The 126,098-nt window shown below is 50.2% G+C and overlaps 2 protein-coding genes across 2 annotated transcripts; one reads left to right on the top strand and one right to left on the bottom strand.

Annotated features, from left to right (window-relative positions):
* The first annotated feature begins 3,765 nt into the window (after window positions 1-3,765).
* Window positions 3,766-84,589, top strand: LOC140395766 (uncharacterized). Its single transcript, XM_072483922.1, has 13 exons — window positions 3,766-3,846; window positions 8,990-10,411; window positions 12,514-12,710; window positions 19,081-19,252; window positions 29,820-29,870; window positions 33,189-33,299; window positions 50,317-51,105; window positions 58,673-58,834; window positions 66,841-66,980; window positions 77,683-77,850; window positions 78,471-78,642; window positions 79,105-79,146; window positions 80,946-84,589. The coding sequence occupies exons 2-13, from the start codon at window positions 9,251-9,253 to the stop codon at window positions 81,051-81,053; spliced, it is 3,273 nt and encodes a 1,090-aa protein (XP_072340023.1). The 5' UTR covers window positions 3,766-3,846; window positions 8,990-9,250; the 3' UTR covers window positions 81,054-84,589.
* On the bottom strand, window positions 84,086-115,413 carry tm6sf2b (transmembrane 6 superfamily member 2b). Its single transcript, XM_072482358.1, has 10 exons — window positions 115,153-115,413; window positions 112,608-112,711; window positions 100,075-100,172; window positions 98,662-98,765; window positions 97,899-97,981; window positions 97,245-97,369; window positions 95,134-95,235; window positions 91,213-91,305; window positions 88,392-88,511; window positions 84,086-86,763 (listed from the first exon to the last, which is right to left on the bottom strand). Exons 1-10 carry the CDS (start codon window positions 115,242-115,244, stop codon window positions 86,554-86,556), a joined length of 1,131 nt encoding a protein of 376 aa, XP_072338459.1. The 5' UTR covers window positions 115,245-115,413; the 3' UTR covers window positions 84,086-86,553.
* Window positions 115,414-126,098: the final 10,685 nt, after the last annotated feature.

The raw sequence follows: 126,098 nt of genomic DNA on the forward strand, positions 1-126,098 counted from the left end.
TTCTTGATCCTCATGGTGTACTGCCATGTCTAGGTGAGTCCCCAGGATGCACACCAGAGGTGGAGGCCGCCTGCTGCTTGCCATGCCCTCTGACCTTTGATGTTCCTGGTGGACGTCCTCTGGAAGGCCTGGAGCTGGAGGGCCCCGGACCACTGACCAGTGTCACTGGCGTCGCTCTGCCACCCTGTTGTGCCCGCTGCCCTTGAGGTACGACGTTGTCAGGAGGGGGGAGTTAAGAAGACCTCCTCTCTGACAGTATCCGTAGGCCCCTGAGCGGTCCCTGGGGTGGAGAAATGAAGTATTTCTCTGAAGTGTCGTCACTGTTGTGGGAAACACAACAACCAATTTGGACACAGCAAGACCCCACAAAGCGATCAATGAATGGAGAATCTAATTATTGATGTTAGTTTAGGGATACATGTTGGGACTGTGGTAGTACCAGGTATTGCCGTACCAAAGAGGCTGATGACCATTGGTTCAACCCAGGAGGTTACCATTGGCTGTTGATACGTGGCTCCGCCCTGACAGGCGGAGTATAGGAAACGGTGCCGTCCCAGCAGCCTTCACTTTCTGTACCGAAGCTGCTGCCTTCAGTTATGAAATCACTTCGTCTTGAGTGTAATTGATCGTGCATCAGGGACCAGGTGGACTTTTTAAATCTTCTTTGAGAGAGTGTCATGGGATCTTTATATTCACAGGAGTTGATGGCATTAGATGATTAATGAAGTTAACCCCACCGAGACTGAAGCAGTCCCTCAGTGAAAGACGCCATAGTTCCAGATGACAATAGACTGCTTATTCCTTTGAGAGAGAGCTGTCCTGGTGAGGATTTAACCTGAGGATCACCACACCTCAGGCAAGGGGCAAGGTTGAGGAGGCGAGGCCTGCATGAATAACCCCAGCCGGTACGGGAATTGAACCCGGACTGTTTCGTCCCTCCGCATCACAGATCAGCTGTCCAGCTAACTGAGCTAAACCAACCTCCCATCCCCTCAGTACTGACTCTCTGACAGTGCAGCACTCCTTCGGTACTGACCCTCTGACAGTGCAGCGCTCCCTCAGTACTGACCCTCTGACAGTGTAGCTCTCCCTCAGTACTGACCCTCTGACAGTGTAGCTCTCCCTCAGTACTGACTCTCTGACAGTGCGGCACTCCCTCAGTACTGACTCTGACAGTGCAGCAATCCCTCAATACTGACCCTCTGACAGTGCAGCACTCCCTCAGTATTGACCCTCTGACAGTGCAGCACTCCTTCGGTACTGACCCTCTGACAGTGCAGCACTCCCTCAGTACTGACCCTCTGACAGTGCAGCACTCACTCAGAACTGACCCTCTGACAGTGCAGCACTCACTCAGAACTGACCATCTGACAGTGCAGCACTCCCTCAGTACTGACCCTCTGACAGTGCAGCGCTCCCTTAGTACTGACCCTCTTACGGTGCAGCGTTCCCTCAGTACTGACCCTCCTACAGTGCAGCACACCCTCAGTACTGACCCTCTGACAGTGCAACACTCCCTCAGTACTGACTCTGTGACAGTGCAGCACTCCCTCAGCACTGACCCTCTGACAGTGCAGCACTCCCTCAGTACTGACCCTCTGACAGTGCAACACCCCCTCAGTACTGACTCTGTGACAGTGCAGCACTCCCTCAGTACTGACCCTCTGACAGTGCAACACTCCCTCAGTACTGACTCTGTGACAGTGCAGCACTCCCTCAGTACTGACCCTCTGACAGTGCAACAATAACTCAGTACTGACCCTCTGACAGTGCAGCACTCCCTCAGTACTGACCCTCTGACAGTGCAGGGCTCCCTCAGTACTGACCCTCTGACAGTGCAGCACTCCCACTGTACTGGCCCTCTGACAGTGCAGCATTCCCTCAGTATTGACCCTCTGACAGTGCAGCACCCCTTCAGTACTGACCCTCTGACAGTGCAGCACTCCTTCAGTACTGACCCTCTGACAGTGCAGCACTCCCTCAGTACTGACCCTCTGACAGTGCAGCACTCACTCAGTACTGACTCTGTGACAGTGCAGCTCCCCCTCAGTACTGACCCTCTGACAGTGCAGCACTCCCTCAGCACTGACTCTCTTACGGTGCAGCGCTCCCTCAGTACTGACCCTCTGACAGTGCAGCACTCCCTCAGTACTGACCCTCTGACAGTGCAGCACTCCCTCAGTACTGACCCTCTCTCACTGCAGCACCCCCTCAGTACTGACCCTCTGACAGTGCAGCACTCCCTCAGCACTGACCCTCTTACGGTGCAGCGCTCCCTCAGTACTGACCCTCCTACAGTGCAGCACTCCCTCAGTACTGACCCTCTGACAGTGCAGCACTCCCTCAGTACTGACCCTCTGACAGTGCAGCACTCCCTCAGTACTGACCCTCTCACACTGCAGCACCCCCTCAGTACTGACCCTCTGACAGTGCAGCACTCCCTCAGCACTGACCCTCTTACGGTGCAGCGCTCCCTCAGTACTGACCCTCCTACAGTGCAGCACTCCCTCAGTACTGACTCTGTGACAGTGCAGCACTCCCTCAGTACTGACTCTGTGACAGTGCAACACTCCCTCAGCACTGAACCTCTGACAGTGCAGCACTCCCTCAGTACTGACCCTCTGACAGTGCAGCACTCCCTCAGTACTGACTCTGTGACAGTGCAGCAATCCCTCAGTACTGACCCTCTGACAGTGCAGCACTCCCTCAGTACTGACCCTCTGACAGTGCAGCACTCCCTCAGTACTGACCCTCTGACAGTGCAGCACTACCTCAGTACTGACCCTCTGACAGTGCAGCACTCCCTCAGTACTGACCCTCTGACAGTGCAGGGCTCCCTCAGTACGGACCCTCTGACAGTGCAGCACTCCTTCAGCACTGACCCTCTGACAGTGCAGCACTCCCTCAGCACTGACTCTGGGAGTATCTGCCTTGAATGCTGTGCTCACAGCTCTGGAGTGGGATTTGACCCCACAACAATGGGACTCAGAGACGGGGCTGACCACTACACCAGGGCTGGTGCCTGAACAGCACAGTACCCTCGCTCCTTGTAACACCAAAAACATTTGAAGTAATAGGATTGGACAGCTGGTGAAAAAAGTCATAAAATTGGAAGTGTCAGGGTCTCCAAATCTGTTTAGAAGTGATTCACACGGCACTCCCAATGTATTAACCTCCAGTCTGCACCCACATGAGAAATGGGTGATGGAGCTATTAGGGAGAATGTCCTCCTCGCTGAGATTGATGAGGGTGGCGATGTGCTGTCTGTGGATTCAGAACTCCAGGGCAGGGAATCTATTGTCTGCCTGAGAGGGTTTGAGGTATCATTTGAAAGCTCCACTTCTGGCAGTGCAGCCCCCTATCTGTACCTCACTGGGAGAGAGCCAGCTTGGATTACTGGCTCAATCATCCCTGAAATAAGTCTCAAATCTACAACCTTGAGACTTACAAGTGTTGAAAATAATCGTTGTCTCTCGATTTGAATAATAATCGATTATTTACACAGACCTAAACTGTGTTTCTGACATTTCTGACAAACATGTTGGTTGAAGGCGCTACAGAAATGCAGCTCTTCTGTTGTAGTTAATGTATCATTTTCCCCTGTCTAACATCCTTTTCTCTCCCACTATTTGAAGCTGTCTGATTTCAGTCTGTGACAGTTTCTCTCTCGCCCTGGTTAATGACCAATTCTCTCTCGCCCTGGTTAATATCTAACTGGGGTTTATTGATCTTCCTGCGCCATTCCTAGTGTCAGAGTTTTTCCCAGATTCCAGGCCACCGCACTCACTCTCACCCGGGACAAGGGCTGATTTCCCTGGGCAGGGAGCTCCCGGACTGAGCCCCAAGGTGGGTAACTTGCTGCGGGTCGGGGCCCCTCTGGAGCGGGTGGGCTCGGTCTCATTCTCCCTGGGCTTTCCATATATCATCAGGTGGCCAGGCTGGATCTGGGTGCTTGCAATCTCTGACTTCCTCTGTCCTCTCTGTCTCACTCTCTTCTCTCAGTTTCTGTCTATCTCTCTCTCTCATTCCAGCTCTCTGTTTCTGTCTGTCTCTCTCTCACTCCAGCTCTCTGTTTCTGTCTCTCTCTGGCCCTCTCTCACTCTCACTCTGTCACTCACTCTGTCTCTCTCTGTCACGCTTTCTCTATTTTATCTTTCTCTCTCTTTCTGTCTCTCTCTCTCTCTCTCTGTCCCTCTCTGCCTCTCACTGTTTCTGTCTGTCTCTCACTTTCTGTCTCTTGCTCACTCTCACTCTGTCACTCTCTCTGTCTGTCTCTTTGTCTGTCACGCTCTTTCTTTCTTTCTCTCCTTCCCCTCTCTGTTTCTCCCTCTCTCTCTGTCTTCTCTTTGTCTCTCTCTGTGTTTCTCTCTCTGACTCTCTGTTTCTCTCTTTCTGTCTCTGTTCTCTCTCTCTCCATTTCTCTCTCTGTGTGTCTCTGTTTCTCTGTCTCTGTTCCTCTGTTTCTGTTCCTCTCGCTCTCTTTGTCTCTCTTTCTCCCTGTCTCTCTCTGTTTCTGTCTCTCTCTCTCTCTTGTTCTGTCTCCCTCTCTCTGTCTTTCTCTGTCTCTCTCTCTCTGGGCTGGATTCTCCCAGAATGGGGCTATGTTCCCACGCCAGCGTAAAAATGTTGGAGTTATCCTCCAGAGATTCCTGGAAAAAAGATCAGCTAATTCAATGCCCTTCAAGGGGCTAGCACGGACCCGGAGTAATTCACGCAGCTTTATCTGCGGATACGGACCCCTGCACCTCCGGTTTGGAGTCCGCGCATGCGCACGGCAGCGGTCTCCAGCGGCCGCTCTGAACGCCATAGCGGACTCGGACCGCGGAGGCAGACAGAAAAATTAAACCCCCCTCGATCGGCCGCGCGCCCGATCATCTAACCACACGGATCTAACCCTCGGCCGCCTATAAGGACCCCCCCACCTGGTGTCTGATCCCCCCCACCAGGGCTGCCTCGGACTGAGACCCCAGCCACCACGCCAGCATGTCGACCGGCAATAGGTGGTTAGTTCCACGCCGTCGGGAACTCGGCCGGTTGGGAGCGGAGGATCGTTGGGCTGGCCTCTTGTCAATGGGCCCCCAGCCGCGCGGCGCACTCCGCGAATTCGCTCATTCCTGGGTCCTGGAGAATCGCCGGGCCCGATTTCGGCTTTGTCAAAGTCACTGAGTGTGGATGCGCCCAGCAGTGAATTCCTACTTGCCCAGTTGTGGGGTTGGGGGTAGGAACCCACCCTGGAATGGGTGGGGAGGAACTGAAGCTGGGACACAGCATCATGGAGATGTACAGCACAGAAGGAGGCCATTCAGGCCACTGTGGCTGTGCCAGCCATGAAACTGGGACAGTTTTCTATTGGAGGAAGGGTTGGGTCTTGAGTGGTCTGGTTGGCCCTTCCTGAAACCAACAAAAGCAGTGGATTTGTTCTGGCTGTGATTCCAGATCCCTGGCCAGTGATTCTAATTGGTCTCTGCCAGGGTGTCAGTCCGTGTCCAGACTGGCCGTTTGGTCCAGAATTGGAGCTAACTGTTGCCAACCCTCCAGCATTGCCCTGGAGAGACCAAGATTTGCAAAGTAAACTCTGCAGCGACACAGGACGAAAAGGGCTTTTTTACGCTTTGCTTGCCCATTGTTTGACTGGGCAGCTGAACCAAAGGATCAGGTGCTGGAGTCTCTAGGAATGCGCCCAAGCAGAATTGGAAACAATAACTGGGGTGGTGATGCATGGTTGAAAGTGCCAGGTGCCACCTGGCCCTGGGTTGTTAAGGCTAAAATGAAACATTCCCTCAAAGCCATTCAAAGAGGAATATCAGGAACGGATTCTCTGTTTGCTTGTGCTTTTTAAAAGATTAATTCACAGGTATCCTGGGCATCATTGACGAGGCAGCATTTATTGCCAATCCCTAATTGATCCTAACTGAACTACACCCGTGTGTCCCATCATCGAGACACACGTGTGCCTGCCCCCTCACCATCGAGACACACGTGTGCCTGCCCCCTCACCATCGGGGCACACGTGTGCCTGCCCCCTCACCATCGGGGCACACGTGTGCCTGCCCCCTCACCATCGAAGCACCCGTGTGCCTGCCCCCTCACCATCGAGACACACGTGTGCCTGCCCCCTCACCATCGAGACACACGTGTGCCTGCCCCCTCACCATCGGGGCTCACGTGTGCCTGCCCCCTCACCACCGAGGCACACGTGTGTCTGTTCCCTCACCATCGAGACACACGTGTGCCTGCCCCCTCACCATCAAGACACACGTGTGCCTGCCCCCTCACCATCGAGACACACGTGTGCCTGCCCCCTCACCATCGGGGCTCACGTGTGCCTGCCCCCTCACCATCGAGACACACGTGTGCCTGCCCCCTCACCATCGGGGCTCACGTGTGCCTGCCCCCTCACCATCGAAGCACCCATGTGTCTGTTCCCTCACCATCGAGACACATGTGTGCCTGCCCCCTCACCATCAAGACACACGTGTGTCTGCTTCTCCGTGCCATTATTTGAAACTCAAAAATGTTGCTATGTCGCTGTCTTGGTAATATTATTTGAGAGTCAGTGGGTTGCTCTATATGGTCCCAGACAGTGACCCATCAAACTAATCTACTGTTCTCAGGCCCTGGGTAGTAACATGGAGAAAGTGTCTGTGTGTGTATGTATGCCTTGTGTGTTTGTGTCTGTGCATGTGTATGTCTGTATATGTATGTTTGTGTGCATGTCTGTGCATGTGTATGTATGTCTGTATGTTTGTGCGTGTGTATCCATGGAATCCCTCCAGTGCAGAAGAAGGCCATTGGCCCATCGAGTGTGCACCAACTCTCCGAAAGAGCACCCCACCAAGGCCAACTCCTTTGTCCCATCATCATAACCGCACGCATTTATCAAGGCCAATCTACCTAACCTGCACATCTTTCCGGACTTGTGGGAGGAAACCTGAGCACCCGGAGGAAACCCAAACCTGAGCACCCGGAGGAAACCCACGCAGACACGGGGAGACCGTGCAGACTCCGCACAGTCACCCAAGGGTGAAATCGAACCCGGGTCCCTGGCGCTGAGAGGCAGCAGTGCTAACCACTGCGCCACAGGTGTCTGTGTGTGTCCATGGGTGTGGGTGTATGTTTGTGTTCGTCTGTGTTTGTGAGTGTGTGTCTGTGTGTGTGACTGTCTGTGTGTTTGGGCGTGTGTCTGTGTGTATCTTTGTGCACACGCATGTGTCGGTGCGTGTGTCTGTGTGTGCCTGTGTGCGTCTGTGCCTGTGTGTGAGTGTGTTTGTATCTGTGTGCATGTGTGTGTCTGTGTGTGTGCCTGTGTGTATGTGTGTGGCTGTGTGTATGTGTGTGGGTGTGTATGCCTGTGTGTATGTCTGTTGCGTGCGGGAGTGCAACTGTCTGTGTGTGCTTGTGCCTGTGTGCATGTGTGTGTCTGTGTCTGTGTGTGTGTCTGTGTGCATGTCTGTGTGTGTTTGTGTGTGTCTGTGCATGTGAGTGTGTGTCTGGTGTTTCTGGGTGTGTGTCGAGATGTGTGTCAGTGTCTGTGTGTGTCTGTACATGTTTCTGTATGTCTGTGTGTGTGTGTCTTCGTGTGTGCCTGTATGTGTGTCTGTGTGTGTCAGTGTGTGTGTGTGCCTATGCGTGTGCATGTTTGTGTGTCTGTGTGTGTGTCTGTGCATGTTCGTGTGTCTACGTGTCTGTGTGTGTGCACATGTGTGTCTGTGCATGGGGTGCCAGTGAATGTGTGTGTGTCTATGTGTGCGGGTGTAAGTCTGTGTCTGTTATGTGTGGGTATGTGTCTGCCTGTGCTGATGTGTGTCTGTGTGCACCTGTGTGGTTTTTTTGATTCATTCATGCAATGTGGGCGACACAGGCTGTGCCAGCATTTATTGCCCATCAAATTGCCCCTGAGTGGGTCAGTTCAGAGTCAACCACAGGGTTTGGAGTCACATGGAGGCCAGACCAGGTAAGGATGGCAGATTTCCTTCCCTAACGACATTAGTGAACCAGATGGGTTTTTACGACAATCGGCAATGGTTTCATGGTCATCGTTAGACTTTCAATTCCAGATTTTTATTGAATACAAATTTCACCACCTGCAGTGGTGGGTTTTGAACCTGGGTCCCCGGAGCATTACAGTGACAATACCGCCACCCCCTGTCTGTCTGTCTGTGAGTATGTGTGTTGGTGCGTGTGTCAGTGTATGCGGCTGTGCGTCTAGGTGTCTGTGTGTGTGTTTGTGTGTGTGTGGGTTGATGTCTGCCTGTATGTATGTCTGTGTTTGGGGGGGGGGGGGGTGGCTTGTGTGTCTGCGTGGCTGTGTGCGTGTGGTATCTGTGTGGGTGTGTGTATGTGTGTGTGGTGTTTTTGTGGAGTGTGTGGGTATGTGGGTGTATGTGTGTGTGTGTGTGATGTTTGTGTGGGTATCTGTGTGTGTGTATCTGTGTGTGTGTGCATGTGTAGGTGTGTGTATCTGTGTCTGGGTGTGTATATGGGTGGGTGTCTGTGTGGGTGTGGGTGTATGTGTGTGTCGTTTGTGTGGGTGTGTGTGTGGATGTCTGTGTGGTGTGGGTGTATGTGTGTATCTGTGTGGGTGATGTTTGTGTGGGTATCTGTGTGTGTTTCTGTGTGTATCTGTGTGTGTGGGAGTGTGTGTTCATGTGCAGGTGTGTGTATCTGTGTGTCTGGGTATGTATCTGTGTGTGTATGTGGGTGTGTATATGGGTGGGTGTCTGTGTGGGTGTATTTGAGGGTGTGTGTATGTGGGAGTGTGTGTCTGTGTGTGTGTATTTGAGGGTGTGTGTGTGTGTGTATGTGGGAGTGTGTGTCTGTGTGTGTGTATTTGAGGGTGTGTGTATGTGGGGGGGGGGTGTCTGTGTGTGTGTATTTGAGGGTGTGTGTGTTGGTCCACATCTATCCGGTGAGGGCACCAAACAGAGAGAAACAAAAATGTTAAAAATTCAAAAATCAAAGGAATTTTGTTTTGCTTTGTTTGGTTTAGGATTAGTGTTGGATTCTGACACAGCGCACAGGAATTGAAGTTATTGAGGTCATCGCACCAGTCTCACTCTCGGCCCTCACATCTAAGGAGCTGAAGTTCACCAGGGTAACGTACCAAAGTGGTTAAAGCAACCAGCAGATTTGTTAAACTGAACAAAGGGGACGCAGGTAAATTTCTGCTGATCAAAGACGGTCGTTCCCTTTTGGCCATCCCCTTTTTCTGCTTTGTTAACACTGGAGTGGCCCAACTGGCGAAAGATTAATGATGCCTTCAGATTGGAGCCCTGTAACCGATGGCTACGGCCGGAACTGGACACCAGCCAATGAGAAAGAGGCTGAGTACTCTGACCCACGGAGACAGATGCTGCCCACACACTTGATGTCAGACACAGCCACAGAAACCAGCGAGGAAGGTGACACCTTTAGAGCCATGGGCAGGCCACCCCCCTTGCCCCGACAGCCACCAGTGGGTGACCTGGAAGCAGAGATGCCCGTGCCCAATATCAAACCCAAGAGGAAATTCATCCCCGACTCTTGGAAGAATTTCTTAAGGGGCCGTGGTGGGCGCGCGAAGCAGATATTCAACTTCAACATGGCATGGGGAGAGGAGGAGTGTTCGCCCCCAGTGTCACCCCTTCTGAGCCGGCGCAGAACCACATCGACAGACGGCGATGCCTCTGAGTTGGATACCCAGCAAGTAGTCGAAGACAAGGACTCGAGTATGTTTGACTGTGGGACTCGGACAATAAAGGAAATGGAAGCAGCCACGACATTTCGAAGCGACTTCCCAGAGAAACAACCCGAGTCGGCCCAGAGCTACATGGAGAGGATTCATGTTTATCAACTGAAATACGCTTACATGAAGTCGTGGCCAGGGTTGCTACGGGTACTGGGAATAATGCAACTGCTCTTTGGGGCGATGGTGTTTGCCTGTATATGTGCGTACATTCAGAAAGACAACCAATGGTATAACTTCCTTGGTGGATCTATCCCAAGCTATGGGTTTGGGGACAATTATTACTACAGCGGACCCAAAACCCCTTTTGTCCTTGTCATGGCTGGTCTGGCCTGGGTTGTGACAGTGGGCCTCCTGGTCTTGGGATTGACGCTGTATTATAGAACCATTCTCCTTGACTCAGACTGGTGGCCTCTGACGGAATTCACGATGAACATTTGCCTCTTCTTTTTGTACATGGCGGCGGGCATCGTTTACGTCAATGGTTTCAGTCTTGGGGGCCTGTGCTATACCATGATGGCCAACAGCCCCTTGTACTACCAGCTGTGCCGGGTGGAGAGTGGGCAGATTGCAGCTGCAGCTTTCCTATTCTTTAACATGCTCCTGTACCTGATCAGCGCGGGAATGTGCCTCAAAGTGTGGCGCCATGAACAGACCAGAAGGGAAAGGGAAGACTTGAGGAACAAGGTACACTCTGCTACAGTAGTAGATGAGGCAACACAGTGTCCAGTCTTAAGTCAGCTGAAGATATTAGCTCGTACAGGGATGTGTATAGGTCACTTCCGGCAGATGATTTTTGCACCATTAACCAAAAGTTTGCAACACCGTTTTTGGCCAAAGAAAAAAATACACACCGATATTCACTGAAACAGACTGAAACGGTTCTCATCAAGGGCCACAAATTACATCATTTGTGATTGTTATTATTGTGATGGTGGTAAACATTCCCTCCTCATCCTTCTCCACTTGACTTTCGGAGCACTGCTCCTTCCTCAGGTGAAACAAACCTGTTGGACTTTAACCTGGTGTTATCAGACTTCTTACTGTGCCCACCCCAGTCCGGCATCTCCACATCATTCTCCACTTGAAGCAGCTTTAGACATGATTTGAACACACCATCCTCCTCTCGCACCTCTCCACTGGGGGCTCTCACCTTTTCCCATTCTTGTCCATACAGGCATGGTTTGAGAATTGTCTGCAAGGGTTCTCTTCCCACTCTGGCATTGTTATTTCTGGTGTTCACCAAAGATCTATCCTTGGCTCCCTCCTTGTTCTCGTCCATATTCTGCCCCAAAGCACAGCGTAAGTTTTCACTTGTACACCCAAGACGCCCCAGCTCTCCCTCACCACCAGCTCGCTCGACTCCTCCGCTGTTGCTAAATTATCCGACTGCTTATCCGACGTCCAGTATTGGATAAGCGGAAATTTCCACCAATTAAATATTGTGAAATTTGAAGCTATTGGCCTCAGTCCCCACTCAAAACTCTATTCCCTCGTAACTGACTCCATTCCTCTTTTGGGATCTGTCCAATAATCTGAAACAGATTATTAACTGCCTTATTATCCTATTTGACCCAACACCATATTCTCTCCATTACTAAGACCATCAATCTCCACTCCTGTCTCAGCAACTCTGCTACTGAGACCTCGTCCGTACTTTTCTTGTTTCTAGACAATGTCAATGTTTTCCTAGCTGCCGTTCTGACTTCTATCTCCCTAAGTTTGAGGTCATTCAAAACTCTGCTTCCCGTATCCTAACTCGCACCAAGACCCGTTCACCCATCACCCTTGTGGCCATCGACCTACATTGACTCCCAGTCCAGCAATGCCTCCTTGTTTTTAAATCCTTCCATGACTTCACCCCCTCCCTATGTCTGCAACCTTCTCCAGATCCACAGCTTCTCCGAGCTTCCTGCACTCCTCCAATTCTGACCCCTTTATCATCTGCAATTTCCGTCGTTCTGCCAATGACACCTTCAGCTGCCAAGACAAACGTACGGGGATAGGCCATTCAGCCCCTCAAGGCTTGCTCCACCATTCATTTAGTTCATGGCTGATTGCCTACCTCAACGCCACTTGCTTGCACGCTCTCCAAATCCCTTGACGTCACGAGTCTCCAGAAATCTATCGATCTCAGCCTTGAACATACTCAATGACTGAACCTCCACAGTCCTCTGGGGTAGAGAATTCCAAGGATTCACCACCCTCTGAGAGAAGAAATTCCTCCTCATCTCAGTTAGAAATAACCTGCCCCTTTATCCTGAGACTGTTTTCCCTGGTTCTGGACTCACCCGCCAGGGGTGACATCATCTCTATGTCCACCCGGACACAACCTGTAAGAATTTTGTAGGGCCCTCTTGAATTCCCTCTCCAAACCTCCTCTCCTTCCACTCCTTAAACCCTACATCATCACCTGTCTTAATATTCTTTATATTAGTGTCTAAATCTATCTCATGTGAAACACCTTGGAGTGTTTTGTTATGGTAAAGATGCTATACAAATGCAAGTTGTTCCTGTGTTTGTGCATTTATGGGCAACAAGAGAAAACTGGATTGAGATGGAGGAGGAGGAGGGGTGAAGACCAGGTCTCCTGTTCCTGATCGTCGTCCAGTGACCCTTAGCTGCAAGATACATATGGAGATGGTGTGAAGACAGGAATTGCCAACACTGTGATCCAATGAAGTTTGAGTACGAGGGTTATTCAACCCAATCCAGCCCCACATCTCCAGTGGCCATGTCACACAATTGCTTTAGTCCATTCGGGTTTGACTTTGTGTTTTCTCTTGTAGCGCAAAATGGCTGCAGTGACTGAACAGAAACGACCGTTCTCATTCAAGCGCATGTCATTCCGGAGAAACACGTCACCGCCCCTGAAGGAAGGGGTCACCAAAGACATTCAGCTCCGCTCCAATGGCCCCAGGACCCTCAACAAATCCATTCCAGCTGGATATATTCCAAAGCCCCTCATCATTCCCGATTATGTAACGTAAGAATATTTGTTTTGTTCATAAACGCAAACAGTTGGGGATCGGTTAGTTCAATTCCCGTACCCAAGGTTATCCATGAAGGCCCCGCCTTCTCAACCTTGCCCCTGGTCTGAAGTATGGTGACCCTCAGGTTAAACCACCACCAGTCAGCTCTCTCCCAAAGGGTCTACGGACCTCTGTGTCTCTGGCGACTCTCATTATTAACAGTTAACAAGAACTTCCCCTGAGACCTGACCTTGTAAACCTCACCGATTTTCACTGTTCCGCCTTTGGCAGCCAGGCTATCAACTGACTCACGCCAAACGCTGGAATTTCCTCCCTAGACCACCCTACCCCACCCTCTTTAGAGCCTACCAAGCTTTTGGTTGTCTGATCTAATATTGTCTCGAGTGTCTCAGTGTCAAATAGTGTTTGATAATGTTCCCCTGAAACATCTTTGATTTTATTACGTTTTGTTTGCTACATAAACTTCCGGTGGCGGCCATGAAGGAGTAGGTCTCACATTTGGTGGCTCCGGCTCGGGTCGGACCTTTGGAACTTTTCCCCAATTTTCTCTTCGGTTTTACTTGGAAAATTGATAGTGGGTGCGACTGTAAGGAGGAGTCCCACACCAGTGCATGGAGAGGTGGACCAGGGGTGCTCACAAAGGACAAAATAGGCGAACAGGCCTGGATTGAAGCTGCAGTGGGAAAAAGCACGGCGGACGACCGGAGTCCTGGCTCGATGACCCAGCGGTCGACGGAGCAGTTGATGACGTTTATCCAAGAGGGCTCCGCCAAGCAGAAACAGGAATGCTTGGACCCGATTAGGGAATCGATTGCTCGGCTAGAACAGAGATTGGGTGCTCAAGATCGGGCGATCCAGAAAGTGGAGAAGGCACTGACCGAGCATGAGGAGCACCAAACAGCAATAGAGGTGGAGGTGGGGATGCTGAGGGGCCAGCAGAAAAGGCTCCAGGAGAAGGTGGCGGATCTAGAGAATAGGTCCCGCCGGCAGAACTTGAGGATTGTTGGTCTCCTGGAGGGATCTGAAGGAACGGATGCGGGGGCATATATGCTCGAGAAGCTAATGGGGGATGGGACGTTCACCCGACTCTTGGAGGTGGACAGGGCGTACAGAGCACTAGCGAAGAAGCCGCGTGTAGGTGATCCCCCCCGAGGGCGATGGTGGTGAGATTGCACAGATACCTGGATAAGGATCATTCCTTACGGTGGGCCAGGCAGACACGGAGCTGTAAGTGGGAGAACAGCATCCTGCGCATCTACCAAGACCTGAGCCCGGCGTAGCCAGGAGAAGAGCGGGATTCAACCAAGTAAAGTCAACCCTTTTCAAGAAGAAGGTGAGGTTTGGACTGCTGTTTCCGGCCCTTCTTTGGGTCACCTATGAGGAGCAACACTTCTATTTTGAGTCGCCCGAGGAAGCGATGGACTTTGCCAGAAAGAAAGGGCTGGCAGGGGACTGAGGTGTTTGAACTTGCTGAAATGTTCACGTTAAAAATGTTTTTGTTTTTGCACTATATCCTGGAGCTGGCGTGTATTTTTGTAAGTTGAAGTTTGCATTGGTACTGGTGGGGGATGGAGGTGTGAATTTTCGATGTGGGGTTTTTCTCTGCTTTTTGTTTCTTTCGGTTAACTGGGCCGGGAATGTTTTCTCTTGAATATGTGTGTCTGAGCAGGGCGAGGGGGAACAATAGGTGGGAAAATGTTTGGAGCCATGGGCGGGGACTACCAAGCTAGCTGGGCGGGCTGGTTCACAGAAGCGCAGTGGGGGGTGAGCAGATGTTATGCTTGTTGAAGGGGACTGGTTTTACACTGCTGTTATGAGGGGGGGGAATTGCTCTGCTGACGGGGGAGGGACTGTTGCGAGGGGACAAGAGGGAGGTCGGGGACGGAGGCTGCCTGGGGGCGGGCCTGCGGGTACGCGCGGCGCGGGCTGGAGACTAGCCTAAGACTGGCTGATCGGCGAGGGGGGGGGTCCGAGAAGCCCCCTGACCAGGCTGATCATGTGGAATGTTAGAGGGCTAAATGGGCCGGTTAAGAGGGCACGCGTGTTCACGCATTTGAGGGGATTGAAGGTTGAAGGCGGACGTGGCAATGTTACAGGAGACGCATCTTAGGGTAATTGATCAGACCAGACTAAGGATGGGATGGGTTAGGCAGGTATTTCATTCGGGCTGGACTCCAAGACTAGAGGGGTCGCAATCCTGATTAATAAGCGAGTGTCATTCGAGGCGGGAAGAATAGTTGCGGAAGTGGGAGGTCGGTACTTCATGGTTAGTGAGAAGCTGGAAGGGCTGCCGGTGGTACTCGTGAATGTGCACGCGCCAAACTGGGATGATGTGTAGTTTATAAGGAGGATGTTGGGGAAGATCCGGACCTGCATAAGCTGGTCATTGGGGGTGGTGGTGGTGGTGGGGGGGGGGGGGGGGGGGGGGGGGGGGGGGTCGACCCTGGGCTAGACCGGTCTAGCTCAAGGACAGGCAGGGTGCCACCAATGGTAAAGGAGCTAAAGGGGTTTATGGAGCAGGTGGGGGGAGTGGACCCTTGGAGATTTGGGCGGCCGAGAGTGAAGGAGTTCTCCTTTTACTCGCACGTGCATAAAGTGAACTCCAGGATTGACTTTTTCATCTTGAACAGGGTTTTACTGACAGAGGTAGTAGACACTAAATACTCAGTGATCATGGTCTCGGATCATGCCCCGCACTGAGTGGACCAACATCAAGGAGTGTGGCCAGTGCCCGCATTGGAGATTGGATGTCGGACTGTTAGCCGATGAGGAGATGTGCGGGCGGGTGAGGAAATGCATCCAGAACTATCTGGAAGTTAATGACACGGGGGAAGTCTCAGCAGCAATGGTCTGGGAAGAGCTGAAGGCGGTGGTCAGAGGGGAGCTGATTTTGGTACGGGCCCACAGGGAGAAGGTAGATAGAGCAGGGATGGCTCGACTGATAGGAGAAATAATTCAGGTTGACTGGAGATATGCGGAGACCCCAGAGGCAGGGCTTTTAAGGGAACGACAGAGGCTACAGGCGGAGTTTGGCTTGTTAACTACAGGGAAGGCGGTGGAGCAGCTGAGGAAGGCGAGGGGGGCGATATATGAGTATGGAGAGAAGGCCAGCAGAATGCTTGTGCAGCAGCTCAGAAAGAGGGAGGCAGCCAGGGAGATTGTGAAAGTGAAGGACAGAGACGGGAACTTGGTCGGAGATTCAGCAGGGGTTAACAGGGCGTTCAAGGAGTTTTATAGCAGGCTATATGAGTCGGAACCCCCAGCTGGGCCGGAAGGGATGAGGCAATTCTTAGGGGGGCTGAGGGTCCCGACGGTGGAGGAAGGACTGGTAGAAGGGCTGGGGGCCCCAATTGGGATTGAACAAATAGCAGAAGGGCTGAAGGCCATGCAGTCGGGTAAGGCCCCGGGACGGGCGGGTACCCAGTGGAGTTTTATAAAAGGTTCTCTGGGATGCTGGGGTAGGTGCTGATGAGGACATTTAATGAGGCAAGGGAGAGAGGGGGGCTTCCCCCGACGATATCACAGGCCACGATCACACTGATCTTGAAGCGGGAGAAGGACTCGGAGCTATGCGGGTCCTACAGACCAATCTCCTCATTAAATGTTGACGCCAAACTGTTGGCCAAAATCTTGTCCTCTAGAATCGAAGACTGCATTCCGGATGTGATTGAGGAGGACCAGACGGGATTTGTTAAGGGTAGGCAGTTGGCGGCCAACGTTAGAAGACTGTTGAATGTGATCATGATGCCCCCAGAGGTCAAGGACGTAGAGGTAGTGGTTGCAATGGACGCAGGTGGAATGGACCTATCTGTGGGAGGTGCTGGGGCGGTTTGGGTTTGGATGGGGCTTCATCGACTTGGTTAGGCTGCTGTATCAGGCACCTGTGGCGAGTGTACGGACGAATAGGTTGACATTGGGCTATTTTAGACTGCACCGGGGGATGAGGCAGGGATGCACCCTCTCTCCACTATTGTTTGCGCTGGCCATAGAGCCGCTGGCAATTGCGCTGAGAGCCTCAAAGGACTGGAAGGGGCTGGTTCAGGGAGGGGTGGAACACAGAGTCTTGCAATACGCAGACGACCTGCTCTTATATGTTTCTGACCCACTAAAGGGGATGGGAGAAATAATGAGAATTCTGGGGGAATTTGATCGGTTTCGGGTTATAAATTGAACATGGGGAAAAGTGAGATGTTTGCGATCCAGGCAAGGGGCAGGAGAAGCGACTGGGGGAGTTGCCATTTAGGGTGGTAGGGGGAGGTTTTCGGTATGTAGGCATCCAAGTGGCGCGGAAAAGGAACGGCTACAAAAGCTATAATTGACCCGACTGGTGGACCAGATGAAGGAAGACTTCCGAAGGTGGGATGTGCTCCCGTTATCACTGGCTGGGAGGGTACAGACAGTGAAAATGACGGTCCTCCAGAGATTCCTGTTTGTTTTTCAGTGTGTCCCCATCTTTATCCCACGGTCCTTTTTTAAATGGGTAAACTAAGTGATCACTGGCTTTGTATGGGCGGGCAAGACCCCGCGAGTAAAAATGGGGATGCTTGAGCGGAGCCAGGGAGAGGGCGGGCTGGCGCTGCCAAACTTTAGCAATTACTATTGGGCGGCAAATATAGCAGGATTAGGAAGTGGGTGGTGGGGGGCGGGTCAGTGTGGGAGCGAGTAGAGGCGGCATCATGTAAGGGCACGGTTTTGGGTGCATTGGTAACTGCGCCTCTGCCGTTCCTGCCGGCACGGTACTGCACCAACCCCATGGTGGTGGTGGCTCTGAGAGTCTAGGGGCAATGGAGGAGACATGTGGGAGCAGAGGGAGTATCGGTTTGGTCTCCAATCTGTAATAATCATCGGTTTGCCCCGGGGAGGCTGGATGGAGGGTTTCGGAGATGGCTAAGAGCAGGGATCGAGAAGATGGGAGATCTGTTTATAGAGGGGAGATTTCCCAGCCTGAGGGAGCTGGAGGAGAAATTTGAATTGACGGAAGTGAATGAATTTAGGTACCTGCAGGCGTAGGACTTCCTACGCAGGCAGCTCTCAACTTTCCCGCTCCTACCACCAAGGGGGATACAGGACAGGGTAGTTCCCAGAGTATGGGTGGGAGAGGGGAGGGTTTCGGACATCTACAAAGAACTCATGGAGTCAGAGGAGACGCAGATCGAGGAGCTGAAACACAAATGGGAAGAGGAGTTAGGAGGAGAGATAGAGGATGGTCTCTGGGCGGATGCGTTGAGTAGAGTCAACGCATCCACAACATGTGCCAGGCTCAGCCTGATACAATTTAAGGTCGTTCACCGGGCTCACGTGACAGTGGCCCGGATGAGCAGATTCTTTGGGGTGGAAGACAGGTGCGCAAGGTGTGCGGCAGGACCAATGAACCATGTTCATATGTTCTGGGCATGCCCGAAGCTCAGGATATTCTGGCAGGGGTTTGTGGGCGTCATGTCCAAGGTGTTGAAAACAATGGTGACACCGAGTCCGGAGGTGGCGATTTTCGGGGTGTCGGAAGATCCGGGAGCCCAGGAGGAGAAAGAGGCAGACGTTCTGGCCTTTGCCTCTCTGGTAGCCCGGAGATGGATATTATTAGCTTGGAGGGACTCAAAGCCCCTGAAGTCGGAGACCTGGCTATCGGACATGGCTAGCTTTCTCTGTCTGGAGAAAATCAAGTTCACCTTGAGAGGGTCACTGTTAGGGTTCGCCCGGAGGTGGCAACCATTCGTCAACTTCTTCGCGGGAAATTTATCATCAGCAGAAGGGGGGGGGGGGCACTGTGGGGGTCGTTTAGTGTAGTCATCAGCCGAGAGGGTGGGAATTAGTTTGAGATTAGTGTGTGATGCACGATCAATTAAACTCGAAGACGAGGTTGTATCATAACTGAAGGCTTTAATAGACTAGATCTGTTCCCCAGCAGCTTTGGTACAGAATGAGGGCTGCTGGGACGGCACCTGTTCTTATACCCCGCCCGTCAGGGCGGAGCCACATACCAAACAGCCAACGGTAAGCTGCTAGGCTTACCCAATGGAATAGAGCCTCTCGGGTACTGGAATATCTGATACTACCACAGTGTGTAAGAAAGGTGGGACCTGTGAGGGAGGAAGACGGCCTTTGCACTATGTTTATACTTGTATGAACACTGTTTCTTCTGTTATTGTTACAAAATCACAAATACTTGAGGTATTTTTAAAAAAACGTTTGCTACATAAATACCAGTTGCAATGAAGTATAAGTCCGTAGTAGCCTCACCTTGTCAATGAGTGTAACCCAGTTGAACCATTGCCTCAGGTGTGACCATGCGATGAAGAATACGTTCACAGACCGCTCCCTTCACTCACCACCTCCCAATATAAACTGCACCTTGTTCTCTTGCAGAAAGTACCCAAAGATCGAGTCCGCAGAGGAACGGGAGCGTTACAAGGGAGTGTTCAACGACCAATATGCAGAATACAAACAACTACATTCTGAGATCCACACTGCCAACAAAAAGTTCAGCGAGCTGAAGGTTCTGATCGAAAAACTGCCTCGCTACGCAGAGAGTTCAGAGGTCAGTGAGTGACTGGGTCGGTTCAGACGCAAGGCTGCTTCTGTTTCTGGGCTAGGGGTTGCCAACCCTCCAGGATTACCCTGCAGTCTCCGGGGATTTGGGATCCATCTCCAGGACACTGCCTCGAGAAACCAGGGAGGAAAATCATGGAGGCTTTAAAATTGTGGCTTTCTCATTTCCTTTGAACACTTTTGCTCAATGGGCTGTGAAACGGAAAGCCGTGATGAACCCACAAGGGAGGCGTTCAACTGGAGATAGAATCACAGAATGGCTACAGCACAGGAGGAGGCCATTCAGTGACTGTTTACAACTGAACTTCCTCATCCCTGGAACCAATCTCGTGCATCTTTTGAGCAGCCTCCCCATTGGTTTTCACATCCTTCCTAAAGTGTGATGCTCATAACTGAACATAATATTCCAATAGAGACAGTGATGTGTTTTATACAGCTTTAACATTTAGAATTGTTCAGTCACCCACAATATCTTGTCTGTCGTGTTGGCCGTTTATGTTGGGCGGGTTTCTCCGTAGCCCCACGCCGAAAACAGGATTGGCGATCAGGCGGAGAATGGCTCCCAATGCCGGAATCGGGGCAGGCGCCAGCTTGACGCAGTGCGCCCCCTCGAAATCAGCGTCAGAGGGCCGCGTGCAGTCGCATCGCCGTCGGCGCGTAATCAGTCGCCCCCCCCCCACGCGATGCTCCACCTCCGATGGACCAGGTTCCCGATGGCGCGGGCCACGTGTGGTCCCAGCGGTCGTGAGCCTGGCGTGCTGGCTGCTGACGGCGCCGAGCGCCGCCACACTCCGCCGAGATCCATGCTGCTGCCCGGGGGCTTCTGCTAGGGCTGGGATGGGGGGGGGGGGGGGGTGGCCAGGGGGTGGACTGTTGGGGTCGGGGTGGGCGGGTACGCGGTCCAGCACTGCCGGCCGCATGTTTCCCGGCACAACCGGTGCGGGTGTGGGCGAGCGCGGCTGCAGCCTGTCAGCCCTGCGCCTGCCCGGCCTGGGACCCAGCAATTCTCTGGCCATTCTCCGCGCGATCCACGGGTGTTCCACACGGCGCCGGTGCTAGCCCCTCACTGGTACTGGAATCGGGGAGGGATTCGCGCCGATTTTCCAGCCGTGGAGCACCACAGATTCTCCGCTTCGTATTTTTTTTCTCTCTCTTTGTCCCCTCTGCCTGCTGGGTGGCACAATAACTCCTCTGCTCTGATTCAAAAAGTGTTTCGGGACCTTTTGTTCACAAAATACAGGCTGACAGGCAAATGCAGGACTGAGGGAGAGCTACACTGTCAGAGGGTCAGTGCTGAGGGAGTGCTACACTGTCAGAGGGTCAGTACTGAGGGAGTGCTGCACTGTCAAAGGGTCAGTACAGAGGGAGTGCTGTACTGTCAGAGGGTCAGTACTGAGGGAGTGCTGCACTGTCAGAGGGTCAGTACAGAGGGAGTGCTGCACTGTCAGACGGTCAGTACTGAGGGAGTGCTGCACTGTCAGAGGGTTAGTACTGAGGGAGTGTCATACTGTCAGAGGGTCAGTACTGAGGGAGTGCTGCACTGTCAGACGGTCAGTACTGAGGGAGTGCTGCACTGTCAGAGGGTCAGTACTGAGGGAGTGTCATACTGTCAGAGGGTCAGTACTGAGGGAGAGCTGCACTGTCAGAGGGTCAGTACTGAGGGAGAGCTGCACTGTCAGAGGGTCAGTACTGAGGGAGTGTCGCACTGTCAGAGGGTCAGTACTGAGGGAGAGCTACACTGTCAGAGGGTCAGTGCTGAGGGAGTGCTACACTGTCAGAGGGTCAGTACTGAGGGAGCGCTGCACTGTCAGAGGGTCAGTACTGAGCGAGTGTCATACTGTCAGAGGGTCAGTACTGAGGGAGAGCTGCACTGTCAGAGGGTCAGTACTGAGGGAGTGTCGCACTGTCAGAGGGTCAGTACTGAGGGAGTGTCACACTGTCAGAGGGTCAGTACTGAGGGAGAGCTGCACTGTCAGAGGGTCAGTACTGAGGGAGTGTCGCACTGTCAGAGGGTCAGTACTGAGGGAGAGCTACACTGTCAGAGGGTCAGTGCTGAGGGAGTGCTACACTGTCAGAGGGTCAGTACTGAGGGAGCGCTGCACTGTCTGAGGGTCAGTACTGAGCGAGTGCTGCACTGTCAGAGGTTCAGTTCTGAGGGAGTGCTGCACTGTCAGAGGGTCAGTACTGAGGGAGTGTTGCACTGTCAGACGGTCAGTACTGAGGGAGTGCTGCACTGTCAGAAGGTCAGTACTGAGGGAGTGTCACACTGTCAGAGGGTCAGTACTGAGGGAGAGCTACACTGTCAGAGGGTCAGTACTGAGGGAGTGCTGCACTGTCTGAGGGTCAGTACTGAGGGAGTGCTACACTGTCAGAGGGTCAGTACTGAGGGAGTGCTGCACTGTCAGAGGGTCAGTACTGAGGGAGTGTCGCACTGTCAGAGGGTCAGTACTGAGGGAGAGCTACACTGTCAGAGGGTCAGTACTGAGGGAGTGCTGCACTGTCAGAGGGTCAGTACTGAGGGAGTGCTGCACTGTCAGAGGGTCAGTACTGAGGGAGTGCTGCACTGTCAGAGGGTCAGTACTGAGGGAGTGCTGCACTGTTAGAGGGTCAGTGCTGAGGGAGTGCTGCACTGTCAGAGGGTCAGTGCTGAGGGAGTGCTGCACTGTCAGAGGGTCAGTGCTGAGGGAGTGCTGCACTGTCAGAGGGTCAGTGCTGAGGGAGTGCTGCACTGTCAGAGGGTCAGTACTGAGGGAGTGCTGCACTGTCAGAGGGTCAGTGCTGAGGGAGTGCTGCACTGTCAGAGGGTCAGTGCTGAGGGAGTGCTGCACTGTCAGAGGGTCAGTACTGAGGGAGTGCTGCACTGTCAGAGGGTCAGTACTGAGGGAGTGCTGCACTGTCAGAGGGTCAGTACTGAGGGAGTGCTGCACTGTCAGAGGGTCAGTACTGAGCGAGTGCTGCACTGTCAGAGGGTCAGTGCTGAGGGAATGTTGCACTGTCAGAGGGTCAGTACTGAGGGAGTGCTGCACTGTAGGAGGATCAGTACTGAGGGAGTGCTGCACTGTCAGAGGGTCAGTACTGAGGTAGTGCTGCACTGTCAGAGGGTCAGTACTGAGGGAGTGCTGCACTGTCAGCGGGTCAGTACTGAGGGAGTGCTGCACTGTCAGAGAGTCAGTACTGAGGGAGCACTGCACTGTCAGGGGGTCACTACTGAGGGAGTGCTGCACTGTCGGAGTGTCAGTACTGATGGTGTGCTGCACTGTCAGGGGGTCAGTACTGAGGGAGTGCTGCACTGTCAGAGGGTCAGGACTGAGGGAGTGCTGCACTTTCAGAGGGTCAGTACTGAGGGAATGCTGCACTGTCAGAGGGTCAGTACTGAGGTAGTGCTGCACTGTCAGAGGGTCAGTACTGAGGGAGTGCTGCAGTGTCAGAGGGTCAGTACTGAGGGAGTGCTGCATTGTTGGAGGGTCAGTACTGAGGGAATGCTGCACTGCCAGAGGGTCAGTACTGAGGGAGTGGAGCACGGTCAGAGGGTCAGTGCTGAGGGAGTGCTGCACTGTAGGAGGGTCAATACGGAAGGAATGCAGCACTGTCAGGGGGTCAGTACTGCGGGTGTGCAGCACTGTTGGAGGGTCAGTACTGAGGGAGTGCAGCACTGTCAGGTGGTCAGTACTGAGGGAGTGCTGCACTGTCAGAGGGTCAGTACTGAGGGAGTGTCATACTGTCAGAGGGTCAGTACTGAGGGAGAGCTGCACTGTCAGAGGGTCAGTACTGAGGGAGTGTCGCACTGTCAGAGGGTCAGTACTGAGGGAGTGTCACACTGTCAGAGGGTCAGTACTGAGGGAGAGCTGCACTGTCAGAGGGTCAGTACTGAGGGAGTGTCGCACTGTCAGAGGGTCAGTACTGAGGGAGAGCTACACTGTCAGAGGGTCAGTGCTGAGGGAGTGCTACACTGTCAGAGGGTCAGTACTGAGGGAGCGCTGCACTGTCAAAGGGTCAGGACTGAGGGAGTGCTGCACAGTCAGAGGTTCAGTTCTGAGGGAGTGCTGCACTGTCAGAGGGTCAGTACTGAGGGAGTGTCGCACTGTCAGACGGTCAGTACTGAGGGAGTGCTGCACTGTCAGAAGGTCAGTACTGAGGGAGTGTCACACTGTCAGAGGGTCAGTACTGAGGGAGAGCAGCACTGTCAGAGGGTCAGTACTGAGGGAGTGTCGCACTGTCAGAGGGTCAGTACTGAGGGAGTGTCACACTGTCAGAGGGTCAGTACTGAGGGAGAGCTGCACTGTCAGAGGGTCAGTACTGAGGGAGTGTCGCACTGTCAGAGGGTCAGTACTGAGGGAGAGCTACACTGTCAGAGGGTCAGTACTGAGGGAGTGCTGCACTGTTAGAGGGTCAGTACTGAGGGAGAGCAGCACTGTCAGAGGGTCAGTACTGAGGGAGTGTCGCACTGTCAGAGGGTCAGTACTGAGGGAGTGTCACACTGTCAGAGGGTCAGTACTGAGGGAGAGCTGCACTGTCAGAGGGTCAGTACTGAGGGAGTGCTGCACTGTCAGAGGGTCAGTACTGAGGGAGTGCTGCACTGTCAGAGGGTCAGTACTGAGGGAGTGCTGCACTGTCACAGGGTCAGTACTGAGGGAGTGCTGCACTGTCAGAGGGTCAGTACTGAGGGAGTGCTGCACTGTCAGAGGGTCAATGCTGAGGGAGTGCTGCACTATCAGAGGGTCAGTGCTGAGGGAGTGCTGCACTGTCAGAGGGTCAGTGCTGAGGGAGTGCTGCACTGTCTGAGGGTCAGTACTGAGGGAGTGCTGCACTGTCAGAGGGTCAGTGCTGAGGGAGTGCTGCACTGTCAGAGGGTCAGTGCTGAGGGAGTGCTGCACTGTCAGAGGGTCAGTACTGAGGGAGTGTCGCACTGTCAGAGGGTCAGTACTGAGGGAGAGCTACACTGTCAGAGGGTCAGTACTGAGGGAGTGCTGCACTGTTAGAGGGTCAGTACTGAGGGAGAGCAGCACTGTCAGAGGGTCAGTACTGAGGGAGTGTCGCACTGTCAGAGGGTCAGTACTGAGGGAGTGTCACACTGTCAGAGGGTCAGTACTGAGGGAGAGCTGCACTGTCAGAGGGTCAGTACTGAGGGAGTGCTGCACTGTCAGAGGGTCAGTACTGAGGGAGTGCTGCACTGTCAGAGGGTCAGTACTGAGGGAGTGCTGCACTGTCACAGGGTCAGTACTGAGGGAGTGCTGCACTGTCAGAGGGTCAGTACTGAGGGAGTGCTGCACTGTCAGAGGGTCAATGCTGAGGGAGTGCTGCACTATCAGAGGGTCAGTGCTGAGGGAGTGCTGCACTGTCAGAGGGTCAGTGCTGAGGGAGTGCTGCACTGTCTGAGGGTCAGTACTGAGGGAGTGCTGCACTGTCAGAGGGTCAGTGCTGAGGGAGTGCTGCACTGTCAGAGGGTCAGTGCTGAGGGAGTGCTGCACTGTCAGAGGGTCAGTACTGAGGGAGTGCTGCACTGTCAGAGGGTCAGTACTGAGCGAGTGCTGCACTGTCAGAGGGTCAGTGCTGAGGGAATGTTGCACTGTCAGAGGGTCAGTACTGAGAGAGTGCTGCACTGTAGGAGGATCAGTACTGAGGGAGTGCTGCACTGCCAGAGGGTCAGTACTGAGGTAGTGCTGCACTGTCAGAGGGTCAGTACTGAGGGAGTGCTGCACTGTCAGAGGGTCAGTACTGAGGGAGTGCTGCATTGTCAGAGGGTCAGTACTGAGGGAGTGCAGCATTGTTGGAGGATCAGTACTGAGGGAATGCTGCACTGTCAGAAGGTCAGCACTGAGGGACTGCTGCACTGCCAGAGGGTCAGTACTGAGGGAGTGCTGCACTGTCAGAGGGTCAGTACTGAGGGAGTGCTGCACTGTCAGAGCGTCAGTACTGAGGGAGCACTGCACTGTCAGGGGGTCACTACTGAGGGAGTGCTGCAATGTCAGAGGGTCAGTACTGAGGGTGTGCTGCACTGTCAGGGGGTCAGTACTGAGGGAGTGCTGCACTGTCAGAGGGTCAGGACTGAGGGAGTGCTGCACTTTCAGAGGGTCAGTACTGAGGGAGTGCTGCACTGTCAGAGGGTCAGTACTGAGGTAGTGCTGCACTGTCAGAGGGTCAGTACTGAGGGAGTGCTGCACTGTCAGAGGGTCAGTACTGAGGGAGTGCTGCAGTGTCAGAGGGTCAGTACTGAGGGAGTGCAGCATTGTTGGAGGGTCAGTACTGAGGGAATGCTGCACTGTCAGAAGGTCAGCACTGAAGGACTGCTGCACTGCCAGAGAGTCTGTACTGAGGGAGTGCTGCACTGTCAGAGGGTCAGTACTGAGGGAGTGCTGCACTGTCAGAGGGTCAGTACTGAGGGAGCACTGCACTGTCAGGGGGTCACTACTGAGGGAGTGCTGCAATGTCAGAGGGTCAGTACTGAGGGTGTGCTGCACTGTCAGAGGGTCAGTACTGAGGGTGTGCTGCACTGTCAGAGGGTCAGGACTGAGGGAGTGCTGCACTTTCAGAGGGACAGTACTGAGGGAGTGCTGCACTGTCAGAGGGTCAGTACTGAGGTAGTGCTGCACTGTCAGAGGGTCAGTACTGAGGGAGTGCTGTAGTGTCAGAGGGTCAGTACTGAGGGAGTGCTGCATTGTTGGAGGGTCAGTACTGAGGGAATGCTGCACTGCCAGAGGGTCAGTACTGAGGGAGTGGAGCACGGTCAGAGGGTCAGTGCTGAGGGAGTGCTGCACTGTCAGAGAGTCAGTAATGAGGGAGTGCTGCGCTGTAGGAGGGTCAATACTGAAGGAATGCAGCACTGTCAGAGGGTCAGTACTGCGGGTGTGCAGCACTGTTGGAGGGTCAGTACTGAGGGAATGCTGCACTGTCAGAAGGTCAGCACTGAGGGACTGCTGCACTGCCAGAGGGTCAGTACTGAGGGAGTGGAGCACGGTCAGTGGGTCAGTGCTGAGGGAGTGCTGCACTGTCAGAGAGTCAGTAATGAGGGAGTGCTGCACTGTAGGAGGATCAGTACTGAGGGAGTGCTGCACTGTCAGAGGGTCAGTACTGAGGGAGTGCTGCAGTGTCAGAGGGTCAGTACTGAGGGAGTGCTGCCTTGTTGGAGGGTCAGTGCTGAGGGAATGCTGCACTGTCAGAAGGTCAGCACTGAGGGACTGCTGGACTGCCAGAGAGTCAGTACTGAGGGAGTGCTGCACTGTCAGAGGGTCAGTACTGAGGGAGTGCTGCACTGTCAGAGGGTCAGTACTGAGGGAGTGCTGCAGTGTCAGAAAGTCAGTACTGAGGGAGTGCTGCATTGTTGGAGGGTCAGTACTGAGGGAATGCTGCACTGCCAGAGGGTCAGTACTGAGGGAGTGGAGCACGGTCAGAGGGTCAGTGCTGAGGGAATGCTGCACTGTCAGAGAATCAGTAATGAGGGAGTGCTGCACTGTAGGAGGGTCAATACTGAAGGAATGCAGCACTGTCAGGGGGTCAGTACTGCGGGTGTGCAGCACTGTTGGAGGGTCAGTACTGAGGGAGTGCAGCACTGTCAGGTGGTCAGTTATGAGGGTGTGTAGCACTGTTGGAGGGTCAGTACAGAGGGAATGCTGCACTGTCAGGTCAATACCGAGGGAGTGCTGCACAGTCAGAGGGTCATTACTGTGGGAGTGCAACACTGTTGGATGGTCAGTACTGAGTGAGTGTCACACTGTCGGAGGGTCAGTGCAGAGGGAATGACTCACTGTAGCGTCTGTACAGAGGGAGGGCCCCACTCTCCGAGGTGCCATCTCTCAGGTGGATGTGAAAGATCTGGAGAGTTGTCTCCTGCGTCCCGACTAATACTTATCCCTTCACCAAAATCTCTAAATACAGGTGCCATTATTGCATTGTTGTTTGGGTGATCTTGCTGTGTGTAAATTGGCTGCCGTGTTTCCTAAATTACTAAAGTGGTGGCACTTCATGACGAATATCATTTGGCTGCAATCCACTTTGTGAGACACTCCAAGGTTATGGACGTTGCATTGGAGAAACAACACCATTATTATTACTCACCTTGGGATCAGCCCCGTGATGAGTCAGGACCCGGTGTTTGTGGATTGAGCGAGGTGCCTCACAGGCACCAACTGTGAGCAGCAAATATTTAACAACTCTCTGCTTTAATTTCTTCATCTCAGCTCCTGATTAGGAGCCGATAAGGGTGAGATTTTTTTTCCACTGATTCTGCAAAACTACAGTTTGCTGTGAGTTTGAGAGTGCATTGAAGCACGTGGAGGAGAGGTGCAGAGTGTTTGAAATGAAAAATGCCTATTATTACAAGTAGGCTTCAAATGCAGTTACTGTGAAAAGCCCCTAGTCGCCACTCAGGCGCCTGTTCGGGGAGGCTGGTACGGGAATTGAACCATGCTGCTGGCCTGTCTTAGTCTGCTTTAAAAGCCAGCGATTTAGCCCAGTGTGCTAAACCAGCCCCTGGGTGAATGCTTGGGTGAATGCACAATTTGTGGTACAGCTGAAGTTGCCAACTCCCACTGGACAAGGGTTCCACCGACTGCCAACAATCCTCAGTCGAGGCAGCGATTGGTTGAGTGATGTAAGGTCTTGGATGTGAGTCAGATTCAGCTCTCACCCAATAGGTACTTTCCAGTGAGGTAACTGGAACAGGAAAGCATGACTGAATTCTTTTGTTGTCCCTTCCCCCACATCCGGCCCTGGTCCTTTGCTAAGGGTTGCAAACATTAATTGCAGCACTCCAGTAACGCCCCAGCAGAGATCAACTGACCCTGACATCTAAGTGACCTGTGAGGGTCAGTATTGTGCAACAAGTTGCATTTATCGACTGAATGCTCCCAGACACTCAGTCCCAGTCCCATATCCCCCCTCGCTGGGCCATGAAGGGGTAGCGCGGAGAGTTTGATTGAGAGAGGGGGCAGAAGGAGCAGGAGCTAAAAAGGACTGTTCACCAAGTGGGGCAGCATGGTGGCACAGTGGTTAGCACTGCTGGCTCACATCTCCAGGGCCCCCGAGTTCAATTCCGGCCTTGGGTGACTGTCTGGGTGCGACCTAATGGAAACGATTCTAAGTGTCATTTGTGGCGGGTTTTGCTGGGAGTTTCCTTTCACTTGTGCCCGATAGAAACCGGGAGAGCCTGCTCCCGGGATTTACACGGCTCCCAACGCCTCACGGGATTGAATGCGATCTTGCAAACCATTGCGATCACTTTTTGGCAAATCTGCATTTTAAAACGAGATAGCTAGTGTCACTTCAATGTGCAATTTCCTGAGGCACCCAAGGCTTTGGGATCTAACCCCCTTCACCTTGGAGACCCTGGGTGAGTGCCGTTCAGCGCTGGCCTCCACAAATGGGGACCAGACATGACCAGACTCATGTGGTCTCCCAGGGGATTGGAGGCCCCCAAGTGCTGTCCCTTTGGGCAGGATGGTACCCTGGCACTGCTGGTGCCACCTTGGCACCCTAGCATTGCCAGAATGCCACTTGGGTACTGTCAGCTGGCAGGGGCACTGTCAGGAGTAGATCCGGATTCTCCAGAGATGGAGACGCCATTTACAAAGGGCATCCCAGTCTCTCGCTACACGGAGGAATTCCGATGAGCAGAGCTGCTCAGTGCAGAAAGCGGGGCTCAGTGCGGCCTTGTCGGGGAGTTCCCCACTGAGGCCCTGTATCTAACCCGAGTGATGTTAGATAGCGTTGTATTTCTCGCCGCTGCGAGCACTGGGAGACATGCAGCGAAACACGCTCACTATCCCTATCCGTGTCCACCCCATGGGACCTCCAATGGTCCGGGAAACTGCCCGGGATGCCGTTCTGCCCGGTCCACATTTGTGTGGACCAATACTCAACGTTGCCCAGCTTGGGGCTCCCTGGTGAGGCCAGTAGATTCCGGGAGCCCGGTTGATCCCAGATAATCACCCCTAAGTGGGGTTGCCCACTTAGGCACGCAAGGCTTGGCTCACCCGCCCCCCCCCCCCCCCACTATTGTGGGCCGGATTCTGATCGCAGCGCCAGATCCCGTGAGACGTACTGGCTGTCAGGAAGCCTGAGGGAGGCCACTCCTGGGATCTACCAGCCACATTGCACTCCCGTTCAGATGCAACGCAACCAGTAGATCGCGCCCTCTGTGTGGGGTTTGCACGTTCTCCCCGTGCGTGCATGGGTTTCCTCCGGGTGCTCCAGTTTCCTCCCACAGTCCAAAGATGTGCAGGTTAGAAGAATTGCCCCTCAGTGTATTGGGTTACGGGGATAGGTGGGAGTTAGCATAGATAGAGTTCTCATTCGAAGGGTCAGGGCAGGCCCGATGGGCCAAATGGCCTCCTTATGTACTGTAGGGATTCTATTCCAGATGCATGGGAATAACATCAGATAACTGAAGGCACAGGCGTGCCCGGGGCTGTTACACTCAGTCAGTTCTGAAGACAGTTCAGGTTCGCAAGCAACATCAGAATGCCCGAGACCAAAGCATTGTCCAGTGACACACCTGACAGTGCTGCTTCCATCACAATATCACCCTACTCACCCACCATCTGTATCCTCTCCCTTTCCAGGAACACAAAAGGATAATGAAGATTCTTGAAGATTACAAAGAGAAAATCAACGTGAGTATTCACCATCAAAACGGGCACGTTGAACAGATGGGGAGGGAATAAATAAATAAGACCAGTAAGTCGCTTGTGTCTGTTCTGCCGCCATTTAATTAGATCATCGCTGATCTTTATCTTATCTTAGAAAACTTAAGAGTCATCAGGGACAGGGCCAAGGGCAGCAGCTACATGGGAACACCAGCTCCTGCAGGTTCGCCTCCAAGTCACTCACCATCCTGACTTGAAAATATATCAGCGCTCCTTCACTGTCGCCGGGTCAAAATCCTGGAACTCCCTCCCTAACAGCACTGTGGGTGTACCTACACCATATGCACTGCAGCAGTTCAAGAAGGCAGCTCACCCCCACCTTCTCAAGGTCAAAGGCTAGGAATCCTAGGGTGAGTAACTCACCTCCTGACCCCCCCCCCCCCCCCCCCCCAAAAGCCTGTGCACCATCTACAAGGCACAAGTCAGGAGTGTAATGGAATACTCTCCACTTGCCTGGATGAGTGCAGCTCCAACAACACTCAAGAAGCTCGACACCATCCAGGACAAAGCAGCCCGCTTGATTGCTCCTCCTTCCACAAACATTCACCGTCTCCACCACCAATGAACATTGGCAGCCGTGTGTGCAATCCACAAGATGCACTGCAGCAACTCACCAAGGTCCCTTAGGCAGCACCTTCCAACCCCACAACCACTACCATCCAGAAGGACATGAGCAGCAGATGCCTGGGAACCCCACTACCTGGCGCTTCACCTCCAATCATTCACCACCCTGGCTTAGAAATATGTTGCCATTCCTTCATTGTCACTGTGGAAACATCCTGGAACTCCCTCCCTCACCGCACAGTGGCTGTACCTACACCTCAAGGACTGTAGCGGTGCCAACTCGCCACCACCTTCTGAATGGACAAAAATGCTGGCCTAACCAGTGATGCTCATATCCTGCAAATTAGTTTTTGAAAAATTAGGGATGGACAATAAATGCTGGCCTAGACAGCAACGCCACAGCTTGTGAATGAATAAGAAAGAAATTCACTTTGAGGAGGTTAAAAAAAAATAATGGTGCCTACCTTGGGTTTCTGGAAATGATTCTTCATATCTGATTGGTCAGTGCTGGCGATATGAGCAATGATACCATTAATCAGTCTCCAATCGTACGCTCGACTCTCCCACTGAAGGTTTAAATTAAGTGGTAAATGTTTATGTTCCAGACCCAACATTTCAAATCTCAATCCGTCTCCATTAACTGAGCAATCTAGAATTAGTGCTCTATATTAACTGGTTTCAACATGTCCCAGATTTGGCTTAATTCAATTTGTATTTCATTAAATTTTCTCAGACACACAGAACGTTGTTTATGAGACAGAAGGAGACCATTCAGCCCATCGTACCTGTGACGGCCTTAAAACAGACTCCAAGCCCAATCCTACTTTCCAGCTCCCGGTCCTTGACCCTGTTGGTTACAACACTTCAGGTGCTTAGCCAGGTGTTTTTAAATATGCTGAGGGCTCCCGCTCTCCTGCCCTTCCAGGCAGTGAGATCCAGGTCGCCACCTACCTCTGGGTGAGATGATTTCTCCTCATCGCCCCTCTAATCCTTCTCCCGATTACTTTAAATCTGCGCCCAATGGTTTTTGACCTCCATTTAACAGAAATAAGTCCTTCCTATCCACTCTTGGCCCTTTGCAAATTTGTACACCTCAATTAAACCACCACTCCGCCTCTCCTGTTCCATAGAAATCACCCCGAGCCCACTCAATCCCTGTGGAATTAAAGTTCTAGAAAGTTTCTCATTAACACCTCCAAGGAAATGAAGCAGAATGTCAGGGGTGATAACCTAACCTCATGACCGAAACCGGCACCTTAATCCAGGTACATCCCGCAGGTCACTCGCTCAGTATTCCTGTAATCCCGGGCACCAAAGAGTTTGGTAGAAAATTCAATGCAAGTCTCCCATTTCTGTAGCACCTTCCATAGCATCCTGAAGCCAATGGAGTGTTTTTAAAGTGTCAACACTGTCAGAATAGCAGGAAAAGCAGCAGCCAAATTGCGCAGAGGGAGATCCCATGAATAGCAATGTTTATAATGCCCAGATACTCTGGCTAAGTGACATTGTTGATCTATAACTATTGGCACCAGGATACCGAGAGCAATTCGACTGCCCATCTTTGAAATAGTGTTGTGTGATCTTTAATGTTGATTTAATGCCCCATCATGGGTCGGCACGGTATGACAGTGGTTAACCGTGCTGCCTCACAGCTCCGGGGTCCTGGGTTCAATTCCAGCCTTGGGTCACTGTCTGTGTGGAGTTTGCACTTTTTCCCCTGTGTCTTCCATGGGTTTCCTGCGGGTGCTGCAGTTTCCTTCCACAGTCCAAAGATGTGCAGGTTAGATGGATCAGCCACGCTAAATTGTCCCTTAGTGTCCAAAAGGTTTGGTGGGGTTACTGGGTTACGGGGATAGGGTGGAGTCATGGGATTAGGTAGGGTGCTCTTTCCAAGGGCCGGTGCAGACTCGATGGGCCAAATGGCCTCCTTCTGCACTGTAAATTATATGATTCTATGATCTGAAAGAAGGCACCTCCGACAGTGCAGTACTCCCTCAGTACTGCGTTGAAACTATTGGCCTGGATTATAGAGTGAGACTTGAAAGCACAATCTTCTTACCCAGGGATGAGAAAGTGTTAGTCTACAGCTTGCTCTACTTTTAATTCTTAAAATACCCTTCAAAATACATCCAAGTCCTTTCTGAAGGTGTTAATTGAGGCGGAAAGAATTCTATTCACTTGAGTTTCAATCAGTGTAACAACTATTTAACAAAGAGTCATCCAGACTCGAAATGTTAGCTGCCTATTTTTCTCTCCACAGATGCTGTCAGGCCTGCTGAAATCATAGAATAGAATCATAGAATTTACAGTGCAGAAGGAGGCCATTCGGCCCATCGAGTCTGCACCGGCTCTTTGAAATGGCCCCCTACCCAAGCCCACATCTCCACCCTATCCCCATAACCCAGTAACCCCACCCAACACTAAGGGCAATTTTGAACACTAAGGGCAATTTAGCATGGCCAATCCACCTAACCTGCACATCTTTGGACTGTGGGAGGAAACCGGAGCACCCGGAGGAAACCCACGCACACACGGGGAGGACGTGCAGACTCCGCACAGACAGTGAACCAAGCCGGGTATCGAACCTGGGTCCCTGGAGCTGTGAAGCAATTGTGCTAACCACCATGCTACCGTGCTGCCCACAAATTGTCCAGTATTTTCTGTAGTTTGCTTTTAACAGCTATTCTTCCCTCTAATAAAGGTGTTTTTTTTATTGAGCAGGACCCAACATTCGTGGAGAAGAAAGAGCGATGCACGTATTTGAAGAATAAGCTCTCGTACATTAAACAGCGAATCCAAGAATATGATTTTGAATGCAGTTCCAGGGACAGTTACTGAGAGTCGGATTCGAATAATATAAAAGAAAATAAAACATTATAATTTATATAGTGCCTTCCTCAGTCATGAGCCATTCTGAAGCACCTGGCAGCCAATAAGTTGCCCTGGAACTCTAGTTGCTATTATGAAACCAAACCTGAGTTAGTGCAACAGGACCCCATCAGTAGATATGAAGTGTATTAGTTATGTGACTGGGTTGGGTGTATGTCATTCTCGTACTGAATGATGGCCAGTGATAATGAGGACAATTTGTAATTCAGAGAGTGTTCAAACCCCACGATGGCAGATTGAGAATTTGTATTCTGTTTAAAAGTAATAAACGTGGCCATGAAGTGGATGGAAAAATTCAACTAAAAGTTCGCTTTAGGGCAGAAAAGACCTGCTAACCTGGCCCAGATGAGCAAGTTTTTCGGAGTAGAGGACAGGTGCACGGGAAGCCCAGCAAATCATGTCCACATGTTTTGGGCATGCCCAAAGTTTAGAGGGTTTTGGCAGGGTTTCACTAAGACGATGTCCACGGTACTCAAATCACAGGTGGTGCCGAGTGCAGAGGTGGCGACCTTTGGAGTGTCGAAAGTGCCGGGAGTTCGGGGGGTGAAAGAGGCTGACGTTCTGGCCTTTGCCTCCCTGGTAGCCCGGAGACAAAACTTATTAATGTGGAGGGACTCGAAGCCCCCGAGTGTAGAGACCTGGGTTAGTGACATGGCTGGGTTTCTCAGTCTCGAGAAAATAAAGTTTGCCGTAAGAGAGTCAATGCTAGGGTTCACCCGGAGGTGGCAGCCGTTCGTCGACTTACTCGGAGAAAATTAAAATGTCAGCAGAAGCAGAATTCCAAAAAGGTGGGGGCAGTTTGTGTTTTATTGTTAGGTGGTGTGAAGATTGTGATGGGGGTGGAAATGTTTATTGTGCCATCTTTATGTCGCTGTTATTGTTATAAAAATTGCGAATACCCTAATAAAAATATTTTTTTTTAAAGTCAATCCCTCACCTTTTTGCCTTAAAGAGTGATTTAAAAATGTGACTTTTATACAAGTATATATGGTAAAAGATCCCCTGGCGCTGTTTTAAAACTATTATGGGAGTTTGCTGGATACTCTAACTAATATTGAGCCATCAACAAAAATCACCAAAACACAGATTAACTGACCATTTACTTCTTGGCTATTTGTGGGATCTTGCTGTGCACAAACTGGCTGCCACATAAAATAGTGCCTGCACTTCAAAATTTGCTCTTCCTTTGTTTTTAACTTAATTCTGGATTCATTTTGTGTAAGTTGAAATAAACTTTTTGAGATAAAAGGTGGTTTATTTGGAAAGATTTGTCACGTCGGGCGCTACCTACTGGCCGTGTCATAGCAGGGCGTGTCGAGGCTGGTAGATGCTGGGAGATCCCTCTTCCGGGATCTACCCGGCTCGCCACGCCTCGCGGGATCTAGCGCGTTCTCATGAGATATTGCGATGTGAATCCTGCCTATCGTGGGTGGATCACTTTTTAGCAAATCTGCAAATGAGTGAGACAGCTAGTCTCACTCTAATATGCACTCCCACAATCTACCTGAGCTTGGGATCTAAACCCACCCCCCCACCCCCCCCCCCCCCCCCCTCCCCCCTCCCCCCTCCCCCCCTCCCCCCTCCACCTCCCCCTCCAACGGAGATCTCAGGCAAGCGCCTTTCAGTGCTGGTCTCCACAAATGGGAACCAGGTGGAATGGGACTTCTGGGTGTCTCCCAGGGGTTTGAAGATCCCCAGGTGCTTGCCCTCAGGGCAGTGTGGCACCCTGGCACTGCTGGTGCCATCTGGGCACAGCCAGCCTAGCACCTTGGTACTGCCACCTGAGTGCTGGGGGGTGGTGGAGGTTTGAGGACCTCCTTATCGGTGAGTTGGGGGGGGTTAAAAATGGTTCTGCCTCAGTGCAGAAAATGGGACTAATTGCGGCCTTGTTGAGGAGTTCGACACTGAGGACTCGAATGGGTACAGAGTATCATTCGGTGGTGTGGGGTTTCCCAGCATCCAGACTAAACACACTCGTTATGGGACTCTGTTCCCATTTAGGTACAGCGCACCCTTAGTGTCGAATAGTGTCTGCATCAAACAATACTTCAGCAAGTACACCAATGGGTCAGATACAGAGCACTCCCTCTACATCGTCCCCATCGAACACTCCCAGGACAGGTACAGCACGGGGTTAGACACAGAGTAAAGCTCCCTCTACACTGCCCCCATCAAACATTCCCAGGACAGGGACAGCACGGGGTTAGACACAGAGTAAAGCTCCCTCTACACTGCCCCCATCAAACACTCCCAGGACAGGTACAGCACGGGGTTAGATACAGAGCACTCCCTCTATATCGTCCCCATCGAACACTCCCAGGACAGGTACAGCACGGGGTTAGACACAGAGTAAAGCTCCCTCTACACTGCCCCCATCAAACATTCCCAGGACAGGGACAGCACGGGGTTAGACACAGAGTAAAGCTCCCTCTACACTGCCCCCATCAAACACTCCCAGGACAGGTACAGCACGGGGTTAGATACAGAGCACTCCCTCTATATCGTCCCCATCGAACACTCCCAGGACAGGTACAGCACGGGGTTAGACACAGAGTAAAGCTCCCTCTACACTGCCCCCATCAAACACTCCCAGGACAGGTACAGCACGGGGTTAGATACAGAGCACTCCCTCTACATCGTCCCCATCAAACACTCCCAGGACAGGTACAGCACGGGGTTAGACACAGAGTAAACCTCCCTCTACACTGTCCCCATCAAACACTCCCAGGACAGGTACAGCACACGGTTAGATACAGAGTAAAGCTCCCTCTACACTGCCCCCATCAAACACTTCCAGGACAGGTACAGCACACGGTTAGATACAGAGTAAAGCTCCCTCTACACTGCCCCCATCAAACACTCCCACGACAGGTACAGCACGGGGTTAGATACAGAGTAAAACTCCCTCTACACTGTCCCTATCAAACACTCCCAGGACAGTTACAACACGGGGTTAGATACAGGGTAAAACTCCCTCTACACTGTCCCTATCAAACACTCCCAGGACAGGTACAGCACGGGGTTAGATACAGAGTAAAGCTCCCTCTACACTGTCCCATCAAATAGGCCCAGGACAGGTACAGTGGAAATAACTTCTTGTTTCCCATTCCGGGCACCATGATGAATCAACATTATTCATTGTCAGTATCTAATATTTACAATATTTTTTATTCTTTTTCACATTTTCTCCCAAATTTACACTCACCAACAACAAACAATAATCAGTAAGAAATATGTCAATCCCCATATCAATAACAACAATCCCATCCTCCCAACAAACCCCAAACATTAGCCCGCATGTTCACACAAACAAATGACAAAAAGGAATTAGGGATCACCCGTAGTCACCATTAACACACACCGCCCCCCTCCCCCCAACCCTCTCACCCCCCCCCCCCCCCCCCCCCCGCCCCCCCCAACTAATGTTCGATGTTATCCAGTTCTTGAAAGTGCATAATGAATAACGCCCATGAATTGTAGAATCCCTCCATCCTTCCCCTCAGTTCAAACTTAACCTTCTCAAGAGTCAAGAATTCCAACAGGTCCCCAACCTATCAGGATCCTCCTTCGCGCGATCGAGGCGAACGCTACAACATCTGCCTCTGCACCCGTTTCGAACCCTGGCTGGTCCGACACCCTGAATATGGCCTCTCGGGGGCCCGGGTCCAGTTTCACATGCAACACTTTAGAAATTATCCTAAAAACCTCCTTCCAGTAATCCTCTAGCTTTGGACAGAACCAAAACATATGAATGTGATTAGCGGGGGGCCCCCCGCAACGTTCACCACATCTTCTACTCCTTCAAAGAAGCGGCTCATCCTCGCCCTCGTGAGGTGTGCTCTGTATACCACCTTCAGCTGTATCAGCCCCAACCTCACACACGAGGTGGAGGCGTTCACTCTCCGGAGCACCTCACACCAGACCCCCTCCTCTATAACCTCTCACAACTCTTCCTCCCACTTTACTTTGATCCCTTCCAGGGGTGCCTTCTCCTCTTCCAAAATAGCTCCGTAAACCGCCGACTCTACCCCCTTCTCCAGTCCCCCTGGCGTCAGCACCTCCTCCAGCAATGTGGAGGCCGGCTCCACCGGGAAGCTCTGTATCTCCTTTCTGGCAAAATCTCGAACCTGCATGTATCTAAACATTTCCCTCTGCTCCAGCCCATACTTCGCTTCCAGCTCCTTCAATCCTGCAAACCTACCCCTAAGAAACAAATCTTTTAGCGTCTTAATCCCCTTCTCCTCTCATTTCCGAAAATTTCCATCCCACTTCCCTGGCTCAAATCTGTGGTTCCCCCGAATCGGCATTTCCCTTGTACATGCCCCCAACCCGAAGTGCTGGCGAAACTGCTTCCAAATTCTCAATGAAGCTATTATTACCGGATTCCCTGAGTATTTCCCCGGAGCTATCGGGAGCGGCGCTGTTGCTAGTGCTTTCAATCCCGACCCCCTGCAAAAACTCTCCTCCATTCTGACCCACGGGGAATCAACCCCTTTGACCCAGCTCCGCACCTTCTCCACATTCGCCCCCCAGTAGTAGTACATCAGATTCGGACAACCCAAACCCCCTGCCTGCCTTCCCCTCTGTAGCAGCACCTTTCTAACACTGGCCACCTTCCCTCCCCATATGAACAAAGTCATCCTTCCCTCAATCTCTCTGAAAAAAGCCTTTGGCAGGAAAATCGGCAGGCATTGAAAAAGAAACAGAAATCGCGGCAACACGTTTATTGTCAGTATCTTTAATGTATTTTCTACAATGGGACTTGTACTGCAACTATTAATATTTTGTATTAGTACTTCACTTTTGTCCTCTATATCCCTCTTTTTTGTAAAATTCAAATTGTTAATGGACTTATCTATGGATTTATCTCCCTGAACGCACTCTCAGGGAGTTCTCGTCTAAACCCCTTGGTCCTGTACATCCTTACACTTTTTCATCTACACATCCTCACCTTCCTTTCCAAACATGTATTACCTCTCATGGATACGCATTAAATGTTATTTGTGGGACTGAATCTATGACTAGAATCAGAGGTGAGAGGGCTTTCAAATGGGCCATGGTAAAGAACACATTGTTAAGATGGTAAATAAATAGATTTCACCATTCCCATAATAATATTTTCCTTCATCATTCTCAGATTGGGGGTCATTGAGTGACCTGTCAATGCTGATCTGTGACCAGCCACTAGAAGGTGATGAAGAGCAGGCATTGCCTGTGTTGTTCATTTGAAATCGAGAGCTTAGTGTGAGCTTGTAGGGGAGTGGGGAGCAAAGGGTGTGAATCGATGCTCATCAGACTTTCCACTCTTTTGAATTGTTTCCTACTTGATGTTTTCTTGGAACCCCACCTCCCCAGGTTCTCCCACTCCCCAAATGCACTGCCCTCATTGGGGCACTAGTAGACTTGTGACCCCCCCTCCAGGTGGGTGTGAATTTGGACAAAACTCAGAAATATAACAGCAGCAAAATCAGAAATAACACGACTGTGCTTGTGGTCTGGGAGTCTTTTAGCTGGCACATTGAAAAAAATGAAACGACCGCCTGCCCTTTTTGTCCACGCCTCGAGTGCAAAATTGCACGGGCAATGGAAAATCTCGGGCAGTAGGCTTTTTAATAAATAGCCTTAATTGGCCCTTTAATTGTCAGCGGGCCCAGCTCCAACTCCTGTGCATACCAAACAACCTCAATATTGCAATGACGTTGGGACACAAACCCCCCCCCCCCCCCCCCCATTGCAGGTCTCCAGCTCCTCCTGTCCACTGCCTCTTGTAAAACTCCTCCTCCCAACCTCTGTTCCTTCCCCCCCAACTTTCCACCCCGGCTAGACCACTCGGACCCTGTTCTGCCAGGCTCCGATGGCCGCAGCCCCTCCCCCCACCTCACTCCCGTTCACTGGCCGGCTTAAACCGGCCAGCGTGGAGGCCCCCGCCCGGGTCCCTTTCCCACTTGCCCGGCCGTAGGAAAGCCCAAAGATCCCCTTTTAGCACACAAACCCCGCATATCCACCTACACCCCAAAGAACTCTCATTTTGAGTGAAAGTCCCATCCCTTCCCTTGTCCAAATATATACCACATTGGCTCCTTTAATCTCTACACCCGCGCGCAGTGATACAAAAAAGAAGAAAATACAGTCATGAGGTTACATCGGCACATAGCCATTCCTCAATTTGTCAGTTCTGCCACAGTCCTTCTGCTTTCGCAAACTCCTCCGCTGCTTCCGCCGTTCCAAAATAAAAGTCCCTGAGCTTGTAAGTCACCCTCAGCTTCGCTGGATATACAATGCCGCACCGCACCTTGCTAATGTACAGTGCCCTCTTCACCCGGTTGAACGCAGCCCGCCTCCTTGCCAGCTCCACCGTAAAGTCCTGGTATACACGTATACCAGCTCCAGCCCACTGCACCACCCGCTTCTGCTTGGCCCGTTGTTCCCCTTTTTGCAGACAATCCAAAACTCACGTGTCTGATGACAACAACGAATTCCATACTTTTGCCGTTTGTGCTAATGCCATTGTTCCCAACATAGAAGAAAAAACCAGATTTTCCAGCATTTACCTGTACAAAGGCCAAAGTCCTTTCTTAATCCATGCATTAACAGATAGGGAGATACATCTTGGTCATGTTTGCAGATTCTACCACTCTGCCTGACAGGTGCATCAATATATCAATTTATACAAATATATATTTATACGAACAAATCAAACTAGCAAAAAGATAACCACTAGACCTTTGTCTTACTTTCAATTCGGGTTAGTAAAGTCGATCTCAACCGTCTAAACTCATTTCCCCTTCTCCAGCTATTGAGCTAAGTACCAGCACTACAGTATGAGCACTGTCACCAGGATATCTCCACATTTCATCAACAGTCTTAACCATCAGGGCACCGGTGGGTTAGCACTGCTGCCTCACGGCGCCGAGGTCCCAGGTTCGATCCCGGCTCTGGGTCACTGTCCGTGTGGAGTTTGCACATTCTCCCTGTGTTTGCGTGGGTTTCGCCCCCCACAACCCAAAGATGTGCAGGCTAGGTGGATTGGCCACGCTAAATTGCCCCCTTAATTGGAAAAAATGAATTGGGTACTCTAGATTTATAGGGGAAAAAAATCTTAACCATCATGCTTTGCTGCTTGCCATTTTAACTGTAGTCATCCCTGAACAATATTTTGTGTAGTTATTGATTGAATCTGGTTATCCAAAGATACATGGATCTTAAAAGCCAGGCCAAATAAGGGCGTCAGAATTCCTCCCAGGAAGGGCACTAGTCAACCAAATGAGGCTTTAAAACGATCTGATATCTTCAGGGACACTTTTTGGTTAATAGCATTTTTCTTCAAGATTTTTTTTTTAACTGTGTTCAGATTCACAAACTGCCCAGGCGGAATTGTGAGCTCATATTTTCTTGGGGGGAGATGATGGTGTAGTGGTAATGTCACTGGATTAGTAATCCAGGGCCAAGGTTAATATTCTGGGAGATATGGGTTCAAATCCATGGAATTTGAACTCAATGTATAAATCTGGGATATAAAGCAATTGTCATTGGTTATTGTAAAAAAAAAACCCATCTGGTTCACTCATGCCCTTCAAGGAAGGAAATCTACCGTTCATACCTGGTCTGGCCTACATGTGACTCCAGGCCCACAGCAATGTGGTTGACCCTTTGCTGCCCTTTGAAATCGCCGAGCAAGTCACTTGGTTCAAGGACAATTAGAGACAACAATTACTGGCCTTGTCATGGACGCTCACATCTCAGAAAAAAAGAAGAAAAGTCCAGAAACATTCTTGCGCCCTCGAGTCTGTATCTGCAGATGTTTTCAATGTAAATATAATTTGATGCTTATGGTAGCGTCAACGCCCAGTGAGCACATTGAAGGCTGCTGAGCAGGCGGAGGGCCTGGGTTTGTACTACACCCACCCATGAAGGTTTATGACCAGGTCCATGAGATTATTATGAAAGCAATAACTAAATTAAAGAAATAATTAAATATAGAACCAAAATAGGCTGCTATTTGTCCAAAGTCTAAGATAGGTCGAGAATGTTGGGGTGTTTTGGATCGTCTCACATAATGGGTGACGGAGTGGCCTTGGAAAAGATTCGGGGAAAGTCCGTCGCTTTAATATTTAGATGTAAAAGTCCTCAGTTGTCGGGCTGAGAAAAAAAGTTTTTTGAAAATGAAATGAAAGGAGGAGGCAGAGAGAAACAGAGATGAGGAACAGAGACAATGAAGTAGTTTTGATGCACAGTCACGGTTATAGTGTCAGAACCACAGCAGCCAATTTGTACACAGCACGATTCCACAAACAGCCATGAAATCGTGGTTGAGGGGTAATTATTGGTCAGGACATTAGGCAGAACTCTCCTGCTCTTTTCAAAATAGTGTCATGGGACCTTATGAATCCAACTGAGAGGACAGACAGGGCCTCGGTTTAGCACTTTATTCAAAAGGTAGCATTTCTGACAGTGCAGCACTCCTTCAGTACTGCACTGGAATGCCAGGCTGGGTTTTGGTACACTGCTCCCTGGGGTGATGATCAAGTGATTCAGTGGTAAGATATTACTCACTGAATCGCTGCCCCACCTCAAAGAGTTGACTGAGGTCCTCAAACTGCTTGGCCCTCCGTGCTCTGCCACTATGTGTAGGTGGGTCCCCAGGATACACATCAGAGGCGGAGGCAGCTTGCTGCTTTCCAAGCTGTGGCCTTTGAAGCCCCTTGTGGGTGTCCTCTGGAGGGCCTGGGGCTGTAATGTGCCACTGGGGGTGGGGTTTTGGAGAGTTAGTGGCTGCCGCCATGTCCCTCTAGGGAGTCTCTGGGTTGGCCTCCAGCTCTCCTTCCTCCCGGTCGGTACCCAGAGGGACCTGAGGGTCACCTTGGGATGGAGGGGCGGCTGGAGCGAGCTCTGTCAGCCCTGGTGGCTCCCCATTGCCTGTACCATGGTGTCGGCGCCCTCAGCAATGCCCCTATGCGACCAGGCCACCCTCTACAGTGCCTCACCAATGTCCACCTGTGTATGAGACACATTCCTCACTGACTGGGACATACTCTGGAGAGCCTCGGCAATGCCATAACACAATTAGACATAGGAGCAGAATTAGGTAAGTCCGCCCATCGAGTCTGCTCCGCCATTCAATCATGGCTGATATGTTTCTCAGCCCCATTTTCCTGCCTTCTCCTCATAACCCATGATCCCCTTATTAATAAAGAACCCATCTATCTCTGTGGGAAAGACACTCAGTGATTTGGCCTCCATAGCCTTCTGCGGCAAAGAGTTCCACAGATTCACCACCCTCTGGCTGAAGAAATTCCTCCTTGGATTGGATTTGTTTATTGTCACGTGAACCGAGGTACAATGACAAGTATTTTTCTGCGAGCAGCTCAACAAATCATTAAGTACATGAAAAGAAAAGGAAAGAAAAGAAAATACATAATAGAGCAACACAAGGTAAACAATGTAACTACATAACACCGACATCAGGTGAAACATATAGAGGGGTAATGTTAATGAGGTCAGTCCATAAGAGGGTCATTTAGGAGCCTGGTAACAGTGGGGAAGAAGCTGTTTTTGAGTCTGTTTGTGCGTGTTCTCAGACTTCTGTATCTCCTGCCCGATGGAAGAAGTTGGAAGAGTGAGTAAGCCGGGTGGGAGGGATCTTTGATAATGCTGCCCGCTTTCCCCAGGCAGCGGGAGGTGTAGATGGAGTCAATGGATGGGAGGCAGGTTCGTGTGATGGACTGGGCGGTGTTCACGACTCTCTGAAGTTTCTTGCCGTCTTGGGCCGAGCAGTTGCCATACCAGGCTGTGATGCAGCCCGATAGGATGCTTTGTATGGTGCACCTGTAAAGGTTGGTAAGAGTTAATGTGGACATGCCGAATTTCCTTAGTTTCCTCGTCTGAGTTTTAAAGGATCGTCTCTTCAGTCTGAGGCTGTGCCCTCGGATTCTAGTTTCTCCTACAAGTGGATACATCCTCTCCATGTTCTCTCTATCCAGGCCTCTCTGTATTCTGTAAGTTTCAATGAGATCCCCCCTCATCCTTCTAAACTCCATCGAATGCAGACCCAGAGTCCTCAACTGATGCTCATGTGACAAATCCTCCATGCCAGGGATCATTCTTGTCAACCTCCTGTGGACCCTCTCCAAGGTCAACATGTCCTTCCTTAGATACGGGGTGCAAAACTGCTCCCAATACTCCAAATGGTGTCTGACCAGAGACTTATACAACCTCAACAGTACATCCCTGCTCTTGTATTCTAGCCCTCTCAACATGAATGCTCAAATTGCATTTGCCTTTCTAACTGCCAACTGAATCTGCAGTTAACCTTAAGAGAATCCTGAACTAGGACTCCTAATACCTTTGGGCTTCTGATTTCTGAAGCCATTTCCCATTTAGAAAATAGTCTATGCCTCTATTCTGCCTACCAAAGTGCATAACCTCACACTTTTCCACGTTATATTTCATTTGCCACTTCTTTGCCCACTCTCCTAGCCTGACCAAGTCCTTCTTCAGCTTCCCTGCTTCCTCGACATACCCTGTCCCTCTGTCTGAGGCTGGGACGTGCTCTGCAGCACCTCGATAAGGTCCACCTGAAACTGGGACATGGTCCTCAGCCATGGGACATGCACCGGAGCGCCTCAGCAATGCCCACCTGAGGGCAGCACGGTGGCGCGGTGGTTAGCACTGCTGCCTCACGGCACCAAGGTCCCAGGTTCGATCCCGGCTCTGGGTCACTGTCCGTGTGGAGTTTGCACATTCTCCCCGTGTTTGCGTATGTTTCGCCCCCACAACTCAAAGATGTGCAGGGTAGGTGGATTGATCATGCTAAATTGCTCTTTAATTGGAAGAAATTAATTGGGTACTCTAAATTTATTTTTAAAAAGCAATGCCCACTTGAGATTGGGACATGCTCTGCAGCACCTCGACAAAGTCCACCTGCATCAGGGACACGTCCTCCAGCGACAGGGACATGCTGTCGAGGCCCTCAGCCATGGCCGTGACTGACTGAGCAACGCCTTGGTCACCGCCACTCATGCTGCTGATCTCATGCTCCAGGTTTTTTTACTGCAGTCGCCTCCCTAACAGTGTTGACCTTGGTGCCACACATTGCCAGTGCCATCTCCTGTGCCCGTAGCCTTTGGCACTCCTCCAATCAGCTATGGTTGAGAGAGAGCAAGGCCCGCTGGAGTGTCATTGACATCCCCCTCTGAATATCACGGCCGCACCCTAGTGTCTGCATTGGTTAACCTGGTCGAGAGGCTCGACATCTGATTGGACTCAGATGGTCCAGGGATGCAGCAGACCTCTGACTGTTGTCTCCAATGGATGTTCCTGCCTCCATCTGATGTGTATCAGTAACTGTGGGGTTCTCACCAGATTGTGCCCCAGAAGCTTTCCACTACTTTCACCCACCGAGGTGTGTCTGTGCACTGGTGGAAGGTGGGGGTGACAGCTGCGAGGCCTCAATGGTGGCATCCTCGGAGCTCTCCCCTGAGGTGGTCTCTTGGAAGACAGGGGGGGACACGGCACCATCAGATGGAGATCTGCAGGATAATGGCCATGTGGTCAATGAGAGGGAAGGATCATTTGGTCTGGCATGACCAATGCACGTATGACAGGTCATCTGGGTGGGGACCAGTGGATCCTCACCTCTGCGGCGCAGACCAAGCTCGATGTCGGTGAATGTTCTGTCCTCGGCCATCCCCCGCGACCTCCAGGGCCCGTTCCTCATCGGGGATGAGGACTCTTATGCCTGACTGGGCCCTTTCCCGCCTCTAATGCGCCAACCTCTCCTGCGAGGATAGAGAGAGGGCATTGTGAGCCGCATGCTTAATGCACGGAGGGGGGTAGGCTAAGGTTTATGGCCTCTGGCAGGGGACAGCCGTGGGCACCGCTGCTGGGAATGGGTGGGTGTGCTGGGGCATAGGTGCAGTACTGTGCTGGGGGGGGGGAATGGTGGGTGCCAGCCCCAGGGCCTTTGGGACGGGGGGCTGGGGGTGGCATGCAGGACTGGTGCCAGTGGGCTGATGCCAACTCACCCATATGCGGCTCGGTGGAAGTCATTGAGCTTCTTGCGGCACTGGGTAGCGGCCCTCTGGTGATACCCCCCCGCACCTCCCAGATGGCACTGGCTGACGTGTGGCTGACCCTCCGACCCCCTCGGGGGAACAGGGTATCCCACCTGGACTTCTCCGCGTCCAGGTCTTGCCGGGTTTGCCGTCAGGAAGCACTGCGGCAATTCTTGTTCGCTACCACACTTAGAAGCGTTTCCGTTAAATCGCGCCCTATAAGTGTGTGGAGTTTCTGTGTGTTTATGTGTGCAGAGTTCATCTTTGTCTGTGTGGAGTTTGTGTGTGTGGAGCCTCAGTGTGTTTGTGTGTGTGTAAAGAATTTGTGTCTGCCTGTGTGAATTTCTTGTTTATGTCTGTTATAGTTTGGAGATACAGGACTAGCAAGTCCTTATCTGTACAGTTTGGTTTAGTTATTTTTGGAATCATTAATTGATCATTCACTCTGGGACTTTGATATAGCGCAGATCAATAAACCTCTGATGTTTACGTGTGAGGCGGTTTCCTGCAATTTGTACAGAGGGAGAGGGTGAAAAGGGTTTCCAATCCGTTTCCGAAGGACTTTGCCATATTTCATCCTGCACTGTTGTAAATTAATGTTGGTGGGGGAGGGGGGAATAATTTAATCCTTCCCACCGATTTCTTGGAGAAAGGCTCTGTTTGCAATTGGCAGATGGGGGAAGTCAGAATGAGCGATCCTGAACTTTCGCCTTCTCTCAGGCTGCCGTTTGTTTTCCTCGGGTGAATGATTAATCCTTCCCTCGCTGCCATTTTCCTTCAGTAACGGACCACTGCGAGTCACCGAGACTCGAAATAAACCCGAGAGGTTGAGAGACAGCAAGTGGGTGGGTGTAAACTTTGCGGGCTGCGAGTACAGTATTGGATCTGGGCTACACCTGGGTGGATTTCGGAAACTCACCCGAGTCAGGGAGATCAAACGTTCCCCCGCCCTGGGAACAAGTGGGGTTTAAAAGAAAGCAAATCCCTGCACCGCGCCCAGCCTGACTGTCTGAGAGTTGGAAAGGTAAGAAACATGTCCAGGCTCAATGTGAAATGCACACACTTGTGAGTTTCGCCCGCGGATTGTTTAAGACACTTTCGTCTATTTTAAGTGCCTTCTTTTGAGAGCTGCGTTGTAATTAAATGTTAATTTTAAGTGCACAAATGAGACTTGAAGAGTTTTTTAAAAAAAATTTGAACAGGTGGTTTTTGTAGGTGAGTGACTCGGAGGGAGAGGGAAGTTGGGGGAGTGTTGCAATTTGGGGATAACTGGCGGAGAGACAAAGAATCGTATTAATTGGAAGATAATTGAATGTAGAAGTGACATCGCCTTAAAAATGAAAGTTGTGTGTGTTGGGAAGATTCCACAATTCCCCGGGTGGAGGTGGGGACGATTGGAGACCTCTTCAGGCAATTGATAACAATCTTGACTTTTAGTGGATTGTTTCAATTTAGTTGTATGATTTTCGGGGAATTGTCATATATTTTGAGTGATTTGTTTTCGAAACATTTCCCCCACAGTCAGCAGCATGCCTTTAAGAATTTAAGATGGTTAATCATTCTGGGAAGGTTAAAATTAATAGTTCTGCCGACTAACACAGGAAAGGATTTACTACTGCAAGTGGCTGAGGGCAGTTTTTCAATGTTTTACAATCCATATTCGGGAGCTGTTCTGGAGTAAATTGGATTGAGAGTCTGAGCCCACTTCGATGGCCTGGTGGGAGAGAGGATTGGAATGGGTTCCTAGTGTCTGTTGGGATCTGTAATTGAACAGGATTAGCATCCATTCTGTAATGCTGACTGGGGAATTTAACACACATTCCTCAACCCATCACATCTCCAAATCTCAGGGAATTCCTGTGTTTTCTAATGGAATCTGGAATGAATTGCCAATCCTGATTCGGGATAGGTGAAGGTGTCGGCTTTGATGCAGTGGGTAGTAGTCTGATCCTTTTGATTCAGAAGGTCCTGATTTCAAAGTCTGACTCCCGCAACCTGAGCCCATCATCAAGGCTGAAATCCCTTAAAAGAAATCTCCACTGCGGCCAGCATTTATTGTCCGTCTCTAGTTGCCCTTGAGAAGGTGGGTGGGGCCTTCTTGACCCGCTGCAGTCCCTGTTGTGTAGGTACACCCACATTGCTGTTAGGGAGGGTGTTCCAGGATCTTAACCCAGCGACAGTGAAGCAACGGCGATATATTTCCAATTGAGAATGGTGAGTGACTTGTGGAGAACCTCTAGGTGATGGTGTTCCCACTATCTGCTGCCTTGTCCTTCTAGGTGGTAGAGGTCGTGGGTTTGGAAGGTGCTGCCTAAAGAACCTTATGAGTCCCTATAGTGCATCTTCCAAATGGTACACACGGCTGCCACTGTTCTTCGGTGGTGGGGAGACTGAATTATTGTGAAAGGGGTGCCAATCAAGTGGATTACTTTGTCCTGGATGGTGTCGAGCTTCTTGAGTTGTTGGAGATGCACTCATCTAGGCAAGTGGAGAGTAGTCCATCACACACCTGACTTGCGCCTTGTAGAGGCTTTGGGGAGTCAGGAGGTGAGTTACTCACCACTGGATTCCTTTTGACCTGCTCTTGAAACCATAGTATTTATATGACTAGTTCAGTTCAATTTCTGCTCAATGGTAATCCCACGATGTTTACAGTTTTGCTACAACTGAGGGAATTGCTGGCCACGAGATACATAGAACATACAGTGCAGAAGGAGGCCATTCGGCCCATCAGCTCTGCACCGACCCACTTAAACCCTCACTTCCACTCTATCCCCGTAACCCAATAACCCCTCCTAACCATTTTGGTCACCTAAGGGCAATTTATCACGGCCAATCCACCTAACCTGCACGTCTTTGGACTGTGGGAGGAAACCGGAGCACCCGGAGGAAACCCACGCAGACTACGGGGAGAACGTGCAGACTCCGCACAGACAGTGACCCAGCGGGGAATCGAACCTGGGACTCTGGCGCTGTGAAGCCATACTGCTATCCAATTGTGCTACTGTGTTGCCCTTAGGAGAGTCAGCCATGCCAGTGTGGGGCTGGAGTCACATATAGGCCCAGACGAGGTAAGGACGACTGGTTTCTTCCCATAAGAACATTAGTGCAAAGGAAAGCGAAAAAGTGATCACTATTCACAGAAGGTAAAAGGAACCCAATGGATCCCAACTCAACCATTTCCAGGATTATTTAATTTGAGAAACCCATGAAGACAGTAGCTTGAAACAGATCCTGGATCATTAAAACTAAACTAGTTTGATAAGAAATTAAGTTTAGGTTTGGTATAGTTGATTGCTGGGAACTATGCCTTCTGGGGTGTGTAGTTGCTGTAACCTGTTTTGATACATGTTTTAATAAAATACATTTAAAAACAAAAGTTTAGGTTTGGCAAATAACTAACAAGCCTAAACTATTGTCTCCACAGATCCAGACTGTCCTGGTAAATAGTCCCATCAGATTCTGTTTCAACAGTTAGGTTTTGTAAATAACTAGCAGCATTTGAAGAACAAACAAAGCTACAACTGATTTAAATCTGATGAACTAACTCAATTCAACTGTCAGGTTAAGTTTGGTAAGATAATAATAATTTAATAATTTTTATTAGTGTCACAAGTAGGCTTGCATTAACACTGCAATGAAGTTACTGTGAAAAACCCCTAGTCGCCACACTCCGGCGCCTGTTCGGGTACACTGAGGGAGAATTCAGAATGTCCATTTCACCTAACAGGCACGTCTTTTCGGGACTTGTAGGAGGAAACCGAGCGCCTGGAGGAAACCCACGCAGACACTGGGAGAGCGTGCAAACTCTGTACTGGCAGTGACCCAAGTTGGGAATCGAACCCGGGTCCCTGGTGCTGTCAAGCAACAGTGCTAACCACTGTGCTAACCTGCCGCCCAAGAAATAGTCAAGATTAAATGAACAATAAATTTGATTTGATAGATACATAACATGATTAAACTTGTGCTCAGTGAATCTGATAAGCAGCTAAGCTAGTAAGTTAAATTTGGTAAATAACACCAAGACAAAACTAGTAGTCAATAATTTTACTCTATGACTAGTTTGAAAGGCGATGGAAAAAGAGTAGAGGGGCAGAAATAATTGGGTAGCTTTTTCGAAGAGGCAGCAGAGACCCTTTGGGCTACTTGGTTTGCCTCTGTGCTGAATATTTCTACGACTTGCATTGAATTCCAATTTACTCCAACCAAGTTTGAAAGTTCCTCGATGCTGATCGGTTAATTTGTACAGATCCAATCTCTCACATTTTGGATATTGAAGTCAGCTCGTGCACAGGTCTACGGTGCTAAGCTTTCTACTAGTGGACACCGAGACCATTCACACCCAACATCTTGGGTTGCTCAGCACCTAAAATCTGGATCAATCGAAAGGGAGTGAATCTGAATTCGTACAGAGTGGATAGCTGAGTAACTTCAATCCGAGTTAACTTCAACTTAGTTATTGGATATTTTTGTACGTGAGACACTGTAGACGATCACTGAACACACGGACTAGTCTCAGCCACAGTCACTATCTTTTTTTTGAAAATATATTTATTAAAGTTTTTTAACACAATTTTTCTCCCTTACAAACAATAACGCCCCCCCCCCCCCCCCACCTCATAACCAAAAAAAACATAAAAAATGAGAAATCGCGCAGAGCAAGATATATACATGGCAAAATGATATATTTACACAGCTTTGTACACTGTCCCTCACCCGTACGTGCCAGTTTCCCCAACCCTTCATGTTATCTCTTGCTCATCCACCCTCCCAGGCAGTGTCCCCCCCCCCCCCCCCCCCACTCCCAAGACGCAGTCACTATCTTTTGATACAGTGTTGTTGACTTGACTTCTTGATCAATTTGCCTCCTTTCTGTGTTTATTTACAGATCTCGTCAACCACCTTAAAAGAATTCCTTGGGACGTGCTGTCACAATGTATGAGAACCGCCCGTTAGGGAGCCCGCCAGCCTATAGCCCAACTCATTTTACTCAGCCCATCCTACATAGACCCTCTATGGGCAGTTATGAATATGATATGCGATCCCCTCCACCCGGTTCATACTACATTGAGGATAAGCCACAACACTTCTACAAATGGAACTCCCCACCAGGGATCATCCGTATTTTAGAGGGAATTGTTGTGATCCTGTGCCTCGCTATTTTTGCATGTGTGGCATCAACATTGCAATGGCAGTATGGTTACGGTTATGGTATGGGCGGAATGATGGGAGGGGGCGGGTATTACTCTGGGATGGGAGGAGGAGGAGGATATTACCCTGGTATGGGAGGAGGAGGAGGAGGGTATTACTCTGGGATGGGTGGGTACTCTGGGATGGGTGGGTATGGTAATAGCGGCCGCACTGACCCCAGGGCTGCCACTGGCTTCATGATTGCGATGGCTGCCATTTCCTTTATCGTCATCTTGGCCTTCTTCATTGCCAGTATCACCAAGTCCGAAAATTCCAGGAGCCGGAAGTTTTACCTGCTGTTGCTGATATTCAGTGCTATCCTGGGTGGGTTGGAGCTGATTGCCAGTATTGTCTACATCATGGGCGTCAATCCTATGGCTGGGAGTGGAGGATCCATGTACTATAGCCAGATAAGGATGATATGCAACCAAATCTATACACCTGGAGGTGGCATGATGATGAGCAATCAATACCTATATCACTATTGTGTTGTGGATCCTCAAGAGGTGAGTCACATTTTATTGTTGTGGTGTAATAGCCTTTGATAAAATGGTACTTCATTCTTCCATTTTTGTGCAAGTTTATTGCTAAAACATGGCAAAGTTTCTGATTTCATAATGGCTCAATTATAAACTGCACCACCCCAAGTTGTAAATTCTGGGGAGGGTCTTGGTTTTGCCCCGCCCTATGTTAACCAACTCCATCATCGGAGTGGAATATCAGAGGAGGCCATTCTCGCAATTGTTTTCCACTTGTAATATAGCTCATGGCTGATCTGTATCTCAACTCTGTTTACTCGCTTTTCCTCCATTTTATTCATACCCAAACTTAGCAGGAAGCTATCAATCAGTCTATAAATGGTCAACCGTGTCAACATTTTTTTATTCTTTCTTTCAAGGGGTGTGGACGTTGCTGGCTAGGCCAGCATATAATAATAATCACCCTTCTCAAGGGTAATTGGGGATAGACAATGCTGGCCTAGCCATCGACGCTCATGTCCTGCAAAAGAATGCATTTCTTTTTAAATCCACAACCTTTGGTGGGAAGAGAGTTCCAGAGTTCTACTCCCTCTCTGTGAAGAAGTGATTCCTGATACCATTCCTGAATGACCCTGCTTCCAGGTTTAAGGATGTGCCCCATTTATTTCGAACTGCCCCCACCAGAGGAAATAGCTTCTATTCATTGAGTCCCCACAGTGCAGAAGGAGGCCATTCGGCCCATCACGCCTGCACCGATCCTCCGAAAGAGCACCGTACCGAGCCCCATTCCTGTAACCTCGTTCACCCACCCATCCTTTGGACACTAAGGGTCAATTGATCATGGCCAATCTACCTAACCTGCACATCTTTGGACTGTGGGAGGAAACCGGAGCACCCGGAGGAAACCCAGGCAGAAACAGGGAGAAGGTGCAAAGTCCACTCTGAATCAAAACCGCGTGACTGCCGCTGTGAGGCAGCAGTGCTAACCACGGTGCCACCTATCAAATCCTTTCATCATCTTAAACACGTCGATCAAATCACCCCTTAATCTTTTAAACTCCAGTCCAGTCTCTACAATCCTTTGTACTTAATCCTTTGGGCCCTGATATCATTCTGGTGAATCTGCACTGTACCCCTTCCTAGGCCGATATCTCCTTCCTGGGCTGTGATATTCCAGAACGGAACACAGTTACTCCAAGTGGGGTCTGAAGAAGACTCTATACAACAGAAATATGGGGCATGATTTAACGGCTGCATCCTGCCGGAATCGGGACGGGACGTGGTCAGTAGCTCCCGCGAGAGGCCTCTCCCGGAATTCCCGACGGTCGATATGCCTTGCAATCTGGATGCCGCCACAATGGGTGGACCCAGACTCGCATTGTTAAGTGAATTTAAAAGCGCACTTTACAATTTTTACGCCGGATTGAATGGCCACCCGGCATCTACCGGCCTTGCCGAGGAGGCCCCAGCCAGGCGGCCGTTTAGCACTGGTGCCCAACAACGGGGATCTGGCGGAACAGCGTTTTGGGGGGGGGGGGGGCGTCTCCCAGGCAATTGGAGGTCCCGGGTGATCGTTCTGGCCAGGCTGGAATCCTGGCACTGCCACAAGGGCATCTTGGCAGTTCTACCTGGCAGTAGCCAAGGGGCACTGCCAGAGTGCCAGGCTGGCATTTTGCCCACGCAGGGGATGGGGCTTGCGGGTGCCCCGTCAGTAGGTGATGGGGAAGGACCTCCTAATAGGTGAGTTGGGGCATTGGGGGGGGGGGTCCAGGGTCAAGAGCGGGATCTCTTCCTACAGAGCTCCTCAATGCAGGAAATGACGCTAAGTGCACCCTCGGTCGGGGAGGGGGGGTTGGGGGGGGTGGGGGGGGTCCGTCAGGGGCTGAAATAGCAACCCAGTGCAGTTAGATAGAGGGGTCATTCCCAGTGCTCCCTCTAATCCCGCCCAGAACAGAATCAGATTTTTAAAAATTACATCACGGCCATAACTTCATCCCCGTGAAAACAAGGCCAACCTTCTACTTGCCTTTCGGAGCTTTTTTTTCTACCTGTGCACTAGCTGCAGTTTGTATGGTGAAGGTGTGCCCACAGTGCCCATAGGGAGGACGTTGCCCGATTTTGACACAATGAAGGAATATATTTTGAAGTCAGAATGTTATGTGGCTTGGAGGGGAACCAGGAGTTCCCATGCAAATGCTGGCCCTTGTCCTTCTAGATGGTAGAGGTCACGGATTCTGAAGGTGCTGTCGAAGGTGACTTGGTGGGTTGCTGCAGTGCATCGTGCAGGTGGCACACACGGCTGTCATCGTGTGCCAGTGGTGGAGGGAGTGAATATTTAAGGTGATGGATGGAATGCCAGTCACGCATGGACTGCTTTGTCTTGAAGCTTCATGTGTGATGTTGGAGCTGCACCCATCTAGGCAGGTGGGGAGTATTCCATCACACACCTGACTTGTGCTTTTCTTTTGCTAATCACTTATGTGGAAACCTGTCACTCGCTTTCAGATACCAACCACTGACGCACCCTTAGAAAACATGTCGTTAAGAATAATAATAATCTTTATTAGTGTCACAAGTAGGCTTGCATTAACACTGTTATGAAGTTACTGTGAAAAGCCCCTAGTCGCCACATTCTGGCGCCTGTTCGGGTACACTGAGGGAGAATTCAGAATGTCCAAATCACCTAACAAGCACATCTTTCGGGACTTGTGGGAGGAAACCGGAGCACCCGGAGGAAACCTACGGGGAGAACGTGCAGACTCTGCACAGACAGTGACCCAAGCGGAAATCGAAGATGATACCCTGGCGCAGTGAAGCAATAGTGCTACTGTGCCACCCGATAATGGCTTCAAAATAATTCAGATGAACCAGATTTGATTCATCCATCACAAATCCATACTGGCTCTCTTGGATCAGCTCCAATTTGTCCAAGAATTCAGTCGCCCCTGTCTCTATTGACAGATTCTGGTAACATCGCCATTAGCTCTTGCCAGGGTTTCAGTGGGTGTCCAACAATGACCTCAATGGCCTCTAGGGAAAGGTTAAATGTCACAGGATTTCAGATGGGTGCCTGTGAATTAGGGTTGCCAAACTCCCGGGGTTTGGCAAGAATGCTCCTGGAATTGGCAGCCGACCTCTCCAGGGTATTGATACGAGGAACCTAAGCGAGAAAAAGAAAAATCAATAATTCTCTTTGAACATTCTTTGTTTCTTTAATTCTGAAAGTATCAGATGCGGGGTGTAAGGGCAGTAGACTGACAGGAATCATCCAGTGAACAGTCTGTCCACATTCCAATTGGCTGTGAGGAGGTGAGGTGCCTCTAGGGAATTGACAGCATAGTGTATATGTAGCTGGGAGAGTAATCCAGAGGCCTGGACTGATGCCCCGGAGACATGAGTCCAAGTCCCACAAGAGAAATTTAAATTCAGTTCATTAGTAAATCTGGAATAAAGTGCTAGACTCGTTCAGCACTGCATTATAGAATCCCTGCAGTGCAGAAGATCATAGATCATAGAATTTACAGTGCAGAAGGAGGCCATTCGGCCCATCGAGTCTGCACCAGCTCCTGGAAAGAGCACCCTACCCAAGGTCAACACCTCCACCCTATCCCCACAACCCAGCAACCCCACCCAACACTAAGGGCAATTTTGGACACTAAGGGCAATTTATCACGGCCAATCCACCTAACCTGCACATCTTTGGACTGTGGGAGGAAACCGGAGCACCCGGAGGAAACCCACGCACACACGGGGAGAACGTGCAGACTCCGCACAGTGACCCAAGCCAGAATCGAACCTGGGACCCTGGAGCTGTGAAGCAATTGTGCTAACCACAATGCTACCGTGCGGCCCATCGAGTCTGCATCGACCCTCTGAAATAGAGCACACTGCCTAGGCCCATGCCCCCACCCTATTCCCGTAACCCAGTAAACCCACCTAGCCTTTTGAAAAATGAAGTGAAATGAAAATCGCTTATTGTCACAAGTAGGCTTCAAACGAAGTTACTGTGAAACGCCCCTAGTCGCCACATTCCGGCGCCTGTTCGGGACACTGGACGTGGACACTGAAGGGGCAATTTAGCATGGTCAATCCACCGAACCTGCTCATCTTATGACTTATAGGCATCTCCCCAACAGCTTTTTAAAGATAATGCGGGAAGGGTAACAAGTGTTGGCACTCCCAGTGATGCCCATATCCCAAGAGTGGATGGAAAAAAGGATGAAGGCGCCAAGTGACCAGTGGCAGACGTATTGGGGTGGTATGGTTGGATGGATTCAGGAGGCCCTGTGGTGTGATCCTCAGGAATACATCCAACCAGAGTTAGTAATTATACTGTCGACCTTTGTTGGGAAATGTGTGTGTGAGACGCTGTTCAATTGAAGCCAGGACAATCTTGGTCCATTCTAGTTCCACGTGGAACAGTGCACTGAATAAGCTGCTGATTTGCCAGAGCCATAGACTGCAGAGTGAGTCAAACCTGGTGGAAACCAACTTCTAATCATTAGTTTCAGTGGCACAGTGGTTAGCACTGCTGCCTCGCGGTGTTGAGTACCCGCGTTCGATCCCGGCCCCTGGTCATTGTCCGTGTGGAGATTGCACATTCTCCCCGTGTCTGCGTGGGTGTGGTAAACCACGGTGTTCCTATATTAAGGGTTGTACGGTAGAACCTGCACTACAGGTTCATCTGGGCCCCTGCATGCTAGCTCCGCCCAGGAGCCGGGTTATAAATATGTGTGGCCTTCAGCTCGCAGCCATTTCGTCAGCTGCTGTGGGAGGCCACACTTCAGATATTAATAAAGCCTCAGTTTGAATTCAACTTCATCTCCAGCCAAATTGATCGTGCCTCAGTGGGTTAACCCCCACAACCCAAAGATGTGCAGGGTAGGTGAATTGGCCACGCTTAATTGGGGAAAAAAGAATTGGGTACTCTAAATTTATATTTTTTAAAATCTACTTATGAGCATCACCAGTGATCACTCCTGATGGGTTGCTTGTATAATCTTATTACAGAAATGTAGGATTAAGTCAGATCCTTAGTTAGCCTGTCCAAGGCTGTGGGGGGAATGTTTGAGACAAGTTGATGGGAATTGCGAAAAGCATTAATTTGATGGGAAATAGTAAAGTTCGAGGAACTTGGTCATGCTTCACATGTCTGGGGGAACACATTGTGGACACGAGTTCACTGAAGAGACTGAGGGGCCCTGTGGAATTTACCTGTTCAGATTCGGAGAGATTATTTTGCGAAACACTGTGCTTTTGTGTTCTCTAAAAAGGATAGATGGCAAAAAAACACAAGTAAGGCACCAACCTCGATAAATTCCTCTGCACTGCCACTCTTAACCTGACCTACAACAAAGAGAAGTGTGTGTTCAGCACGACCCGGTTAGCCATTCTCGACTATATAGTCCAAAACGGACTTCTCGGGCCCGACCGCATGCGCCCCCTCATGGAACTTCCCCTTCCCCACTGCCCCAAGGCCCTCAAACGCTGCCTACTACGCTCAGTGGGTCCCAAACTATGCGGACAAGACCCGCCCACTCAGTCAGTCCACCCAATTCCCCCTTGTGGCCGAGGCACAACATGCTTTCGCCTGCATCAGAGCAGACATCGCCAAGGCCGGGATGCGTGCAGTGGACGAGTCACTGCCTTTCCAAGTAGAAAGCGACACTTCAGACGTCGCCCTTGCCGCCACTCTAAACCAGGCAGGCAGACCCGTGGCATTCTTTTCCCGCACCATTCATGCCTTGGAAATTCAACCCTCATCCATCGAAAAGGAGGCCCCAGCTATTGTTGAAGCTGTGCGGCATTGGAGGCATTACCTGGCAGGTAAGAGATTCACTCTCCTTACGGACCAACGGTCGGTAGCCTTCATGTTCAATAACACACAGCGGGGCAAGATCAAAAATGATAAAATCTTGCGGTGGAGAATCGAGTTCTCCACCTATAATTACGAGATCTTGTATCGCCCCGGTAAACTCAACGAGCCCCCAGACGCCCCCTCCTGAGGTACATGTGCCAGCGCACAAGTGGACCAACTCCGGGCCCTACACAACAGCCTTTGTCACCCGGGGGTCACTCAATTGTACCACCTGGTCAAAGCTCGCAATCTGCCCTACTCCGTCGAGGAAGTAAGGACCAGTCACCAGGGACTGCCAGGTCTGTGCGGAGTGCAAGCCGCACGTCTACCGGCCAGACCATGCGCGCCTGGTGAAGGCTTCCCACCCCTTTGAACGCCTCAGCGTGGATTTCAAAGGGCCCCTCCCCTCCACCGACCGTAACACGTACATTCTCAGTGTGGTCGATGAGTACTCCAGATTCCCCTTCGCCATCCCATGCCCCGATATGACGTCTGCCACCATCATCAAAACCCTCAGCACCATCTTCACTCTGTTCGGTTTCCCCGCCTGCATCCACAGTGACAGGGGATCCTCATTCCTGAGCGATGAGCTGTGTCAGTTCCTGCTCAGCAGGGTATAGCCTCCAGCAGGACGACCAGCTACAACCCCAGTGGAAACGGGCAAGTAGAACGGGAGAATGGGACGGTTTGGAGGGCCGGAGAGCTGGCCCTACGGTCCAGGAACCTCCCAGCCTCTCGCTGGCAGGAGGTCCTCCCTGACGCTCTACACTCAATCCGGTCAGTATTGTGCACCGCCACTAATAACACACCCCATGAACGTGTTTTTACCTTCCCCAGGAATTCCACATCCGGGGTGTTGCTCCCGACTTGGCTCGCTGCTCCAGGACCGGTCCTTCTCCGTAGGCACGTCCGACTCCACAAGGCGGACCCCTTGGTGGACAGGGTTCACCTGCTCCACCCCAACCCTCAATATGCCTACGTTGAGTTCCCCGACAGCCGCCAAAATACTGTCTCACTCAGGGACCTGGTACCGTCAGGTTCCACCCCCCCCACCTCCCACCACGCCGCCAATATTGACCCCACCAGACCACACCCCCCCTCCCCTTTTCCGCACAAGAGGACAAAGAGGACTTCTGCACGCTCCCGGAGTTCCCCGATGACTGGCCAGCATCAGCACTGCCATCAGTGCCACCTCCACCACCGCCAGCACCGACTTCGCCGCCACCGTTACGCCAATCCCAACGAAGCACCAAAGCACCGGACCGGCTGAACCTTTGACGGACTCCGGACCGTCAACATGGACTTTTCTTTCCGTACCACTGTAGATAATTGCACTAATTGTATATAGTTTCACATCACCCCCGCCAGACTCATTTTTAACAGGGGGTGAATGTGGTGAACCACTGTAATAGGAGATGTAAGGTAGGACCTGCACTACAGGTTCGCCGGTAGCTCCTGCCGGCTGGCTCCGCCCAGGGAGAACTGTATAAATATGCATGACCTCCAGTGCCCTGCCATTTCGCCAGCTGCAGCAGGAGGCCATGCATCTGACTGTAATAAAGCCACAGTTGTACCCAACTTTAGTCTTTGTGCAATTGATCGTGTATCAATTTCTAAACAGAGAGATTCAGAGACTAAGAGAATTAAAGGAAATGCAAAGCAACAACAGTTTAGAGATGAACTCTGCACAGTATGGAGACAATGCTAATCCCATTCCTGTCTGTTTCCTGTTGATAGGCTGTGGCGATTGTTTGCGGATTCCTGGTGGCGCTGACGTTTTGCATCATTGCGTTCTTCGCTCAAAGAGTGCGACGGAAAATCTGGAGATACGGAAAGCCAAATATCCTCTGGGAAAAAGGCCTTGCTGACGGAGAGGTGGGACCGAATGTGGAGGAGTGGGTAAGCAAGCCTGTGAAGAGTTCCTGGTTCAATTGTCGGTCAATCCTGAGTTGGTGAATCTCAGTGGAACTGTTTCAATTGGCTCAAGGGCAGCGCTGACTCCCAGAAAGAGAAGTTCACAAAGTGACTTGGTCAGATCGAACTGGGTGTGTTGTGTTCAGCCCAGGCAAGATGGATAAATATTGAGATTAGATGGAGAGATAGATCAGATGCCATGGAGGACGTGCCGAGTCTTGCTATTGGGAGCAAGGGACATTAAATGTTCTCTGTGAGCCAGGATCCAATGTTTTGACAATTGGTGAATTTCTGGAGTTCAGCTTTAATCCTTTTGGGAATCACCGATTATTTACCCAAACTTTGTTACACAAGATAAATGGCTGGGTAGGTTTCACGATAGCACGAGGAATACGTGAAGCAGGGAAGGAGATTGAATGGGTGGAGAGGGTCTGTGATAACGCAGAGTGGATATGGGATTCAGAGGGGAGCAATTGATGGGCCAAATGGACATTTTTCAATCCATGCGTTCTGAAGATTTGAGTACGAGACTGCTAATTTATGCCAAATTTTGCTCACCAGGAATGAGTTGAGACCATCTTTACTTAGGACCCTTACAGTTGATAGGAGAAGAAAACTTACATTTTGATTGTGTGATGAATTCGGAGTCAGGTCCAACTGGAGATAATATTATTCCATTGAATCACCCAATGCCAATGTAGAGACTTTTTAAAATAAATTTAGTGTACCCAATTATTTCTTTTTCCAATTCAGGGGCAATTTAGCGTGGCCAATCCACCTAACCTGCACATCTTTGGGTTGTGGGGGTGAAACCCACGCAGACACGGGTAGAATGTGCAGACTCTACACGGACAGTGACCCGGGGCCAGGATCGAACCCGGGTCCTCAGCGCTGTAGGCAGCAGTGCTAACCACTGTGCTACCGTGATGCCCACCAATGTAGAGACTTCTGAACAGAGATATTTATTGGCCCTCTCACCTTGTCCGACCTGAGGACCCAGCAGAAATATTTTGAAGTCCTTTGTTACTTGAGAGCTGTCGCAGAGGTCAGTGTGCAGTGATTGGATTCATCAGCTGACTGTGCACATATACAGCTAAAGTTAAATCACACGCAAGGACGTGCTATCACTTAGGGAAAGGTTCACCTCGTAAACCCCTATTATCAACAAGTTGCAAAATAGTTTTCCACTCATATGAGGATGAAACTAAAGGTGTCACGCTCCCTAAAACTGTAAATTTTATTACCGTCTCTTTGTAAAACAATAACTCATCAGTAATGGACTGGTCTCTCAAATTTTCATTATCTACCATTTCTGAAGTCACTGTGCGAGATATTATTCCACAGCCTCCAGCTGATGCTTCGGAACCTCCCCTAGGATGGTGTGTGGATTATTGAAACACCATACATTTCTCCTGTATCGTTAACGTGGCCAAAGTGTCCTGAGGTTTTTCGCAGGAGCCAAATCGGACAACGATTCAGACATGAACAGGATGCAGGAAATATTCAGCCGATCTGGCATCACCCATTGGATAGAGAGAAACAGAGTTTAAAAAAAATTATTTTAGAGTGCCCAATTCATTTGTTCCAATTAAGGGGCAATTTAGCATGGCCAATCCACCTACCCTGCACAACTTTAGGTTGAGGGGGCGAAACCCACGCAGACACGGGGAGAATGTGCAAACCCCACACAGAGAGTGACCCAGAGCCGGGATCGAACCTGGGACCTCGGCGCCCCGAGGCGACAGGGCTATCCACTGCGCCACCGTGCTGCCCGAGAGAAACAGAGTTAACAGCCGGGATTCCCCGCCGCTGCGATCGGGAATCCCGATCAGGCAGAGAATGGAATGTCCCCTGAAAAACGGGTTTGTTGGCGGGTCAGTAGCGATTCTCCACTGGCGGGAGCACTCAGGCTCCAGAATGGAGAATCCTGGCTTAAAATTTCAGATCAGTGATGACCCTTTAACAGAAAGATTGAGCTATTGAGCCGCATACGGAGATATTCGGACAGGTGAACAAATGTTTGATGAAAGAGAAGGATTGTCTGAGGGAAGAGAAAGCCGGAGAGATTTAGGAAGGGAATTCCAGAGATGTCATAGTGAGCTAGATCCTGCTGTATGTAAACCTTTCAGGAACTGGGGTGCAAAGGTCAGTTATAAAAGCCTAGCCGCTGCACTGCCTGTGATAAACTCATTCAAACCTGTGCTTAGAACCTGGGGTCGTCTTCATCTGTAAGAAAATATTCAGGCAGTGACAATATCAACTGAGCGATCTGCCAAACCTATCCCCACTGTTTTGTTACCTGTGTGGTAGGTAACATGTGCTACTCAAACCTTGGTTAGTGATGAGGTCTTCTGAATCTCTATGAAGAAGACTTGAACACATCCAGTAGTAACAAAAGGTTTATTGAGTAACTCTGACAATAATTGCTTGAGTTCTTTACTTTAACTTTGGTACTAGTGATAAGGTTAACAAGATCTAACTACAGTAACTATACGTAACTCCACTAGCCATCTGAACTAGTCTGCTATTGCCCTGGTCACAGTGCACCCGAGAGAGAGAGAGAGAGACCCAGTGTGGTTGCCTTTTATACCCCTGTTGGTCCGGCCCTCTAGTGATCATGTGGTGCTACTGATTACACATTAATCCCTTGTGTACATGCACATATAGAGATCACTACACCCACCTCCCTGCCTTTCCCCTTCGGCAACTCTCCTCCACCAATCAGACTGAAACAGCATAACTGAGAGGTCCCCGAGCGGAACTCCGACTCGAGCGAGGCCTGACTTTTCCCCACCACCAGCGCCTTCTGTTTACTGTTTGGCGCTGGTAGATATTGAACAAGACCCATATTGATGGAGCTTGTACTCACCACCCAATCTTATCAGGCTGAGGTGCAATGCCTGCCGATTGCCCCATTCTGACACTGATCTCTGTTTACTTTTTGATAAGTTTAGTTTCGGCTCAATTACTCATTAACCTGATTACGACTTTGGTTTCACTCGCTTGCCTCATTGTGAGTGATTAAATAAATTCCCCACCGTTGACCCATATTGTGCAGTTTTAAAATGGTGTCAAAGTGGAAGATCAGCTACGAAATCGCTTTTAAGCAGCTGCTGTCTCAGAGCTTCTGTCCAGGCCTCCTTTACCCAGCTGACAGCTCTCGAGTTGCCTTTATTTTGTACAGTTATGTGGTGAGATAGTAGAAGAGGACAAATTAAATCAGGGGAGGTGTGTTGTGCCTATGCCATCTCTCTGCAAGAGCAGTTCATCTCGTGCTTCTCCCCCCCCCCCCGCCCCCCCGCCGCCGCCTAGCCCCATTGGAAAACGCAAAACAACAGCAACTTGCATTTGTATAGCACCTTTAACTTCCTAAAACGTCCCAAGGTGCTTCACAGGAACGATTGTCAAACAAAATCTTGACAGTGAGCTTACATATTGGGGCAGGTGGCCACAAGGCTGATCAAAGATGGATTTTAAGGAAGAGCTTAAAGGAGGATAGCTGAATGGAGAGGTTTGGAGAGAGTTTTCATTAGCTTAGGACCCAGGCAGCCGAAGGCACAGCCAGCGAGGACAGGGTGATGGGTGAACAGACCTTGATGTGAATTAGGATACGGACAACAGAGCTGTGAGTGAGCTAGTTTTTTGGGTGAGGGTGGCTGATGGGAGCCTGGCTCAGGGAGCATTGGAATAGTTGAGTTTGGGGTTGACAATCAGAATTTCAGCAGAAAATGAGCTGAGGCACAGGTGGGGACGGAGAATATTTCAGTTGCAGAAGTAGGAATCGGGGCACCAGCTTTGTGAACAGCTGGCAAGAACCAAAGATAGTAGGCGGCGTCTTCCACACAACCCGTGGCGGTAGAGGCTGCCTGCCACTGGACGGTGTCGGGATCTTCTGGACCCGCTGTTGTCAACAGGCTTTCCCTTTGGATGCAGCCGCCTCCGCCCGACCCCCCGCCACCGTGACACCCACGGCAGAGGTGTGCTGTTGGCGGTGCAGGAAGATCCCGGCACCGTGAACGGCCGCAAAATTTTGGCCAATGTCTTCCAAATTCCCAATATCGAACTGCAGGAAATTGCCAATCAACGGGAGGACTGGGTGCCAAATGCAGTGAGCTCAGTAGAGATGATGCAGAGGGAGCGCTGAGAGTTTGCGGCCTACATCTGGAGGCTGACCCCAAGGCATTGGATGATATTGCCGGGGAGAATGTTCAGACCCTTTGGGGACACCAGAAATAATGACAGGAGGAAAAGGCAGAAAAAGTGAATTGCCATTATTATGTTAAAAACACTATATAAAATTATCGCAGCATCTAATTGGGTGAGTTGCCAGAGAGTAATTGGGGCCATGGATCAGTGCTTGGAGGTAGGAGAGGTCATGCAATAGCACTGAGAGTTTCTCGTTCCTTTCCACAGTCAATGTCTGAAGCTGTGAGCCTGGTTAGGGTTTGGATGTCGTATTTCAGTCTCTTTTCTGCTTCATCAAATTCCGAAGGAGGAGAGTCCAGCCCCACAGAGGCCCCATACGGCTCCTTCAGGCCTGTGCAAGACGGGTAAACACTGACTGGTTGTAGATTAACATTCAGGGACTGAATGGATCACAGCCAATTCTTAACCCATCCCGTTCCAGGGCCCCTAATGAAACTCCTCCTCGGTGCCTTTCCATTCAATCCCAATTCCAAATCATCACTCTGTTCTCAAACTATTGAGAGACTTCGATTTTGTAGCCCATACACATTTTATAAATATTTTAAAATATTTCTATATATTTTTTAACAAACAATTTTATTGAGGTATTTTTTGGCATTGTAAACAGTTACAGATTACAGAAATGTGCAAACATCAATGAAAAACCAACACTTCAACCAAACCATAATGCACATACCCGCTCCTCTCCCATAGACACTGCCCACCTATTTATCCCTCCTACTCTACTCCAATTAAAATATATATTTTTATTCAACGCATTTTCACAAAGATACAAAATATCAGAAGAACAGCATATCTACCCAATAAACAGGGCAGCACGGTGGCACAGTGGTTAGCCCTGCTGCCTAGGGTGCTGAGGACCCGGGTTAGATCCTGGCCCAGGGTCACTGTCTGTGTAGAGTTTGCACACTCTCTGCGTGGGTTTCACCCCCACAACCCAAAGATGTGCAGGGTAGGTGGATTGGCCACGCTAAATTGCCCCTTAGTTGGAAAAAAAATAATTGGGTACTCTAAATTTATTCAACAAAAAAAAACCCATCAACTTGATAAACAACCACAACTCTCCTGCGCCCCCGACACGAACACACCACCACATCCTGCCTTCCCCTTATTACCCCCCTTGCTGACCCCTTAATCCGCTTTAAAGAAATCGATATACGGTTTCCACCTGCGGGTGAACCCCTCTGCCAGCCCTCACAGAGCAAACTGGACCTTTTCCAGCCTCGGGAATGCCGCCAGGTCGCTCACCCACACTCCCGCTTTCGGCGGCTCCGAGTCCCGAGCAAAATCCGGGCTATCAGGGAGGCAAAGTCAAAACATCTGCCTCTCTCACCCCCTGGACTCCCGGTACTTCCGACACCCCAAATATCGCCAGCTCTGGACTCGGAGCCACCTCCACACCCAACACCTCGGACGTCACATCGGGGTCTGAGAACCCCTGCAGAACCCTCTCAGTCTTGGAGCTCCAGTGCTCTGAACAGGATTTATTCCTCAACCATGAACCAGGTGGTCAGGTCATTATCGTACTCCTATTTGTGGGATCTTGCTTTGTGTAAATTGGCTGCGTTACAGCAGTGACTACATTTCAGAAAGTATTTCATTGGCACTTTGGTACCAAGATTGTGAAAGGCTCTACAGAAATGCAAGTCACCCGGCAATCAAGAGGCTTCTAAAATTCAAATTTAACGTCACTTAACCCCTTTGATCCTGATCCAGGTTACTCTGCAAGACTATTTCCAGGCAGCTGCTATCCTATTGGATGGGCCCGACCTCTGCACCTTGGTTAGATTTACAGTGCAGAAGGAGGCCATTTGGCCCATCGAGTCTGCACCGACCCTTGGAAAGAGCACCCTATCTCCGTAACCCCACCTAACCTTTTCTGGACATTAAGGGCAATTTAGCATGGCCAATCCACCTAACCTGCACATCTTTGGACTGTGGGAGGAAACCGGAGCACCCGGAGGAAACCCACGCACACACGGGGAGGACGTGCAGACTCCGCACAGACAGTGAACCAAGCCGGGAATCGAATCTGGGACCCCTGGAGCTGCGAAGCAACTGTGCTAACCACTGTGCTACCCATAATGTCACCAACACAATCGCATTCACCCAACACTGAGCATCAATCACGCGTGACACAGCAAGGGTGAGATGTAGAAAGCTATTTGGTCTACCTTTCTAGTCACTACCCCTGGGATGACATTTTGAATCAGTTCCAGGTTAATGTCCCTGTTTTCTTTCAAGGGCTACACAGCTGGTTTGTGATGCAGAACAAAGCCAGCATCGCGGGTTCAATTCCCGTACCAGCTTACCCGAACTGGCGCCGGAATTTGGCGACTCGGGGCTTTTCACAGTAACTTCATACTTGTGACAATAAAAAGATTATTAATATTATTATTAAGTGAAGTTTGTCAATTCTCTTGTTGACTGGCTCCCCTAGAGTGAAGGGTTTAAGTCTCAGCACTAAGGCTTCACAATGAAGACACTGAGGGTATGAAGAAGGATCTTGTGAGACCCTTTTCAGACAAATGGACTTTGCTTTCAGCCCAAGCTGCTGATACTAAGATGCTGTGACTGTGATGGATGATGTTTCTGTTTGGCAAAGGTGTCGAAGGATATGGGACTGAGGTGTGGATCAGCTCTGATCAAATTGATCGGCAGAGCAGGCTCCAGTAGCTGAATAGTCTCCTCCTGTTCCTATTGATGTTCGAGAAACACAACAACGCTATGTAACGCGACTCCAGTTAGATACGGGGCCTCAGCAGGGAACGCACAATCGAGGCCGTACTTAGTCTCATTTCCTGCATTCTTAAATGCCATTTTTCGGATGACATCTGAAATTAGAGCTCCCTATACTTGGTCCTTTATTTCAAAGAGTTTTTAAAATGTTAAGAGCTTCTGAAGAAGGAGAGGAAAGTGAGGTCTACTGGCATCTTGGCAATGTTCCTTAGTGATGCAACCCAATCCCAAACACTTACTCTGAGTAATTTGAGGGTGTGACACACATCGAGATGTAACGAAATGCTGTTGTTACAATTATGAAAAGGGGGTGAAGTGCTGTATAAATACAACTGTCTTTCTCCAGTTTGAATTTTGGTCTGAATTACAGAATATTCCAGAATGGCAACATGCCATTCAGCCCATCAAATCCAGCTACTGATTTTCTTCACAAGCCACCCAGTCTAATCCCCACTCTTTCCCACCCCCCTTGTTCCACACACACTTTAATACCTTACCAGTCAAATCCCTCTCTCGTGTTCACTGCCCCATCCTTTAATAGCCGACCCAGTCTAATCCCACTCAACTGCTCACTCCCTCATGGGCGGCACGGTAACATAGTGGTTAGCACTGTTGCTTCACAGCTCCAGGGTCCCAAGTTCGATTCCCGGCTTGGGTCACTGTCTGTGTGGAGTCTGCACGTTCTCCCCGTGTCTGCGTGGGTTTCCTCCGGGAGCTCCGGTTTCCGCCCACAAGTCCCGAAAGATATGCTGTCAGGTGAATTGGACATTCTGAATTCTCCCTCTGTGTACCCGAACAGGCACCGGAATGTGGCGACTGGGGGATTTTCACAGTAACTTTATTGTAGTGTTAATGTAAGCCTACTTGTGACAATAAAGATTATCTTTATAACCTACCTGTTGACCATGCTGCCTTTCACAATTCTCCTAACAATTCATCTCAATCAAAATACAGTAGGTCAGTTCTGAAGTGGCCATATTGTGAAAGCAATTGGAGGTAATTGATCTATCAAGTCACTCACTGCTTGCATCTTTCTGGTCTTTCAGGTGAAGACTGTTCCAGAAGGAGGTCACGATGAAATGGAAACCGTTCAATACTTCGACAAACCAGCCAATGGTATCAATATGATGAGCGCCAATGAGTATAATCCACAGCCATCCACATATAATTTGGAAAATCACAATCAGTAAGTGGCAAGTGTGACCAAATGATACAATGAATAGTCATGTAGCACAGAAGGAGGCCATTCAGCCCATTGTGGCAATTCTAGCTCTTTGGTAGAGCGATCCAGTTAATCCTACCTCAATACTCTTTCCCCATAGCCCTGGATATTATTTCCCCTTCAAGTATATATCCAATTCCCTTTTGAAAGATATTAATTTCTGCTTCCATCGCCTTTTCATAATCGTATCAACTCATTACATAAAGAAAGATTCTCCTCCTCCCCCCTCTGGTCATAGAATCCCTACAGTACAAACGGAGGCCATTGGGCCCATCGAGTCTACATAGACTCTCTGAAAGAGCACCCTACATAGGCCCACTCCCCCGTCCTATCCCTGCAATCTCATCTAACCTTTGGACACTAAGGGACAATTTAGAAGTGGCCAATCCACCTAACTTACACATCTTTGGACTGTGGGAGGAGACCCAAGCAGACACAGGGAGAACAGGCAAACTGGATACCGACTGTTACCCAACTTGAACCCAGGTCCCTGGCGCTGTGAGGCAGCAGTGCTAACTGCCGTGCCACTCCTGGTCCTTTTACACTCGGTGTTAAAATCAAGTGGGACGGATGGTTTGGGAAAGGTTTTGGATAATTATTTGTAAGGATGGAATTTTAACCTAAGCTTACCTTGCAGGAAACTGATGAGTTTGGTTTGGCCACTAGTTTTATACTTGCCCGGTTTTCCTCTCCAGTGGAAACAATTTCTCATGATTTTCAACAGCGCTATTAAATCTCCCCTTAACCTTCTCTGCTCTAAGGAGAATGTTTTGCATTGTAACCAATCCCTCCCTGGATAGTAGGTCAGATGATTACATGGTGACATAATCGGAGTAGATTTTCCCTCTCTTCACTGTTAGACTGTGTTATGATACCCTGCGTGAGTGAGCGGTCAGTTCCAACCTCACAGGCCCCGGAGCTTTAACCAAGTCAATTAACCAACAATCTGTGTTTTCCGAAGATTTTTACCCCTTGACAGCTCCGATGAGTTACAGACATCAGGGGCGAAATTCTCCCGAAACGGCGCGATGTCCGCCGACTGGCGCCCAAAACGGCGCCAATCAGACGGGCATCGCGCCGCCCCAAAGGTGCAGAATGCTCCGCATCTTTGGGGGCCGAGCCCCAACATTGAGGGGCTAGGCCAACGCCGGAGGAATTTCCGCCCCGCCAGCTGGCGGAAACGGCCTTTGTTGCCCCGCCAGCTGGCGCGGAAATGACATCCCCGGGTGGCGCATGCGCGGGAGCGTCAGCGGCCGCTGACAGTTTCCCACGCATGCGCAGTGGAGGGAGTCTCTTCCGCCTCCGCCATGGCACGCGGAGGCGGAAGGGAAAGAGTGCCCCCATGGCACAGGCCCGCCCGCGGATCGGTGGGCCCCGATCGCGGGCCAGGCCACCGTGGGGGCACCCCCCGGGGCCAGATCGCCCCGCCCCCCCCAGGACCCCGGAGCCCGCCCACGCTGCCTTGTCCTGCCGTTCAAAAGGTGGTTTAATCCACGCCGGCGGGACAGGCAATTTATCGGCGGGACTTCGGCCCATCCAGGCCAGAGAATTGAGTGGGGGGCCCGCCAACCGGCGTGGCGCGATTCCCGCCCCCGCCGAATATCCGATACCGGAGACTTCGGCAACCGGCAGGGGCGGGATTCACGGCAGCCCCCGGCGATTCTCCAACCCGGCGGGGAGTCGGAGAATGACGCCCCAGATTTACAAGTAAAACATTAACAAACTGTTTATTAACGAAGAGAGGAAAAGATGAATATATAAAGAAATAACAGGATAATGGGCTACCAGACTATTTAATCCCAAGACCTTATCCCACCCTCCACCCAGACATACAGAAGATTGGCACAAGGTAAGGGTTGGTGAGAAATAAAAAATGGGGATTAAAGGGTAGGTTTTTAAAAATAAATTTAGAGTACCCAATTATTTTTCTAATTAAGGGGCAATTTACCGTGGCCAGTCCACCTACCCTGCACATCATTGAGTTGTGGGGGTGAAACCTACACAGACACAGGGAGAATGTGCAAACACCACACAGACAGTGACCCGGGGTCAGGATCGAACCCAGGTCCTCAGCGCCGTGAGACAGCATTGCGCCACTAAAGAGTAGGTTTAAGATGAGGCTTCACTGCTGTGGTTATGGCCTCTTGGAAATAGATTTGCTCAAGAGCTTCAGGTTGGCGCATTTCCATCCTTCGGTCACCAGATGGCATTTTACCCAAGAGTTTCAATTTGGTAGGGGCAGCACGGTGGCGCAGTGGTTAGCATTGCTGCCTCACGGCGCCGAGGTCCCCGGTTCGATCCCGGCTCTGGGTTACTGTCCGTGTTGAGTTTGCACGTTCTCCCTGTGTTTGCGTGGGTTTTGTCTCCACAACCCAAAGATATGCAGGGTAGGTGGATTGGCCACGCTAAATTGCCCCTTAATTGGAAAAAATGAATTGTGTACTCTAAAAGTTTTTTTTAAAAGAGTTCCAGGTTGGTGCAATTCTGCCCTTCGGCCACCAGATGGAGATAGGTACAAGATGCAATCCTCATCTTTGGCCACTAAATGGTGATGGGCACAGGATGTTCAGATCAGTGCTCTTCTGTTCATCTGCCACCAGATGGAGCTTTCATCTCCTTGTGAGATTACTGGTTAAACATAGGTTTATTCTCCTTTGTCTGAGCTCTACACCGGAACTCTGGCTGAACTTTAAGGAATATTCTCAGTTTAAGCTTCAATTTTGAGTTCTTCCCAACCCCTTATACACAGTTCGAAGTTTACTGACATTTGAGAAAATTGCTTCCACTTTCACATTCAAGATCTCTTTCCCAGTTCTTTTAAAAAAAAAAAATATAGAGTACCCAATTATTAATTTTTTCCAATTGAGGGGCAATTTTCTGTGGCCAATCCACCTACCTGCACATCTTTGGGCTGTGGGGTGAGACTCACGCAGACACGGGGAAAATGTGCAAACTCCCCACGGACAGGGAGCCGGGATCGAACCTGGGTCTACAGCTAACCACGGTCGACGCCACCATGTCGCCCCAACTCTTTCCCAGTTCTGATGGCTGTCTGTGTCCCGTTAAACAAGAAAGTCTTCACCAATTTGGTTAGAATGCGTCTTAAAATCATCTGGCAGAGAGAGAGAAGGAGCGAGAGATTATTGAGGTTCCCTACTAGCTGAACAAAAGATAGAACTCTCCAGAAGACCCGCCTTCTTTCCTGAAGGTTTCTGACTGGCTTCACCAACCACAGGCAACGATAGGAGCTGGCTGAGAATCCTATATACGCCGATTAGCTGCTTGCCAAGTCTATCGAACAACATCACAGGTTCTGCCACAGAACCTAGAGGGGACATCGTAGCCTGGCCCAACAGGACAGGGGTATTCTAGCTTTGCCTAAAATCTGTAGTTAACGTCACCCTGAAGTACTGTTGCTTCACAGCGCCAAGGACCCGGGTTCGATTCCCGCCTTGGGTCACTGTCTGTGCGGAGTCTGCACGTTCTCCCCGAGTCTGCGTGGGTTTCCTCCGGGCGCTCTGGTTTCCTCCCACAATTCCAGAAAGACGTGCTTGTTAGGTAATTTGGACGTTCTGAATTCTCCCTCTGTGTACCCGAGCAGGCACTGGAATTTGGCGACTAGGAGGTTTTCACAGTAACTTCATTGCAGTGTTAATGTCAGCCTACTTGTGACAATAATAAAGATTATTATTATAAATGGAGCAGTAAGATTGCAACAGCTAACCAGAAGACTGTAGATCAAGTCAGGAGGCAGCAGGATGGGGATAAAAAGAGGAGACACAGGACCGACAAAAGGTTTTATAACTATATCCAAACAACTGTGAGCAAGCAACACATCTGCAATAAACCCTGACAACTGGTTAAGCAACCTACGTTTGTCTATGTTGTGAATAAAAGTAGAAACCCTGAAAATATAACAGAAAACAATCACAGCTTCTCCAGTCTCTACTCATTAACTGAAGTCTCTCATCCCTAGTCCCATTCTGGTAAATCTCCTCCGCACCCTCTCCAATGCTCGGGCATCCATCCTAATGTGCCCTGTCCAGAATCGAACGCAATCCTCCAGTTGGGGCCTGACCAGCATTTTCTAAAGGTTTAGGGGTGCGGGCGCTGGGCACCGCTCCCTATGGCCCCAGGGAAGTATTCGGTGAGTCCGGTGCTGGTAGCGACGCTGAAGATTTGGAGGCAGTTTCGGCAGAATTTTAGGTTGTGAGCAGATCCGGGGGGGGGGGGATGACTATCGGGGAATATCACGGCTTTGAGCCGGGCAGGATGGATGCGAGGTTCCGAGGATGGGAGGAGAAGGGAATTAGGAGAGGAAGATATTTGTTTCTGGGAGAGTGGTTTGTGAGCTTGGAGGAGCTGAATGAGAAGTTTTTGGGGGGGAGGGGGGGCGCGGGGGGGGGGGGGGGGGGTTCCGGTACATGCGGGTGAGGGACTTTGTGAGGAAGGTCTTCCCAACCATTCTGATAGCGCCTGCCTCCTCCTTGCTGGAGGCGGTGCTGTCAGCGGAGGGATTGGAGAGGGGGCGTCGTCTCGGTGATTAACGGGAGGATTTTGGAGGGGGTTAAGGTGAAATGGGAGGAAGAGCTGGGGGCGGCACTGGAGGAGGGGCACTGTGAGGTGCGGCAGAGGTACTTTGTACACGAGTCTGGGGCTGATACAGCTGAAGTTAGTGTACAGGGCGCACCTGACAGTCTAGGATGAGCCGGCTGTTCAAGGGGTTTGCAGGATGTCTGTGAGCGATGTGGGAGGGGCCCTGTGAATCATGTACATACGTTTTAGTCCTGTCCGAAGCTGGAAAGGTTTTGGAGATGGTGTTCAGCACCACTTCAGGGGTTTTACATGTGGACGTGGAGCCCGGTCCCCTAGAACCCATATTTGGGGTGTCAGATGAGCCGGAGCTGCGGGTGTGGGGGGGGGGGCGGGGGGCTGGGGGGGGGGGGGGGGGGGGGGGTGGGGGGGTAGATGTTTTAGCCTTTACCTCCCTAATTGCTCACAGGCGGGTCTTGTTAGGGGATGAGGGTCTGCTCCTCCACCTGTGTCTCAGTGTGGCGGGGGGAGGGTGGGGCAGGGGGGGTCCTGTTGGAGTTCTGAGACCTGCAGAAAGTGAAATTTGCTCCAAGTGGGGGTTGAGAGATGGGTTCTGCACGAGCTGGAGTTTGTTCATTCTGCATTTTGGAGAGTTGGTTACCGTTGACTGCTGAGGGAGGGGGAGGGAGGGAAGGGGAGGTATGGGTGGCTGGGGGGGGGTTAATGTGTTGCGTGGGTTTGTTATTGTTGTAAAATGTTAAAATGTTGAAAATTTGGAATAAAAATACTTTTTAAAAAAACATCAAAAAGAACCGTAGTCTCAACACTGCCCCTTGGGGAGGTGTGGGTGATTAACCAGCTGCAGTTACAATTTGGTGATACAATGACATTACATTAGAAGATGATTAAGATATAAAAAGATTCAAGAGCTCCTGGGGACTTTCGAGCTCAGCTTGCTGGGGCTAGAGTAAGCAGTCAAGGGGACGCACTTGCAAGCTCCTGAAGGGGTCTTTGGTACGTGAGCCTGTTGGTGCCTTGATATCGTGTACGCTTAATAGGAGGGTTTGCGGTTTGTTAACTAATTGACTTGATTAATAAAGAAGATTTGACAGATGCCCCAATGATTCTTCAAATTAATATTCGAGTTAGAGAATGTATGATAATATCCTAATGCCAACTAGTTATAATTTATATCAATGAAAGCAAAATACTGTGAATGCTGGTAATCTGAAAGAAAAACAGAAAATGCTGGATAAACTCAGCAGGTCTGGTAGCATCTATGGAGAGAACCTCCCCTCCCCCTTCACCCCCCCCCCCCCCCCCACACACACACACACACACACACAACAGCCAAGTGACCAGATCCTTAAAGTGCAATATGAACGGTCGATATCTACGATAGAACCCATCGATCAACCCCTTCATCGTGTACTTGACCTTCTCATCCAATCACGCAGCCACGCAGTAGTGGCGCTAGGTGGTGCCGTCTGTCTCCAACTCAGCAAAATCCACCGCTGGGCCAGCAATATGGCGAATGCCAGTGCATCCACTCATGCGCCTCCTCCCCCCGTCCTCAGCTCCGGCAGGTCTGACACCCCAAATACAGCTACTACTAATAATAATCTTTATTGTCACAAGTTACTGTGAAAATCCCATAGTCGCCACATTCTGGCACCTGTTTGGGTACACAGAGGAAGAGAGTCCAAGTTACCTAATAGCACGTCTTGTGGGAGGAACCCGGAGGAAACCCACGCAGACGCGGGGAGAACGTGCAGACTCCGCACAGACAGTGACCCAAGCTGGGAATCGAACCTGGGGCCCTGGCGCTGTGAAGTCATAGTGCTAACCACTGTACCACCGTGCTGCCCATAACAGGCGTGGCTCCAGATCCACATTCAGGATAGTCGATATGCTGCGACAAAAGGACCACCAAAAATCCACCAGCTTAGGGCAGGATCAAGACATGTGAGTGTGGTAAACAGACCCTCGCGAGCACCGCTCACACTTATCCCCGACCCTTCAACAAAATCGGCTCATCCTGGACCTAGTGAGGTGTGCCCTAAACACCACCTGTAGCTGAATCAAACTCCGCCTCACCCTCGTGCAGGGTGATGTCGCTTTCACCCCACGAAGGGCCTCACTCCACACCTCCTCCTCCAAAATGGGCTCCAACTCCTCCTCCCACCTAGCCTTCACTTGCTCTATCGAAACCCGTCCTTCCCCCATGATCCACATATATATTCCGGACATGCTTCCCTCCTCTGACCCCTCACAGGAGAGTATCCATTCCAGCAAGGTAGAGGCGGAGCCTCCCGGAATGTCGGAAATGCCCTGCGAACAAAATCCGGTACCTGAAAATACCTGAACGCATCTGACACCCCCCCCCCCCCAAAGACCTGCTCAACTCTTCCCAGCTGGCAAACAGCCCCCCAGAAACAAGTCCCTCATCCTCTCCAGCCCTTTGCCTTTCCACCGACCCTCCCCCGCCCCCCCCCCCCGCCAAATGTAGCGTCCAATTTCGCCGGCTCCGACAGATGGTTCCTACAAATTCAACCTTGATACTACCCTTAACTTAAAACACTGACAGAATTGCTACCATATGTTTAACGGGGATTCGGCAACCGGGTTCGGTGAATTTTCGCTACCAACCTCCCCCACCCCCCCTCCCCGCCTCTCCCTCTGTAGGACCCCCCCTTCGAATCTGTGGAGTTCTCCCCACCCATATGAAAGCCATTATGAGCCACTCCATCTCCCAAAAAAATGACTTTGGGACAAAAATTGGGAGACATTGAAACAACATCACGAATCGCAGCAAAATATTCATCTCAATACTTTGAATGCCCCGCTCAACGACAATGAGAGACTGTTCCCACCTCTGTAGATCCGCTCTAACCCTACTTACCAAATTTAACTTGCGAAGTTGCCCCAGTCGTGGGCCACCTGGACCCCAAGTAATGAAAGCTAGTCCCAGCCTGATGGAACGGCAGCCCCTCCAACTCAGCTCCTCCCTTCAAAGGGTTAACCACAAAATCCCCGCTCTTCCCAATATTCAGTTTATACCCTGAAAAGGAGCCAAACCTCTTCAAAATTCCCATTCTATCCCCCATAGATGGCCCAGGATTCCTTACATACAGCAACAAACCATCCGCATATATGGACATCCTATTCTCTACATTCCCCCCACCCCCCTCACATTCCCTCTCCACTTATCCAAGGCCCTCAAGGCAATTGCCAACAGCTTCATCACCAACACGAACAAAAAAGGGGACATAGGACATGGTGTAAATTGGTACACTCGCAGACAGCGCTTCATATTACAGCCTAACCCATGAACGTCTCCAGAACCACGAACAGGTAGCACATTCAACCCTATTGAATGCCTTTTCTGCGTCCAGAGTCACAATTATCTCCGGGCCTGGCCCTAGTGCCGAAGTGAGAACCACATTTGTTATGGGCCAGGGTTTAGAGAATCCCAAAGTGTATCATGGAGTTCACCTGACCCACAACATTTACTAGATTATGGTGAGGGGAGCACACGGCGCACTCTACACGTGTGGTACAGCAGAAATGGAAAAGTATTTTTAAAGCAAAACAATGTTTATTCTATGAACTCAAGTCAACCTTTTTAAAACATACAGTGAACATCTTAGCAACCATTAATTCAAATACAACCCCCAAAGAGTACAACACTAAGTAATCCTTTAAGCTTTCCTTTTAACATCCATACGACTTAAAAACAAAACCTTTATCAGAAGCACATCAGGTTAAAGTCACTACTGAAAACATTTATAATTCTGAATTCACCAAATGATCAAGAGATAGTCTTTTGATGGCAGAGAGAACAGCAGTACCCCTACTTGGTCTGGCTTCAGCTCCAACACTGAAAACGAAACTAAAACACAGCCTTCAGCCTGCTCAAAAATGAAAGTAAAAAGCTGACAGACAGGCCAGCTCCACCCACTCTCTGACATCACTGCAGTAGTAAACACCCATTTCTTAAAGGTACTCTCACATGACACGTTAAGTAACTGCCTTACAGTAGCAGACATCTTTTTACTCTTCACAAATCCCACCTGATCTTCCGCCACTACCTCCGGGAGGCAGGATTCCAAACTCAACACCATACCCTTGGCCAAAAGTTTTGCATCCACATTAAGTAAAGAAATTGGCCGTTATGACCCACGCTCTGTGGGATCCTTGCCCTTCAGAAGGAGGGAGATGGACGCCTGCCCCAGCGTCTCCGGAAGACAACCCCATGCCAATGAGGCGTTAAACCTCCGCAGCACAAATGGGGCCCGCTAATTTGCAAAATTCTTAATTACACCGGGATCCCATCCGGCCTTCCCGTTTGCATCTTTCCCAAGGCCCTGCGACCCTCCTCGAACCCCATCGGCACCTCCAATTCTTCCCACAACTCCTCCCCCACCTGAGGGAACTCCACCATCCCCTGTTCATCCTCTGGCAGCCTCCGGCCTGTAGAGTCCTATCGAGGACCAAAACACCTCATTGACCTTTTCTGGGACAGAAACCAACTCCCCCCCCCCCCCCCCCCCCCCCGGCTCGCGTACCTGCACAATCTCCCTGGCAGCCTTCTGCCGCCTTAACTAACAGGCGCTAACCTTCTCCCCACACTCATATAACATTCCCTTTAAGTGCTTCAGCTGACACCACCTGACCCGTGGATAGTCGGTCAAACTGCATTTGCAGTTTCTTCCTACGTGTCCAAAGCTCTGGTGTTGCGTCGTTCACATACCCAGAATCCCGTCCACCATCTCCTGACATTCCATTTTTAAAACTAATTTGCCCAATTCTTTTTTTTTCCAATTAAGGGACAATTTAGCGTGGCCAATCCACCTAACCTGCACATCTTTGGGTTATGGGGGTGAGACCCACGCAGACCACGGGGAGAATGTGCAAACTCCACACGGAGTTAGCACTGTTGCTTCACAGTTCCAGGGTCCCAGGTTCCATTTCCGGCTTGGGTCACTGTCTGTGCGGAGTCTGCACGCTTTCCACATCTCCTCCGGGTGCTCCGGTTTCCTCCCACAGTCTAAAGATGTGCAGGTCAGGTGGATTGGCCATGCCAAATCGCCTTTAGTGTCCAAAAAGGTTATGTAGGGTTACGGGGCTAGGTGGAGGTGTGGCCTTCAATAGGGTGCTCTTTCCAAGGGCTGGTGCAGACTCAGTGGGCCGAATGGCCTTCTGCACTGTAGATTCTATGATTGACAAAAGATTCTATGACACTCCTGCCTGGTCTCCCTGTCCATGTGTGACTTGTATGGGCTGATCTCCCTCTTAATCACCACTTTTAATGCCTCCTTCACTGTGGATGACGAGACCATCCCATTCTCGTTCCACCGCACATAGTCCTAGAGATCTTCGTGCAAAACCCAAGATTAGATAAAAGTCCCACATCTAAAGCCCCGTCTCCAACCTCAGGTCTGCCAAATGTGCGCGTGATCGGAGATGACCATAGCCGAATACGGCGCGCCCTTTGCCCTGGGGAGCAGGGTCCTACCCACAACAAAATAAATCGATCCTTGAATACACCCTGTGCACCGGCTATAAAAACAGGAACTCCCCCCCCCCCCCCCCCCCACCCCCAGTTGGTGTGTATTTAACTTCGGAATAGCAGCCAACAACCATCTCATGAGCATCACATTGTCCCAACTCGAAGCATACACGTTAACCAGCAGCATAGCCCTCCCCTCTAGAGTACCTGCAACAATCACATAACAACCCCCCCAGATCTGCCTCCACCACCCCCGTCTGAAAGCGAACCCTTCTGCTGACCAGAAACACCAGCCCCCCCTACCCTACTGTCAAACCCGGAGTGAAAGACTTGGTTCACCCAGGCCTCCCGCAACCTGACCAGGTAGGTTTCTTGCTGGAACACCACATGGGCCCCCAAACCCTTTAAATGGGAAAAAAACCTTTACCCTCCTCACAGGCCCCTCTCAAGCCTCGTACATTCCAGGTGATCAACCTTGTTTGGTGGGGTGGGGGTAGCAGGGGGGGTTCTACTAGTCAGAATCTTTACCCTGGGAAACATTACTTGTGTTTACGAAAAGCAGTGAGTGTTTTATTGTTTGTGATTGGTTGCCAAGTACCATCCTGCCTTCTACCCCTCAAGGAACTTCAGCTCCACTCCATCTGAAGAAACGGCAAAGAAGCCACCAGCCAATCGAAGGAAGAGAAGGAGGAGGCGGGGCAGGTCCGAGGTGCAAGAATCTCAATACGAGACCGATTACACAACAGGAGCGGAATCCTGCGATGACATGGATGATGAGGAATGGGACAGGTAGGCAGCAGATTCCTTCGATATTCCCAGTGCAGTAGCCACAAAGTAGCCTCTTAAACATCGGGCGGGATTCTGTGTGACCACACTTCAAAAAGCACCTCATTCGCTTTGACACAATTTAGGACATTGTGAGCTCATGAGAGGCGCAATGGAAATGCAAGTTCTTGCTTAAGAAAGCATCCCTCCTTGTATGTTCTTCCCGATATAAGAAGTTTGAGCACTTTCCAGGCAGGGGGTTCTTACCCAGATAAATAGCATCATTTCAATATCCAGGGTGGAGTTGCCAACTCTGGACATGTTCCTGGAGGAACTCTTGCCTCCGGTTTTGAATAGTGCCTGTGGAATCTGTAATACTCACCTGAGAGGTCAGGTGGGGCCTCGGTTTAGCGTCTCAGCTGAAGGATGGCACCTCTGACAGTGCAGCACTCCACTGGGACACCCTGGGGTTGTGAAAGGCACGACATGAATGCAAATTATTCATAATGTTGAGCCTTGCCCCCTCCCTTGTTTTGCCTTTGTCTTGTCTGTGCTAAAGATGCTGGGGGAGGGGGCAGAGGGGACGGGGGAGAGCGGCATTAGAATGGGTCATGTTCTAACCACGTTTTGTCTTGTCTTATCAGCTTGTACCCTCCCATAGCCTCTGACCCCATACGGCAGGAATACAAGCGGGAATTCGATACCAATCATCGGGAATATAAACAGCTTTGTGCTGAAATGGATGAAACCAACAATCAGATTAATTTCCTGAGCAAGCGACTCGACGTTTTGACTGAGGATGACCCAACCTATCAGGTGCGGAGTGATTTGAATGGGAATAAAAGCAGAAAATGCTCCCTCATCCCAATGCAAGGTGATGGAAGTCGCCCGGAGGACTCCAATTTAAACACTGTAACTTTGGATCCTCTGGGAACCTCAACGATCCAATCCCAACCCCAAGCCACTCGGCCCGCATATTCTCATATTTCCTCTTGCTCCTTTGCCCCGGTTTGAAACCTCTGAGTTTGGAAAGGAGACGATGTGAGTGCTGCTGCTTTGTTGGGGCTAATTCTGAATTCAGGTCACAGAGATCTGCTTATTTCAGCACTTCAAGGTAAAATGCAGATCACCAAGCCCCCCAGCACCACCTGCCCCCCCCCCACCATACCGCAGATCGCGGCATCATTCATCCATTCACAAAATCACTGCACTGCCACGTAGAGTTTTAGAACAGTCCATTGTCCACTCTGTTTCAGTGCTTGCTTTGTTTTGTTTCAGGGAGTTGCTGAGGAATACAACAGATTAAAGGACTTCAAGAAGGTCAGTGCGTCTCTCGTAGATATTTCATTCATTGCCATGCGATACTCGAAATGCTGCAGATGCTGGAAATCGGGAATCAAAGCAGATAAAGCTGGTCCGGCAGCATCTGTGGAGAGAGAAACAGAATTTAAGGGCGCGATCGAACAAGCACGCTGTGGCCGAAAGGCAGCGCGCCGCGGGGCAATGTGGCCAAGAGAAGCTGGGAGACCCCCGCTCCCGGGATCTACCCGGCTCGCAATGCCTTCAAGATCTAACGCGTCGGAGGCTCCAGAGATCGGGACACCTTTTAAAAATGATGCACCGATCTCTCGCGACACCACACATAGCCGCGTTTACTGTGCTGACGATCTCCGCTCGCCGGAACTCGGCCGCACATTCCCCACTGAGGCCCCCTGTCTAACCCGAGTTGTGTTAGCGCCGGGACAAACGCGGCTAAAAGCGCTGGCTATCGGACTTTGTTCTCATTTAATGAAACAGCGGTCAACGTTTCAGAACAAGCACATTTCTCCACAACTGAGAATGGAGTTCTGATTAAAAAGTCACAGGACTGAAACAATAACTTGTTTCTCTGTCGCACAGATGCTGCAAGATCTACTGAGCATCTCCAGCATTTTCTGCTTTTATTCCCATTCAAATCACTGTTGATTATTCAGTCTGCAGTGTACATCCAATAATATTCCTAATAAATAAACTCCCCAGCAGGTGGCGCAATGTGATGATGAACGCAGTCGATCAGGCACCTTCTGGTTTGATGGTGTATGTGTGCTGAGCCACTTGGGCTGTGTACCTAACCCCGTGCTGTACCTGTCCTGGGAGTGTTTGATGGGGACAGTGTAGTGGGAGCTTTACTCTGTATGTAATCCCATGCTGCACCTGTCCTAGGAGTGTTTGATGGGGACAGTGTAGAGGGAGCTTTACTCTGTATCTAACCCCGTGCTGTACCTGTCCTGGGAGTGTTTGATGGGGACAGTGGAGAGGGAGCTTTACTCTGTATCTAACCCCGTGCTGTACCTGTCCTGGGAGTGTTTGATGGGGACAGTGTAGTGGGAGCTTTACTCTGTATCTAACCCCGTGCTGTACCTGTCCTGGGAGTGTTTGATTGGGACAGTGTTGAAGGAGCTTTACTCTGTATCTATGCCTGTGGAAGTAGTTGAGTCGGAAACATTCGGGACCTTCAAGCGGCTATTGGATAGGTACATGGATTACGGTAGTATGCTGGGGTGTAAATTGATTTGTTCTTAATCTAGGACAAACGTTCGGCACAACATCATGGGCCGAAGGGCCTGTTCTGTGCTGTATTTTCTATGTTCTGTAACCCCATGCTATGTCTGTCCTGGGAGTGTTTGATGGGGACAGTGTAGAGGGAGCTTTACTCTGTATCTAACCCCATGCTATGTCTGTCCTGGGAGTGTTTGATGGGGACAGTGTAGAGGGAGCTTTACTCTGTATCTAACCCCGTGCTGTACCTGTCCTGGGAGTGTTTGATGGGGACAGTGTAGAGGGAGGTTTACTCTGTATCTAACCCCGTGCTGTACCTGTCCTGGGAGTGTTTGATGGGGACAATGTAGAGGGAACTTTACTGTGTATCTAACCCCATGCTGTACCTGCCCTGGGAGTGTTTGATGGGGACATTAGGTGCCAGAAGTAGAAAGTACTTGATTCCCAATCGCTGATGCACCTTGCCTTCTTGCGTATTAAGCTGATTTTAAGGAGGAGAAACAAATATTGACAAAGAAGAATAGATTTGTGCACTGAGTTAGATTTTTCTTGATATGTTCTTATCTTTCCTGCTGTTCCAGACCTCTGAGTATCAAAGCAAGCGTCTGCAGAGCAAGCGATTGAAGAGCAAACTCTCCCGCATTAAGCAGATGGTCAGCGAGTATGACCGTCAGCGAGAGTACGTTTGAGAGGGGTCTCATCGTCCTTGAGCTTTTTCTGCCTTTTTCCCCTTCTGTCTTCATCCCCAACCTTATACACAGCCAACATCATGAAAACGAGAAAATGTCCTGCAGATTTCAGCAAAGATTCCAAACTCCAGTCATAAACTCTACCTGTGGGGCGATGTCCAGGAATAGAATGTTACAGCGTTCACAGTGAGCCTGAATTGAGGCCCAGACTTTGAACAGGGGAAGGCTGATACAAGCTGACTCCGTTCCTACAACTGTTTTTGTGACCATTTTACTCCAAATGCATGAGAATGAGAAATGTTTAAGTGGTATTCCATACATGGCCGACGGATAAACAGACAGATGACACTTGGTGAATAAAACATGGGAAAAGTCAACGCACAACTTCAATCACAGCTTTGAACCCATTGGAAGAATTAATCCACCAGTCATTATTCAACCCATGTCAACCAATACATGGGGAGAAATCAATCATTAAATCAAATTACTTGAGATCTTTCCTCTGCCTAGTTATGATGGCACCTTGAGTAAAACATCCCAAGTGACTTCACAGTGGCTTTATGAGGCATAGATGGACACCGGACCACCTGGGCAGATATATGACCAAATTCTGGATCACAGAGAGAGGTTTTAAAGAGGCATTTTGTTAAAAGGGGAGAGAAACATAGAGGTTTCGGAAGGGATTCCAAAGCTTAGCGGAAGGCGTGGCGGCCAAGAGTGTAGCGATGGAAATCGGGGATGCTCGAGAGGTCAAAATGAAAGGAGTCCAGAGACATCAGCGGGTGGTTGCTGGACTGGGAGTCAATAAAGTTTAGAAGCACAGGGGGATGGGTGATGTGAGTTAGAGCATAGGCAGCAGAGTTTTGGATGAGCTCAGTTTATATGTGGGGGTGGGGGGATGTTGGGAGGCGATTCAGGAGGGAATTTGAATAGTTTAATCTGAAGGTAACAGGGGGCAGTAATGAGGATTACAACAGCAGATGAAACAAGACAGGGTAGAGACGAACGATATCATGGGGGTGGAGATTGGTGGCCTTGAAATTCCGAGATTAAATGGGGTCATTAGTTTGACTTGGGGTTAAATAGGACGTGGAAGCTGTGACTAGCATAGAGGCCAGGGAGAGAGAGAATTGGAGGGGAGGGAGCTGAAAATGTGATGGGGGCCAAAGACCCAGGACTTTAGTTTTCCAGAGATTTAATTATTGGATGCGTGAGTGTTCATTATCCGGCCTTCAATCCATGAGCTGTGTTGATCCACGCCACACTCCATTCCTGTGGACGTTGGGACTCAGGTGATCATCATACAGGTGAAATAGCATGGACTGTGGAGAGGACTGCTTCTAATCAGTACCACAGTATGATCATTTCCTGTGTTAGGAGCTGCTCCTCAAATTTTTGCAATCAAAATAGCTTCACCGAAGCTTTCTGTACTGCCAATGATATGTATTTTGAAATTTTCTCATTGATTTTTCCAAGTTATGTTTTGCTCTTGACTGATCTCAATGCGACTAATCAATGAAATCTAGAATTTTAGAAATAATTACATATTTAATCGGTTAAAGAAATAGTGCAAAGCCAGAATAGGCCCACTTTGGAGCTTAGGCAGGTTCATAGATCATAGAATTTACAGTGCAGAAGGAGGCCATTCGACCCATCGAGTCTGCACCGGCTCTTGGAAAGAGCACCCTACCCAAGGTCAACATCTCCACCCTAACCCTACTAAGGGCAATTTTGGACACTAAGAGCAATTTTAGCATGGCCAATCCACCTAACCCGCACATCTTTGGACTGTGGGAGGAAACCGGAGCACCCAGAGGAAACACACGCACACACGGGGAGGATGTGCAGATTCCGCACAGACAGTGACCCAAGCCGGGAATCGAACCTGGGACCCTGGAGCTGTGAAGCAATTGTGCTATCCACTATGCTACCGTGCTGCCCACTTTGCCCACAGGTTGATCCTGTTTCCATTTATATATACTCTCTGATCAATGTTTGGCCTGGGCATATGGAAAGGGCAGTTTTTAGGTGAAAGAAATTCTAAATAGGAACACAGATCATTTAGTATTAGCAACCTGAACTGTGCAGGAATTAACAGGAACGATTCACACGGTCCCTAAAGGTCTGAGATATTGGCCTGGATTTCCTGGTCAACAGGCGATAATTGATTGGTGCAAACCATTCATTTACACTTAGACTAACTGGCAGACTCGCCTGCGGGTTTTGCACTAGGACGTGCCACAGAAGTGGCAAAGTGGTATTGTCGCTGACTAATAATCCAGAGACCCAGAGTCATGCTCTGAGGACCCGGGTTCCAATCCCACCGTGGCAGACGGTGAAATTTGAATTCAATAAAAAATTGGGAATTAAAAGTCTAATGATGACCATGAAACCATTGTCGTTTGTGGTTAAAAACCATCTGGTCACTAATGTGCACGAGGACAGCACAGTGGTTAGCACTGTTGCTTCACAGCAGCAGGTACCCGGGTTCGATTCCCGGCTTGGGTCACTGTCTGTGCGAAGTCTGCACGTTCTCCTCGTGTCTGCGTGGGTTTCCTCCGGGTGCTCCGGTTTCCTCCCACTAGTCCTGAAAGTGCTTGTTAGGCAAACTGCTCATTCTGAACTTTCTCTTTGTACTCAAACAGGCGCCGGAATGTGGCGACTAGGGGCTTTTCACAGTAACTTCATTGCAGCATTAATGTAAGACTACTTGTGACACTAATAAAGATTATTATTATGTCCTTTAAGGAAGGAAATCTGTCGTCCTCACATGGCCTGGCCTACATGTGACTCCAAATCCACAGCAATGGTTAACTCTTATAAGTCCTCAGGGAAGGGCAATAAATGCTGGCCCAGCCAGCAATGCCCAATGCCCACATCCCATGAACGAATGATAAAAAAGAACAGGGAGCCATTTTGGTGCAGTGCCCTGTACAATGATCTGGGACCTGAGTGAACATGGCAAGCAACTGTTTGTCTCTTAAACCAGACTTTAAAAATTGTTAATCAACAATTTAGAGACTAATCTGAAGTACTGTTAAATTATTTTTAATTCAATGTCAAAATCAGGTACAGAAAGCAAAATAAAGGGAAAGAAAAGTGGGATTAAGAGAGATGTTTTAAAAATCTCCAACAATGCTTAATATCTGAAGGAATGAGACTTTGTGTGTACAAATTAATTTCCAGTGCTGGACAGCTTGCTCTTTAATAATGGTGAACACAGATACCCTCAACCATACTTTGAGCACAGAATTTGGCCCAATTTTGAGATGTAAATCCATTTTGACACTCAGTCCCTGATATTGCTATGATGTGATTCCAAGGCTCAAGAGCTTTCTAAGGAGATGCCCTATGGTTTATTGCAATGCTTTGGCAATCCTATTACACGTTATTTGTGCAGCAACTACTCCCAATCATTGTAAAGTTATACTTTAATCCTGTTCTGCTTATTATGATTTTTTTTAAGGAAGTCTTTTATATTTTTGAATAAATTGCATCTTAAATATATTTAATATTAAGTTCGCTCAGCAGCAGTGGCATTGACTTAAAGCTCAGTCATTATTTTTAATCGCCCCAGTGTGTTTATCAAGTCATAAACTGAGTCAAATAATAGAATCACAGAGTGCTGCAACACAAAAGCCCACCATGCATGTGACAATTCTTTGAAAGAGATATCAAATTAGCCGCCCTCTCCCTGCTCTGCAAGTTTTCCTTTTCAGATATTTGTCCACTTCCCTTTTGGAAAGCTACTATTGGCTTCCTCCGTCTTTCAGGCAGCACATTCTGGATTGCAACAACTCACTGGATAAAACAAAATTCTACATCATTCCAAGTTCTTTTGCCAATAATCTTAAGTCTAGCTCCTTTGGTTACTGATTCTTCTGCCAGTGGAAACATTTCCACCTTATTTACTCTTATCAAAGCACCGTGTAATTTTATTAAGGTCAGAAATGTGGCCCAACACAATGCGACTGGTAGATGCCGGGAGATCCCTCTTCCGGGATCTACCCCGCTCGCCGTGCCTCGCGAGATCAAACGCGATCAGGTGGACATTGCAATGTGAATCTGGCCCATTGTGGGTGCAATCGCTTTCTGGCAAATCTGCATATTAGAGCTAGTCTCAATGTAATATGCATTCCCGAGATCTAACCAAGGCCTGGGATCTAATCTCTTTGCCTTGGGGAAACTTTGGCGAGTGCAGTTCAGTGCTGGGCTCCATAACTGGGGATCAGACTAATAGTACTCGTGGGGGTTTCCCAAGTGACTGGAGGCCCCACAGGTGGATGCCCTCTGGGCAGGGTATCCTGGTAGTGCCACCTGGGTGTCAGCAGCAGAGGGTGCAAGGCCCTGTCCACATCGGGGGGGGGGGGGGAGTGTTTCAGATTTCCACTCCTGTTTATACATCTCCAGGAACGTGTGCACCGAGAGCTGATAGCCCTGCCCCTGAACGGCCTTACTCAAACTTTTCCCATGCACTGCCAACTCCATCAAAATTCCAGTCGATGAGATTGTACAGGGGTTTATTAAAATATACATGACATGTCCATGAGTGACATTAATGCAGAAATATATTCCAAAATGCTTCACAAAGGGTGGGATTGGGGTTTGAGTAGAGAAAGGAAACATTATGTGAAAAGCAGCTTTGGAGAGAGTGTAAAATGGATGGTTGGAGATTGGCAAATTAGTTTATATACACCAATCTAAAACAAAACTGACAACTGGATGGAGTATATTAAAAAAATCAGATGACGGAATTTGCATTTTTGTAGGACCTTATAGTGATTAGCACTGTAGCCTCACGGCGCCGAGGTCCCAGGTTCGATCCTGGCTCTGGGTCACTGGCCGTGTGGAGTTTGCACATTCTCCCCGTGTTTGCGTGGGTTTCGCCCCCACAACCCAAAGATGTGCAGGGTAGATGGATTGGCCACGCTAAATTGCCCCTTAATTGGAAAAAATGAATTGGGTACTCTTAACATTTTTTTTTTAAATGCAGGACCTTTATGAACACAGGACATTCCAAAGCATTTTACAACCAAAAGAAATAAATTTTTTGACATGTGGTCACTGTTGTAATGTAGGAAGTGCGGCAGCCAATTTATGAAAGGCAAGATCCCACACACAATGTGGTAATGACTGAAGAATCTGTTTTAGTGATGTCGGTGGGTAAATATTGGCCAGAACATCGAGTTTAACTCTTATCCATCTTCGAAATACCGACCATGGTATCTTTTACATCCACCTGATAGGGCAGACAGGGCCTTGGTTTAAGGTTTCATCCAAAGGTTGGCACCACTGACAGTGTAGTATTTGCTCAGTACTGCACTGAAGGATCAGCTCCAGTCTCTGGAGTGAGGTTTGGACCCACAGCCTCCCGACTCACGGGTGAGAGTTCCATCCACTAGGCTATGGTTGACAACCTCATTTAACATCATTTTAATTATTTTAACAGCACCAACGGTTCGAGCTCCCCCTCAGCTTTTGCTTCACTTGGCCCGTGCTCTTAGTTGACTTTCTTCTCCAACTCCTCGTAATTTATGGGCATGCCTTTCAGAAAGAAGTTGGAGCAAGTGACGCAGCGAACTGCCAGGAGCTGAGCACCAAGAGCGAAGAGGATGTTGGTACAGAGGAAGGATGATACGACATCCTGTGGGACACGATATGTGAAGGCAGTACGTGGGTGTAGCGATGCGCCAATGTGGGAAAATTGCGCCTGGAGGTAGAGAGAAGAAAATTAAAAAGGCATTAAAATATCAAAAAAATATTGAGGTCTTTCCCCAGTACCACACAACAACAACTTGCATTTATATAGTAGCTTGAACTTGGTAAAAATATTCTTCGGCAGCACACAGGAGGATGAGGAAGAATTTCTTCTCTCAAGGAGGGGCAATTCTTTGGAATTCTTTACCCCAGGGAGCTGTGGAGGCCGAGTCCTTGACAGTGTTCAACGCTGAGATCGATAGGTTTTTACTCAGGAGGGGAATTAAGGATTATGGAGATAGGGGGTGGAAAGTAGACTTAGTGAGTATTAGAACAGCCATGATCTTATTAAATGGTAGAACAGGTTCAAAGAGCTGAATGGCCCACTCCTATCACTATTTCTCATGGTCTTAAAGCTAACACTGAGTCACATAGATAATATTAGGACAGATTGGTCAAAGAGAAAGGTTTTAAGCACTGTCTTAAAGGGGGAAAGTGAGGAAGAGAGTGTGAGGGAGGAAATTCCAAAGCTTGTGGATCAGGCAGCTGAAGGCAGGGCCAACAATGGTGAGGCAGTTAAAACTGGGGACATGGAGGGCAGCACGGTGGCGCAGGTTTAGGGGCTAGTTTAGCACACTGGGCTAAATCGCTGGCTTTGAAAGCAGACCAAGGCAGGCCAGCAGCACGGTTCAATTCCCGTACCAGCCTCCCCGAACGGGCGCCGGAATGTGGCGACTAGGGGCTTTTCACAGTAACTTCATTTGAAGCCTACTTGTGACAATAAGCGATTTTCATTTCATTTCATTTCAGTGGTTAGCACTGCTGCCTCACGGCGCCGAGGTCCCAGGTTCGATCCCGGCTCTGGGTCACTGTCCATGTGGAGTTTGCACATTCTCCCCGTGTTTGTGTGGGTTTCGCCCCCACAACCCAAAGATGTGCAGGCTAGGTCGATTGGCCACACTAAATTGGCCCTTAATTGGAAAAATGAATTGGGTACTCTAAATTTATAAAAAATAAAAAAATAAAAAAAAACTGGGGACATGCAAGAGGCCAGAATTAGAGGAACATAGAAGTCTTAGGAATTGTAGAGCTGGAGAAGCTTGCGAAGATCGGGCGAGGCAAGATAACGGAGGGTTTTGAAAAAGGATGAAAACGTTAAAATCGAGGCATTGCAAGATGAGGAGTCAATGCAGGTTAGCTAGCACAGGGGGGATAGGGGAATGGGACTCGTGCTAATTAGGTTATGAGCAGCAGAACTTTGGATGAACTCAGGCAGGTTGCAAGATGGGATGCTGCCCAGGAGAGCATCGGAATAATTGTGTCTAGAGTTAACAATGGGATGGAGAGGGACGATGTTATGGAGATGGAAGTGGGCGCTCTTGATGATAGAAGTGTGTATTGGAAGCTCTGCTCAGAGTCAAATAGAAAGCCAAGATCGTAAATAGTCTTAATATAAGTTAACTTCATATAAGTTCCCTTTATAATGAGTCTGATTTTTAAAAAACCTTCCTGACTTTCATTTCCCACCTTTGGCCTTTCGAGTCTCTCTCGCTCCATGACTTTGCTGAACAGAACCCACTCCTTAATTTCATTCTCAACTTTCCAATAACATTGACTTTGAACACTACACCTGTGACTTACCTGGGCAATGGCTCCTGCAAACACCACGGTCAGATCGGGCATCCACTCACAACCGGGCTCAATCAGGCCATAGAGAGCCAGGCCAAAGAAGGGCACCAGGTAGAACATGTTGACCAGCATCTGAAAGAGAGAATTAATTTCAACCCATCGTTTAAAGAAACAACAGAACAACAGGCAGCGTGAGTGTGCCAGGAACTGACCTACAGGACATCAGTGTGTGTGTGTGTGTGTGTGTGTGTGAGTGAGTAAAAGTATGAGTGTGAGTAGGATTGTGAGTGTGAATGTGAGTTTGAGTGAGGAGTCAGAGAGTGGGCCAGATTTTGACTACCAAGACAGGTGGCACAGTCAGGAAATATCTTGACTCACTGGACCTGTCTCGCTATAAAGTGCACAATATTAGCTTGAGGGGACAGGTGCAGGACACAGTCGGACCTACTGATGTGGAAGCAGAATGTAGGTGGCCAGGAGGCCGGTTGAGTGTTAAGGTGGGCTGTTTAGAAGATCCCGCTTGATTCACTAGAACTTTGTCCCAGTTGTTATAGCGGCTGTTAGGCCCTCTAACCCTCACCTTCCCACTCACCCCCATTGACCCTCATACCCCCTATGCCAACCCATGCCCCTCACACCTCCCATTCTCCTCATATCCTCCATGCAAAATCAATGCCAAACCATACCTTTCACCTATACGCCATGGCCCATCATGCCCTCCTTGCCAACTCCTTAAGCACTCACCCAGTATCCACCATGGGCAGACCTTAGGAGCTGCGTGGCTATGAAAGGAAATAAACTTATTGCAATCTAATACACCTCTTACTCCCACATATTTGGCAATGAAAAAACACCCATTCATAAAATCCATTGAAAGCTTTTAAATCACGGGTAGATAATCTCTTATAAAAATAAATAAACCACTATTCGAACCCTACATCAAACCTTTAATAGCTCTTTAAGGTGTCAGTCAAACCATGAACTCAGAACCACTTGCTGACACGTTTGAAGCTTTTGAAATTCAGTCAAGCATCTATAATGATAGCCCTTGTGGAAATGTCAACAAAATGCTCTATTGAAACTGACCAGATGCTACTATTTTGTACCTTGTCTCTGTCAATCAAAGCAGTTCAGTAGAAGTTTTTCTAAAACCCTCACTGACCTTTTCTAAAAATTTAAATCGCAGGACATTTAAAAAACTTCAGCTCATGACAGTTAGACAGACCTTGTCCATTCCATGAATTCATTACTCCCATACTGTGGACTCGGGCTTTGCAAAAGCCACAATGGGGTCTGGTTCACCTCAGCACGAACTTCAAATGGTCCTGCTGAGTTCAAGTTTCCCTCCTGTGCGAATCACACCCCAACACACTTCCCCCAACCAGCAGAAATTGTGTGTGTATATGAGTGTGTGTGCGAGTGTGTGAGAGTGCGTGTGTGTATGTTTGAGAGAATATGTGCGAGTGCGCATGTGAGAGTATGTGTGCGAGAGTTTGTGTATGTGCGAGTGCGAGAGTGTGCGCGCGAGAGCGTGTGCGCAAGAGTGTGCATGCACGAGCGTGCAAGCGAGTGAGTGTCCAGCCGGTGGAAGTGCCTGATGCACAATAGGCGTACACCAGCAGCAGAAAAACAACTTGCATTTATATAGCATTTCACAGAAGTGATAAAGAAACAAATTTTAACAGTGAGCTATATAAAGCAATATTAGAACACATGGTTAGCACTGTTGCCTCACAGCACCAGGTTCCCGGGTTCAATTCTGACCTTGGGTGACTGTCTATGTGGAGTTTGCACTTTCTCCCAGTGTCTGCGTGGGTTTCCTCCGGGGGCTCCGGTTTCCTCCCACAGTCCAAAAATGTGCAGGTCTGGCCATGCTAAGTTGTCCCGTAGTGTCCAAAGGTTAGTTGGGGTTACAGGGTTGCGGGGATGGGGTGGGCCTAGGTAGTGTGCTCTTTCAGAGGGTCGGTGCAGACCCGATGGGTCGAATGGCCTTTTTCTGCACCGTAGAGGTTCTATGATTCTATGAGATGATCAAAGGCTTGGTCAAAGAGGGTTTTCAGGCGTATCTAAAATAAAGAAAGCGAGGTAGAGAACAAAGAACAAAGAACAAAGAAATGTACAGCACAGGAACAGGCCCTTCGGCCCTCCAAGCCCGTGCCGACCATGCTGCCCGACTAAACTACAATCTTCTACACTTCCTGGGTCCGTATCCCTCTATTCCCATCCTATTCATGTATTTGTCAAGATGCCCCTTAAATGTCACTATCGTCCCTGCTTCCACCACCTCCTCCGGTAGCGAGTTCCAGGCACCCACTACCCTCTGTGTAAAAAACTTGCCTCGTACATCTACTCTAAACCTTGCCCCTCCCACCTTAAACCTATGCCCCCTAGTAATTGACCCCTCTACCCCGGGGAAAAGCCTCTGACTGTCCACTCTGTCTATGGCCCTCATAATTTTGTAGACCTCTATCAGGTCACCCCTCAACCTCCTTCGTTCCAGTGAGAACGAGTTTATTCAACCGCAAGAGAGAGGTTTAGGGAGGGATTTCCAGAGTTCAGGGTCCAGGCCACCAATGATGGAGAGATTAAAATCAGGGATGCACAAGAGACCGGAATTGGAGGTACACAGATATCTGGACAGTTCTCGGGCTGGAGGACATGTCCAGAGATGGGGAGGGGCGAGGTCATGGACGGATTTAAACATGTGAATTGAGATTTTAAAACCATAGCTTTGGCATACTGTAGAGATCAACCTATCAGAGACTCCACCCACCCATTTGGTCTTCCCCCCACACCCCATGTATACTCTACCCCATTGCAGTCAACCACTTGCCTGAATCTTGGGATACATCACTGGGTCCAACAGGTACGGCTCCTGATCAAAAGCGTAGGTGTCACAAGTTTCGAAGGAACACTCGAGGGCAATCTAAATCAGACAATTATAGATCACAAGCAAATCCCAATTACACCAAACATGCTCTGACTGTTGTTGGGGTGGGTGGGTGGGTGATCTTTAATCTAACTCTCACTACGCAGGAAACCCGTTGGGTCAGGTTTTACATTCTGCTCAGAGTAACCCTGCACAATCTCTACATTGTAGACAATGGATTGTATTTTTAGCAATCCGGAGGTCCAGGCAAATGTTCTCGAAACAGGGGCTCAAATCCCACAACGGCAGCTGGTGGGATTTAAATTAAATTAATAAACTCTGGAATTAGTCTCAGTGATGGAGACCATGAAACTCTCATCGATTGTTGGGAAAGCCCCATCTGGTTCACTAACGCCCTTTAGGGAAGGAAATCTGCCGTCCTTACCCGGTCTGGCCTACATGTGACTCCAGACCCACAGCAATGTGGTTCACTCCTAACTACTCTCAGAAAAGGCCGAGCAAAACCACTCAGTTCAAGGGCAATTGGGGGGGGGGGGGGGGGGGCAACAAACTCTGCCCCTTCCAGTGACCCCCCACATCCCATGAAGGAATAAATTCAAGGGTGGCATGGTGGCGCAGTGGTTAGCACGGCTGCCTCAGGGCGCCGAGGATCCGGGTTCAATCCCGGCCCTGGGTCACTCCATGCGGAGTTTGCACATTCTCCCCATGTCTGCGTGGGTCTCACCCCCACAACCATTGGATCATCCATGCTAAATTGCCCCTTAATTGGAAAAAAAAATAATATCAGCCTGGGCGGTGAGTCTGGTGGTTGCACTCCGAGGGCCTTGCCTTACTACCAACATCCACGTCCCAGGTCACTGGATAGCAAGCAGTTATCAAAGATTCCTCAAAATGTGGTTGAACGAGCTCGGGTAACTCACGGTGCAATTGCCAGCAAGTCTGATCTGCTTTTTCAAATGAGTCATTGTCCGAACCAAGGTAAACATTTCACTGGAAATTAAATCAAACACACAGAGTTGTCCGAGAATGGGGACTTAAAGAATAGTTCACAAGCTAGACTCAGAAAATAGTTAGAGCAACTTCTCACACCTTCAGGATATTTTCATTTGTTTTATGCTCCTGGTGGTTCAGAGATGATTGGGGGTAAGTCCACGATGTTCTTCTTCCAATAACATTATGAGATTTTTAAGATCAACCTCAGGGGGCAGGTGGAACCTCAGCTGAATTTTAAATCTAAAGATTGTAGTTCTGACAGTGCGGCACTCCCACAGTACTGATCCTCTGACAGTGCGGCGCTCCCAAAGCACTGACCCCCCAACAGCGCAGCACTCCCACAGTACTGATCCTCTGACAGTGCGGCGCTCCCAAAGCACTGACCCCCCCAACAGTGTAGCTCTCCTTCAGTACTGACACCCCAACAGTGTAGCTCTCCCTCAGTATTGACCCTCCAACAGTGCAGCGCTCCCAAAGCACTGACCCCCCAACAGTGCAGCACTCCCACAGTACTGATCCTCTGACAGTGCGGCGCTCCCAAAGCACTGACCCCCCCAACAGTGTAGCTCTCCTTCAGTACTGACACCCCAACAGTGTAGCTCTCCCTCAGTACTGACCCTCCGACAGTGCAGCGCTCCCAAAGCACTGACCCCCCCAACAGTGTAGCACACCCACAGTACTGGCCCTCTGACAGTGCAGCACTCCCTCAGTACTAATCCACAGACAGTGCAGCGCTCCCTCAGCACTGACCCTCTGACAGTGCAGCTCTCCCTCAGTACTGGCCCTCTGACAGTGCAGCACTCCCTCAGTACTGACCCTCTGACAATGCAGCACTCCCACAGTACTGACCCTCTGACAGTGCGGCGCTCCCAAAGCACTGACCCCCCCAACAGTGCAGCACTCCCACAGTACTGACCCAACAGTGTAGCTCTCCTTCAGTACTGACCCTCCGACAGTGCAGCGCTCCCAAAGCACTGACCCCCCAACAGTGTAGCACACCCACAGTACTGGCCCTCTGACAGTGCAGCACTCCCTCAGTACTGACCCTCTGACAGTGCAGCACTCCCTCAGTACTGACCCTCTGACAGTGCAGCACTCCCTCAGTACTGACCCTCTGACAGTGCAGCACACCCACAGTACTGGCCCTCTGACAGTGCAGCACTCCCTCAGTACTAATCCTCTGACAGTGCAGCGCTCCCTCAGTACTGACCCTCTGACAGTGCAGCACTCCCTCAGTACTGACCCTCTGACAGTGTAGCACTCCCTCAGTACTCACTCTCTGACAGTGCAGCACTCCCTCAGTACTGACCCAACAGTGTAGTTCTCCCTCAGTACTGACCCTCTGACAGTGCAGCACTCCCTCAGTATTAACCCTCTGACAGTGCAGCACTCCCTCATGGTACCATCGTGGTTAGCACAGTTGCTTCACAGTTCCAGGGTCCGAGGTTCAATTGTCGGCTTGGGTCACTGTCTGTGCGGAGTTTTCACTTTCTCCCCGTGTGTGCGTGGGTTTCCTCCGGGTGCTCCGGTTTCCTCCCACAATCCAAAAATGTACAGGTTCGGTGGATTGGCTGTGCTAAATTGCCCTTAGTGCTTCAAAACGTTTTGGTTGGGTTGGGTGGGGTTACTGGGTTATGAGGATAGTGCGGGGATGTGGGCTTAGGTGGGGTTCTCTTTCCAAGGGCTGGTGTAGACTCGATGGGCCGAATAGCCTCCTTCTTCCTCCAACAATATCGCACTCCCTCAGTACGACCCTCTGACAGTGCAGCACTCCCTCAGTACTGACCCTCCAACAATATCGCACTCCCTCAGTACTGACCCTCTGACAGTGCAGCACTCCTTCAGTACTGACCCTCTGACAGTGCAGCACTCCCTCAGTACTGACCCTCCAACAATATCGCACTCCCTCAGTACTGACCCTCTGACAGTGCAGCACTCCCTCAGTACTGACCCTCCAACAATATCGCACTCCCTCAGTACTGAACCTCTGACAGTGCAGCACTCCTTCAGTACTGGCCCTCTGACAGTGCAGAACTCCCTCAGTACTGACCCTCTAACAATGCAGCACTCCCTCAGTACTGACCTTCCCACAGTGCATCACTCCCTCAGTACTGACCCTCTGACAGTGCAGCACTCCCTCAGTACTGACCCTCTGACAGTGCAGCACTCCCTCAGTACTGACCCTCTGACAGTGCAGCACTCCCTCAGTACTGACCTTCCCACAGTGCATCACTCCCTCAGTACTGACCCTCTGACAGTGCAGCACTCCCTCAGTACTGACCCTCTGCCAGTGTGGCACTCCCTCAGTACTGACCCTCTGCAGTGCAGCACTCCCTCAGTACTGACCCTCTGACAGTGCGGCACTCCCTCAGTACTGACCCTCTGCAGTGCAGCACTCCCTCAGTACTGACCCTCTGACAGTGCAGCACTCCCTCAGTACTGACCCTCTGACAGTGCAGCACTCCCTCAGTACTGACCCTCTGACAGTGCAGCACTCCCTCAGTACTGACCCTCTGACAGTGCAGCACTCCCTCAGTACTGACCTTCCCACAGTGCAACATCCCATCAGTTTAGGATTTTGGGCCAAATGTCTGCAGCGGACTTGAACCCACCGTCCTCTGAGTAGAACTGAGGATGCTGCTCATTGAAAAATGGTAACAGAGGAGGTGGAACGACGCTGTGTTTGTTGACAGACTTGAAGTTTGTCCTCAGGAGCTCCAACCAGAACACACCCTGAAAAACTGAAATGATCTTGTATTTCAGAGTTGGAAACATTAAGGGGAGAGTGGACTTCAAAGGGCGAATCAAACAGTGTCAGTCCAGCCAGCCAAACAAGTCTGATCCCAGGTCCTTTATTGGGCCGTAACTTACAAAGCCCCTGAAGACAGTGAAGGCAGCAGCAATCAGCAGGTAAACGATGAAGCCCAGATCCAGGGGGCGTCGGTACAACCACTTGCTCTGTTCCATGGCAATCTGAGAAAATAGCGACAGCACAATCCTCAATAAATAGTCAATCCAGATTATTCACCTCACACGACGGAACATAATCAATTGCAAAAGAAAACCTGCAGATTTTACATTGACGAACAATAATCAGCTAATAGTCTTATTAAATAAAATAATATAGTGAATAATTAATCTGTAGCGAATCAAGAATAACAGCCAGTTAATAGCAAGGTATAAATATTCGTTAATAAGTCACCATTACAAGAACACCCTACATTATAACTGTTTAAATACGAAGCTCCCTCTACACTGTCTCAAACAAACATTCCCAGCATGGGGTTAGAAACAGAGTAAAGCTCCCTCTACACTGTCCCCATCAAACACTCCCAGGACAGGTACAGCACGGGGTTAGATACAGAGTAAAGCTTCCGCTACACTGTCCCCATCAAACACTCCCAGGACAGGTACCGCACGGGGTTAGATACAGAGTAAAGCTCCCTCTACACTGTCCCCATCAAACACTCCCAGGACAGGTACAGCACAGGGTTAGATACAGAGTAAAGCTTCCTCTACACTGTCCCCATTAAACACTCCCAGGACAGGTACAGCACAAGGTTAGATACAGAGTAAAGCTCCCTCTACGCTGTCCCCATCAAACACACCCAGGGCAGGTACTGTACAGGGTTAGATACAGAGTAAAGCTTCCTCTACACTGCCTTCATTGGTAGGGAATATACAACAAATGGTAGAACCCTCAAGAGTATTGAAAGTCAGAGAGATCGAGGTGTACAGGTCCACAGGTCACTGAAAGGGGCAACACAGGTGGAGAAGGTAGTCAAGAAGGCATACGGCATGCTTGCCTTCATTGGCCGGGGATTGAGTATAAGAATTGGCAAGTCATGTTGCAGCCGTATAGAACCTTAGTTAGGCCACACTTGGAGTATAGTGTTCAATTCTGGTCGCCACACTACCAGAAGGATGTGGAGGCTTTCGAGTGGGTGCAGAAGAGATTTACCAGGATGTTGCCTGGTATGGAGGACATTAGCTATGAGGAGCGGTTGAATAAACTTGGTTTGTTCTCACTGGAACGATGGAGGTTGAGGGGCGACCTGATAGAAGTCTACAAAATTATGAGGGGCATAGACAGAGTGGATAGTCAGAGGCTTTTTCCCAGGGTAGCGGGGTCAATTAATGGGGGCATAGGTTTAAGGTGCGAGGGGCAAGGTTTAGAGGAGATGTACGAGGCAAGTTTTTTTACACAGAGGGTAGTGGGTGCCTGGAACTCGCTGCCGGAGGTGGTGGAAGCAGGGACGATAGTGACATTTAAGGGGCATCTCGACAAATACATGAATAGGATGGGAATAGAGGGATACGGACCCAGGAAGTGTAGAAGATTTTAGTTTAGATGGGCAGCATGGGCGGCATGGTCTTGGAGGGCCGAAGGGCCTGTTCCTGTGCTGTACTTTTCTTTGTTCTTTGTTCATCAAACACTCCCAGCACAGGAACAGCACAGGGTTAGATACAAAGTAAAGCTCCCTCTACACTGGCCCCATCCAACACTCCCAGTACAGGTACAGCACATGGTTAGATACAGAGTAAAGCTCCCTCTACACTGTCCCCATCAAACACTCCAGGACAGGTACAGCACGGGGTTCGATACAAAGTAAAGCTCCCTCTACACTGGCCTCACCAAACACTCCCAGGACAGGTACAACACGGGGTTAGATACAGAGTAAAGCTCCCTCTACATTGTCCCCATCAAACACTCCCAGGACAGGTACAGCACAGGGTAAGATACAGAGTAAAGCTCCCTCTACACTGTCACCATCAAGCACTCCCAGGACAGACACAGCACGGGGTTAGGTACAGAGTAAAGCTCCCTTTGCACTGTCCCCATCAAACACTCCCAGGGCAGGCACAGTACAGGGTTAAATATAGAATAAAGCTCCCTCAATGTGACTCAGGCCTGTTAATATCCTTCGCTCTCAGAGTAATTAGTGGTCTGATATATCCAGGTTATTCCAGATGCTCCTTACCTGGTCCGCCATCATTCGTGGCAATGCTTTGGGCATCCCATAGATTTTCTTTCCAGCCCAAATTGGGATCAACACATAAGGAATATTCAGCAGGAAGGCAGGGCGGATTTCAGTTCCAAATTTACCTTCATGATTGAATACAAAAATGATAGGCTAAGCTTCTGACAAACAAAAATCGGTCATGTTGTTCCCTTTGTAAATCATTGCTCTTTGCTTCATTGTTAAAATATTATTTTCACAAGAGGTTAGGTGGAGATTCCAACCATTTCAATCCAATTTCTGAATAAAACACTTCCAGGGCAGGTACACAATGGGGTGAGATACAGAATAAATCTCCCCCTATACTCTTTCGGTGGATATTATATGATCACAGTACGTTTTTGCGGCATTAGGATTATCACTTAACCTTATGTTTCTTTCCACCTTTAAAAAGCTTCTACTAATCTGCCATTTCGACCAAGCTATTGTCATTTGCCTTCGTGTCTCCTTATGTGGCTCAGTGTCAAACTTTGCATCATTATGCTCCTGTGAAGTATTTGGGGTGTTATCTATATGTACGATGTTGTGATTTATTCACATTCTTGCTCCCGTATTGTTTCTCCCTGTTCGGTGTAAGTTTCCTGGGAATAATCTCAATCATCGACAGTCGCTTACCTACAACGGTTCCAAGTAAGAGGGTGACGAGACTAATGAGCACGGATCCCAGCCAGTAAAGGCCAACAGTTCGGTAACTCCACCTGTGGGTGAAATCACAAGGTTTTGTGATCATGTGGTACATTCGTCCTGTTATGTAGAATACATTCGTCCTGTTATGTATAATACGTACATTCGTCCTGTTATGTATAATACGTACATTCGTCCTGTTATGTAGAATACATTCCGGCTGGTTCCGCGTCACGTGATGTGTGGTGACATCAGCAGAATGTTTGTGGAGGCTTTGAGCAGATCACCACCTTTTACTGTCTGAGCAACACCAGGGCCTGGTTTAGCACAGTGGGCTAAACAGCTGCCTTGTAATGCAGAACAAGGCCAGCAGTGCATGTTCAATTCCTGTGACGGCCTCCCCGAACAGGCGCTGGAAAGTGGCGACTAGGGGCTTTTCAGAGTAACTTCATTGAAGCCTACTTGTGACAATAAGCGATTATTATTATTAATATTAATAAACCTCTTATCGTGTTTCACAAGCATCTCCATACCATTTCTCTTTGTGGCAACTAAGAAATATAACACTTCCTCACGACAATTTGTTTCAGCTCCCAATACAAGCACAGTTCATGCAATTGGTTTTATGTTTGTTAACGTTCTAGTGAATCTGTGCTAGACCGTCTCCGAGGTCAGTCTCTCCTTCCAGAGATGTGGTGCCCTGAATTAAACATAGTGCTTCAGATAGAGTGTGAGCTGCTGTTTGATGCCTTACCTCAGGGTTATGGCTGCTATCATCATCAGATAGAGCGCATAATGGACTGTCCCATCCCAGTAACAGATCAGTATACCGTAAGCACTGCGGAGATACGGTTCCCCCTGTCAAAGGAGCAGAGCATCAGTACGAGCCATCGATCTCCACACTAATAACCATCCATCCATCTCCACTCTAACAACCGTCCATCCAACCCCAAACTCCGCCAGGTTACAACCATAAAAAGTTGATCAACTTTGATGAAACAGTAGAATGGAGGAAATCAACATGCTCAACACTGAGGCTTTGCCAACCAGTCATCAGCACACACGCTTCATCATGGCCAGCGTTTCACACCCCACCCCAACTGGGTCTAAACAGAACTGCTGATTGGAAATACATGCCTCAACATTCCTGGATTTGGGTAAGGGGAGGTCAGCCGGGTTCCACATTCCCCATCACTAACCTCCGGCCCCCTATAGACAGGACCTAGCTCTCCAGTGGCAAAGAGGCATTTTTACCCTTCCCACCTCCCTCACTGTCTCACCTCGCACAGGAGTGGATAAGCATTATCACCACGTCAAGGTACAGTCCCCAGGGAAGAGTTGCTATGGTTTATGGTGGGGTGGGGAGCTGAAATTGCATCAGGAGAAAGAGGAGTAAAGAAAGAACTAGCATTTGTATAGTGACTTTCACATCCACAAGATGTCTCACAGATAGATAATACGAAGCCTCAACCCCGTTTTACAGCTGATGAAGTACACATGGCCACAGGAGCCCAGTTAGCTCAGTTGGCTGGATGACTAACTAGTATGTGGCCAAAATATCACCACAAGTGCAGGTTCAATTCCCGCTCCAGCTGAGGTAGAGCTGGGACCGCCCCTGGGAATGGAAAGCAATGACAAACCACCACTGCCATAAACTGCCCAGGAAACAGCTCCAGGAGAAGCATCAACTGATAATGAGCCAACGACCTGTCTTTAGGCAGAGCTCTCATGAATGAATTGGGTAGAGTGACTGCGACACAGGAGGTTGCCATTTGGCCCATCAAGTTCACTGCTGTGGTGGAGGAAAGACAGCAGCGAATTGGTGCACAACAAGATCCCCAAAAACAGCAATCACCAGTTGTCGTGAGATGTGCATTGGTCAGAATTCCTGTGCTCTTTGAAATATTGGATCCATATGAGAAATCAGACGGGGTTTTGTTTCAACAACTCAACTGAAAAATGGTGCCCCCCCCCCCGCAGTACTGCAGCCGAGCACTAAAATGGATTATGGCCTCAAATCTCCTGAGTAGAGGGAAGGTTTGAATTGTGTATGGGGCCCATGGGGGATTGACTGAACCAACAGAGAAATGGACTGAATAGCAGCAGGGGATCGAGAGAGTTCAACAAAATGCTCTCCAGCATCAGTAACAGAGAATTCTGAAGTTACCTCCTTCAAGTAAAATCCCATGAATCCTTTGATGTAGCCATCCTGTTCCAGGGAGATAACTAAATCGATCACACTTGTGAATGAGAACACTGCGAAGGCTGCAACAAAAGGTAAGAAGTTATTCAATACTCCAAGTCACACCATTCCACTTCATGTTCCTCTTCGGATGACAGAGTGGATGGTAAGGGAGGTGGTGTAGCTCTGTTATTTAAGGATGACATCCGGGCAATAGTAAGGGTTGACATCGGTGCTATGGAGGATAAGGTTGAATCCATTTGGGTGGAAATCAGGAATAGTAAGGCCAAAAAGTCACTGATAGGGGTAGTCTATAGGCCACCAAATAGTAACATTATGGGGACAGGCAACAAACAAAGAAATAACTGATGCATGTAGAAATGGTACAGCAGTTATCATGGGGGATTTTAATCTACATGTCGATTGGTTTAACCAGGTCGGTCAAGGAAGCCTTGAGGAGGAGTTTACAGAATGTATCCGTGATAGTTTCCTAGAACAGTATGTAATGGAACCTACGAGGGAACAAGCGGTCCTAGATCTGGTCCTGTGTAATGAGACAGGATTGATTAATGATCTCATAGTTAGGGATCCTCTCAGAAGGAGCAATCACAATATGGTGGAATTTAAAATACAGATGGAGGGTGAGAAGATAAAATCAAACACTAGTGTTTTGTGCTTAAACAAAGGAGATTACAATGGGATGAGAGAAAGCGAGCTAAGGTAGACTGGGAACAAAGACTTTATGGTGAAACAGTTGAGGAACAGTGGAGAACCTTCCAAGCAATTTTACACAGTGCTCAGCAAAGGTTTATACCAACAAAAAGGAAGGACGGTAGAAAGAGGGAAAATCGACCGTGGATATCTAAGGAAATAAGGGAGAGTATCAAATTGAAGGAAAAAGCATACAAAGTGACAAAGATCAGAGGGAGACTAGAAGACTGGGAAATCTTTAGGGGGCAACAGAAAGCTACTAAAAAAAAGCAATCAAGAAGAGTAAGATAGATTATGAGAGTAAACTTGCTCAGAATATAAAAACAGATAGTAAAAGTTTCTACAAATACATAAAACAAAAAAGAGTGGCTAAGGTAAATATTGGTCCTTTAGAGGATGAGAAGGGAGATTTAATAATGAGAGATGAGGAAATGGCTGAGGAACTGAACAGGTTTTTTGGGTCGGTCTTCACAGTGGAAAACACAAATAACGGCGGCGATTCTCCGATATGGAGGCCAAGTGTTCGCGCCGTTGTGAACGCCGTCGCGTTTCACGACGGCGCGAACAGGGCTTGGGCACGACCTATTCTGGCCCGCACAGGGGGCCAGCACGGCGCTGGAGCGGTTCACGCCGCTCCAGCGTCCTTACGCGGTGCCAAACGGGCACCGCGCCAACCCGCGCATGCGCAGTTGGGCCACGCCATCCTGCGCATGCGCGGGGAACGTCTTACGCACGGCGCCCCCTCACCAACATGGCGCCGGTGTTCTGGGGCCGCGTGTGGAAGGAGGTAGGCCCGGGGGGGGGGGGGGGGGAGGCCGGCCCGCCGATTGGTGGGCCCCGATCGCAGGCCAGACCCCATTGGAGGCCACCCCGGTGAAGGAGCCCCCTTCCCTCCCCCACAGGCCGCCCCCCCAGCGTTCCCGCCGGCAGGAGCCTGTCGTTTCGTAGCGGCCGCTCGGCCCATCCGGGCCGGAGAATCGCCGCTCGCCGGTTCTCCGAGCGGCCCGGTGCGAATTGCGCGCTGCTGGTTACCGTGGTGTGGGAGAATCGCGTGTGGGGGTCGGGGCAGCGTGGCGCGATTCGCACGGCACCCCGGCTATTCTCCCACCCGGCATGGGGGGGGGGGGGGGGGGGGGGAGAATAGCGCCCCATATGCCAGTGACTGATGGAAATGAGGCTATGACAGGTGAGGACCTTGAGAGGATTGTTATCACTAAGGAGGTAGTGATGGGCAAGCTAATAGGGCTAAAGGTAGACAGGTCTCCTGGCCCCGATGGAATGCACCCCAGAGTGCTAAAAGAGATGGCTAGGGAAATTGCAAATGCACTAGTGATAATTTACCAAACTTCACAGGACTCTGGGGTGGTCCCGGCGGATTGGAAATTAGCAAACATGACACCATTGTTTAAAAAAGGAGGTAGGCAGAAAGTGGGTAATTATAGGCCAGTGAGTTTAACTTCTGTAGTAGGGAAGATGCTGGAATCTATCATCAAGGAAGAAATAGCGAGGCATCTGGATGGAAATTGTCCCATTGGGCGGACGCAGCATGGGTTCATAAAGGGCAGGTCGTGCCTAACTAATTTAGTGGGATTTGTTGAGGACATTACCAGTGCGGTAGATAAGGGGGAGCCCATGGATGTGGTATATCTGGATTTCCAGAAAGGTTTTGACAAGGTGCCACACAAAAAGTTGCTGCATAAGATAAAGATGCATGGCATTAAAGGTAAAGTAGTAGCATGGATAGAGGATTGGTTAATTAATAGAAAGCAAAGAGTGAGGCTTAATGGGTGTTTCTCTGGTTGGCAATCAGTAGCTAGTGGTGTCCCTCAGGGATCAGTATTGGGCCCACAATTGTTCACAATTTACATAGATGATTTGGAATTGGGGACCAAGTGCAATGTGTCCAAGTTTGCAGACGACACTAAGATGAGTGGTAAAGCAAAAAGTGCAGAGGATACCGGAAGTCTGCAGAGGGATTTGGATAGATTAAGTGAATGGGCTAGGGTCTGGCAGATGGAATACAATGTTGACACATGTGAGGTTATCCATTTTGGTAGAAATAACAGCAAAAGGGATTATTATTCAAATGATAAAATATTAAAACATGCTACTGTGCAGAGAGACCTGGGTGTGCTAGTGCATGAGTCGCATAAAATTGGTTTGCAGGTGCAACAGGTGATTAAGAAGACAAATGGAGTTTTGTCCTTCATTGCTAGAGGGATGGAGTTTAAGACTAGGGATTTATGCTGCAATTGTATAAGGTGTTTTTGCGGCCACACCTGGAGTATTGTGTTCAGTTTTGGTCTTCTTACCTAAGAAAGGACATACTGGCGCTGGAGGGTGTGCAGAGGAGATTCACTAGGTTAATCCCAGAGCTGAAGGGGTGGGATTATGAGGAGAGGTTGAGTAGACTGGGACTGTACTCGTTGGAATTTAGAAGGATGCGGGGAGATCTTATAGAAACATATAAAATTATGAAGGGAATAGATAGGATAGATGCGAGCAGGTTGTTTTCACTGGCGGGTGAAAGCAGAACTAGGGGGCAAAGCCTCAAAATAAGGGGAAGTAGATTTAGGACTGAGTTTAGGAGGAACTTCTTTACCCAAAGGGTTGTGAATCTATGGAATTCCTTGCCCAGTGAAGCAGTAGAGGCTCCTTCATTAAATGTTTTTAAGATAAAGATAGATAGTTTTTTGAAGAATAAAGGGTTATGGTGTTCGGGCCGGAAAGTGGAGCTGAGTCCACAAAAGATCAGCCATGATCTCATTGAATGGCGGAGCAGGCTCGAAGGGCCAGATGGCCTACTCCTGCTCCTAGTTCTTATGTTACTCTGCATCATGTCACTCCCTGCTCCACTCCACTCCACTCCATTCCACTTGCATGTTAACCTCCCCCCTAAAACGCCCTCCCCTAGCATAGTATCCCCCATGCCAACATGAATTTGATTGGCATGACATTAATTAGTCCCTATTAGGTTATAGGGGTCTACAGCATAGAAAAGACCCTTCAGCCCATCGGGTTTGTGTCAGTCAAAATCAAACACCCAAGTATTCTCATCCCATTTTCCAGCTATTGGCCCATAGCCTTGTATGCTTTGGCATCGCAAGTACACATCTAAATGTTATGAAGGTCTCTGCCTCCACTACCCTTTCAGGCAGCAAGTTCCAAACTCCCACCACCCTCTGGGTGAAAATGTTTTCCTCACATCCCCTCTAAACCTCCTGCCGTTTACCATAAACCTTTGACCCCCTGGTCATTGATCCCTCCACCAAGGGGAAAAGTTTCTTCCTGTCTACTCTATCGATGCCCCTCATAATTTTACACATCTCGATTACATCCCCCGTCAGTCTCCTCAGCTCCAAGGAAAACAACCCCAGTCTATCCAATCTCTCTTACCAGCCAACATCCTGGTAAACAGACCAGAACCTATGTGTATGATTAGCTGGCCCACGAGAGCAAAGCCCACACTTATCCTCAAACCAAGGGGACAAAAAGCTCATCCTAGCGCTGGTCAAGTGTGTCCTATGCAAAACCTTGAATTGAATCATGCGCAGCCAGGCACATGAAGACGTGAAATTGACCCTGTGAAGAGCCTCACTTCACACCTCACCATGAAGAATGGGACCCAATTCACCCTCCCATGTCATTCTCACACCGCTCCACGGATCAGAATCCGTTGCAATGATATGGTCATATATGTCCGAAATAGACCCCCCACTGGGTCCAGCCAAAGACAGAATCTTCTTCAACAGAGAAGAGGGTGGTGCCAAAGGAAAAGAGGAAAAAGCTTTGCGTGGGAAATTGCGAATTTGAAAATACCTGAAAAGACTAGAAGTGGGCGGTTCAAATTTTTCAGCTAACTCCTTGATACCAGTAAACCTCCCCTCCACGAATAGGTCCCCAAACCTCTCCAGATCTTCCTCTCCCAAGACTTAAATGTCGACTCCAAACCAGCTGGTAGGGAAAGATGATTGTTACAAATGGGGTGAAATGAAGACAGGGAAAGGAACTTGAAATGCTGCCTAAACTGCTTCCAAATTCTCAGGGAGGACACCACCACTGGATTCAGTGAAAGTCTAACAGGGCAAAAGGCAACGGTGCAGTAACTATTGCACAGACTACAGGGGCTCGCTTCCATTTGTCCCCATATAGATCTGGGATCGCCAAGCCACAACAATATTTTCTGAATATTGGCTACCCAATTGTAAAACAACAAATTGGATAGGGCCAAGCCCCTGATTGCCTATCTCTATCGAACAACACACCACGGATTCTGGGCCTCCTACCTGCCCAAATAAAGGAAGATATCAATTTGTTGATCTTACAAAAAAAGATTTGCAGTGGGAAACGGGGAGACACTGAAAGAAGGATACAAATCCCGAGAGCACGTTCATTTTAATAGTCTGAACTGTTAGAGGAAGGTCGGTCAGCAGCTGCAGCAACCTTGGGGGGGGGGGGGCCTTCCTCCCAGTTGGGCCTTCCTCCCAAGGGGAAACACTCACTCTTGTTCAAGCTCAAGTTGTACCCAGAAAAGGAGACAAAAATGCTCGGCAGCCTCATTACATCGTCCATGGAGGGTACTGGGTCCGTAATATAGAGAAGTAGGTCAACCACATAAAGCGACACCCGATGCTCTACCCCTCCCCCGATTTGTCCCCTCCACGTAACAGAGGGCCTCAGCGCTATAGTAAGTGACTCTATTGCCAAAGCAAACAAGTACAGGGACAGTGAACGGTCCTGCCTCATGCCCCTGTTCAACGGAAAATAACCAGAGCTCAGGGCATTCCTACGAACACTTGCAGTGGGGCCTTTATACAATCGACAAATCCAATAAACAAAACCTCCCAAGAATCTCCAATAAGTGCTCCCAATCCACTCTATCAAATGCCCTTTTGGCATCCAGAGAAACAATCACCTCTGGTTTGGGCACCGAAGAGGTGAAAAGAACAACATTTATCTGGCGACATTTATTGGCCGACAATTGTCGACCCTTCACGAAACCCGTCTGATCCTCCGAGATTATATTTGGGAGACAAGATTCCAGTCAAAGCGCCAGCACCCGATATCCAGGATTCATTGGAATTGTTGGTCCCAGCTATTTTTTGATTGGCCCTGTACTTGTGTGGTAGTCACCACTGATGTATATATTGTATATAGAGGATGTCGATGTAGGTGCTTTATGGTAAGGCCCTGTACTACAGGTACGGGGGTAGTTCCCTTCCTGCTGGCTCCGCCCAGTAGGCGGAGTATAAATATGTGTGCTCCCGTACAGCAGCCATTTCGCTAGCTGCTGTAGGAGGACACACATCTTAGTGTGATAAAGCCTCGATTGCATCCAACTCTCGTCTTTGTGTAATTGATCTTGCATCAATTTATTACACTAAGTTTTCAGAAGATGGACCTCCGCATCAAGCCGGATCGCCTGCAGCTGGATCCGCAATCAGACAATGCCAAAAAGGACTTTGAACATTGGCTAGCCTGTTTCGAAGCGTACATCAAGTCTGCGCCAGAACCAATTACAGAAGCTCAGAAGATTCAGACCCTCTACACGCGGCTGAGCTCCAAAGTCTTTCCACTTATCCAGGACGCGCCGACCTACGCAGACGCCATGGCAGCGGACTAACACGCTCTACGCCAGACATATCCTCTCTACTCGTCGTCAACTTCCTGGTGAGTCAGTAGAAGATTTCTGGCGTGCCCTGATTCCCCTAGCTAGAGACTGTGACTGTCAGGCAGTCTTGGCCACGGAACACTCGAACTTGCTCATGAGAGACGCTTTTGTTATGGGGATAGGGTCCAATTACATCCGCCAGCGCCTCTTAGGAGGGGCCACGCTCGACCTCGCGGAAACCAAAAAGCTAGCGCTCTCGCTTACGGTCACTTCGCGTAACATCCAGGCCTACGCCCTCGGCCGCGCGGCCCACCGCTCCTGCGCATTGTGGACTAAGCAGACGGCCGTCCCATCGGGGACCCCACTCAGCCAACCCAATGCCTGTGCCGCGCAGCTGCCAACCAACCCCGTGGGCCCCAAATGTTACTTCTGTGGGCAGTCCAAACACCCCCGACAGCACTGCCCGGCCCGGAGCGTCCTTTGCAAGGCCTGTGGCAAGAAGGGACACTTCGCTGCGGTGTGCCAGGCCCGCGCTGTCGCCACTATTGTTCCGACCCCCCCCCCCCCCACGCACGGACAGTGGGCACCACCACCTTCCCCTCCTCGGACCACGTGCGGCCCGTGGGCGCCGCCATCTTGTTCGACCCCCACCACGTGCGGCCCGTGGGCACCGCCAGCTTGTTCTCCCCAGGAATACGAGGCGCCGCCATCTTGTTTTCCCCACGACATGTGTGGCCCGTGGGCGCCGCCATCTTACCAGGACCAATGCCCGCCGGACACCTCATCGCCTGCCACCGTCAACAACCAGCCGCGTCTCGCCTCGGTCACGATTGACCAGTCTCGCCCACTCAACCTAGCAACTGCTTCTACCAACGTGAAGATCGATGGGCATGAAATCTCCTGCCTGCTGGACTCCGGGAGCACCGAGAGCTTCATTCATCCCGATACGGTAAGGCGCTGCGCCCTCGCGGTACACCCCGCCAAACAGCGAACCTTCCTGGCCTCCGCGTCCCACTCCGTAGCATAGCCACTCTCACTGTCCAGGGCGTGGAGTTCAGCGGCTTCTGCCTCTACGTCCTCCCAACCTCTGCGCTGCCTTGCTACTCGGCCTGGACTTCCAGTGCAACCTCCAGAGCCTAACACTAAAATTCGGCGGGCCCCTACCACCCCTCACTGTGTGCGGCCTCGCGACCCTAAAGGTCGACCCACCTTCCCTATTTGCAAACTTAACCCTGGATTGCAAACCTGTCGCCACCAGGAGCTTCGGGAAGGTGTCATCGAGGCCAGCAACAGCCCCTGGAGAGCCCAAGTGGTAGTTGCGAAAACTGGGGAGAAACACAGGATGGTCGTGGACTACAGCCAGGCCATCAATCAGTACACGCAGCCTGACGCGTACCCCCTCCCACGCATATCTGATATGGTCAATCAGATTGCACAGTACCGGGTCTTCTCAACTGTGGACCTGAAATCCGCCTACCACCAGCTCCCCATCCGTAAGGCGGACCGCCCATACACTGCCTTCGAGGCAGACGGCCGCCTTTACCACTATCTCAGGGTTCCCTTTGGCATCACCAACAGGGTCTCGGTTTTCCAACGGGAAATGGACCGAATGGTTGACCGGTACGGGCTGCGGGCCACTTTCCCGTACCTGGACAATGTCACCATCTGCGCCACGACCAGCAGGACCACGACGCCAACCTTGCCAAATTTCTCCACACCGCCACTCTCCTCAACCTAACTTATAACAAGGAGACGTGCGTGTACAGCACGAACCGCTTAGCCATCCTCGGCTATGTGGTCCAGAACGGAGTTCTGGAGCCCAATCCCGACCGCATGCGCCCCCTCATTGGCCTCCCCCCTCCCCCACTTCCCCAAAGCCCTCAAACGAAGCCTGGGTTCCCAGTGGGTCCCAAACTAAGCGGCCCACCCACTCATTCAATCCACTCTTTTTCCCCTCATGGCCGAGGCTCACCCGGCCTCCAACCGTACCAAGGCCAACATCGCCAAGGCCGCGATGCACGCGGTCGATGAGACGCTCCCCTTCCAAGTCGAAGGCGATGCATCAGACGTCGTTCTAGCCGCCGCCCTCAACCAGGCAGGCAGGCCCGTGACATTCTTTTCACGAACCCTACATGCATCCGAAATTCGGCATTCCTCCGTCGAAAAAGAGGCCCAAGCCATCGTTGAAGCTGTGCAGCATTGGAGGCATTACCTGGCCGGCAGGAGATTCACTCTCCTCACTGACCAACGGTCGGTAGCCTTCATGTTCAACAACACACAGCGGGGCAAGATCAAAAACGATAAAATCTTGAGGTGGAGGATCGAGCTCTCCACCTACAACTACGAGATTTTGTATCGCCCCAGCAAGCTCAACGAGCTCCCCGATGCCCTATCCCGAGGTACATGTGCCAGCGCTCAAGTGGACCGACTCCGGACTCTGCACGTCAACCTCTGTCACCAGGGGGTTACACGTTTGTACCATTTCATCAAGGCCCGAAACCTGCCCGACTCCATCGAGGAAGTCAGGGCTATCACCAGAGACTGCCAGGTCTGCGCGGAGAGCAAACTGCACTTCAACCGGCCAGACCGTGCGCGCCTGGTGAAGGCCTCCCGCCCCTTTGAACGCCTCAGCGTGGACTTCAAAGGGCCCCTCCCCTCCACCGACCGTAACACGTACTTCCTCAGTGTGGTCGATGAATATTCCAGATTCCCCTTCGCCATCCCATGCCCCGATATGACGTCTGCCACCGTCATCAAAGCCCTCAACACCATCTTCGCCCTGTTCGGCTTCCCTGCCTACGTCCACAGTGACCGGGGATCCTCATTCATGAGCGATGAGCTGCGTCAGTTCCTGCTCAACAGGGGTATCGCCTCGAACAGGACGACCAGCTACAACCCCCGGGGGAACGGGCAGGTGGAGAGGGAGAATGGGACGGTCTGGAGGGCTGTCCAGCTGGTCCTACAGTCCAGAAATCTCCCGGCCTCCCGCTGGCAGGAGGTCCTCCCCGACGCCCGGCACTCCATTCAGTCGCTACTGTGCACTGCGACCAATGAAACACCCCATGAACGTCTCTTTGCCTTCCCTAGGAGGTCCACCTCCGGGGTGTCGCTCCCGACTTGGCTCGCAGCTCCAGGACCCGTACTCCTCCGTAAACACGTATGACTCCACAAGGCGGACCCGTTGGTTGAGAGGGTACAGACACTCCACGCCAACCCACAGTACGCCTACGTAGCGTACCCCGACGGCCGCCAAGATACAGTCTCCCTCAGGGACCTGGCACCAGCTGGTTCCACACAGTCACACCCCCTCGGCCCGGTGCCACCCTCCCTTCCCCCGGCGCACCCAGCCGCAACCCCTGCCCAGGACAATCCATCTTCCCCCTGCCCACACCCGAGGATGAAGAGGATTTCGACATGCTCCCGGAGTCACCAAAGACCAAACCGACACCAGAATCGCCGCCATCACTGCGGCGCTCCCAACAGCAGATCAAGGCTCCGGATCGACTGAATCTGGAACACGATCTGGACTTTTAAAACATCATCCTTCTGTATATAATTCTCCTCCACCCCCGCTGGACTCAATTTTTTTTCTGTATTTTAAAACATCTACCTGTATATAGTTCTCCACCACCCCCGCCGGCCTCAATTTTAACAGGGGGTGAATGTGGTAGTCACCACTGATGTATATATTGTATCCAGAGGATGTCGGTGTAGGTGCTTTACGGTAAGGCCCTGTACTATAGGTACGGGGGTAGTTCCCTGCCTGCTGGCTCCGCCCAATAGGCGGAGTATAAATATGTGTGCTCCCTGTACAGCAGCCATTTTGCCAGCTGCTGTAGGAGGCCACACATCTTAGTGTAATAAAGCCTCGATTGCATCCAACTCTCGTCTTTGTGTAATTGATCGTGCATCAACTTGCATCCCACTGTTCTGTCACAGATGTACCTTAAGGTGTCTTCCCCCAGTCTACTTTGGCCAAATCAGATCTGATCTTACTAAAATCAGCCTTCGCCCAATTTTAAACTTTGATTTCAGGCCAATCCTTGTCCTTTTCCATAACAATCTTGAATCTAACAGAGTTATGATCACTGTCTGCAAAATGCTCCCCACAGATACTTCAACCACTTGCCCGACCTTATTACCTAAAATTAAGTCCAGAACCTCCCCCTCTCGTGTAGCACCTTCTTTGTACTGGCTTAAAAAGTTCTCCTGGATGCATTTTAAGAATTCTGCTCCCTCTGAACCTTTTACACTATGACTACCCCAGTTAATGTTGGGGAAGTTGAAGTGCCCCAACTATCACTACCCTATTACTTTTACCCTTCCCTGAAATTTGATGCATATCTACTCTTCTATTTCTCTCGGGCTGTTAGGGGGCCTTTAGGATACTCCCAGAAATGTGATTACTCCTTTTTGGTTTTTAGTTTCTACCCATATGGCTTCATTCGAAGAGCCTTTTAAGATGCCGTCCCTCCTTACTGCTGTAATTGATTCTCTGATCAAACGTGCCACACCCTCTTTTAGGGGCTGGTTTAGCACAGTGGGCTAAACAGCTGGCTTGTAATACAGAACAAGGCCAGCAGCACGGGTTCAATTCCCGTACCGGCCTCCCCGAACAGGCACCGGAATGTGGCAGCTAGGGGCTTTTCACAGTAACTTCATTGAAACATACTTGCGACAATAAATAATAATAATAAGTATTATTATTATTATTTACCTCCTTCCCTGTCTCGCCTGAAGATCCTATATCCTGGAATATTGAACTGCGAATCCTGCCCCTCTCTCAACCACGTCCCAGTGACAGCAATGACATCATACCCTCATGTTTTAATTTGTGCCCTCAACTCATCTGCCTTGTTAGTCAGACTCCTTGCATTAAAATCAATACCATCCAATCTTGCCAAATTCCCTTGTAACTTAAGTGGTCTAGAAATTCTATGACTTCCTGACTCACTTAATGTCTCTTCTAATTTTGGCTGTGCATCCATCCCTGCTGAACCTTCACTTGGGATCCCAGTCAATGGGAAGAAAACAACTCTTATCGGTATATATATAAATGTAGTATATATAAATGATTTGGAGGAAAATGTAACTGGTCTGATGTCGGAGGATACAGCAGGATTTAGATTGTCTGGAGACTTGGGCAGAGAGATGGCAGATGGAGTTTAATCCGGACAAATGTGAGGTAATGCATTTTGGAAGGTCTAATGCAGGTAGGGAATATACAGTGAATGGTAGAACCCTCAAGAGTATTGAAAGTCAAAGAGATCTAGGAGTACAGGTCCACAGGTCATTGAAAGGGGCAACACAGGTGGAGAAGGTAGTCAAGAAGGCATACGGCATGCTTGCCTTCATTGGCCGGGGCATTGAGTATAAGAATTGGCAAGTCATGTTGCAGCTGTATAGAACCTTAGTTAGGCCACACTTGGAGTATAGTGTTCAATTCTGGTCGCCACACTACCAGAAGGATGTGGAGGCTTTATAGAGGGTGCAGAAGAGATTTACCAGAATGTTGCCTGGTATGGAGGGCATTAGCTATGAGGAGCGATTGAATAAACTCGGTTTGTTCTCACTGGAACGAAGGAGGTTGAGGGGAGACCTGATAGAGGTATACAAAATTATGAGGGGCATAGACAGAGTGGATAGTCAGAGGCTTTTCCCCAGGGTAGAGGGGTCAATTACTAGGGGGCATAGGTTTAAGGTGAGAGGGGCAAGGTTTAGAGTAGATGTACGAGGCAAGTTTTTTACGCAGAGGGTAGTGGGTGCCTGGAACTCACTACCGGAGGAGGTAGTGGAAGCAGGGACGATAGGGACATTTAAGGGGCATCTTGACAAATATATGAATAGGATGGGAATAGAAGGATACGGACCCAGGAAGTGTAGAAGATTGTAGTTTAGTCGGGCAGCATGGTCGGCACGGGCTTGGAGGGCCGAAGGGCCTGTTCCTGTGCTGTACATTTCTTTGTTCTTTTGTTCTTTGGTGGTTACTCATATTTTTATGCCCTCCAGTTCAGTGGTCACAATTTATACCACCACTGTTCGTTGTTTATGGCCTCTCACTGTGGCTCACTGCTTCAATTTGTGGAGTTAAGCAGTTGGTTCAGATTCAGTTCTGCAGTTGGTGACACACCTTCAGAAACCAGATGAACCTCAGCCCTCTCCACGGGCGATCAAATCAACATTCCCCATCACTTACCGTAGAATAGGGGGTCCTTGGGGGGTGTTCCTATGACGAGCAGGTACAACACCAACAGCAGGCCAAGGAGAACTCCGGCACCAGCGTAAAACACCACCATAGGACTTTAAATGGAAAAAGGAGAAAGGAATTAATCACAAGGGCTCCAAAGGAGGTGACGGTAACTATTAGGAAAGGCTGAATAGGCCGTGAATTTCTTTTCTAAAAAAAAAGAGAAGGTTGAGGATTGACCTTTTTAAGATGATGGAAGGGTTTGAGAGGGTAGTCACAGAGAAGATGTTTCCATTTAATAGATACAAGATACTCACTAATAAATCAACTTCTTTACCCAGGGAGCGATGAGAATGGGCAATGCGGTCCTACAAGGAGTGGTTGAGGAGATTCGTACAAAGTAAACGTAAACGCGTGAAGGAGAAATGAATAGATCGAGGATGTGGTGATAGGGGGAGAAGATGAGAGTGTTAGGAGGAGGCTTGTGCGGAGCGGAAACACCGACATGGACCCCGGAACTGAATGGTTTTTATAGCTGTAAATTAAAATTTAATTCTAACCCAAATGGCTGCAGTGATTAGCAATAAAAATGCAGAGAGCCAACCTTCATCAGTTAAGATTCCCATTTCCACCATTCTTGGGTTTGTGGACATATTTCTAACTGTGACTTCAGATTACTGACAAAAATACATTAAAAATCGGGGCGGGACGGCAGCACAGTGGTTAGCACTGCTGCCTCACGGCACAGAGGCCCCGTGTACGATCCCGGCTCCGGGTCACTGTCTGAGTGGAATTTGCACGTTCTCCCCATGTCAGCGTGGGTCTCACCCCCACTACCCAAAAAGACGTGCAGATAGGTGGATTGGCCATGCTAAACTGGCCCTTAATTGGAAAAAAAAGGAACTGGATATTCTAAATTTATAAAAAAATAAAATAAGAGAAAAAATAATTAAAATTCTCGGGAATTAGCCAGGGTCGAGTCTAGTCCCATTCTGACTCCAGATTGGCATTAATCCGCAGATCATAGGCATCGGTCTGTGCTCAACAATGGAAAACTCAAGGGCGGCACAGTGGCGCAGTGGTTAGCACTGCTGCCTCACGACGCCGATGACCCAGGTTCGATCCCGGCCCCGTGGTCACTGTCCGTGAGAAATTTGCACATTCTCCCCGTGTCTGTGTGGGTCTCACCCCCATAACCCAAAAAGATGGGCAAGGTGGATTGGCCATTCTAAAATTGCCCCTTAATTGGGGGAAAAATATACAATTGGGTACTCTACATTTATTTTTAAAAATGGAAATCTCCAACTCTGAGCTCAAGGTATAAAGTCAAGACTGACATCAGAGTGCAAAGAGCGACTGTGACATTGCAGAATCTGCTGATAAGTGGAATTGGCTGTATGTACGTTGGAGAAAGGTGAGCACAGCTCTAACTGCCCACTCAATATGATTCAATTGCTTTCCCCTGACCACCTGCTCAAGGTAACCTGCTCAGCGTTTTGTCTAATTTGATGCACATATTCTTGCCCGGTTACATTCCTTAAATCTGTTGTAGTTACCACTGATATAGAACACCAAGGACACTATTGAACTCGTGGCTGGCACAGCAACACCAACTACTCTGACCTCTGACCTTGACTTGGCACGACAGGCTTTTACACATCCGTCTATTTTATTTTCTTCTCTCCCCCCCCCCACCCCCACCCCCCCACCCCCCCACCCCCCACCTCCGGAATGGACTCTCCCTGGGGTACAGGTCCCCCTCCTTTCCCAAAGGGCTGACCCTCACTGGGGTAGAAGTCCCCCTCCTCTTCTGAAGGTGCTGACTCTCATTGGGTACGGGTCCCCCTCCTCTCCTGAGGGTGCTGACTCTCACTGGGTACGGGTCCCCCTCCTCTCCTGAAGGTGCTGACTCTCACTGGGGTACGGGTCCCCCTCCTCTTCTGAAGGTGCTGACTCTCACTGGGGTACGGGTCCCCATCCTCTTCTGAAGGTGCTGACTCTCACTGGGTACGGGTCCCCCTCCTCTCCTGAAGGTGCTGACTCACAATGGGGTACGGGTCCCCCTCCTCTCCTGAAGGTGCTGACTCTCACTGGATATGGGTATCCCTCCTCTCCTGAGGGTGCTGACTCTCACTGGGTACGGGTCCCCTCCTCTCCTGAAGGTGCTGGCTCTCACTGGGGTACAGGGTCCCTCCTCTCCTGAAGGTGCTGTCTTTCACTGGGGTACAGTTCTTCTGAAGGTGCTGACTCTCACTGGGGTTGGGGTCTCTCCTCTCCTGAAGGTGCTGACTCTCACTGGGGTTGGGGTCTCTCCTCTCCTGAAGGTGCTGACTCTCACTGGGGTATGGGTCCCTCCTCTCCTTAAGGTGCTGACTCTCACTTGGGTACAGGGTCCCCCTCCTTTCCCGAGGGTGCCGACACCCACTGGGGTTGGGGTCTCCTCCTCTTTCCAATGCAGAGACGGACCCCTCCCCCAGTCTGCAACAACTGACCTGAATCAAATCCTTCCAGAGAGTGATTGTCAAATATCCCACCTTGCGGCTGCCAGTCTCACCTGTCCATGGCCGACACCCTGTTGAGCAGGAATGAGATGGGGATGGCGCTCAGGGACAGCAGGAAAGCCGCGGTTCCCGCTCCCACCCGCATCCTGCCGCTTGCCGATTGTCCCCGGTCCCGGGAATGGAGCTCGGGTTGTTCCAGCTCAGATTCCAGTCGCCGATTACCTGAGAGCAAAGGTCACAAAACATCAACACCGGCAAAGGGACAGACCTGGAAACACAGCAACCGGAAAAGACAAGAGCCGGGAACACCCATCCCCGGGAACACCCACTCCCGGAAACACAGTGCAATCCCACTCCCGGGAAAACCCACTGCCGGGAACACAGTGCAATCCCACTCCCGGGAACACAGTGCAATCCCACTCCCGGGAAAATCCACTCCCGGGGACACAATGCAATCCCACTCCCGGGAAAACTCACTCCCGGGAACACAGTGCAATCCTACTCCAGGGATCACCCACTCCCGGGAACACAATGCAATCCCACTCCCGGGAACACAGTGCAATCCCACTCCCGGGAACTCTCACTCCCGGCAACACAGTGCAATCACACTCCCGGGAAAACCCACTCCCGGGAACACAGTGCAATCCCACTCCCGGGAACACCCACCCCCGGGAACACCCACTCCAGGGAACACAGTGCAATCCCACTCCCAGGAACACCCACCCCCGGGAACACCCACTCCAGGGAACACAGTGCAATCCCACTCCCGGAACACAGTGCAATCCCACTCCCGGGAAAACCCACTCCCGGGAACACAATGCAATCCCACTCCCGGGAACACAGTGCAATCCCACTCCCGGGAACTCCCACTCCCGGGAACACAGTGCAATCGCACTCCCGGGAAAACCCACTCCCGGGAACACAGTGCAATCCCACTCCCGGGAACACCCACCCCCGGGAACACCCACTCCAGGGAACACAGTGCAATCCCACTCCCGGAACACAGTGCAATCCCACTCCCGGGAAAACCCACTCCCGGGAACACAATGCAATCCCACTCCCGGGAACACAGTGCAATCCCACTCCCGGGAACTCCCACTCCCGGAAACACAGTGCAATCCCACTCCCGGGAAAACCCACTGCCGGGAACACAGTGCAATCCCACTCCCGGGAACACAGTGCAATCCCACTCCCGGGAAAATCCACTCCCGGGGACACAATGCAATCCCACTCCCGGGAAAACTCACTCCCGGGAACACAGTGCAATCCTACTCCAGGGGTCACCCACTCCCGGGAACACAATGCAATCCCACTCCCGGGAACACAGTGCAATCCCACTCCCGGGAACTCTCACTCCCGGCAACACAGTGCAATCACACTCCCGGGAAAACCCACTCCCGGGAACACAGTGCAATCCCACTCCCGGGAACACCCACCCCCGGGAACACCCACTCCAGGGAACACAGTGCAATCCCACTCCCAGGAACACCCACCCCCGGGAACACCCACTCCAGGGAACACAGTGCAATCCCACTCCCGGAACACAGTGCAATCCCACTCCCGGGAAAACCCACTCCCGGGAACACAATGCAATCCCACTCCCGGGAACACAGTGCAATCCCACTCCCGGGAACTCCCACTCCCGGGAACACAGTGCAATCGCACTCCCGGGAAAACCCACTCCCGGGAACACAGTGCAATCCCACTCCCGGGAACACCCACCCCCGGGAACACCCACTCCAGGGAACACAGTGCAATACCACTCCCGGGAACACCCACCACCAGGAACACCCACTCCAGGGAACACAGTGCAATCCCACTCCCGAGAACACTCACTCCCGGGAACACAGTGCAATCCCACTCCCGGGGACACCCACTCCCGGGAACACAGTGCAATCCTTCTGCCGGGAACGGCCACGCCCGGGAACACAGTGCCCACCCATTCCTGGGAACACAGTGCAATCCCACTCCCGGGAACACAGTGCCCACCCATCCCCAGGAACACCCACTCCCAGGAACACAGTGCAATCAAACTCCCGGGAATACCCACTCCGGGAACACAGTGCAATCCCACTCCCGGGAACACAGTGCCCACCCACTCCCAGGAACACCCACTCCCGGGAACACAGTGCAATCAAACTCCTGGGAACACCCACTCCCGGGAACACAGTGCAATCCCACTCCCGGGTGTGGTAAACACTACTGGTAACACATTGCATGTATTACGGTACTGCCACTGTATTACAGGTACCACAGTAAATTCCAGCCTGCTGGCTCCTCCCAGTAGGCGACGTATAAAAGTTTATGCTCTCCTGCGCTGCTCCCATTCTGGTTCCAGCTGCAGGAGGCACAACATCTTGTGCAGTAAAGCCTCGATTGTTTCACCATTCTCGTCTCGTGGTAATTGACAGTACATCACCGGGAACACCCACTCCCGGGAACACAGTGCGCACCCACTCCCAGGAACACCCACTCCCGGGAACACAGTGCAATCCCACTCCTGTGATCACCCACTCCCGGGAACACAGTGCGCACCCACTCCCAGGAACACCCACTCCCGGGAACACAATGCAATCCCACTCCGGGAACTCCCACTCCCGTGATCACCCACTCCCGGGAACACAGTGCAATCCCACTCCTGTGATCACCCACTCCCGGGAACACAGTGCAATCCCACTCCCGGGAACTCCCACTCCCGGGAACACAGTACGATTCCACTCCCGGGAACGCCCACTCCCGGGAACACAGTGCAATCCCACTCCCGTTAACAAAGAGCCCACCCACTCCCAGGAACACCCACTCCCAGAAACACCCACTCCCGGAAACACCCACTCTCGGAAACACCCACTCTCGGAAACACAGTGCCCTCCCACTCTCGGGAACACCCACTCCCGGAAACACAGTGCCCACCCACTCTCAGGAACACCCACTCCCGGGAACACAGTGCCCTCCCACTCTCGGGAACACCCACTCCCGGAAACACCCACTCCCGGAAACACCCACTCTCGGAAACACCCACTCTCGGAAACACAGTGCCCACCCACACCCGGAAACACCCACTCCCGGAAACACCCACTCTCGGAAATACAGTGCCCACCCACTCTCGGGAACACCCACTCCCGGGAACACAGTGCCCACCCACTCTCAGGAACACGCACTCCCGGGAACACAGTGCCCACCTACTCTCGGGAACACCCACTCCCGGGAATACAGTGCCCACCCACTCCTGGGAATACAGTGCAAACCCATTCCCAGGAACACCCACTCCTGTCCCACCAGGGGCGACAACACTCTTGATCACTGCTACTCAAAAATCAAGGGTGCCTACCGTTCCATCCCCCGACCGCACTTTGGGAAATCAGATCATAAGACGGTGCTCCTTCTCCCGGGCTACAAGCAGAAACTCAAGCGGGAGAATCCAGCTAAGAAGATCGTGCAGTGCTGGTCTGAGGAAACAGAGGAGCCTCAATGACTACCGTCCGGAGGCACTGACTTCAGTCGTAATGAAGTTCTTCGGGAGGTTGATCATGAAGCGCATCGCCTCCGTACTCCCATCTCTCCATTTAGAGACAGTGGACTGGTCCATATTTAAGAACTCAGCGACCAATTTAAATGAGTATGTCACCACCTTCACAGACTTCATCAGCAAATGTGTGGACGACTGCGTGCCAAAGAAAGCAGTACATACGTTCCCCAACCGGAAACCATGGCTCAATTGCGAGATTGACTCCCTACTGAAGGACAGATCTGAGGCGTTCAAGTCAGACGACCCTGACCTATAGAAGAAATCCAGGTACGACCTCCGCAAAGCCAACCGAGATGATAAGAGAGAATATCAAACCAAGCTAGAGTTACAGACAGACTCTCGGCGATTGTGGCAAGGACTAAACAACATAACGGGCTACAAAACGAAGCCGAGCAGTATCTCCGGCAGCTGCGCACCCCTCCCCGATGCACTCAATGCATTCTATGCTCGGTTCGAGCAGGTAGCCAACAATCCGCTGTCGAGTGCCCCAGCAGCCCATAACTCACCCATACCCTCCATCACAGCTTCCAAAGTCAGATCGGCCTTCCTGAAAGTGAACCCTCGGAAGGCGACGGGCCCGGACGGGATCCCTGGTCGTGCACTCAGAGCCTGCGCGGACCAGCTGGCAGAGGTGTTCGTGGACATCTTTACCTGTCCCGACTCCAATCCGAGGTCCCCACCTGCTTCAAGAAGACCACCATCATACCGGTGCCAAAGAAGAACCAGGCAACATGCCTCAATGACTCGTAATGAAGTGCTTCGGGAGGTTGATCATGAAGCGCATCACCTCCATACTCCCAGAACTCCTTGATCCACTGCAATTCGCATACCGTCGCAACCAGTCCACAGCAGACGCCATTTCCCTGGCCCTACACTCATCCCTAGAGCATTTCGACAACAAGGACTCCTACATCAGACTCCTATTTATTGACTACAGCTCTGCCTTCAACACCATAATCCCAGCCAAGCTCATATCAAAGCTCCAAAACCTAGGACTTGGCTCCCCACTCTGCAACTGGATCCTCGATTTTCTGACCAACAGACCACAATCAGTAATAAAGAACAACAACACCTCCTCCACAATAGTCCTCAATACCGGGGCCCCGCAAGGCTGAGTACTTAGCCCCCTACTCTACTCCCTGTACACACACGACTGCGTGACAAAATTTGGTTCCAACTCCATTTACAAATGTGCTAAACCACGGTATTGCACTGTATGGCATTGTATTGTATTGTGCATGCCTGGGCTTGTCCAGGCTGGCTCCGCCTGTGGCTCCTCCCCTCGGGCTTCTGTATAAAGGTGGCAAGTCTCCGCCTCCGACCCAGTTCGGGTCCAGAGGCAGGAGGCTTGCTGTTTAGTGTATTAAAGCCTCAGTTACGTTCATCACTCGTCGTGTTAGAACATAGAACATAGAACATAGAACGATACAGCGCAGTACAGGCCCTTCGGCCCACGATGTTGCACCGAAACAAAAGCCATCTAACCTACACTATGCTATTATCATCCATATGTTTATCCAGTAAACTTTTAAATGCCCTCAATGTTGGCGAGTTCACTACTGTAGCAGGTAGGGCATTCCACAGCCTCACTACTCTTTGCGTAAAGAACCTACCTCTGACCTCTGTCCTATATCTATTACCCCTCAGTTTAAAGCTATGTCCCCTCGTGCCAGCCATTTCCATCCACGGGAGAAGGCTCTCACTGTCCACCCTATCTAACCCCCTGATCATTTTGTATGCCTCTATTAAATCTCCTCTTAACCTTCTTCTCTCCAACGAAAACAACCTCAAGTCCATCAGCCTTTCCTCATAAGATTTTCCATCCATACCAGGCAACATCCTGGTAAATCTCCTCTGCACCCTCTCCAAAGCCTCCACGTCCTTCCTATAATGCGGTGACCAGAACTGTACGCAATACTCCAAATGCGGCCGTACCAGAGTTCTGTACAGCTGCAACATGACCTCCTGACTCCGGAACTCAATCCCTCTACCAATAAAGGCCAACACTCCATAGGCCTTCTTCACAACCCTATCAACCTGGGTGGCAACTTTCAGGGATCTATGTACATGGACACCTAGATCCCTCTGCTCATCCACACTTCCAAGAACTTTACCATTAGCCAAATATTCTGCATTCCTGTTATTCCTTCCAAAGTGAATCACCTCACACTTCTCTACATTAAACTCCATTTGCCACCTCTCAGCCCAGCTCTGCAGCTTATCTATATCCCTCTGTAACCTGCTACATCCTTCCACACTATCGACAACACCACCGACTTTAGTATTGTCTGCAAATTTACTCACCCACCCTTCTGCGCCTTCCTCTAGGTCATTGATAAAAATGACAAACAGCAACGGCCCCAGAACAGATCCTTGTGGTACTCCACTTGTAACTGAACTCCATTCTGAACATTTCCCATCAACTACCACCCTCTGTCTTCTTTCAGCTAGCCAATTTCTGATCCCCATCTCTAAATCACCCTCAATCCCCAGCCTCCGTATTTTCTGCAATAGCCTACCGTGGGGAACCTTATCAAACGCTTTGCTGAAATCCATATACACCACATCAACTGCTCTACCCTCGTCTACCTGTTCGGTCACCTTCTCAAAGAACTCGATAAGGTTTGTGAGGCATGACCTACCCTTCACAAAGCCATGCTGACTATCCCTGATCATATTATTCCTATCTAGATGATTATAAATCTTGTCTCTTATAATCCCCTCCAAGACTTTACCCACTACAGACGTGAGGCTCACCGGTCTATAGTTGCCGGGGTTGTCTCTGCTCCCTTTTTTGAACAAAGGGACCACATTTGCTATCCTCCAGTCCTCTGGCACTATTCCTGTAGCCAATGATGACATAAAAATCAAAGCCAAAGGTCCAGCAATCTCTCCCCTGGCCTCCCAGAGAATCCTAGGATAAATCCCATCAGGACCCGGGGACTTATCTATTTTCAGCCTGTCCAGAATTGCCAACACCTCTTCCCTACGTACCTCAATGCCATCTATTCTATTAGCCTGGGTCTCAGCATTCTCCTCCACAACATTATCTTTTTCCTGAGTGAATACTGACGAAAAATATTCATTTAGTATCTCGCCTATCTCTTCAGACTCCACACACAACTTCCCATCCCTGTCCTTGACTGGTCCTACTCTTTCCCTAGTCATTCGCTTATTCCTGACATACCTATAGAAAGTTTTTGAGTTTTCCTTGATCCTACCTGCCAAATACTTCTCATGTCCCCTCCTTGCTCGTCTTAGTTCTCTCTTTAGATCCTTCCTCGCTACCTTGTAACTATCCATCGCCCCAACTGAAACTTCACACCTCATCTTCACATAGGCCTCCTTCTTCCTCTTAACAAGAGATTCCACTTCTTTGGTAAACCACGGTTCCCTCGCTCGACGCCTTCCTCCCTGCCTGACCGGTACATACTTATCAAGAACACGCAGTAGCTGATCCTTGAACAAGCTCCACTTATCCAGTGTGCCCAACACTTGCAGCCTACTTCTCCACCTTATCCCCCGCAAGTCACGTCTAATGGCATCATAATTGCCCTTCCCAATTTAATACACTAAACTCCTAAAGATGAACTCATCACTCAAGCCTGATCACTTGGAGCTGGACCCACAGGCAGCCGACGCCACAGAAACTTTTGAGCACTGGCTATGCTGCTTCGAAGCGTGCCTCGGATCCTTCACCGAAGACTTCACAGACCTCCAGAAGAAACAGATCATCCATGCACGGGTGAGCCCAAGAGTCTTTCTCCTCATCAGGGACGCCCCCTCGTACGTGGAGGCAATAACACTGCTAAAAGGACAATACGTAAAATCCGTTAAGGAGGTGTATGCTAGGCACCTCCTCGCCACGAGACAGCAACGCCCTGGGGGATCACTTGCAGAATTCCTGCGTGCCTCGTGCATACTCTGCAGGAACTGTGACTGCCGGGCGATATCGGCTACCCAGCACGCGGAGCTGCTGATCAGGGACGCTTATGTCGCGGGCATGAACTCTAACTATATCCGCCAGCGACTACTAGAAGGGGGGACGCTCAGCCTCCCAGAGACAGTACAACTCTCCAACTCGCTGGAGGTGGCCTCCCAGAACATGGGCCGCCATCTTGGGACCACTCCGCAGCCTCCCGGGAGCCCAGCTCGCCCGACTGTACGCTGGCCGCTGCTACCTCCGACCGGCCTACCGACCGCTTTCCGAAGTTTGCCTCCATCACGCTCAACCAGTCCCGGCCGCACAACCTCGTGAAGTCCCTGATGACCGTCTGCATCAATGGGCACGAGACAGCCTGCCTTTTCGGCTCCGGGAGCACAGACTGCTTCATACACCCATATACGGTAAGGCACTGCTCCCTCCCAATCCTACCCGCGACCCAGAAAATCTCCCTGGCTTCCAGATCCCACGCAGTAGAAATCTGGGGGTGCTGTGTCGCGACCCTTATTGTACAAGGCGTAGATACACTAACTTTAAGCTCTACGTCCTCCCCCATCTCTGTGCTGCCCTATTACTGGGGCTCGACTTCCAGTGCCATCTCCAGAGCCTTACCTTAAAGTTCGGCGGACCCCTGCCTCCCCTCACCGTCTGTAGCCTCGTGACCCTTAAGGTCGCCCCGACCATCCCTCTTCGCAAACCTCACCCCGGACTGTAAGCCCGTCGCTACCAGAAGCAGACACTACAGTGCCCAGGACAGGGCCTTTATCAGGTCGGAGGTCCAGCGACTCCTGTGAGAGCGGATCATTGAGACTAGTACCAGCCCCTGGAGAGCTCAAGTGGTGGTCATCAAGACTGAGGAGAAAGCACCGGATGGTCATCGATTACAGCCAGACCATTAACCGGTACACGCAGCTCGACACGTACCCCCTCCCCGGAAGAGTGAGTAAGCCGGGTGAGAGGGATCTTTGATTATGCTGCTCGCTTTCCCCAGGCAGCGGGAGGTGTAGATGGAGTCAATGGATGGGAGGCAGGTTCGTGTGATGGACTGGGCAGTGTTCACGACTCTCTGAAGTTTCTTGCGGTCCTGGGCCGAGCAGTTGCCATACCAGGCTGTGATGCAGCCCGATAGGATGCTTTCTATGGTGCATCTATAAAAGTTGGTAAGGGCTAATGTGGACTTGCCAAATTTTCTTAGTTTCCTGAGGATGTATAGGCGCTGTTGTGCTTTCTTGGTGGTAGCGTTGACGTGGGTGGACCAGGACAAATGTTTGGAGATGTGCACCCCCAGGAATTTGGAACTGCTAACCATCTCCACCTCGGCCCCGTTGATGCTGACAGGGGCGTGTACAGTATTTGCTTCCTGAAGTCAATTACCAGCTCTTTAGTTGTGCTGGCATTGAGGGATAGATTGTTGTCACTGCACCGCTCCACTAGATTCTCTATCTCCCTCCTGTATTCGGACTCGTCGCTATTCGAGATCCGGCCCACTATGGTTGTATCGTCAGCACACTTGTAGATGGAGTTGGAATCAAGTTTTGCCACGCAGTCGTGTGTTTACACGGAGTAGAGTAGGGGGCTAAGTACGCAGCCTTGCGGGGCGCCGGTGTTGAGGACTATTGTGGAGGAGGTGATCTGGCAGGAGATACAGAAGTCTGAGAACACGCACGAACAGACTCAAAAACAGCTTCTTCCCCGCTGTTACCGGACTCCTAAATGACCCTCTTATGGACTGACCTCATTAACACTACACCCTGTATGCTTCATCCGATGCCGGTGCTTATGTAGTTGCATTGTATACCTTGTGTTGCCCTATTATGTATTTTCTTTTATTCCCTTTTCTTCCCATGTACTTAATGATCTGTTAAGCTGCTCGCAGAAAAATGCTTTTCACTGTACCTCGGTACACATGACAATAAACAAATCCAATCCTGATACCACGGCACTCAACCTCTCCCCGGAACACAGCACCGATCCCCTCCCACCCACGGGAGTGTAGCGGCCCCCCACTCTCAGGAACCCACCACCATCCACTCAGGGGGACCCACTGCCCTCCCACTCCCGGGAACACAGCACCCGAACCCACTCCCCCAACCAAAATCCCCAGGAACACAACACCCAACCCCAGGAACAACAGCCAGTCCCTTCCACTCCCAGCCACCGTTACCTGCACCATACCCCCCAAACAACCAAAAGGAATACTTGACCCCCAGGTGCATCAGTGCACCACTTGTGCCGATGGGATTGTTCAATTGGTAAGAGAGTAGCTACCAACTCCTTCCCTTTCCACGACAACTGTCACTAAGACTATCTATTTCAATCGAGCGTCCCTGCTTCAGTCCACCTGCTGTTGAAACCCATCTACACCTTTTGTTAACGTTAACCTGGACTATTCCAACACATTCCTGGCCAGCTTAGCATTCTCCTTTGAGTTCATCTAAAACTCTCCTGCCAATGTCTAAATTTGCACCTAGCAGCCACCCCTCCACCCCCTGCAAACTCCAGAGAGGCTTCCAGTCTGGCAATGCCTCAATATTAGAATTCACATCCAGATTTCAAATCTGTGTGGCCTGACTCCTCCCCATTTCTGTAATCTCCTCCAGTCCCACAACCCTCAGAGTGCTCTCTTAGAGGGAACTATGAGACATTGGGAAGGCATAGCAGGATTTTGACCTAACAGCATGGTGGGTGTACCTACACCTCAGAGACTGCAGTGGTTGAAGAAGGCAGCTCGCCACCACCATCTCCAGGACAATTAGTGATGGGCAATAAATGCTAGCCTAGCCAGTGATGTCCAGATACCCGAAAAGAAAGATACATGCCTGCGCTCATCCAGTGTTGGCCTCTTTTGAGCATTCCCCATATATTTAGAGTTCTACCATTGGCGACGATGCCTTCAGCTGCCTAGACTTTAAGCTCTGGAATGTCCTCACTAAACTTCTCCATCTCGGTCTCCCCTTTTACTAGCATTCTTTCAAACTTTCCTCTATGATCAAGCTTTTGGTCACTTAATTATATTCCCATGGGGTTCAGAGTCAAGTATGATAACAGTCCCCTGTGCAGTGTCCTGGGATGATACACATTTGTAAACTACCTTCCTTGTAAATTCATGCTGTTAGATAGAGGGCAGCAAGTTTCCTGCCCCAGATCACTTTTCAGCAAACCTGTGTATTTGGGTGGACTGTAGGCGAGTTCCTCCAGAGTGTTGTGAATCTCCAGAATTCTCCACAGTGGAGGGCTGGAAATGCTGCATTGTTGAGTGCACGCAAAGCTGAGTTAGATTATTTTTGGTCTCTCAGCAATGAAGCGATATGGGGAGCAGGCGAGAAAGTGGAATGGAGACAGAAGATCAGCCATGATAGTGCTGAATAGGACGTGGCACGGGGGCGCCCAGTGGTTAGCACTGCGGCCTCATGGCGCCAAGGACCCGGGTTTGATCCCGGCCCCAGGTCACTGTCCGTGTGGAGGTTGCAGTCTCCCAGTGTCTGCATGGGTCTCACCCCAACAACCCAAAGATGTGCAGGGTATGTGGA

The sequence above is a fragment of the Scyliorhinus torazame genome, chromosome 18, assembly GCF_047496885.1.
Source record: "Scyliorhinus torazame isolate Kashiwa2021f chromosome 18, sScyTor2.1, whole genome shotgun sequence".
NCBI classification, from domain to species: Eukaryota; Metazoa; Chordata; class Chondrichthyes; order Carcharhiniformes; family Scyliorhinidae; genus Scyliorhinus; species Scyliorhinus torazame.

Excerpts from the sequence above, each read along its gene's own strand:
- tm6sf2b (XM_072482358.1), bottom strand. The coding sequence starts at position 115,244 with ATGCGGGTGGGAGCGGGAACCGCGGCTTTCCTGCTGTCCCTGAGCGCC. Across the intron at positions 97,370-97,898 it reads CTTACTTGGAACCGTTGTAG|GTAAATTTGGAACTGAAATC; the intron begins GTAAGCGACTGT and ends TCAATCATGAAG. Across the intron at positions 88,512-91,212 it reads TGATGTATCCCAAGATTCAG|ATGCTGGTCAACATGTTCTA; the intron begins GCAAGTGGTTGA and ends TCTCTCTTTCAG.
- LOC140395766 (XM_072483922.1), top strand. The coding sequence starts at position 9,251 with ATGATGCCTTCAGATTGGAGCCCTGTAACCGATGGCTACGGCCGGAAC. Across the intron at positions 51,106-58,672 it reads GTGTTGTGGATCCTCAAGAG|GCTGTGGCGATTGTTTGCGG; the intron begins GTGAGTCACATT and ends TCCTGTTGATAG. Across the intron at positions 79,147-80,945 it reads GATTAAAGGACTTCAAGAAG|ACCTCTGAGTATCAAAGCAA; the intron begins GTCAGTGCGTCT and ends CTGCTGTTCCAG.